General features: G+C 42.4%; 3 protein-coding genes across 5 annotated transcripts; 1 reads left to right on the plus strand and 2 right to left on the minus strand.

Moving 5' to 3' along the window:
* The first annotated feature begins 4,801 nt into the window (after nt 1-4,801).
* Rbpj (recombination signal binding protein for immunoglobulin kappa J region) lies at nt 4,802-95,627 on the plus strand. Of its 3 annotated transcripts, none has more exons than XM_052734941.1 (11): nt 4,802-4,970; nt 59,409-59,447; nt 68,790-68,885; nt 79,094-79,259; nt 82,140-82,314; nt 87,149-87,286; nt 87,445-87,557; nt 89,191-89,331; nt 90,596-90,751; nt 91,105-91,208; nt 91,316-95,627. In XM_052734941.1, exons 1-11 carry the CDS (start codon nt 4,912-4,914, stop codon nt 91,629-91,631), a joined length of 1,503 nt encoding a protein of 500 aa, XP_052590901.1. In that variant the 5' UTR covers nt 4,802-4,911; the 3' UTR covers nt 91,632-95,627. The 3 variants fall into 3 exon arrangements, with proteins under 3 accessions (XP_052590901.1, XP_052590899.1, XP_052590900.1); XM_052734939.1 differs by lacking the exon at nt 4,802-4,970 and adding an exon at nt 5,123-5,209; XM_052734940.1 differs by lacking the exon at nt 4,802-4,970 and adding an exon at nt 16,602-16,762.
* LOC128108436 (reactive oxygen species modulator 1-like) lies at nt 82,322-86,936 on the minus strand. The gene has a single exon (XM_052734942.1). It carries the CDS (start codon nt 85,354-85,356, stop codon nt 85,123-85,125), a length of 234 nt encoding a protein of 77 aa, XP_052590902.1. The 5' UTR covers nt 85,357-86,936; the 3' UTR covers nt 82,322-85,122.
* A 34,706-nt stretch (nt 95,628-130,333) lies between the features above and the next one.
* Nucleotides 130,334-142,014, minus strand: Cckar (cholecystokinin A receptor). The gene is made up of 5 exons (XM_052734944.1): nt 141,643-142,014; nt 140,670-140,921; nt 137,291-137,552; nt 134,768-134,895; nt 130,334-133,880 (listed from the first exon to the last, which is right to left on the minus strand). The coding sequence occupies exons 1-5, from the start codon at nt 141,752-141,754 to the stop codon at nt 133,345-133,347; spliced, it is 1,290 nt and encodes a 429-aa protein (XP_052590904.1). The 5' UTR covers nt 141,755-142,014; the 3' UTR covers nt 130,334-133,344.
* Nucleotides 142,015-144,179: the final 2,165 nt, after the last annotated feature.

Consider the following 144,179-nt stretch of genomic DNA (forward strand, 5'->3'; position numbering starts at 1 on the left):
TGCTCCAATCTTGTTAGCCTAGGCTTGGTCTCCGGCACGGTCTGTCAGTGCACTCTGCTAGCCAGGAGGACCCTGGAGTCCCTTCGGGTCAGCCGTTTTTGTAAAACATCCAAGATGATGCCTGAGCTCAATGGTAGTATGCCAAGTGGATTATGAGTTAGTTCTTCCAATTTAATTCCACTGAGATGGCTGATTCCATGCATAACTTCTATTAGAAATTTATTCCGATGAAGTGAACAAAACCAAAACCAAAACTGGTTAATTTTTTTTTTTTTTTGCTTATTGAACATTTATTACATTTACTTTTATTTTCCTTGTTTTATATGTTGACTATATGGCCATGGCACGAATTCCAAGGACCCAGGAGAGCCTGCTTCGAGGAAAGCTAGAGCCATTTTAGATGTAAATAAGCCACTAAGTGTACATTTATGTATCACTGTTTGCTTGTTGTTGGAACTGTGCATTCTTCCACATAAGTACATAAAAATAGTTTCTGCTTACAGCAGATACATACCATTACATTGTTTCCGGAAACATTTTAGAAAGTACAGGCAAATATATGCATAGTATCTATCACTGTTTGTTTGTGATTGAAACTATATGTACCCGAAGCGTAGTTTTTACTTATGAACAAATACATACTATTACATTTTGTCATTTTCTTTCTTGGGTTAAAACAAAACACTGAGCTGCTAAGGCTCAGTGAGTAAAAAAACTTGCTATATGAGGACCTGAGTTCCAAGTCCCAAAACCCATGTTATAACCAGACTCCTACTTCAAGCATCTATAATCCCAGCGCTCTTATGGGGAAGTGGGAGGTGGAGACAAGAGAATCCCTGGACTCTCACAGGTCAGTTTGCTTGGAGTCTGCAGGGGAAAAACAACAAAGAGACCCTGTCTCAACCTAAGTGACAGGTGATCACTGACAATGCTGTCCTTTCATCTTCATGCACATGTCCACCTTCAGACATACACATACTGAAAAACCGTTCTTACTGACATGCAGGAGGTTCCCAGTATTTTCGTTTATCATCAGGAGTGCTGTAATATACAGGCAGCTTAACAAATGGGTTAGTATACTTGTAGCAAAAACTACACAGAGTTGTATGACTAACACTCAGTGACAAATATGCCTAAACCATTTCCACAGAGACTGTGTTTTTAATCCCACAAGCCACCCATGAAAAGATCTATTTCTTTATTGTCCATTAAAAGCATTTTCCTTTCCTGAGGGGCTCACAAGGAGAGCAGGAAAACTCTTAAGAGTATAGTTTCATTTACTGGTCTAATTCAAAATGGTTTTCTTCCCTTCCCCCTTTCAAACCATCTTCTCTCCATCGTTTAAAATCCTCTCTACTTTGCCCTAATGTGAGAGACTATCTCTCCTCCATTCCCCTGCAAATACCAGGCAAAGTTCCAGGAACGGAGGCTTGACGAATGATCAAAGTCCTTATTTCCAACAGTTGTTATAATGAGGAGAGTCAACACACCAAGTGTCCTCAGTGGTGCATTAGAGTGATGCCTTGCGAAAGGACATAAGGAGAAAGAGGCATGGGAGTCACTCTAGTGAAGGGTGGCCAGGAGCTTCCAGGAGGACAGCAGGAAGAGAGGAAGGGCCAGGGTCAAAGAGGCTGGAAGAATGAGCCAAATGCTAGGTTCTCATAGTCAAATGGAAAAACCACTGGAGTCTCAGAGGATGAGGAGGAATGGTCCACCGAGAAGAGACATGGGGAAGCTAGAATGGAAGACAGGAGGATCGCATAGGAGACGACCTGTAAACCAGGTGGGGAAACGTGAGTCAGACGAGGCTAGTAGCTAAGGAGGGAGAGGTTAGGGTGTAGGTCTACTTGGAAGGTACAATACTGTGGTTTGCACATAGTTCCCCTGTGATCCCAAGTTCATGGGTAGTCTTGGTCTCCAAAGTAGTAACTTGAGCAGTGGTGATCTTTTAAGAAGTTGGGCCCAGTGGCAGGTAATTAGGGCAACCAGAGGAAAGATCCCTGGAACCCACATAGTAGGAGAGAATTGGTTCAGCAAGTTGTCCTCCGACCTCCACACGTATGCCATGACTTGTGCACACCCACACACATAAGAAAGAAAAGGTTACCTTACTTGAAAAAAAAAAAAAAAGTCATTCTAGCTGTCAGTCAAGCCTGGCTCCTGCAGTCTTTGGTTTTGTCTCCCAGTCTATGTGACCTCTTCTGTATGCACATACTTCTGCTATTGTGACACCATCTGCTCAGGAGAACTCGACACAGCCAAGCAGATGTTAGCATTATACTCCTGCACCCTCCGAGCTGGAGCAGTCTTAACTTCCTTCCTATTACTGATTTTGAAAATAGACTAATAGATACAACTAGCATGATTTTTCTTGCTGATTCAATTCTGGGTGAGTGATTAAAAAGTAAAAGTAATTTCAAGGTCCTCTTCTTAAGGGAGAGCAAAGGAATTGCCTTTATTGAGAAAAGAAAACATTGTAGGTGGAGCTGATGAGTTGAGATTAGATTTATGACTAACAGGGTTTTCCAAGGTCTCCGACGGCCATAGGTCCAACATTAGTGTCACAGACTACACTATGTCTGAAAACCCTTGGGATGACAGCTCTGAGGAAATGTTTAAAGGCATTTTCCTTCTGCTGCACTCTTCTGGTCTGGATGAGACTTGTTCTGACATAGCATATTAAAAGGCCATGCATCCTTTTTTTTTGTGAGGTAAATGACCAAAGTAATAGGCAAACCCATATACACACCCCTACAAACCTTCAAAATGCAAAATCTTGATTTTTCTGTCTATAGCATAACTGTAAGACATTAGCTAATAGGGGGCTCGCTGTCCTTAAAATGTCAAAACCCCAGTTCAAGTCTGTATTTGTGGGTCTGTGATTCCAGTAAGATACTAGTCCTACACAGTGCCAAGACAGACCCAATCTGAAAAGTGGCTAACTGAAGAATATTCTGACACCTCTTGGGCAAATAATCCCAAAAGAAAGAGTGCATGGAAACTAGCAGCCAAGAAAGGCGTGGAAACCAGCCGCCACTAACCTATCTGATGAAACAGTACCTAAAATGGGATGCTTACTACCAAAGCATAGAAAGAGGAAGGAAACAAAACCGGCATTTTAAGTCATATGAGGGAGAGAGGGGAGGCAGAAACTGGTGTGTAGGGATTCCTTTAAAGGTTAGGAACAGACAAGGGGAAAGATACTTCAAATCGTGTCCTTGTAAGACAATGCAACCATGTGAGATCGCCAAGCTCAGCTTTCCCGGAGCCTTGTCCGGCTCACAAGGCCAGTAGTGAAGACACGCTAAAGAAAAACCACCCATCGCTAGAGTAGTTCAGGGAACCCAAAGTTGTTGTAAAGCAAGTGTAGTGGAGGCCAGACTAGGTGACTCAGATGCATGACTCAAAGCCGACACTGGGGCTGTCTGTCAACTCCCAGAGGCGGGGGGCACTGCGTCTGGCACATTTCAGGAAAGTACCAGGCTCGGGAGGGCGACAGGAAGCCTCCCCGGCGCGTGCGTGAGTGTGCCAGGGCGGCCTCCGCCCGCCTCCGCCCGCCACGCGCCCACCGCCCCGCCTCGCGGGCCAGCCCGACCCTGCCTTCTTCCACGCCCGGGCACGCGCGCCGGGGCCGCACGAGACGAACACCTGTCGGGCCCCTGCTCCGCGAGATGTAGGGCGCACCCCTAATCGCCCGGGGTGTGTGTGTCGGGGTGTGGGGGGGGGGTGGAGAAAAAAAAAAAAAAAAAAAAAAAAAAAGCAAGCACGTTCTCGCGAGGTTTCGGAAATTTCCCACGGCCCGTGTTGTGTCTGAGCCGAGCGGTGGCAGGCGGTCGGAAGGAGGTGTAGCGTGAGACTTCGGCTGCCCGCATTGCGCACATGCGCAGTGGCTCACGCGCGCGCCGCGCCAGTCCTGCGGCGTCGCGGAGCGGGTTTCGGGCGGTTGAAGTCCAGTTGTCCGGGTTTTGTGGCTCCCTGCGGGAGGCAGCGCAGGAGCTGGGAATCTCTAGGAAAGGAAAGGGCCGGGGAGGGGGGGGGGAGCGGGGCGGCTCGCAGGTAGGGGAGGGGCGGGGCTCGGGCCTGCACCTGGCTGGGAGCTGTCGGGTGCACGCAGCGGGGGGACAGGGTCAGGAGCCACCCGGAGCCACCAGGAGCCACCCGGAGCAGAGGCTTCTCCGCAAGTCCCCCCACACGCCGCCGCTCCCGCGACCTGGAGGCCGTCCCCTCCCTGCCTTGCTAGGCAGCAGCCTGAGCTCGGGCGGGAAGCTCGCTCCCGAGTGTACCTGGGCTTTTGCAATGTGGCTCGTAGTGGTGGCTCTGGGGAGAGCCCTTCGGGGCTCTGATGTGGGGATGCGAGGGGGGCATCTGGGGGCGCCTTTGCCCGAGGCTGACCTCGGGCTGACCTCACACTGCCCCGGGGAGAAGCGGCCTAGGGAGAGCAGAGAGTTACCGATCCCCGAAGCTTCCCGTCTGCAGAGCTCTGGGAGAGGGTCGGGCCACGTTGTACTCATGCCCGTTCCCACCACGTGTGCGGGAAGCGCAGGGACAAATGAATGAAGACAGCTGCTGGCGGGTCACGGGGTCCGGATCTCTTGTCCGGTCTCCACCGCTCGGGCACCTGATACCGAGATTAGCATAAAGGAGGGGTCCAGCGAGACGTCTGAATGAATGAAGAGGGCTGGGAACCCGCAGCGAGCGGGAAGCCGCTTGGAAAACACCCACTTGAGGAGGTGTCTCCTCTAGGCCTGTGAAACGCTCACATTTTTCCCAGGACCCCTCCTCCCGGCCCCTGGGCCCCGCCTCCTGACCCCTCCAGTCCTTGTCCCCGTAGTAATCCCCTCCGGTTTTCCTCAGTCTCCACGTACGTCCCCGAGGGCGCGCCCCAAAACCCGGATAACCGGAGCGCTCCCCATGGACTCCACGGAGGGCTCGCCCGCGGAGGAGCGGCCTGCGCATGCTCCATCGCCGGGGTAGGTTTCCAGGGAAGGCAGCGCACAGGATCCCCCTAGTCCGCGGGCGGCGCGAGGTGGCAGGCTCCCGGCGGCGGCGGCGGCGGCGCGGGGCAAGGCGGCGCGGGGGCCGGGTGGCAGCGATCAGCGAGGCCGCGGGAAGGGGCGGGGGAGAGGAGCAGGGAAAGGCGGCGGGGGGAATCTCGCGAGGGTTGGAGTTTTGGCGAGAGTTTGTGGAAGATGGCGCCTGTTGTGACAGGGTAAGTCTGAGGGGAGCAGCGAGTGCTGGGAACCGGGAAAGTTGCGGGCGTCTGACGGCCCGCGGGCAGGCGGCGGGCCGGGGCTGCGCGGCGCGCCTCGGCTCGGGAGCGGGGCGCGGGCGGCGGCGGCGCGGGGGCGCGGGCCGGCGCGGGGCTCGCCGTGCGCCGCGGCGGTGGAGCGGGGCTCCGGCGCGTGAGGGCGGGCGGGGACGGAGGCCGGCGGCTTGCGGGCCGAGTGCGGTCGGCGCGCGGGGCGGTGGGCGCCCGTGCCCGCCGCGCGCTCCCCCCCCCCCTCGGGCGGACCTGGCCCGGGGCCACGGCGCAGCTTTGTTCCCGGCGGGCCCGCGTCGCCGGTCCGCTCCGCCGCTGCCCCCGGCGCCCGGGCGCTTTGTCTGTGCGCGCTGCCCCCCGCGACTCGGCCCCCGGCTCTTTGTTTCGCCGCCTTAGGCGCTCGGTGGGAGCCGCTGCGCGCCCCGCATCCCGTCTGCATCTCCCCTCCGCTGTCCTTCCTCCCGTGCCCCTTTGTTGTAGCCCTCTCCTCGGTAGCCGGGTGACCTGCCACAGCCCAGGCACCAGATCCCTTGCCTTTCTCTTTCTTCCATTGTCTTTCTCTTATGTATCCCCCCCCCCCTCACCTTTTTCTGTTTGGTCCTTAGTCACCCCCAGAGGCTTTGTCTCCCCTATCTAGTAGCTCAGTCACTTAGCATCCCCTCCTTTCGCGTCACTGCTTGCTTGATTTATCCACTGCCTACTGTGTCTGTTGAACTGTCTCAGCCCCGGGGACTCCATCTGGTGCTTCCAAGTGCGCACAGTCTCTACGGTTTGCTTTTGTTGTTGGAGTCTGGTAGATGCTTGGGGGGTACTTAAGTTTGCTCCTGCGCGCCCCACCTTTCCTTCGCACCCTTTTCTCTCGGGATCACCCCAACACCACCCCCACGCCCCCCCCACTCCCATTCCCCGTGCACCGTTCTCCTGGGATTAAAACGACTCCCGTTTTCTTTGCCATCTTTCTGGGCCCGTGATTGTTTTGCTTGGCAACAGTAGCGCCGGAAAAGGAGCTAGATTCTTGATGGTTATTGCCCTCCATCGTTGGCTTCTGACAGCCCAGGCCAAGGGCATCCGCAGTAGCGTTGCACCTGGGTTACCTGAGGATTGATGGAGGGTTTATTGTAAGACTGTTAGAAGTAGGCGCAAAGGTATTTTTTTTCTTCTTCTTCTTCCCTGTTAGTGTTGGAGAATAGTTTCAAATATTCACAATGGATATTCATTTGGTGTGAGTAGGAAGTGAGTGAATTTTGATGTTGAAAACTTGTGAATGTTGGGGTGGAGAATTGTATCCCCCCCCCCCCAATCTAGACCCACAGTTTAACTGTTGTTTTACTGCTTTATAAGGAAGAGACATCTCACTTTTGATAAATGGTTTTTGGCAAAGGGAATTTGATTAATGGTTTGCTTCTTAAAATAATTAGAGTTTACCATTTATGATTGTTTGAATTTGCAGTTCGTCGTTTTTACTTCTATGGATGTGTGGCAACTCCTGTTCCGACATTGGGATCAGGTGCCATAGAGCAGTTTTGGTTTGATGAATACTACTTTTAGGATCTTTGTGGAATACATTAATTACAGGCAGTCAAAAGATAGTGATAGCTTTTAGTTTGGTTATCTTAAAGGTACTTCTTTATGTTACAGGAGCAGTAAGTTGTGTTCAGCTCTTATTGTTATGGTAATGTTAAAAGCTTGGGGTGATGGCTAGGGGGTGTGGTGTAGGTTATTGTATACTAATGGCCTGAATTGTTGTGCTAAGAGTAATGTACCAGGGTTGTTGATACTGAATGTATTGTTCAGGAAAATTTTTTTTCTGCTAGTTGATCACTACTTTTAGAAGATACATTACCCATAGAGTCATATGCAGCTTCATCTCTTTTAAAATTGTCCACAAAGGGCTGTTGATGAGGACATAGAAGATGGGGTCTAAGGAATGTTGGCACTTTGGAAAGCTTTTTTTAAAACGTAATGATTAGAATTAGTAGGCGGAATTTTTTCAGTGGAAATCATATTTTTATGAACGATACATGAAGTTTTTTTGTGAGAATTTGCATTTCTCTCATACTTAGTGCATAACTCCTGAGGTTAAAATCAGGCACACACTGGTTCTGACCGAAAGCACATGTAAATGCTGTGTAATAATGGAATGTAGTTTGCTTTGATTTGTGGATTTAAGAATGATCACAAAGACACCAATAAAGTGAGTTTTACAATTGAGTTGTGTTGTTTCTAAGCATGTGAGACTTATACTTTATCTTAGCCAAAAGGCTATGAGGAGTGGTCATGTAAGAATTTTCATGAGATAAAAAACAATGCCTTAACTTAGCAGCATATTTGGAAATAATTCGTGATGGATTGTGGCTGGAAAACTTTCTGAGTATTGACTATCTTAGCTTTAAATTTATTATCCTTGAATATTTGTAGGAAATTTATGAGGCTGGCTTGTAGTATTTTTTAGATTTGTTTTATTACATACTTTTAGGGCATTCACTTTTAAAAGTTAAATTTATATAAAAGTCACTTTTTGCCACAAACGCACAGATTTCTCCTACTATCTTAAATAAGATAAAAAAAAAAACAAGGGGATGCTGCTATTGCCAGATACAATTTATTAGATAATCTTTGGTATCATGGATGAATAAGGCATTAGGAGAAAATGATTATGTTTTAAAGTTCTTGCATGTTTTAATTCTGAGATTTACTCATTTTTAGAAATAAGACTTGGCTTGAAAGCATTATTTTGCATTTTGCTTCCTCCTAATACTAAATTCATGTTATTTCAGCTAGGGGCAGTATTTTCTCATGGATTGACTAAAAGTTGTTATTTTTGGCGTCTGGCTTTGTGATTATTTCCAAGTTATTCTACTTCCTCTGCCAGTTTCCTAACTCTGTAGAATGGGAATGGAATAACTCGCCACATCTGCAGAGATACACCCTGGGGTTTTCAGAACCCCCTTGGATGAACAGTGTACTTAAGATCTAGGAACTGTTATTGAAACGAGCTGATTGTGAAGTAGGTTATATTTTATAGGAAGTCAAGTAGGAGGTTGTGAACTAAGTTCTTGGCAAGTTACAGGAGTGACAGTGGAATGAAAAGAAAGCTCAGCCATGTATTATAGTTTGTAGAAAAGATGTGTCTTCCCTATACATTTAGAGGGAGAAGGTCAAACAAAACAAGCTTGTGTAAGAGATTGAAGATCTATTAGACTGAAGTGTAATGACCCATTGTAAAATCATGGGATGCCTTCATTGATTTCTGCATGTAGTAATACTTTTTAAAAGATAGTAAAGAATGTTTTCTCTGCACTCATAGCCAGGTCTGTTAATAGTAATGAAAACTTTATATCTGGCTTATATTTTTTTGATGCTTTGTCTTATGCTTTCAAGAATTTTCTGACCACTAGGATGTAATTTTAGACTTGACTCTTGGTTTTAGGGAAGGTTTTCTTTTTGTCATGTTTTGTTTGTTTGTTTTGCACTTGAGATATTCTGTATTCTAGTGATGAAACCCATTGCTCCTTTTGGCAGCTGATAGTGAGGTGTCATCTGGTTCCCCCCCCCCCCCCCAAGTTTTAGGCTTCCTCTCTCACTAAACCTTTACTTTTGAATCATTGAGAGGAGGTTGCACCACGAAGCCTAGGCTGGTCTGGTACTTAAGATAGTCCTGCCTAACCCTCCCTAGAGTTGGGATTACATGTGTGCACATAGCTGAGCCTTTGCTTCTTTCTAATTACTAAGAACGGATAGTTTTACCACCTAAACAAACCCTTTAATCTGTTCATCCATAATGCCACAATGCATGCTGACATCACTTCTCACCTATTTTACAATAGGCCTCTTTCCCCTTCTAGATTTACCTCTAGATTCTCTAGCTTCTCCACAGCCAGAGCAGTGTTTCTGAACAGTAAATCAATCACTCTAGTTTAAAAAGCTTTCAATGGCTCCCCCTACAGCTTTCACTAAGGAGAGGCAGCAAGCTAGAGGGCTTTGAGGTCACATTTAAGATCACATTTAAGATGCCTCTGTGTTAGGTTCCAATTCTGCTTTTCTTTCCTCTTAAATCTCTGTAATATTACCAGGCTGGCCTATCCTTTCCTCTTCCATCAATTGCAAGATAATTATTCCTAATTCAGAGGGTTTTGAAGGTTAAGTGAGATAATAGTTGAAAGCATTTAATAGAATTCAAGGCATATACTTAGTTCTTAGAAATCTTTGCTAGTGATTCATAGCAGGTTCTTCATAGCTATTTACTTCATAAATGTCTTCTTCAGTTTTCAAAGCTCATATTTCAGAACTTGAAGTTCCTACATAGGCCCAGCAGTTTAATGACTCCCTTAACTTGAAAAATAGGTTATACTTTGAGACTGAGGTTAGAAAATAGTCTAACCAGATAGATCAGACTAAATTCCATGCTTCTGCTGTGTGTTATTGAAAGATTGGTATAATTCTCTTGGAAGTATGTTACTAAATTGTGGTGTAATTATTATATTCAGTGAATATGGTGACAGTACCATTTTCTCAATCTCTCTCCCCTTCTTTTTGGATCTGAGGACCAAACCCAGGGCCTTGCACTCAAGTGCTCTACCACTGAGCTAAATCCCCAACCCCCTACCATTTTCTCTTAATCATTTATATATCCATACTCACAAGTGTGCTCAGTACTTGATAGAGAGTCAGCAGAAACAAGAGTTACCTACTTTGAAATATGAATGTACTATGACTATATAGTATATATAAATTTCTCATGTAATAAGATACTATATATCTTGCTTATGATTCTGTTAGGAAACTGTTGCTGATGAACCCAAAGGACTTGATATTTTCAGCCTCAGGCTATCACACAATATTAGAAAACATAGTGAGGCTCATGGAAATACCTTTTAGATGATAGAAAACGCCGCTGTAAGTTGTCCAAGAATGACAAGTGTAAATTTCACATTTGTGTTTTTATGTGGTTGGTTATCAGGTAGCTCTCAATAGGTTATTTATTTGTTTAAAGACAAGATTTTTGGCCTGGGAGACAGCTTAGATTTTAGTGCTTAGGATAGGCATTTGAGTCCCAAATGCTGGCATCCCAACTCTGGGGAGGTTGAGACAGTGGATCCTTGGATCCTAGTAGGGCTCCCCACTTGGTCATCCTAGCCTCCTTGGTGAGTTCCAGGCCAGATAGAGAGACCCTTTCTCCAGGAAGAATGACACCAGAAGTTGTCCTCTGGCCTCCACACACACATGCACATAGAAGACACACAGTCTTTGTCTAGCTCAGGCTGGCCTCAAACTCATTATATAACCACCAGGTCCAGCTGGTTCCATTATTTTTAAGTGTTTCATTTACTTCTCAGATGCATAAAAATGTATATGAAACCTTGGGGCACTGTGTACTGCTTTGTTTTTTGATCCATGCCACAGAATCAGATTAATGATCTACAAGAAAACTCATCTTAGGCAAGATTATTTACTGACAATTTCTTCATCAGATTCTATCTTCATAAAATAGGGAGGTATGCTTTCATTGTATGTATCTGTCAGGCACATTGTGACTATGTTACATGTGAAATTATAAAGGTCCAATAAAACAAGGTGTGAGTGATTTGTAAATAAGATAGGGAGATACTTTACTGTCAGTTTCCTTGGTAACCTCATGGACAAGGCTCAAGACACACTTTTCTATTGCATCCTGTGGTTTGTGGGTCATGTTTTAGGAAAGCAGCAGTGTGTTTAGTACATAGAACCGCAGCCCTTGAGATACGTGCTTTGACATTTGAGCACACATATTTGGTGAATTACTGCTTCACCAGAGATGTTGTCGTTGAGTCACCCCAACTTTAGGGTTTACTTCTTGCTGCTCATGGATCTGCTTGGGCAACCACAATAATAAAGGAATGTTGGCTGCCCAGCTGCTGCTATCTTTCAGACACTCTGTCGGCATTTCTGGATGCCTCTTAGAGTCTGGTATTACATCATGATGCTGCTTATGCCTCATTAGGCCTGCTGCTGCTTTAGTGAATGAAATGATAGTCTAATGTATTTTTCAAGCATACATAACAGATTTATGGGGCTGGAGGAAGTATAAGTGGTGGTAATTGTCTATCTGTATAAATACTTTTTTTTTTTTGTTTTGTTTTTTTGAGGCAGGGTTTCTCTGTGTAACAGCTCTGGCTGTCCTGGAACTCAGTCTGTAAACCAGGCTGCCCTCGAACTCCTGAGTGCTTTGATTAAAGCTGTGTGCCACTACCACCTAGTCTGTATAAATATTTGTGTAAATTTGTTGGGTTGAGGAAATGCACAGAGGTACACACAGCATCTGTTCAGTCAGATTGGTGAGGTCTCTGGCAGTATTGGGAATAGTTAAACTATTTTAAGCTTATATATGAAAAGAAGAGACAGAAACCTTTTTTTTTTTTTTTTTTTAGGTAATGTAAGTTGCAAAGACTTGAACTGAAAGTGCTTCCTGCATCTGATGGATGTGAGCTAGAACACACTAGAAATTCCCTCTGCCATGATTCCTATATTCCTTTAGTATGTTTAGTTGGCACTAGAGCTAATTTACATTGTCAGTTAGATGATACTCTGAATTGTTAGGATAGTTTCTCATAAAAGTGTCCTGTAAAAGCGTTACTTTGTGAACGGGTTAGAGAACGTAATAGTTCAGGCTGCATTATGAAGTATAGAATCAGTGTTATAGGTGCTTGTGAATTATAAACAACTTTGCTTTGGACACATCTTAATTTACTCAGGATTCTAGGACATACTAGCTTTGGACTGGTTTGCATTGGAACAAGTATTTTCTCCCCCTTCTCTGTAAGCTCATGAAGGTTTTCTGCATGTGTACTTGTTCAAATCATAGTTTGTTTCTAGATGTGAGAGTAGTTTCCATGCCCCAAACCAGTTAATTCTGTTCCTAATTCTTTCACCAGTTGGAGTAAGCATAAATATGGAGGTTCCAAGACGTGAAGAGTAACGTCAGGGAAAGGAGGCTGTCCTCCCTTAGTATATTTCATTAACAATGTGTAGTAAAGAGACAGTTGTTGAGCATTCCTAAGTAAAGGACTTCACTGTGATAGTCTCTTAAAAGTGTCCAACATGGGCCTGGAGAGATGGCTCAGAGGTTAAGAGCACTGACTGCTCTTCCAAAGGTCCTGAGTTCAATTCCCAGCAACCACATGGTGGCTCACAACCACCTATAATGAGATCTGGTGCCCTCTTCTGGCCTGCAAGGACACATGTAGGCAGAATACTGTGTACATAATAAATAAATAAATCTTAAAAAAAAAAAAAAAAAAAAAAAGTGTCCAACATGCTGTGCTGGGCATGATTTAGTGGAAAGTGTTCAGATAATTAATAGTTGAAAAGAAATTGTGGTAAGTGCAGAGACACATGGATAGTGTTGGTTAGGGACACTGCTATCATTGATTATGTTCAATTGGAGGGGTGTTCATAGATAGTAAAGATGGGTGGTAATTGGGAGTTTTAATTAAGCCAGAGATGTAGTTTGGGGCTCTTTGGAGAAACTTGTCAAGCTAAGTTAGGGATGCATAGAATACAGACAGATTTTAGTTGATCACGGCTTGTTGTAAACTGTAAATTAGATTGGAATTGGTGGCAATCATAAAAGAAACATAATAGAGGTTCATTTGGGGATAGGCCTAGGAATGGAAAGGCAAAACAGCTTTTTTTTTTTTTTTTGATGCATCGTAGTATTGGGAACTGTGGAATCTGTGTTCTGTCACTAAAACAGATCTTTAGGTAATGAGCATGTTAATTAACTTAAGTCTTCATGGTGTTGATGTGATGATTGAATACAGTAAGGGATATAAAATACCTTGCTCAGTTTTGGAAGGAGTAGATGCTTAAGAAATAGTTCAGTATGCCCCCTTTTGTACTGTGGAATTTTCAGATAATGAGAAGGGGATATGGAAAAGAAGAGAGAAAAAAATCTAAATGTTTGAAACCTGAATGTTGACATAATGAAGAGTCTGAATGAAGTGAATACATTTAAGAGAACCTATATATCAAAATGTTTGAATTATTTAATAAATATCAAAATACATATCTCGTTGTTAACAATTAACCTTGTTCTACAGTTGTAGATTTGTCTGTGTTGTATCTGTTTACTCTTCCTGTGAACTCCCAGAGCACTAGAGCCATTTTATTTGTCTGTAATAATTAAAATAGACCATCCCCCAGATTGCTACTTGCTGGATGAGTGGCTGTGCCTGAAAAAGATTTCATGTTATGTAACACTTGCCACTAGGTGGCACTTGGTTTGAGTGATAAATCTGGCGTTCTGCATAGAGTGGCTTTTCTACTTATATGTCCATGTAGAAACTGACTCTTAGATTAGATTCACTATTCTGCATTTCTGGACTGTATTGTTTGAAGTGGAATATGAAAAATACCAAGTAGAAATCCCAGAGATCAAATAGAAAACCCAGAGTGTTATAAAGTAGGAAACTGAACAGTGTTAGACTATATCCCACAGATTCTTATTTTATTGTAGGGAGGTTTTTGTGTTGGTAAGACATTAGTAAGATTTCTTTAGAGTGTGGCAGTGTGTTTTTAAGCGGATTTGTTGGCAGATGGTGAAATGTAGGCTGTCCTGACAATGAGGATTTTTTTTTGTTTTGTTTTTGTTTTTTTTGACCCACGTCCTTATTCCCAGTTCTGAATTTGCATTACTGGTTTAGTCTGTGTTCAGCAATATGCCATATGATGGTAGCTGTATCCTGGGCTGTATACATTGTATATAGAATCCATTAGATTCAGGGTACTTAAGAGCTGGAAAAGACCTTACTAATTTCATGTTTTAAACTCCTCACTCATTTTAATAGGCACAGGCAGGTTAGATAGTTGACAACTAACTAACTCAGTGGTTAGACTGAGGTTCAGTGCCTGAGATCCTTGTTTGGTGGTTTTTGTTTTTGTTTTTTTTGAGGGGGTGGGGGAAGCATATGCTTGTGCTCTCACTCTTTTTATTTATCCACTTGGCCATCTGTTGCTGTGTCCAGCCCTTTCGAGCAAGTTCTCTGGCCCCCAGGCCCAGTGGAGTGCCACCGCTAGCATTGCTGTGTCTTCCTCCTTTGCTGCTGTCCTATTTTTGTTTTTATTTTTATTTTTGAAGCAGGGTCTCAATGTGTAGTCCAAGTTGGCCTTGAATTGATTTTTAGCCCAGGCTGCCTCAAATTCATTGCAGTCCTACCTCAGCCTCCCACTGGCTAGGATTACAGTCCTGTACCACTCTACCTTGTTCTTGTATTTGAGACAGGAATTTACTACGTAGCTTTGGCTGGCTGTGAATTGCTGCTGTTTGTAGTACGGTCTGGTTTTCTACATACCCTCATGCTTTACTTAGTTTCCCCAGTATCGGGTTTATAGGCACTAATTACCATATCCAACTGAAATCTTCTATTCTTGATATTACTTACAATGCATTGTCTATTTCTGACTGACTAAATTCTTACTGCATACTTTCTTACTCACTGAGGATGTAGATACTCCTGCCTCACTCCTCGTCTCTCTACCGTTTTACTTAGTTTGCACCTGGCTGTCCCTGAAAGAAGATGGTAGAGAAGAGGGTGACAAAGATTTTTGCAATGGAAAAAAATGCCACAACTTTAAATTTTATGCTGAGAAGCTGACTGGCTTATCAACCTGATGCTGAGCATGCAGCCATTATTCTGGTGTATATGCTAAGAATACTCTTTAACTATGGAGTTATTAAATCTTTTGTGTCTGTCATCTCTGCTTATGCAGATGTCAAGGAAGTGAATTAAATTCATTTTGACATTCAAAGATAGTGGTGGTAGGATTTGCTTATTCACTTAAGCTTAATAATGAATGCCATTATTTGATTAAATGAATTGCTGGTTCACTGGTGTAATTTTTTTTTTAAACAAACAATCAAACCTGGGTAGCTGTCCCTTGCAAACGTTATTTCATGAATATTGTCAATCCATTCTTTAACCTAGCCTTCTCTATTTTATTCAGCGTACATTTTGCACACAGAGTTTGGTGACATGTCATTTAAATAAACCTAGAGTTTCCCAATTTTGTCTCCTGGAAATTGTCAGTTTTTAAATTAGGTACTTGTTAAATTATATAATTATGTAAGAACTCACTGTAGACGAAGCTGGCCTAGAACTTAGATCCACCTGCCTCTCCTGAGCTTAAAGGCATGCACCACCACTGCCCACCACCACCTGGCTGATTTTTAAACCTAGATTTATCTGGTAGCTGTGCCCTGGCTTTTTCCATAGTTACTCTGTGTAGCAGAACCTTTTCCTTCTTTCAAACCCCTGGCCTTGTGGTACCTGTGAGGCAAGCATTCTGCAGGCTACACCCCTAGCCATGGAAGTTTTTCTTGAGGGTTAGTGTCACATTGGTATGTACTTGATTATTTTTCTAATAGGGAAAATGTTACAAAAATTTAAAAACTTATATAAATGTATCTTATAAAGAGAGCTATTGTAGTCATATACCAAGAAATAACTTGTTAGTATTTGTGAGTATATTCTTTAATTTTTTTATAAATGCAAATGTTAACATTCTGTTTTATATTGGAAATGTCAACAGATAGCCAGCAATATTAAAAAAGATGGGGTTAGGGGCTGGAGAGATGGCTCAGTGGTTAAGAGCACTTGGACCTGGGTTTGATTTCCAGCATCCATAGGTGGCTTACAAACATCCGTAAATCCAGTTCCAGGGGTCCTTGCCCTCTTCACAAGTGATGCACAGACATACCTGCAGGCAAAATACCCATACAATGCAATACAGTAATAAGTCTAAAAAGATGAGGGAGTTGTTGAAGAGCCCTCAAGTAGTCAGTCCTTAAGTACAGGTGTATCTCTGTCTTGCAGAAATTTGAAGGTCAGAGTTGTTTAACTTCACAGTACGTCTGGGTTGCACTTCCTCACCCTGTACTGCCTGGCTTTGTATCTGTCTTTCCACTTGACTGCTTTCACATTGCTACTGGTTTAAGTAAATGCGGTAGAGTACTTTAAGGAAGGGCGATAGTATTCTTTTTTATTAGATTGCTATAAAAGTAAACATTTCTAGAAATGGCATTCAAAGTTATATTTGATTAGATTAGTATTTATACTAAAGTAGTGAAGTAACAGTTTATCTTTAAATTTTTTATTTAAAAAAATTTAAGGTAATTGTCAGGCATTCTTGACATGCTGTTTCATTAGATAATGTTTTTCTACTTTGTGTTTTCAGATTCACCCCGCCTCTCAAATCCCCAAATAATTCATTTTCTGCCTACAGATCAATTTCAGGTCTTGTAATTATTGTGTGTAGGTACAGGATGGCCTTGGGTAAGAGTGACTGACTGACTTTGAGACTAAAATTTCCCCACTTGGGAAATGAAGAAAAAGCACAGAGTTCTTGTGAGGACCAAACACACCGCAAAGGGCCTGTAAAAAGAGACTGGCCCTATGGAGTTGCTTATGTTCATCTTCTTTTCATCTATTTCAGCTGAAGCAGCTGCTGCCTTCCCCTTTCCTTAAGGTATCTCGTGACATTGTGGTCTCCTCTTTATCCTCCTTACCTGTTAGGTGTTAAAATCCAGTTTTTATTTAGTGTGGGGGGGGTGGTGGTGGTGGTGGTGGGGGGTGGTGGGGTGGGGGGTGTTGTTGCTTTTATTGACCAGAATGTCTTTGTATCTTTGATTGACTGCGGCAGACTTTGCTTGTACATGATCTTTTCTTTCCTTTGATACTCCTCTATTTTCAGAAATTTTCCTTGTCCCCTCTTTGCTTTATTACTTTGTGTCTGTTACTACTTTTGGTGTTAGATCTATCTGTATTACTAAAACTCCCTCTGTCTGCTCTGCAAAACAAGTTTGCTTTCTACACTCCATGCATCCATGTCAACTGTCTAGTAGCTCCATGCCTGATAATAGTGCTGCTGTCCAGATTGCCCCTGGGAGGAGACTGCTCCCTGGGAAGCATTGTCTGCTGCTATCTGCTGTCTTTGTGTGTCACTTCCTCCTATGCTCATTTGTTCTTGTTTTGTTGATGACCAGATCTTTTCATACTCTTCCAGGTGTTTCTTACTTTTGTAAGAATAAAAGCATTTTCCTTCTTGCTTATTGTAACTGCCTTATTATTGAGGTCTGCCTCGTCCTGCAGTAAACTGTCATTTTTTAAACTACTCCAACACCCCTACTGTCACCCCAAGTTATTTCATTCTGTTGTCTGTGGCTGTGGACAGTTTTTCCCCAGTTAGCATGTTGAGGGTTATAGGGATACTTGGTAAGCTAGCTTTGTTGAAAATTGTGTCCATGAATTTTGGTTTGACCATCTAGTGCTGCCTTGTATTGTGAGAGATGGTAAAATTATGTGACTGCTATTTCCATCCTAAAGTTTTGTTTTGAGTTTTTAAAAAGATATCAGACATATGTATTAACTATAAACCAAGTCGCTGGGAAGTGTATAAAGTCATTTCTCTACACATGTAAGTCCCATCCCCCAGAAAATATGCTAAATGTCAGTGGGATGTTTCTTTCCAACTTGGAAATTACTTTCTTAACATGTCTAGTGTCTAGTTACAGGTTTTATGATTATTCTTACTCTTTTATTACTATTTCGAGACAGGATCCTGTAGCTCAGGCTGACTTGAGGCTAATGGGCTGCCTGGGGTGGTTTTGTACTGGCATCCTTCCCCGTTGCTGTGATTACGACGTGAGCCACCATGTCTGAATGTTTCTTGACTCTTAAAGAGGTTTGAATAAACTTGGGTGTGTGTGTTGAATAAATTCAACACATCTGGTATTCATAATACTACAAAACTAACAAAATATAACAAGGAAAAAATTGATAATCCTAAGTTAAACACAAGTAACATTTTAATGTGTGTGTGTGTGTATATACACACATATATATGTCCTTTTAAACTTAAAGCAAATTTAAGTCTCTCCCCTCCCCCAAGTAATACATGAAAAGTGAATGGCAGTTGTAGAGCTAAGGAGGGTTTTCCTTGTCTTTGCCCTGTAGATGGCCCTTGTTTACAGTTTGAAGTAGTTTTCTAAAGACTTCTATGGCATGTATTGACTTGCATAGGTGATCTTCTCAAATTATGTGTTCTGTTAGTCCTTGCTTCTGTTGTATTAATTGGACAGTATTAGGCAGCACATTGTTCTTCCACTTGGGCCATTAAGCAATATTCTATGTGCTGCTGTGGGTATCTGGGAGGTGTGGTTTCCCATCATCTTAATGGCAGCTTGGAGGTTCCTTCCAGCTATCTTATTTCTTTACATTGTTGCCATCAATATAGTTGTGTATGTGTGAAAATGGAAAGCATGGATATTTTAAGGTGGAATTTCTGTTTTTCAGCTGTACTTATTATCCATTTACATTTTATTTATGAATCGCATTTATAAGTGTATTTTTGTATTGAAGTCTTTTTTTCTCAATTTGGGTGAGAACCTCTATTTTTCCAAGTGTAACTGTTCTTAGGCCAGTTCTTTATATTAAGTATTTCTCTTACTTTTTTGTTTGTTTGCTTGCTTTTCTAGAAAGGATTTCTCTGTGTAGCCCTCGATGTCCTGGAACTCTAGACTAGGCTGGTCTTGAACTCAAGAGATCCACCTGCCTCTGCCTCCTGAGTGCTGGGATTAAAGGTGTTGCCTCTACTAACTGCTTGGCTACTTCTCTTAGCTTTTTACTTAATTGGTTTTATTTTTGTTGAACAGGAATTAAGGTTTTTGTTTTGTTTTGTTTTTAATGTAGTCAGAAGTTTGTGTTTTGGCTGGGCAGTGGTGGTGCACACCTTTAATCATAGCACTTGGGAGGCAGAGCCAGGCAGATCTTTGTGAGTTCAAGGCCAGCCTGTTCTACAGATCAAGATCCAGGACAGGCACCAAAAACTACACGGAGAAACCCGTCTTGAAAAAGCTAAAATAAAATAAAATTATGTTTTATCTCCTTCGCCCTAGGATTATGAAAGCATTCTTAAGCATTCTTAATTCACTTCCCCCATGCTCTTTCACAATTTAAAGAAATTGATCCCTTTAAACTGTTGGTGGTGGGGGGGGGGTCATTTATTGATTGAGTGCTTGGTTTATTTGGGTATAGGATCTAACTTCTTTTTTATTTTATATGCATTGACATTTTGCCCAAATGTATGTCAGTGAGAGTGTTGGATCCCCTGGAATTAGAGCTGCCATGTTGGTGCTGGGAGTTGAACCTGGGTCCCCTAGAAGAGCAGACTGTACTCTGAACTACCGGACCATCTCTTCACCCTAGGATCTAACTTCTTTAAAGAGGATAATCAAGAATATAGCATTTCTAAGTCAGGGTCACCTAGAAACTTGCCAGAAATGCAAACTTTGAATTTTACCCCATATTTCCTGTATCAGAAACCATAGTGTCTACTGCCTGCCTCAGCAGGCCTTCAAGAGGAGGCCATGCATGCTGCAGTTTGCAGACACTTGGAGAGCTCTAAGGGCAGTTGAGCTTGTGTCCTAGAAGCCTTGTCCACCTTGTCCAGGTTAAGACTTTGAACTCAGCAGCTCTCCTGCTTTCTTCGTCTCAGTTTTTTTTTTTTTTTTTTTTTTTTTTTTTGGGTTTTTCGAGACAGGGTTTCTCTGTGTAGCTTTGTGCCTTTCCTGGATCTCGCTCTGTAGACCAGGCTGGCCTTGAACTCACAAAGATCCGCCTGCCTCTGCCTCCCAAGTGCTGGGATTTCGTCTCAGTTTTTATAGTGTCTACTTACACTGCTTTTCTTTGCACCCTCACTCTTCCTTGGTTCCCACCACTCCAGAATCACTCCTTTCAAGTTTCCAATTCTCTTCACACAGTGGGGCTTCAGTAGCATGCAGGTTCTTATATCTGATTTAACTTACTTCAGCAGCATTTGGTGTCTTGGGTCAGTTGGCAGGCAGGGAGGATGAGAGATTGAGACTCATTCTTCCATGTGGGCTTGAACTTCCCAGAGGGTTTGAACTCAGGTTTGGTAACAAGTACCCTGACCCACTGAGCCGTCTTGCCTGTACCATTTGGGATTTAGTTACTTATTTTTCATTTCTTTCTTCTTGTTTTTTTAAAAAGATTTAAAGAATGTTGTGTCTCATTGTTTTATTTAGAAACTAGAGCTCCATTCTTAGTTTTTTACTTCCTAAATTCTATAATATAATTTGTGACTTATAAAATGAAAATTTTACCTTTTAAATGTAGCTATTTCCATTTTTTTAACTTTTTTATTGACAACATTTTCTTTTTTTCTTTAAATTTTTTTTTATTATGTTTGTATTTGTGCCTGTGTATGGGTCTGTACACATGAGTGCAGGTGTCCACAGGGAACCGAAGGTATCAGATCTCCATGGAGCTGGAGGTACAGGCCATTATAAGCCATCCAACATGAGTTCTCTGAAAGAGCAGTACTTGCTTTTAATTAATGAGCTATCTCTTCAGCACCTTCACTTGCTTTTAATTGAAATTGACTTTAACAATTACTAATTTGAAAGTCTTGTTGGCACAGACCTGTAATCTTAACTCAGGAGGCTGATGTAGGAGGATTGAAAGTTTAAGGCTAACCTGAGATACATAATAAATTCTCGACTAACCTGGGCTACAATGAGACCTTATCTTGAAAGAAAGAGAGAGGAGTAGGGACTGGGGATATAGCTCAGTAGCAGAGCACTTGCCTAACAGACAACATTTTTTCATACTGTAGTTTTTGATTGTGTTTTCCTGTCTGCAAATCCTTCCCAGATCTTTCCTACATCCCTACCTACCCAACTTCATGTGTAAAACAAATATAAAACAAAGAAACCCAAGAAACACAAACCCCCCACAAAAATGAAAATCAAAACAAGCAAAACATTGATAAGAAAAAAAATGCCCAAACAAAAAACAAAATGAAATGAAACAAATAAACAAACAAATGAAATAAAATGTCCAGAAAAATACCATTGAGTTCTTATGTTGGCCAGCTACTCCTGGGCATGGGATCTGTCCTGAGGTGTGGCCAACGTTTTCTTGAGAAAATTGCTTTTTCCTTTGCCAATGGGTATTAGTTGTAGATAGCCTCTTGGTTAGGGGTGGGAGCCCATGTCTTACTTTCCCTTCCCAGTGCTGGGACCCCTTCTGGCTTGAACCTGTGCAGGTGTTGTACATGCTGTCTCAGTTCCTTGAGTTCATCTGCCCATCAGTCCAAATGTGTCTTTGAAGTCATCCATCACTTCTGGCTCTTTACAGGCTTTCTGATGCGTCCTCACAGGTCTCTGAGCCTTGAGGGAAGGGGTTTGATGGAGACATACATTTTAGGACTGAGTGCCCCAAAGACTCTACATGTCCACTTGTGGGTTCCTGTGTTAATTTTATTTTTATTGGTTAGTTTTATTTAGTTAGTGTGGGGCGGTTTACCCAACCACCCCCACAGTTCCCCAGAGTTTTCTTGAGTGCGAGCAGCAGGAAATATTAGATAGAAGGATTTATTGCGAAGAATATCGCGGAGAGAAACAGATAGAAAATAAAGGATAGCCTCGAGAGGGCCTGGAACCTTTTCCAACGGGCCCCGACTGTCTCTGCCCCAGGGTTTTTATAGAGACGCCAAGGGGTGGAGCAAAAGACCTCCTCCCCCAGCACAGCCAAGTGCAGACCATCTCAGACACCTGCACTCAGGCCCGTGGTCCTAATCATCCTCTATGTGGACCTGCTGGGTAAAGCCACGAGGAACCCGAGAACGGGCTCTCACAGGTCCCCCTTTCTTAATATATAAAAAAATAACTATTAATGGCTTACAGCAATCTCCATAGCTGTTACACCTCCCAATATGGGAGTAGAGGATGATAAAGATGGCATTTCTCTTTTGAATTAAGTCCAAGGTGACCACAGCGGTCTTAGCTGCCTCAAGCCCTTTCTAAGCCAAAAACTCTTAAGGCGACTACAAACTTAAAGAATCCCTTAGCTTCATCATTACCATTAACAGGTTAACATAAATATTGCTATACATAGTCACAATTCTCCCAATCTTACAACACAAAGCAAACGCTTAACAGAACCATTTGAATTAGCATATATGGTGCTATATATAGTTAATTTTCTCCGTCTTACAACATTAACTCAATCATTTGAATTTTCTTGCTAACAGAACATAGGAAAAACTTCGATGTATTCACAAACTTAAATATTTCCTTAACTCCACAAAATCAGGGTGCATTAATATCAATAGGGTAAATATAATTTCTGCAAACATAATTCAATCTCATAACTTTATAATTTTTTAAACAAAATCCCAAACCTAGTTAGAGGAACCCAAACTCATACAATTCCTACAAACCCATATTGAAAAGCAATCTTCTCAATCTAACCATTAACACTTTGAAAACTTAGCAAAACATCCAAAAGCAGTTTCTTAATAAAACTCTTTACACTTTAAAAGCAGTCTCTTAATATGCCCCATTTGCATTTCTTACTAACAAAAACATGACATTAATCCACTCAAACAACTTTTGAAATTAGACTAAGGAATATTAACTCTCTCCCTTTTCTTTATAATTTTTTAAGCAAAATCTCAAACCTAGTTAGAAAACTCAAACTTTTCCATTTAAACAGTTCCATTTATAACACAATACCAGTTCTGTAAACAGTTCCACAAAACAATTCATGAATCACCAATTAATAAAGCATATATGCATACACAAAACTGCATCTTGATTCTAGGTAGAAATAAATTTCTTCATTTAAACAGTTCCATTTTTAACCCAATTCCAGAAAACAGTTCCTAGGTCATTACTATGAATAAACTCAAAATTGTCCCATTGCAATGAAATCTCTACTGTTCATTTCATTTCTTAAGTCCCAAAATTCAAATGATAAATTCTGGTACGAGCCTTCCAAATATGAAGAAATCCATAACCAAATTCTTTTTGTAATTTTATCTCATTTTAAGTTCAAAAAGTTCAAACAAGAAATAAATTCTAGTATCAGGCTTTCACTTCCAAATATGAAGAGACGTTTTTCAACCAAAACTTTTTGCAGTTAATTTTTGTTCAAACAAGCGTCTCTGAACTTATTCTCAAGCCAGACCTTTTTAGGTACAGTAGTATTCTAAACCGCACCGTTTTTGATGTTAGCTCAGGTTTTTCTGTGTTGCGCTGATTTTCCACGGATCTCAGCTGCGGATGCCTTGTGCTGGTTCTGGGGTCCACCATTCTTAACTTCTTAGCGGCTTCTGGAGCTTTTTAAAACATTCAGACTGCCTACTTTGCAGTCTACTGCGACACTACCTTCTGTGTCTCAGGTTCTTTCAACCATATACATTAAGAATAGACTCACTCTTAACATTTTTTGCCTTGCAAAGCATTTAGACTCACATTCAACATTTACATTGTACAAACTCACATATAACGTATTAACATCTACTTACTTATACTCCTTAAGGAAACTATAGAACTACTTTAGCAAATATATTTCTTATTACTTCTTATATACTACTTATATTCATTCCATCTTATTTCTTATTTAAACTTAACATTTACAACTAACATCTTTACTTCTTACAAGCTTATTACTACATGTCTTAAGACTACCTTAGATACTTCTTGCAAGCCTATATTTTTAAAGGATCTATAGATCTATTTTACAAACTTATAGGGCTACCATTAGCATATATCTAATTTAGCAAACACCTAGAGATTTCTTAACACAGATCTAACAAGACAGAATTTTTACAAACTCACATATCTTATTTTCATCTTTTTCTATTTCTTATTCTTAATTATTATTACTATCTCTATTAGAAAGATTTTCTTAACTAGATAGGAAGTACGTACGTCATTTCTAAAGTTTAGAGTTCATAGTCAGCTTTGTTATAAAGCACTGGGTTTTAGTGAGTGGTGGTGTTACAGAATTGTGATAGTTGTTGCTAGGGGACTGTAACATCTTCGGGACGAAGCCACACTCCAAAGTTGCCAGTTCTCTCAGCCGTTCCGGACTGGCAGAGATGCACTGTCAACGGTAGACGGTTTTTAACTAGAGGCTGTCCCTTCACCCAAATTCATAGTAGTTCCCCTAAGTGCTTCAATTCAGACAAACGTTTCTATTACAGCAGAACTTTTGGTTCTTTCTACTGAAAAACTTCACTTCATGCTGAGCGTTAAATTACCATATTTAGCTGCTGTAAAGGTCTTTGGCAAATACTGCACAGCTATTAGGTGATATAAAGTACTTTTCTAAAGGAGCTAGTAAGGCCAAAAGTGGCACAGCTCTGAACTCCATTTCCGCACTGTTTGCATTAACCAGTGACAAAACCTCAGAAATACTAATTGAGCCACTTTCATTCTGGTTCCTTTATAGGAACATCATTGGAGCTGACCTTCCTTAGTTCCACGCTCCTTACCAGAAGCTCCGGTAAACACCGAGCTTCAGTCTCCTCTTGTGAAAAAACACAAACATGTCCTCAACCCCATATTAACACAGGATCGGGACCCTTCCATAATCCCGAGCAGGGAACTTTCCATTTCGAATTACCCTCAGCTAAAGGACCAGGAAGATTGGAGTGAGCTCTAATATGGCCCACAAAGCATGGCAGCTTTCTTTTGTGGAATAGAGTCTTGAATTTGTTGAAACATTTTGACTGGATTGTTGTTAGTTCCAGTATTTTTACCAAAACTGTTACTATTCAAAAGAGTTAAGAACATAGATGTTCTTTCATGAAACATATCCTTCATTAGCTTTAACTCCTGATATTATTTGCAGCTGTAATATTTAGCACTGATTTCTTATAAGGAACTTTCAGGTGAAGCAACTCTTTTGTAAGACAGCTAGATTTTCTGAAGTTTGTTTCCCATCTATAAAGCAGTCATTTCTTTTTTGAATGCCTGTTTCTTATCCCCTTAATTAGATTTGCAAAGGAATTACTCATTGCAGGCAGTTTGTTCAAAAGGCAAAGAACTTTAATTTCAACATAAGTTTCTTCATATCTAAGACAACGTTCAGTGTATAAACTGCTCTCTTGCTTTCTTAAGGATTTTAAAGTGGCTTGTTTGCTCTTATAGGTAGCTTTTTGTCATCCAACTACCGTAAAAACTTTGCACAGCTATTAGGGTAAATAAGGGATTTTACCAACGGAGCCCCAAACCGCGAAGCACCTAGTTCCGTATCCTTTCAATTTTTCATTGGAACTGACACTTAAACTCTTAGACGATTTTCCTCCTTATTCTTTTAAAAGCTGTATTTTAAGTTTACCATGAACGTATTTTCGAGCTGACAAGTGTTTCAGGGCAATGTCACCATCTTTAGCGGAAAAACTACCTTTCCCAGAATGCATTTCCCTTATATCAGGCCATAATAATATCAGCCTTTTATATCAGTCCCTTATATCATTTCCCATATCAGTCATTTCCCATAGTTCTTTTTGGGTCTGAGAGTCAACTGGTTCTCTTTTACCAGACTTGCTTACAAATTCTTGCCCGGGAGGTTTGAACAAAGTCTTTTGCTTTTGCAACGGGAGATTTGAACAAGCATTTTACATTTTCAATTATGGGACATTGGGAGATTTCTATTCTCTCCTCAGCTGGCTTCAACAGGTGTCTCTCCTTCATTTGACACTGGCCCCCAAATCAGAACTGCACCTGCCTCGTTAGCCGGCATTGAGGCTGGCATTTCTGATAGCAACTTTCCTAGGGGCTTGTGTTTGTCTTAGCCAGTCAGTGAAAAACAAGATCACATACAACAGCTTTTCCATAGCTCCTTCAGAGAGATTTTCTCCCACTGATTTTATTCTCATTTTGCTTATTCCTTCCTCAGATGCAGAGCTTCCGGTATCTGTCTGTGGCTCTGTACCTCTGCTAGCTGCCTTTGGAGGTAGGGGCTTTTTTTTCTCCCCCAGAATCTGCCTCAAATTCTAGCAGCTTTTTCAGGTCATGCATTTTTCTGGGGAGGATTATGTCCCTTCTGTTTCTTCAGAGTCTTTCCCCCAGACAGTTCCCAGTTCGATCTCAGTTTATCCTGCTACCCCAGAAACAGTTTCCGACACTACAGTGGCAGCTTTCCCTGCTACTGAAGGTAGAGGCTTTTTGTCCGTTTCTGTTTTCGGGGTCTGTGTGGTTTGCATACAGACTGAAAATCTAAGAGGTTTTTGCCATCTCTAAACTCCCATTAGGACAGGTGTTTGCCTCATCAGGCCTTCACCTGGCCCAGTCCCCCAGTGAGTTGCATTTGCTTGTCTGGGTGCTCAAGGACAGAGCTTGTGCCAGAGGCAATCACCCCTTAGGGCCACACTCCCTCATCTCAGGGAGGCAGTTGAAACAAAGCTTTTCTCAAAGAGGTGCTTTCTCTGACAGAAAAGAAAGCTTTACTCCTGGATAGTTCTGCCCTGGCTGGGCTCTTTCCCCAGACAGCGTTCTGACTCAGCAGCACAACTGCTTCAGACACAGTTCAGCTTTACTGTTTTCCCAGAAAGGTCCTTACTTTGATAGAAAAGCTTTTTTGTCAGATTTCTTTTCTTTTTTCTTTAGTCCCTGTTCATGGCGCCATTCTGTGGGGCGTTTACCCAACCACCCCCACAGTTCCCCACAGTTTTCTTGAGTGCGAGCAGCAGGAAATATTAGATAGAAGGATTTATTGCAAAGAATATCGCGGAGAGAAACAGATAGAAAATAAAGGATAGCCTCGAGAGGGCCTGGAACCTTTTCCAACGGGCCCCGACTGTCTGTGCCCCAGGGTTTTTATAGAGACGCCAAGGGGTGGAGCAAAAGACCTCCTCCCCCGGCACAGCCAAGTGCAGACCATCTCAGACACCTGCACTCAGGCCCGTGGTCCTAATCATCCTCTATGTGGACCTGCTGGGTAAAGCCATGAGGAACCCGAGAACGGGCTCCCACAAGTTAGATTTATTTTTAACCATGTATATGTGTGTGCAGACAGGATAGATATGTATACACACATACACACATACACACACACACACACACACACACACACACACACACACACAACGAGTGCAGATGCCCGAGGAGTTCAGAAGAGCGTGTTGGCTTCCCTGGACCTGGAGTTACAGGCAGCTTTAAGCTGTCTGACATGGGTGCAGGGAACTGAATTTGGGTCTTTTGCAAGAGTAGTACATGCCCTTAACTGCTGAGCCATCTCTCCAACTTCTCTTTATTAATTTTTTTAGTTTTGCATTTCAGTATGAGTTTGGAAGGCCATTTTGTACAAGAACATAAACTTATAGTCATGAGAAACATTCTGCTCCCAACTGTTGGTTACGGCATGCTAAGGACCTAGAAAGTGCTTCTATAGCATCAAAATTGAAGGTATTGTTGTAAAGAGTTATTCATTGGTCTCATAGTTTGATACTTTAGGTACTATTAATGACTTTCTGTTGTTTAGACGTGTGTTGTGTGTGTTTGATGTAGCTCAGGCTAGCCACAGGTTTATGTGTCACTATGCCTGTCTACCATGGTTACACTTAAGTGCTTTTAATTTCAGTTGTATCTAAAACTGCTTTACTCTACATGTCATTTTAAAGTCTTTGGTTGTTTTAGAAGACAGCAGCTATGGATGTGGCTTCAAAACTGATGAGCCCTGTAGTGATAAGCCTTTGTGGAGCAGTGAAAGGCTCCTTACAAACTAGCCACAGCTGCAGTGAATGCTGGGCTTGTGGTTTTTGAGGTGGGGGAGACACTAATCAAGCGAGTGTTTCTGCCTTGGTCATCTTAACGCTGCTCTTTTCTTTCTTTGCCTTTGAAGGAATTTGGAACATTCTTGCTTGATTATTTAATGATTTTTTTCCTCTTCAGACATATTGTATGTGTAAGACATTTTATGGGCATTCTTTCTGTCATTGAATAGTGGTGCTCAGTTGCCATGTGTGACAGCATTATGGGTGACAGACACTACCTGTATCTACTGTGCAAAGTTATGAACATTGAATTATTTGGAATTGAAATAATTATTTCTCTATTTGAAAAGAAAAATCACCGTAATGGCTAAAATGACTTGTTATACCTCAAAGATTGAAAGATTGGAGTTTCATCATGATTTTTTTTTAATTAGTTACTGTTACTTACGTTTCCTATATATATCTTATATTTATGTCAAGATATAAGACAGTTTTCCCAAATTAAAAGAATCCTAGAATTTATTTTATATATTATCTATCTAACTATCTGTTTTTGAGACAGGGCCTCATTGTTTAGTCCTGGCTGGCCTGGAACTCACTGTGTAGACCAGGCTGGTGTTGAATTTACAGAGATCTGCCTCCAGAGTGCTGGGATCAAAAATTTGTGCTGCCATACCTATCCACCCTTCCTCTAGAAAACACGCACGCACGCACGCACGCACGCACACATGCTCACTCACACACACACACACACACACACACACACACACACACACACTACACTACACTTCATGGGACTATGTTTACTGTTTGTGAAAGCCTTAGATCATACGTAAATTCAGAGCTTACCATGATTTCATACTGTAAACCATTCAGTTACGAACAAATTCTGAAAACAGATTATAAAGGAAAATAGAGATTATAGTTACCTAAATATCTAACTTAACTTAAATTTTCATGTGCTTGGCCTCGAACCCAGGATCTTGAACATGCTAGGCAAGCACTCTGTCATTGAGCTGTACCATAAATCCTCCTCCCTTTTCTTTCTTTTTTAAATATATAAAATTTGCCTTATCTTTCCTAGTAGTTAAAGTGTTTAGGCAGTGACTAACATTTGATGTTTCATTGTGGGATATGTTTACAGAAGGATTCTTAATTTCTTATAAAATGAACATTTTTGTGAATTGTATTTGTTAACCATACTTTTAGATACTTTTAGAAAAGTATTCCCAGTGAGTTACTTCTGATTCATTATCAAATTTTAACAGAGCATCAGTAGACTAGCAATGAGAATAATTAGCCAGAAAATATTAACAGGGTAGAGATCCCTTTGTGTAACATTTAACTTTAATTTCCTGGCCAGTTTATATGAATAATTAAAAATTTGGAAGCAGTTAGGATTGTGCTGTTGTGGTTGATTCCCTGAGCTCACCAGGGAAGTTGAAATACTATTTCCATCAAGCAGATGGCTTTCCTATTGCTGTTCCTGAGAAGTACCCTCCTGAAGTTGATGTTTGTGTTGGGGCGATTTCCCAGTCATACCAACCATCAGTGTACTTTGGAATGATCATGCCTGTAAACAGAATATGATGTAGATATGTGCTCTCACAGTTGGAGTTGTGTATGCTTAACCATGCTCCAGGGGTAGGAAGGCCACTTCTTTCACCTAAGGGATAAATATTCTTCTATCCCAGGTTATTTATTCTTTCTTTCTCTCCAGTCATCCTTTCATGAATTCTTTAGCTGCTTATTCATCCTTTTTACTTTGATCAACACCGCCCCCCCCCCCCCCCCCATAATATTTTAGACAAGGTCTTCCTGTTAGCCTCAGGTGGGCTTTGAATTTGGGATCCTCCTGCCTCAGCATCCTGAGTGCTGAGATAATAGTTCTGTTGCCTGTTGGTGTGCTATTTTCATTTCTTCTGCTTAATCAGATGACAACTTCTATTTAGTACTTTGCTTATAACAGAATTAAAGATAGGTTCCATTTGTTCTGGGGGAAGGCTTTCAGCATGCAGTCATGTTACGGGTTTACAGTTACAAAACTGTCGTCTTTTCAGTTTCGTAGGAAGCTTTGATAGAGATTTTACTTGCTAGTAATAGAGTTACTTTCCCTAGTTTTCAATGTACATGATTTACCTTCCTTCCTCCCCTCCCTCCCTTCCTCCCTTCCTTCCTTCCTTCCGTTTATTATGTATATGGTGTTCTGCCTGCATGTGTCCTTGCAGGCCAGAAGAGGGCACCAGATCTCATTACAGGTGGTTGTCAGCCAACCATGTAGTTGCTGGGAATTGAACTCAGGACCTCTTAACCACTGAGCCATCTTTCCAGCCTCATGCTTGACTTTCTTCTCCTGTGGGAAAATTAAAAAAAAAAAATAGAAATTTATTACACATTTGTGCTCTTAAAAAAATCATTTACTAAGTTTCTAAAAACTTTGTAGACTCTAGTTGAAATAGCAGGAAATGTTCAGTTTACTTTAAAGTCCTTTCTTCATGATACCTAAAAAACAATGTCCAGTGACATTTTGAGATAGTATGAAGATGAATTGAATTTTGGGGAGAGAGGGGTAAGGTTTTATATTTCTAGTATAAATATATAAACTAGTTGGGCCATTTCTAAGAGTGAGTAGAGTTAAAGAGCTTTTAAAACTTTGTCAAGAAGGGAAAATTTTTATGCTTACACATGGCTTCCAAGGGAACATTGGTAGCATTTATTAGGATGAGGTGGGCACTGAAATAAATAGATCGTAGGGTTGAGTTACATTGGGAGAAGTTTTGGGGTTAGTTGACCAAGAACTTGAGTATTAACTTTTCCTTGTTGTGTTAGGAGACAGCATGTGCTAAAAAACTGCTTTATGTATATGAGTAGAATGGGCGAGTGCTTCATACTTACTTTGCTAGGGGTCACAGAAAATTAATTTTTTGTATCTGAGTAGCTCTCTATTCCTGAATTTGTGTCTTAATGGTAGTAGACATTTTAATCTGTTTTCTGAGTTGGAGTTTGCCTCACTGTCCTAGTCTACTGGGACTACCATAACAAAACTCCATAAACAAAGTGCTCTGTGATCAACAGGCCCTTGTCATAGTTGCTGAGTCTGGGAATTCTGGGGTCAAGGAGCTAGCAGATTCAGTCTGCTGAGAGCTCCACATCTGGTTCAGACCATGCCTACAGTGCAAAGGCTCTAGGCCCCCTCTTGTGAGGATACTAATTCCATTCCATCCATGAGAGCTCTATCCTCAGGACTTAATGAATTCTCAATACCTTCCCCCCCCCCCATACACACACACTTCATCACCTCCCTTAGCCCCCACTCCTACCCTGCCTTGTGGGTGAGGATTTCAGTAATACATTTTGAGGAAATATTCAGATCAAAGCACTCATACTATATAAAGAAAAAATTCAGCAAAACTGTGAATAAAACCAAGCAAAAAAATTTTCTCTGGCATTCTAGTTATATCATAGAAACCTAACGGTTGTTTTATCTAATGGGAATAGGAATGTGCCATAATGCCACATGTCTTCACAAACCATGAGTTCTAGAAATGTTCAATAAAAGTCAAGGCTTATGGGGGGGAAAAGATGGGGGTAAACTCAAAAATCCATGTAACTCTAACCTCGCTTATTAGCTAAAAATCATTGACAATCCTAGTGAAAGGTTTTCATTTATATCACGTATTACTGTCAGTCTCAGAGTCTTCCTCTCCAGATATCTATCTCCTAAAAGGCTATCTCCCTAAAATTACAGTCTAGTTGGGAAGTGTATGTAGGTCGGAGAGAACGCTTACTTAACATGAAGCCCTGGGCTCAATCCCTAGCGCGCACGCGCGCACACACACACACACACACACACACACACACACACACACACACACGCACGCACACACAAAAAAAAAAGAAAAGAAAAAAAATCTGAAGCACTTCATATCTGTAATACTGAAAGACAAGGTCTCTTAAGTTCTTGCCACTCAGTGGCGTATTCTCCATACCGTGGTATCTTCAAGATGTATCCATGTTTGTAGTCTGTGCAACAGTTCTTTTCCTTTTAGAGGTGATTGGGTATATGTACCATAGTTTTAATCCTTTCATCTGTTGTACAGACTTGGTTTACTTATATTGCGTTGTTTCACTCATTTGATTAGCTACTTTTAGTGATTACAGAGTGAATTGCCTTGTTACTGAAGCGTGACGGATACATTCACTTTGGTAAAACTAAACTATTGTGGTCTTAAGAAGGTTATTTGTTGGAAAATGTGTTTATCATAGGGTCCCTGTGGAAGATCTTAATGCACAACTCAAACACATCTTGACCATTATTAAAAAAGTGGCCTGGGGCTGGAGAGATGGCTCAGAGGTTAAAAGCACTGGCTGCTCACCACTGTCTGTAACTCCAGTTCCAGGGGTTCTGTCTCTACTTACTATATCCAGACTTGTCTTTTTTTTTTTTTTTTGGTTTTTCGAGACAGGGTTTCTCTGTGTAGCTTTGCGCCTTTCCTGGAACTCGCTTTGGAGACCAGGCTGGCCTCGAACTCACAGAGATCTGCCTGGCTCTGCCTCCCGAGTGCTGGGATTAAAGGCATGCGCCACCACCCGCCCGGCTCAGACTTGTCTTTTTAAACAATACAGTGTGACTACTTTTGATACCTTTACACTGTATTAGGTGTTATAAGTAATTTAGAGATGACTTGAAGTGTGTAGTTTATGTAGGTCAGATGCAGTTATACCAGTAACTATGAAGGACTTGTGCCTTAATAAATTCCGGTGTCCCAAAGAAATGCTGGAACCAATTCCCTGAGGATACTACAGGACAACTTTATTTTGTTCGATTTAGTTTTGACTATTGAACTTATAACACACAATAATTATGAAGACACACTATACACAGATTTTGCAGACAGAAAGCTACTGCTAAAACATAAATTTCAGGCATCTAAGTAAAAGCAGATGTCAACAATTTTAAACATTTATGATTTCAAACCTCACACAGTAATCTGAAGACAATGAAAATGTATTATGGTGTTCTATGTTCACTGCAACTGACTAAGAAAAGACCTGGGAAATTCTTGCCAGCAAAAGTGGGTTGGTTAAATTATGGTACACCCATAATTAAAGTAGTCTTTAAGTAATTACGACATTAACATGGCAATATACTAGATAGAAGATTACCTGGCTGTATATCATCTCTTTCCAAAGTACATATTTTGTTTATATTATTTAGACTTTATCCAGAATAGCAAATTATAAATACTTGTATAAATACAAATACATTGAAGTTCCATAAGATGGAGAAGCTCCTCAGGTATGTTTATTCCTCCTGTACCTCTGGCACTCAGCCAGAAGGTGTCAGCGTGGCAGTAAAAGTAGCTACAGAAATGGCCTCTCAAGACCAGCCTGAGACTAAATAAAATCCCAGGTCTTCCACACAAGGCTGTGGTAAGCTAATGAGCCTCTAGTACTTTAGCCACCTTTTATGTTCCATCCTTTCTCCATCTGAAGACCTGGGGTAAAGGTTCACAGTAGCAAGGAAAAACAGTATTCCACAAAAAGCATTATGCATGCTACTGCACCCATAGAAGTTCTAAGTGTACATCACAACAGATTTATGAGAATAAAACCAAAAGGAGGATGTAGAAACTGGCATGGAAATGTATTTATGTCCGCCTCTTCTCCTAAAGGAACAAGATGATGTGAAATGTCATGTAGACATTTGCACGGGCTCTTTCTATTTATTAATTTTACAAGTAAAGGTTTAAGGCTGAGAATTTCTTATGAACATTCTTGTTACTTGAGACTTTTACAGTGAGTTTTGCCTAAGGCATGCTGTTTTTAGTCAAGTATTTTTTGGGGGGCACGGGCAGTGTCTTAACTATGTAGCCCTGGTTGGCCTGGAACTTAAAGAGATCTGTCTGCTTCTGCCTTTGCCTCTTGACTGCTGGGAATAAAGGTGTATATCATTGGGCTAGGCTGGGGGAAGATATTTTAAAATGATCTCTTAATTTTCTTGTTGTAACAGATTTTAAATCCTTGATTGTAACAGTTCTGCAAGATTGTATCAGCTGTATGAAAAAATGGTATCTTGGTTTCTTGTTTGTGTTGTCCAGTTTGTTACCAAACATTGGCATAGTTCAGTTTTTTATCCTGTGAGTGCTTTTGGAATGAGTAGATGTTTCTTTTCAGATCTTGAAGTTGCTTAGGAGTTTCCTGGACTTAATTTGGGAGGTTTTGACTAATGCCCGTGTTGTTGTTTTAGTGTAGCCACTATCTGAAGGGCTGTGTTTGCTCCTCACTTTGTCATCTCTGTAACTGAGAGGATAGCTTCACCTCTCACTTTGATTTCCCTTGCAAAGACAGGACTTGGCTATTAGACGAGCTGAGGAAGTGGATCTGTACATCCATCTGTGCAGACTTCCTTTCAGGATCACTTTTGATTGGACAGCTAAAATTTACATTGGGAAAAGCTATGTGGTTTAAACTTTTTAAAATTTATTATTTGATATGTATGAATGTTTTGCTTGTATTTATGTATGTGCACCATGTATGTGCCATGTACCTGGTGCCTGTGGGGGTCAGAAAAGGGTATAAATTCCTCTGGCACTGGAGTTATAGTTGTGAGCTGTCATAGGGGTGCTGGGAATCAAACCCAGATCTTCTGCAAGAGCAACAAGTGTTTTTAACCATTGAACCAACTTTTCACCCCAAACCACACAGTTTAAAGCAACCATAAAAGATCAAGTGCATCACTTCATGAGAAAAGTGGATTTCATTTGTAGGCGCCAAGTTTCTGACTTGATTAAATATGATTGCTGTCCTTCTAGTGACTTACTAAATAGCGTACAGACCCTTGGTATAACATAACTTACAAGCTATTTATATGATTTCAAGTATAGAACTGATCAAGTTTCACTTGAGAAGCATTTATGTAACTAGGTTATTACCATTTCAGCCATAATGAGAAATAAGTTTATTTGCTTGACTTTGTTTCTTCTAGTTATTTCTAGAAAAAACATTGGTATAGCAATGCTAAAATAGGTTTTATATTTGGGCATTAGATATAATGCCTGTCCTACCACTTTAGTTTTTAAGATTCAGAAGCTGTGTCGGTTAATAAATTAAAGATGAAATCAGAGAACACCAAAGTGTATTGATGATGCATTAAGGGATGAAAACACACTTACTCTTGGATTAGTTTGATCAAGAATGAGCTCAAGTTTGAATTCTCCTCTTCCTCCCAGTATCTTCTGTCAAAACTGTTGTCATTTGTTGTATGTGTCTGTGCTTGACCAAATGCTGCCTGATGTCTGACTGTCCCTATGTTTGTGTGTTCCCCATTGCTGTCCCTCACAAAGGGCTTTGCCCTGAACTTCAACAGCATAGAAAGCATGCAAAGGAAAGGGATGAGGGGATGAGGGATTCTTCACAGAAATCTTTAGCAGAGCTTTACGGGGAGGAAACTTTACTGAGCCCAAACTGACCCAGAAAAAGCAAACATAACTAAACACACATTTTCAAGCTATCCACAAGTTGCTTCCAACATGGATGACGATATTTGTTGTTTAAGGTTGCTTCCGACCTGTAGGCTGCTTTTAGCAAATGGTTACCACAACACACACACACACACACACACACACACACACACACACACACACACACACACTAATGGTTTTGCCATATTAGTGCCCCCCCTCAACTCCTGCTCAAAACAAGTTAATAGTGAGATGTTTATACGCAGTGTGTCTGTCTTCTCCTGGAAGAATGTTATATTGTTTCCTACACTATGCTCCTGCAAATAAATGCATCCTACACACAGGATACCAGGTGAATGCTTTTGAACAGTTCCTCTTCCACACAAGGAAAAAAAAAAAAAGTGAGCCACTGGAAAGCAAGCAAACATACAAGTACATCAGAGAACAAAGAATACAAGCATAGGTCTACTGGACTTGCTCACTGCCTCATCCAATCAGAAGAGCCCTGTTCTACAGAAGACAACATCTGTACTCAAAAAACTGGCCTAAAGAAAACACATGTAGTATAACCGAAGAAGTAGAAATACACACACACACACACACACACACACATCCCATCACACACGTGTTCTGGTCCAGGGGCATGGAAGAGTACATAATTTAAGATGAAAGGTATACATTAGAGCACAGTAAGGTGTCTTCCCCCCATCCCTCCTCCCCCTTCCAGTGACAGGGTTTTTCTGTGTAATATCCCTGGCTGTCATGGAACTCACTCTGTAGACCAAACTGACCTCAAATTCACAGAGATCCTCCTGGCTCTGTCTCCTGGGCACTGGGATTAAAGGCGTGTGCCACCACACCTGGCTATAGTAAGATTCTTTTAAAGGCAGTTTGAATTTAAGCCAGCTGAGTGAGTACACAGTAGGATAGCAGGTTAAGTATATATTCTTACATGGCCTCAAGGTATAGTATTAACTTTGCTCTAAACTGTGGCCTCAGGAGTTCAGCCTTTGGGGTCAAGAGGTACTTTCATAAAACTGTATCAGTACAAGCAGCTGACCTACATCTTGCTGAGTCCCAGTCTTTTCACCTGTCAAGAGGAGTCAGGATGGAGTGGAATGCCAAGTGTTTAGCATTTATTAGCATTGTATTGGGACAACACATGCCAGCGCTAGAGCCTCTCTCCCTTAGCAGCATTGCACAACAGTTTTGTAGTAGGAACATTCTAAAATTCTAGCTAGATCCAATTTAATTTCTACGTGTGTTTTCTTTAGGCCAGTTTTTTGAGTACAGATGTTGTCTTCTGTAGAACAGGGCTCTTCTGATTGGATGAGGCAGTGAGCAAGTCCAGTAGACCTATACTTGTATTCTTTGTTCTCTGATGTACTTGTATGTTTACTTGCTTTCCAGTGGCTCACTTTTTTTTTTTTTCCTTGTGTGGAAGAGGAACTGTTCAAAAGCATTCACCTGGTATCCTGTGTGTAGGATGCATTTATTTGCAGGAGCATAGTGTAGGAAACAATATAACATTCTTCCAGGAGAGGACAGACACACTGCGTATAAACATCACACTATTAACTTGTTTTGAGCAGAAGTTGAGGGGGGGGCACTAATATGGCAAAATCATTAGTTTGAAAAGATGCGGTGGCTGAAGACAGGAATTTCATTGGACTGGCTCCTTCAGTTCTGTTTTTCATTAGTTTCTTTTACCCTGGTAAAGCTCTTATATGTAGTTCTGCCATCATTGTCAGCTTTCCATAGAGTAATGTACATTAAGCCTTTGTTCCTCACGACCTGCAAAAATCTAAATCTTAGGAATGTGTCATCATCTGACACTGGACTTGGAATATGTTCAAACAGGAAGTAGTTTCACTTTGTCCTTAGCACAGACTTGCAGCTTTGTTCCATCCTTCCAGAGTCTTAACAGTCTTTCTCACTCACTCTCTTTAGAAATTTGCTTTATCGCCTAGCTTCATTAAAAATTCCTGATCTATCATCTTAGAATAATTTAAATTGTTTTATGATAGTAAATGTATATATTCGTTGATAAGTTATCAGTTCTATTTTGTGCAATACAAATATTCTATGTTAAACTTGCAGCAAAGATTGTGAATTCTTAGTAAATATAAAACTGCAGTATATGAATTTTATTACTATATCTTAATTATGAAATGTTTTTTAATATTTTCTATTAAAAAAAAGTAGGTCAGGGTGAAGAGAAAAGGCCAGATGTCTACCAGGGTGCTCACAGAGCAGCAGTGAAGTCATTCTGAGGAATAGGTTTTCCCTTGTTCTTACAACACTTAACACAGAAAACTTCTGTGATCAAGCTCCACCTCCACACAAGCAAGCAAACAGATAATTTCGGTCCACCTAGCTGTTGTAGCTCAGTCTGTTCTGACACTATCTTTCCAGAAATAGCATTAGACCACACGTTGAGGGTACAGTCCCCAAGACTGCTCTGTCCCCTTTAGACTCCAGACTCAAGCTCTGGGTCGTTTTACCTGTGCTTCTGATAGCTAAGCTGTGGAACAGAGCTTCTACAGTCCTCTCTCTGAGTTCTTTTAATATGCAAGAGGATCTTCCAGGACTGTGGGCAATACTAAATACTGCTCACTGGTTGATTATGAAGGATATTGCCAAGAATACTGTTGAGTCAGATGAAGAGATGGATAGAACAGTGGGTAGAAGAAGCAATTAAGATACAAATTTGTGGGAACTGTTAGAGAAACATCTGTATAAAGCAATTGCTGACAGTGTTTCATAGTGGCTGGCTGCAGTGGCTTGTTTTTCTAAGTCATAGCAGCAGTTAACACAGCGCACTAATGCCATAATAAAGTCCTTACTTATTTTTTTGTTTTTGTTTTTTTTTTTGGTTTTTTTTTTTTGGGTTTTTCGAGACAGGGTTTCTCTGTGTAGCTTTGCGCCTTTCCTGGGACTCACTTGGTAGCCCAGGCTGGCCTCGAACTCACAGAGATCCGCCTGGCTCTGCCTCCCGAGTGCTGGGATTAAAGGCGTGCGCCACCACCGCCCGGCTTTGTTTTTGTTTTTAAGTTATTGAAATTATGAGACTATCAATTCAGATGGATGCATTGTAGTTCTTTGGAACCATTATGATCTCAAAAGGAAAGGAAAATGATACAGATACACTGGCTGAGGTGTTTTGAGGTGCTTCAAAGTGTTCCAGGCTGTGACTTACCTTAACCTTACTTCTTGAAGTACCATGGCATGGATTAAAAGGTATGCTTTTAGAAGTCTCTCAGTGACGCAAAGGTCATAGGTGGAATCAACACTTAATAATTCTATCTTTTTTTCATACTTTAAGGTACTTTAATACTTAGATCACAGTCATGGTTATGGATATATTGTGGGGGTTTTGTTAAATTCACAAGCTTTATGGCGGAGGTTGTTTCCCCCTCTCTTTTGACATAAGTTTGTGGAAGACACCATGATAGTTGCTCTCCTTAGGCTAATTGTAAGGCTATAAGTTCTTTCATCAGTTAGTTTAGAGATACATAACTAATGTTAGTTACGTATTTTTCTGTAATTATCTTAATAGGTTGTCTCTAGACTAATTCTCTGCAATGCTGCCATTTCACAGTAGCCAGAACAAAAAGTAGTTGTATAAGTTCTTCATTTAGGGTATTAATGTGACTAAATAAAATGGTTCTTTGACTGTTTGTAAACAGTATTGTCCTTTGTGGGAAAAAAATCATTTAGCGGAAAATGAGTGATTTAAAAAATATATCCATGAAGAGTTTTACAGTTTTAATGTTCATAAAATTTTACTTGCATAATGTAAAATTATGTCATTATTTGAAATCTTGGAGCCTAGTTTTTGTGCTGTGGTTGCTCCTGAGTTTGTTTTGTATATAGAAGTAAATGAATTTGGGTGCAGGACTGAGCTTATTAATGTTCTATCAGATTTAGAATTGTTTGCCTTTTACAACGTGAAGGAAAGTGTGTTCATTGGAGAGAGAAAGGTATAAGCCCCACATCAACACATCAACAGGTTGACTGGAAACACACTGATACAGGTCATGGTATAATTGGGCTGCATATACAGGATCCTCTGGCATGTCAGTAACTATGTTATTACTGGAATTTAGTTATTGTAGCCAGGACAAAACTGCTTCATATTAAAGTCTAGTCAGTGATGACAGTGATCAAATCATGTTCCAAGGTAGAGTCATCTGGTGGTTATGAGCCAAGGCAGTCATTCATTTCAACCCAGAAGTTCATGCCTGGTGGCAAACAATACTATCTACCTTCCAAAACGATGAGCTCTCCCATGATAGTGCTCAGTACATTGTTTATAAAATAGGTTTTTCTATGAGACTTGCTACTTCAAAGTTAAGTTTTATTTCTGAGTTGCACTTGGGCCTCCATTTGTTTCATTTGACGTCCAGAGAGGATTTTAGTGCTCTAGCAAAGTTGGCAATTTTTGTTTTTGGTGTAAGAGTTATGGCTTTGTTTTAAGAAATTTGGAGTCTGTTTTCCTAAGTTTCATACTGAATTTTCTTTGTTATCTTGACAGGTTGTAAGAATAACCTAGAAAACACAAATTTATATATATTTTGTGTATGCTATATTGTATAATTTACATTTGATATTTAAATGATTGCTTGCATATGAAGGGTTTGGCAGTAAGAATCAGTAGTAGACAGTGACAACGATAATTATTATATGTGAAAATCAGGACTCTTGGGGTACAGTTGTCTGTCCTATCCTGGAACTTGCACTTTTCCCAGTGATTTTCCTACAGCTAAAACTTGTCATTGGATTGGTATTTTCAGTTCAGGCTTTCAATCTGGCACTGAAATTTGGCTACTGGGGACTGGTAATTTGTGATGCTGTAACTTTGCTAGGGTAACTTTTGTGTTCTCTAAAGTTCTGTGTTTTAAATTGTGAGTTTCAGCCTGTATATTTATTAACGGGTCAAAAAAGTCAGCGGATTATTATAGCTAGAGTTTTCCTGGTTCTGCCTTCCCTTGGTCAGGACAAATCTCTCTCACCTGCCAGTCCTGCAGCAGCTCAGATCCAACCAAGTAAACACACAGAGATTTATATTACTTATAAACTGTATGACTGTGGCAGGCTTCTTGCTATCTGTTCTTATATCTTAAATTAACCCATTTCTATTAGTCTATAAGTTGCCACGTGGCTCGTGGCTTACCAGTACCTTACATCTCGCTTGTCATGGTGGCGGCTGGCAGTCTCTCTGACTCAGCCTTCCACTTCCCAGAATTCTCCTCTCTCCTTATCCCGCCTATACTTCCTGCCTGGCTACTGGCCAATCAGTGTTTTATTTATTAACCAATCAGAGCAACACACTTAACATAAAGAACATCCCACAGCAGATTATGACCATTATTGAAAAAATATCATATGGCAAAAAAAAAAAAAAAAAAAAATAAGGAGTCCACCGAATAAAGAAAAGGATATATTCAAAATTTAAAAATTATTTTAGCCGGGCGGTGGTGGCGCACGCCTTTAATCCCAGCACTCGGGAGGCAGAGCCAGGCGGATCTCTGTGAGTTCGAGGCCAGCCTGGGCTACCAAGTGAGTTCCAGGAAAAGGCACAAAGCTACACTGAGAAACCCTGTCTCGAAAAACCCAAAAAAAAAAAAAAAAAATTATTTTAATTTTTAAAGTATAAAAATAAAAAATATACACAATTATATGAATCTGTGGTCTTTCTTAGCTCTAGTTCTGTTCTATAGCCACAAATTCCTCATGAGTAGTATTGGTTTTGCATGGTCTTGCTTTGCTGGAAAGAAGTGACCAGAGTATGTTTGTCTGCTAGTGGCTTTTATTGGCATGTATGCTATATCCTCCATATCGCCTGCAGGGATCCATCCCCTTACATTATATGTTATGTAAGTAAGTTATAAGAGTCTGTGGGGACTAGAGGAGAATGGGAAAACTGTGCAACCTGACTCTTGATGCTGTTAGCTAAGGCTGTCTTAGGTACCATTCTCTCTCACCAGTCTGTCTGTCTGTCTGTCTGTCTGCCTCTCTCTTTGTGTGTGTGTGTGTGTGTGTGTGTGTGTGTGTGTGAGAGAGAGAGAGAGAGAGAGAGAGAGAGAGAGAGAGAGAGAGAGAGAGAGAGAGAGAGCGCAAGAGAGCGAGTGTGAGTGCGCACAAGAGAGAGCATGTGCTTGCCTGTGGAGATCAGAGGACAACTTTGTAGAGTCAGTTCTCTCTTTCTAGCTTGTGGGTCCAGGAGATGGAACTCAAATCGTCAGGGTTGGTAGCAAGCATCTTTATCTGCTGAGCCACCTCACTGGCTCTTGTCAAACTTTTGTTTCAAGGATGAATGTTGTAGGTTCTGGATTATGTTCTAGTACTGTCAAGCTGGTAAGCTGATGAAAGCCTGTTTGTTGCTAAGCTGCTATTAGGCTGCAAAGCTTTCAGGTATCTCAGACAGGTATTAGTGAATCCACTGTCTCATGTGGAAGGAGTTAGACATTAACTTAGAAGACCATGTTTTGTTGTTCCATTTTGTGTGGTGGTATTGTGTTCCCCAAAATATTGTGTATCCTAATAAACTTATCTGGGGTCAGAGACAGAACAACCACTAGATACAAAGGCTAGAAAATGGTGGCATTCGCACCTTTAATCCTAGCACTCCAGAGGTAGAAATCCCTCTGGATCTCTCCGAGTTCAAGGCCACATTGGAAACGGCCAGGCATGGTGACACACACCTTTAATCCCAGAAAGCGAGCCTTTAATCCCAGGGAGTGGTGGTAGAAAGCAGAAAGGTATATAAGGCGTGAGGACCAGAAACTAGAAGCATTTGGCTGGTTAAGCTTTCAGGCTTTTAGCAGCACAGTTCAGCTGAGAGCCTTTAGGATATGAGGACACAGAGGCTTCCAGTCTGAGGAAACAAGACCAGCTGAGAAACTGGCCAGGTGAGGTTAGCTGTGGCTTGTTCTAGTTCTCTGATTTTCCAGTATTTCACCCCAATAACTGGCCCCGGGTTTGATTTTATTAATAAGAACTTTTAAGATTCCTGCTACAATTTTGTCTGTTGTTGTGTTTGCCCTGATACATATTCAGAGGTTCATCACTATAAGACATTTATAGTATTACTAGTTATAATTTGCTCTTGCTTTTCATTTATGTAAATGGAACATATAGTTAAAAATTTCAAGGAAACCCTCATAATTTATTTTTTTCTTGTGATATGCAAGGAACTGTTCATTTAGCAGGAGTTTCTTTAATTCAGAAGGTGAAGTTCAGTGTGTGGTGATATTTTATTTGTACTGAAATGTGATTTTATTTTTATCTTAATAAATAAAGTAGCCTGGGGGTCAGAGCTAATAGCAAGCCATAGCAGAAGCTGGGCAGTGGTGGCATACACCTTTAATCCAGATCACATGACAGGCAGATCTCTGTGTGTTCAAGGATACAGCCAGCATGGAGACACACGCCTTTAATCTCAATACCAACCATAGAAGACCTGGAGGTCTGTACAGACAGGCAGTGATGAGGAGGTCATGTGGTTGGGTTTACAACCAATGAGAAGACAGAATAGAAAGTCAATAAAAAGGACAATCACACAGGAAGTAGGTCTCTTGCTGAGGAGGACAGCAGCGGCAATGAAGGGTAAGGTTTTTAGCTCTTAGCTATTGCTCTGACCTCTTGGGCTTTCATCTCTGCATTGGCTCTGTGTTTCTTATTTAATAAGACGGTTACATCTACATCAGTGTTTACAAAGATGTCAGTGTTAAAGGCGTTTGAGATGTTAGAATTTCTGTTTCCATCAGGATTTATATGACATTTACACATTTTTCTTGGACTAGTAAGTACCTGTGCCTACCATAGCATCCTCATAAAAGCAGATATTTGCTTTATAGATCTTTTGAGAATGTTGGTAAATATTTTTAAGTAAATAGTGTTTCCAAGAAGGAAAGTGTCAGCATAGGTACATTTTAACTTGTATCTAAAATAAAATTATGCTTCCTAAGAAACAGTAAACAATAAGAGGACGAAGACTTCTGGTGAGCTGTTTCACAGGAATGGAATTTATGCATTAGTTTTCTGTACTGGGGAGTTGAAAAAAAGGGGAGGATTCTTTGTCAGAAGAAGAGGTAAAGATAATGAGCATAACTCATCTTTCTCTGTAAGTTATTAGAAATTGAGCCAAAAGATATGGTTCCTTCTCTGAGTTGTGTATGATGTATCCCTTCCTGATTTCCCTCATAGAAGAAGCGGGCAGGGAAGGTCATCAGAAACTAACTTGAGATTCCAGCCATTCTTTCCTCCATCTCACTCCCAGCTGTATGTGTCTTAAAGCCTGGGAGCTCAAGTATGTAAAGGGTAGAAGGCTGTCTAAAGGGGAGGACACCGTCTGTGCTGCTATGGAGAAGTTATTATCCATGCTGGGACTAAGACTGTTATTGTATAGCTGTTTCCCGGTCACCCTCATTCTTGTGAATCACTGCTTACCCATGCTTTGTAAGTAAGCCCAAGAAACTCACTGGTTTGCCAAGTTGGACTTTGGAATCATGCTTTAGACTACCATTGGTTCCCTTTCTATTTTATTTCTGGTAGGAATAGACATTTTTTCACATCCTTCCATAGCTGTTGTCTGTACAGATGTGCAGACATATGTTGTTAGTAGGGAGGTAGTCAATGATGAAAGCATGTGGATTTGGGGTTTGGAAGAGTTCAGTTTCTTTATCCTGTTACTTTCCTCCAAATTTCCCCATAGCCCAGCTGTCCCTTGTCTCCAGATGATGCCTTTCTTCTGTTTTCAGTAGCATTGCTTAGCTTTTCAACATGGAGGTCACCATGTCCTGCTTCATGATGCTGGGAGCTGTGACATTTGCATCTTCAGAGATATGTCCCTTTTCTTTGGTATCATAAATGCTCCATAGCATCTTATCTATTCTTTTGTTGAGCACACAGCTGAAGACAATAGTCTATCTTAGTGCGTTCTGTGGCCAGACTCAACAGAACTCAGTCATCTCTAACAAAGATAAAAAGAGCATACTGTAAGTAAGGCAGTCAGTACTAGATATGATTTCAGTATATTGTTGTTTATTGAAAACATGTCAGAGGGTCTGGGGAGATGACCCAGTGATTAGTAGCACTGGCTGCTATTCCTGCATTGGACTCCCAGCACCTACATGACGGCTCACAACTGACTGCAACTAACTCCAGTTTTATGGGAATCAAATGGCCTTTTTCTGGCTTCTGTGGGCACCAGGCAATGCACATAGTGCACAGGCATGCCTGCAGGCAAACTACTCATAAAATAAAACAACGATTTAAAGAAATGTCAGAATCATCCTCTAAAAATGAAAATTAGCTGCTTTTTAAAAACCTTTTCAAATACCTTAAATTTTTTTTTTGCTTATTTTTTTGTTTTTACATCCCAACCAAAATTTCCCCTCCCTCCTCTCCTCCCAATTCCTCCCCCCAAAAGGATTTTTAAGCTGATAAAACTTGTAAAGTGTTCTGAGTAAGTGATGATACTGTCATTAAGCACAGTTTTGACTTTATGCTGAATTTCATTACTTTGAAAAATAGTACTATTTTGTTTGTGGATATGGGATAGCTCAAAAAAGACTGCTTTCTAGAACCTAGTTGAGAAAGTGGAATGAATATGTTGGGTCAGGTCAGTTTCTGTGAGGAAAATGAGGGAACAAGAAAAGTTGGCCCTTTTGAAAAATTCAGAAAAGGCACTTTTCTGTGCACCATCAAACTGCTAGGACATGAGGAAGGGACAGATGAACAGGAAGATGAGCTTGTGTTTCACAGTGCCAAACTCCTAGCTGAGATGAGCAAATACAGTTTTCATTAGTGATGAAGTCAAGTTCTTATACAGCAGAGGGCTCAAGTGCCGTGAGACTTTCTTTAGCCCATTGTGGGGAAGCTGCAAAGAAACACTGTGCAGTGTCAGGTGACATTGCTTCAACAACTCTTGTTAATATAGAATCTTGAAAAGCTGTGACTGTAAGCATGCAACATTGGAAAACAGTCGTCAGGGAGAGCACAGCTGCCTCTTTTTGAAAGACTCAGGATTGTTGTAAGCTGGGAGTCCTGGGGCAGAACTGTGGGGTGGGAAGGTGAGATAGAACTCTTTGAAAAAGTATTTTACTTTTGAGGGCTTGGTGTTTTTTCTATGACAGTAGTGGTGATGAAGATGATGGTAGCCGTTGAGCAACTAAATTAACTAAGTATGTATTAATTGACTTTTATTAAGACTCCTATGTTGAAATTCCTGTGAAAAAGCCTGTGGGTGAGAAATCTAACTGAGGTCAGTGACAGAACAGAAGCAGGCAGCGTCAAGGTGGGGCGGGCGGGGCAAGTACATCCATGGAGCATTCACATTTGAAAATTTCACTAGCTCCCTCTTCAAGTTTTTAACCCTAGTCCTGGTTCCCAAACTTATTCTGTATGCCATTAACAGATCTTATTCTGTTAATTCTCATAGTCTTGTTCCTGATGAATAAGTGTTTACAAAAGAAATACATTTTTTATGATGGGTAAGTTTCTATGGTAAACACCTATCTTATCATGGGATAAGAGTTCACTCATACTCTTATTTGCTTAACGTTGGGTTTACAGATTGAATGACAAAATATTCAAAAGTGTTTCTTGTTTTTGAAACAATCTTTGTCCCCACAAATGCATTATTCTTGTGAGTTAGATACTGGTAGGTCTAAGCAGCAATTCTCATCCTGGGGGTCAGATGACCCTTTCACAGGGGGTCACCTAAGATCATTGGAAAACACGGATATTTACATTACCATCCATAACAGCAAAATTACAGTTATCAAGTAACAATGGAAATAATTTTATGGCTGGGGGTCATCACAACATGAGCAACTGTTTTAAAGGGTCGAAGCATTAGGAAGGTTGAGAACCACTGCTCTACAGGCTAGAAAGTCTTCTGTGTGTTACTGTACTGACAGAAAGTGATGTGTGTGCTCCTTGCTAAGTGCTTTGAGTTCATTAGCCCACTCGACACACTGACTCAGCTTTCCCATTTCACAGAAATGGAGACTGACGTAATAGAGTAACTGAAAACACTGGGAAAACAGGGACTTTGCTGGAGCAAAACTTGAAATAGCTAAATTAATAACTGGAGCTTTTTCTCACAATGAAAAGATAGCCAAGTGTGAGACTATTTATAAGGAAACTGATCTTTTTTCACATCCCACAGAAGATGTACCCAACTAAAACATTTCCATATTTGGGATTGACCAGATTTGGTTTGTTAGGAGGTGGACAATTACCCTTTTATGGCTGCTGGATTCTCCATTACTCTTCTGCTTCCTTTGACTTAGTGCCTCTGACACTCCCCAAAGCAGTCTTTTTGTCCTGTCTTTTGTTGCTGCTCTCTTGGTGCTGATGCCTCTGTTTCCTTTCCTCTATCTTCTCTTTGTGCTCTCCAGCCTCACCCACCCCCATTACTTACAGTTTAAACAAACAAAGGACTTTGCTCTGAATTCTTCCTGTAGATTAATACTGTGAACGTTGACTGAGGTCAACCTTTGTGTCACAGAACCAGGCAGGTCAAATGAGAAGTGAGTAGACCAACAAGAGTCAGTTGTGAGCATGCTAGGAAAATACCATAAATCTTTAATCCTAAAAGACTGACCCAGGACAAACTATCTCCTTCAGAATAAGGACCTTGTTGGCTTCTTGGTATTTCTTTTGCTACAGCCTGTCTTGGTGTGCCTTTTGTAACACTGACTGCAGAAAGAGGAAGCTGGGAAATCCATTTCCTCCGAGGCCTTGTGCCTGGTCAGTGTTTGAATGGGGAGAAGGCATATGGGCTGGGGTTGACTAATAGGATTGATTCTTCAGCTGCCCAGAACCAAACCAAGGCACTAGTGGAATGTCTTGTTCTATTTTTGACATTTTGACATTATATGTATTTCAGTCAATGTTTAATTTGGCTAAGACAACCTTTATAATACTGTTAGTTTGTCTCAGTGTACATGTCTGCCATAAAATTTGGCCAGCATAAAAGGATAGCCTAAGGTTCCATTATGCAAGTCTGGCTTATTGTGGGGACAGTATTGTCTTTGTTTCTAGGCTTCTTAACAATTATTTAGAATCTGTATTTGACTAACCTTTAGAGCCATTAATTACTACAGTCATTTTTTTTTCTGTTTTATTTAACCATATGCCAGTTCATTATTTTCTGGTTGAATTACTATAATACTTGATCCTTAGAATATAGTTTTCATTTACTCATAGATACTTTATTGCTTTTTTCCCTCCCCAAAGATTAAACAAGATTATGCCAGGTGGTTGGTATAATGGGAAAAGCAAATGAACATTATCACAAAGAGGAAAGGGCATTTGGGGGCAGGAAAACAAGGATAAACAAAGAACATGGCTTCCTTATAGATTTTATGTGGGGCTTTCTCATTATCTTAGCATGATTAGTGTGTAAGTAGAAGTTAGGGGGTAGTTGGGAGAGATGGATGGCTAAGTGGTTAGGAGTACTTGCTGCTCTTGCAGAATGCACAGGTTTGCTTCCTAGCACCCACAGTGGGTGGTGACTCACAACTGGCTGTAACTCTACCTTTAGGGGATTTGATTCCCTCTTCTAGCCTCTTTGGATACCTGGTTCACATATGGTGCACATACATACACACATACAAAACATACACATAAATTAAAAATAAATCTTAAAAAAGATGTAGTGGAAAGCCCTGCTTTGTAAGTTAAAAATACTGCCACCTTTGAGGAATGTAAAGATAGATTCTCTGTTGTCTGTTTACTCTGCTACAAGAGACCAAGTTAGGAAACCATGAGAGGAAATAACAAGGAGAATTTCTTCTAACTTTGTGGCATCAGAGAATGGAGATAAAGAATTAATGGCCTTGTCAGTGAATTGCTGTAGTAGAAGCTAAGAATGATAGAAGAGGTCTCGGATACTGTAAAACAGAGAGACTTCACATGTCCCTAAGCGAACGTGTGTATACAAGTCGGTAAGAGAAGGAATATTAAGTGACTGTAATGGAAATTAGCCCTAAAGAAAAGCTGTTCTATAATTTTTTGTTAAATAAATCTGGCTAACAGGTTAACTAACGACAGCTTTGCAGTTTGCATAATTTAAATTGATTGAACAACCGAGTCCCCAGTAAATGATACAACAGGAGTGAGCTAAACTGTAAACAGAGTTTGGTCTGCAACTGTGGAGGCCTTATCCTTATCTTCCTCAGTGCCACTTCAAGCCTACTCTTTGCCTGCTGAGCAGTGCCAGTTACTGGAAGAATGGGCTTTGAGGAATTTATTCCTCAAGCAGCCAAGTATGCTGATCCGGGAATAAGTCTCAAGTCTGCCTCTGGCACTGGTATTTCTGATGGTTGTGGAAGATGGAGCAATGTAAAGTAAAACAGCTAATAGTCAGATCATCTCCTGAGCCACAGTTGTGCTCTTCGTGGCTTATTCTGCCTTCAGAACCCCATGGCCTCCGAGGTTTTTATGGGCAAGTATGAACTTCTGGGCTCCCTCCACTGCCTAAACTGCGTGAAGGCAGACTGACAGCTTAATGCCTCAGATATCCTTTGGCAGAAAGCCATTCTTTAAGCTTTCAACTGTGGTTAAGACCATTTAGTGTGTGTGTGTGTGTGTGTGTGTGTGTGTGTGTGTGTGTGTGTGTGTTTTACTTTACCACAAATGTAGAGTTGTTCATTAATAATGTGGCATGTGATAACAGAAAGCATAATTATCTATAATTTAGAGGAAATGTATTGTTTGGGTGTTAACACTAAAGACTCCTTTTTCATGAAGTAAAGTCACAGGAAAAACTTAATAATATCTTTCCTGATTCAAACATAAGGATTTTAATTCTCATCATTTTGTTTTATTCCTGTGTTGAGTATTCACTGCGCTCTCTTTATGTCCTAAAAATGGGACTCCTCCCTCCAAGCCCCCCAGTAGAGCCAGGCTTTTTTGAGCTTAACCTTTCATCCTATGACTTAATTTGTAACTGTGGAGACAATCATTTGGTTTGGGAGTCAGACTTGAACCATGCCCCCTGCCTACTACATCTTAGCTCTATGGCGTTAGGCCAGGTTTCCAATTGCTCTGTTTTCTATTTTCTTTAGAATGGAGTTCCATTTTTTGAAAGTGTCTCAGTCAGTGTTCTGTTGCTGTGAAGAGACACCATGACTAAGGCAACTCTTACAAAAGAAAACAGGAGCTTGCTTCCTCAAGAGTCTCTGGGGTAAATATGTGGGAGCTGGTCCCCACAGTGTTCCTTCTCTTTCATTTGATGCCTGGTTGTGCGTGCCTGGTAGCACTTACAGCATGATAGGGTTGGAAAGACTTTAGTGTTTTACTAGTCATAAGATGTATTTTATAGAAGCTGTTGTATTCAAGGAATATATACCCATTCAACAAACATTTATGAAGTGTCTTCTGACCACAGGCATATATATCCCTTACAATTACAGTTTTGCTTTCTGTCTATGAATTTGATTACTCTACAATCTCAATGCTATTTGTTAAGTTTTATGTCTGGTTTATTTCACTTAGCATTTCGTCACGGTTCATGTATGTAGTATATGCCAGCATTACCTTCCTTTGGGCTGTACAATACCTCTTTGTATATAACACATTTTGTTTGTCCACCTAATTGTCAGTGGGTATGTGGAGTCTTCCCACTTTTCAAGCTATTGTGAATAATGCTCTATGCTGTTGGTGTACCCCTCTATTTTCTTTCACTTGTTTTGAATATGTGCCTGGAAGTGGAATTGTACCATGGATCATGTAGTAATTCTGTTTCATATTTTGATAAATCATACTGTCTTGTAGAGCTGTTGCAGCATTTTACATTCTTACTTGTGTGTTTTGTATTAGTCATCATAACAGGTATGTTGTGGTATCTTATTGTGACTTATTATTTCCTTACTTAGTGATGATTTAAGACGTATTTTCATAGTATATTGCTCATTTGTTTACTTACAGAGAGATGTCCTTTTTCATTAGGCTTTTTGTTGAGTTATAGGAATTCTTTGTGTATTCTGGATGTTAATTCACAAGTTATGACTGCATGGTTGTCAATTTGACTACATGTGGAATTACTGAAAACTCAAGCTGTTGGGCATAGCTTTGAGGGATTTTTAGTGAATGAAATCATTTGAGGTTGGAAGACCCACTTTAAATCCATATTATGGTCATAAGACCCACCTTTAATCTGGGCTACACCTTCTCGTAGCAGCCTAATATAAAGGATCAGGAAGAAAGAAGCTTTTGCTCTCTGCCTGCTTGCCCTTGCTCACCCTTCACTGATAGTCGAGCCTACTTCTTTGGGATTCTAACATATACTGAAGACCTGCTGAGATATACAGCCTCATGGACTAAACAACTACTAGATTCTTGGACTTTCTGTTGAGAGACAGCCACTGTTGGATTAGCTGGACCTCACGCTTATTAACTCTAGCAACTTGGGAGGCTGGGGCAGTATTGGTGCTTATGAGGCTGGTCATAGTGGCTATTGTGGTGTCACACACAGGATTTGTTGGAGGGGTGTACCTTGCTGGAGGAGGTACCAGTGGGAGTAGACTTTAAAGTTTCAAAAGCCACACCGACCTGTAGTCGGAAGATTTCCTGTGTCCCAGCCTGCCGGCAGTCGGGACAAATCTCTCACACGTCCCCCAAGTAAACACACAGAGGCTTATATTAATTATAACTGCATGGCCATGGCTCAAGCTTTTTGCTAGCTCGCTCTTATATCTTAAATTAGCCCATAACTATTAATCTATGTATTGCCACATGTTCTGTGGCTTTACCTGCGCCCCATTACATATTGCTCCTTGGGTGGCTTGCTGGCTTCTCTCTCAGCCTTCTTCCTGTCTCTCTCTTTGAATTTCCCACCTGCCTCTAAGCTGCCTTACCATAGGCCTAATGGCTTTATTTATCAACCAATCAGAGCAACACATATTTGCAGCATACAAAAAGACATTCCCGTGTCATCTGACTACACCGACCCCAGTGTCTCTCTTTCTGCCTGCTGCCTGTGGATCCAGGTATAAAGTGCTCAGCTATTGCTCCATGCCTGTTTCCTGCCATAATGATAATAGACTAGCCCTCAGAAACGGAGCAAGCCCCCAATTAAATGCTTTCTTTTTTGCCCTGGTCATGGTGTCTTTTCACAGCAATAGAACAGTGACTAAGACACTATAGATATTAACTGCATGGGCTTTAAGGCCAATATAAAATGTACTTGTTTTGAAGGCACCATTACAAATTTCATTGCAGTATGTGAATATCATTCAGTAATCCAGTCTTGAAGGAGCAGTAGTGTTTTTATTGCATGCTTAGTTGGTGTTGGGTACTCTTGTCTGTTCTTTCCATGTACTAACCTTTTGAATTTTTGCAAAAGCTCTGTTTAGAAGTTCTTCCTTTTGTGGTTTCATTTGAGGACACTGAGGCATAGAGTTGAAGTTTGTTTGCTTGCTTGCTTGCTTGTTTGTTTGTTTCTATTTTTGTTTATTTGTTTGTTTTTTGTTTCTCGAGACAGAGTTTCTCTGTTTATCCTTGCTGTTCTGGAACATGCTCTGTAGACCAGGTTGGCCTCAAACTGAAGTTGCTTTCTTATTCTAGATCACACTACTAGTTTGCACTGGAGTTGGGAGTCAGTGCTCTCAGCACAGAGCTTTTCCCATGACCGACTGACTGTACTTCATCAGATGGCACTTTCAGGTCTGAACACTGCCCTACTCTTCCAAACAGATCATCTTTCTTTTCTCCAGTGAGTGAAAGGATAGGAAAAGGCCAGTCTTTAGATCAGCAAACCATGGCCAAAATTCACAGAGGCATATGTACAATTTGAAAAAAAACAAAAAACAGTTTATAAGATGAAGTGAAGTTTCTGAGGAAGTTATTAAAAAGTTACTGATTAGAACCTCTTCAATTTTTTTTTTTTTATATTTAACATAATGTCTTTATTGAATCTTTGGGAATTTCACATCAGTCACCCTAATTCCACTCACGTCTCAGTCCCTCCATGTCCTCCCCTCCTGCTGTGCCCCCAAACAAAACTTTAAAAAAAAAAAAAAGCAAAGAAGCAAACAAAAACAAAACCAAAAGAACAAAAATTAAACTACAACAAAAACCCTCTTCTCTCCTCCATCGTTCCCACCTTCTCCAACACCTCTTCATTTTTTATGGTGGCATTGGGAGCTGTACCCTTTTGTCCAATCAGCTTTACTTGCAAAGGTTCATTGCAGTGAGTCACTGGTCTGGTTCAAAGATGTTGGTTTTTGGTACACCCACATTACTGGATCCTCACGGAAACTCCTGGGATATCCAGGGGCTGCCCTGCGTCATGGAGAGCCTGTGTCTTTAATATTTTTTAAGTTGCATTGTATTTCTACTTGTGGAAGTGTTAAGTTTTCCTTAAATAAGGACTTGAATGTTGTTCTTGGAGTCCAGGAAATATCTTTTGAGAATGGTTTGAGAGTACCTTTCATCTTGCTGGATATCTTTGTCAAACTGAAGAAATAAAGAGAAAAAGAAGATCTCACATTTTATGTAATGCATTGGAGAGCAAAATGGGATTTTTATTGTTGACACTGATAATTGTGTAAAGTCGTATGTAGGTGTGTTATGTATGTACTCACAGAATGATTTAAAAATGTACACCTCATTCAGAATTAATGCTCCACACTGTGTGTTGTGTGTACAATCATACATGGGAGTTGCCGTGTAATCAGTGGATTCCTAGACATGTAATAGTTTGGAGATTCTTTTATTGATGTAGATGATGTTTCATTGAACACCTTTTTTTTTTCCCTTTTTTTCTTTTGATTTTCGAGACAAGGTTTCTTTGTGTTCATTGAACATCTTTATGAATGTCTTTACATGGACCAAATTAGCTACTTCTATGTAAATTTTTAGCATTGAAAGACTAGGTCAAAGATATATGCATCTTGAATTAGATTAGACATTATCAAGGTGTCTTTCAAAGGATTACCCACATTTGAACTCCTAACAGTGTATGACAGTTTGCTTCTCTGCATGTATCCCAGCCCTGGGTATTAACAAGCTCTGCATCTACAGCAGTTACTACATAACTGAGCTAATAATAGAAAAGCTGTGGCAAGAAACCAGCCACAGTGCCTGTTATGTACTATCTCCATGAATGGTTTCTGACAGTTTTCACCACCAAGTTTTGTAATCAGCAGAGTCAGGGCAATATCTTGATGAAAAGGTGACTGCCTCTCTGGGCCTGGCCTTTTGTTCTGCTGTGATCCGGTTTCTCCGAGTAATCTCATTATTACAGTAGTCAACCTGGATACCTCAAATGAGAACACTGACCACATTTACATTATTTATTTATATATATATATATATATTATATATATATTATATATATATAATCAAAATTAGGAAATTAAAATTGATCTGATTTGTTTAATGCAGATACTGTTAATTTTCTAATGTCCTCCACAGTTGAAATACTTTCCAAGCCATGTGTTGCAGGGTCCTGTTTTTATGTCTTTAACTGGGTCAGTGTCTTAGTTTCTTATTTTGTCTATTTCACAATTTGAATTTGTTCCTTATGTTTGTATTTAAGCTCTACATTTTCACCATAGTATTATAAAAATGATATTGTTCTGTAGTGCTTTGTGTAACTAGTATTTGGTATGATTTAACTCAGTCCCGTTTGATCTCTCTCTTGCCTTATTTTATGGGGAGCTGGGTTTCTGGTGATGAACTCAGGGTATCATGCATGCTAAGTACACATTCTACCATTGAGCTACACTTTCTGTCTCATTCAGTGACACAAACAATTGGAGTAGTCTGCCCAGTGTGATTATACTTCTTTTTTGAGGCTACATATTTAAAGATTTTCATTGTGAGGCCATAATTTTTTAAGCAGCGACCTACGCACCCCTGCCACAGCAGCTTTCTCTAATCCCTTCTTACAGAGTTACTTGAAAAGCCAGGTGCAGAGTGCAGTTAAGGATGGTGGTCTTCGTCATGTTTATCTTTTCCACTCCAGCTCATTGACACAGATTGCTGGCTGGTTGTTTTCAATTCAAACAGCAAAAATAGAAGAGGCTTTAAAAATAAAGAAAAAAAGTACTTTGTAAGTATTCCTACACAGTATGCATAGTAACAAGGAGGGGCGTGTCTTCATCTGTTGTGGTCTCTGACCTGTCTTTGACATCAGCCCAGGGGATGTTTGCTATATTAGGAATGTGCTTCCTAAATGTGATGGTCCAGGAGGACCTTGATCTGCCTTGATCATATTTGTCACATTACCCAGAATTACCCAGTGGTTACACTGAGCCAAATTCTAGCACTGTTGCTTTCAAATTGTCTCTTAAGGTAAGACCTGATTCAAAGTAAGTTGGAAAAAGGCTGACATACTCTTTTTTAGTTGGAGCCTAGGATCAGATACTCAGGGTATTGAGCTCTCCCACTGAGCTCTAGCTCCTGATGAGTGTCTTTTTCAAAGGATACATGACTTAATAGGCTGTTTTCTGCACCTGTAGTTTAAAAAAAAAAAAAAGTAAGCTGTTTAAAGATAAATCTGATGTTTATTTAAAATGTATTTTCAAGGCTAGGATATCATCTAGTTGGGAGAGTACTTAGTACACACAAGGAAATTTTTGCTTTTATAAATTATGAATATGAATACACTAATGTTTCTCCCTGTCCATTTGCCCTAATTGTGCATAAGTTCTGGAAGGGCACGAGTTTGTACCTTTTGCTCATTTTGACGTTTGGACATACCTGTACTTGGTCCCTAGTAGCTAGCTACTCAAAGTAACTAGTAAGGGACAAATATGGTGCAGTCATTACATGTGCTGATGCTGGTGAGCTTACTGTGGTTTTCTATTAGGTACCAAGCACCTTCCCAGTCAGTACTGGCTTCATTTGTGTTTTATGCCATTTGTTATCACAGAATGTATACTTGTAGCTAGAGTTTTCCTGCCAGACCCAAAGTCAGGACAAATCTCTCTCACCCGCCAGTCCCACAGCCGCTCAGACCCAACCAAGTAAACACACAGAGATTTATATTGCTTACAAACTGTATGGCCATGGCAGGCTTCTTGTTATCTACTTCTTCTATCTTAAATTAACCCATTTCTATTAATCTAAACTTTGCTACGTGTCTCGTGGCTTACCAGTACCTTACATCTCCCTTGTCATGGCAGCGGCTGGCAGTGACTCTCTGCCTCAGCCTTCCACTTCACAGAATTCTCTTTTCTGCTTGTCCCGCCTGTACTTCCTGCCTGGCTACTGGCCAATCAGTGTTTTGTTTATTAACCAATCAGAGCAACACATTTAACATACAGAACATCCCACAGCATATACTGATGTGTATCATGTAGTCAGTTTCTCTTACTGGTGGTAAATGCTTTGTTAGGCTTCTCTGTCTAGAACTTTCTTTTAAGTCATTATTCAGAAACCCCAGTGCTTTATTATAATTAAATACTGTTTATAGAAGTTTGGGTTGTTAATGTTTCTTATTTTTTCCTGCAGGTAGCTCCCTGGTGTTGCTTGCCTTGAATTCTTTCTAATCCCATTTCAACATGACGCAGACAATTATTAATAAAGTTAATAAAAATAGAATTACTTTAAGCTCTAAGATCCCATTGAGAGAGATTTCCCCATGTTTTGCGTCCATTCTTCAGTTCATTAGTGTGCTTCCAAAACCAGAGTGCTCTTGTCCAGCTTTAGAGGTAGAGTGAGGGTTGGCTTTTCTTTGGCTTAATGGTGTGATTACTAAATTGTTCTGTACTCAACAGCATTTTTTCTTGTTTTTTGTTTTTTTCTCTCCTGTTTTGTTTTGATATTTGAATTGGTTTTGTTGTTTTTGTTTTTTAATGGGAATTATCTTTTGGCCAGAAAGTGTTAAGATGCTGAAATTTGATAACTTTTATCCTTTTTGTACATTTGTGGTTGTACATTTCCTTAACACATTGGTGAATATAGAAAGAAGGGGATCTGGTGTGGGAGAAACCTCTTCTTGCCTCTTTTCCCCAGCCAAAAGGAAGTATGTATAAATGGAATGGGTTTACAAGTTTCTCTTTTAGAAATTCTAAGGGATTGGAGACTATGGCAAATATATATATCACTTTGTGCCCACTCCCTTTCTACTTGCTGGGATTTTGTCTGGCTTGAAGTTATGCAGGTCTGATGCCTGCTGTCACCTCTCTGAGTTCATATGTGTTATCAGGTCTGCTGTGTGTGGAAGAGGCTGTTTTCCATGGAGTCTTCTTCCATGTTTTTACAATGATTCCACCTCCTATAGAGCATAGATCCCTGAGCCTTGAGGAGAGGGAATTCATAAAGACATTCAATTCAGGGTTGAGTGCTCCAAGGTCTCTCACTCGCTGCATATTGTCCAGTTGTGGGTCACTGTGTTAATTACCAAGCTTCTCGTCCCTAAACAAGAAGCTGTTTGTGAGGCAGAGCCAGGCGGATCTCTGTGAGTTCGAGGCCAGCCTGGTCTCCAAAGCGAGTTCCAGGAAAGGCGCAAAGCTACACAGAGAAACCCTGTCTCGAAAAACCAAAAAAAAAAAAAAAAAAAGAAGCTGTTTGTAACTGAGACCTCCTGGGAGAGGAAAAGTCAGTTTTCTCCAATGGAGTACTCTGGGGTCTATCATGTAGCTTGGGCTACATGAGAAGGGGGTACATATGAACTTCAGAGTTAGAAATGTCAACTGTTTCATACTTCATTAGATTTTTTCCCCCAGAAAACCTGTTTTGTAATCACTCTCTCCAATAAATACATTGATGGCATATTCATTAAAGAAGGTCAGGATTGCATGCAACAATTATTGGATCTTTCTTTTATAGCAAACATAGCTACTAGGTTGAATGATGTGTGGTTTTGTGTAAAATGTTACCAGGCTCAGCAGGCTCCCCTCACCCTTTTCTTTTTTGTTTTTTCAAGACAGGGTTTCTCTGTATAGCCTTGGCTGTCCTGAAATTCTCTTCCTTTGTAGACCAGGCTGACCTTAAACTCAGACATCTGCCTGCCTCTGCCTCTTGAGCGCTGGGACTAAAGGTGTGCACATCATTGCCCATAAAACACATTTTTAATTAAAATAATTACATCACTTTCCTACCCTCACAATTCCCCTCCCTCCAACTTCTTCCTTGTCCCCTTCCTCACTCTCAAATTAATAGCCTCTCCTTCCCTGATTATTTATGTTTTACACACACATGTCCACATATTTCTCACTCTCAAATTAATAGACTTTTCCCCTGATCATTTCTGTTTTACACATACATACACACATATACATGTAAATGTCTGCACAGTATATAAATACAGCCTGCTGAGTTGTTTTTGTTGTCTGTGCGTATATGTTCTCAGGGCCTGACACTTTGTATTGGACAGCCAGTTAGGAGGCATAGCTGCTGGGATAAGCTAATTCTTTCAGGTCGTAGTCATCAGTCGCTTGTAGTTCCTTGTGCATAGGAGTGTAAGATTTTACCCCTTTGATGTTAGCATGTCTTGATACTGCCATTATTTAGGACTTGTTTATGCAGCCATTTCTGTGAGAGACTTTCATGGCAGGCTTCCTGGTATTCTGACTCTTAAAATCTTTCTGCCCCGTCCTCTGAGATGGTCCTTGAACCATAGATGCAAGAACTGCGATGTAGATGTGTCCACAGGGGCTAGGTTCCTCACAATCTGTGATTTCTGTATTGTGGTTTTCTGTGATAGTTTCAAAGAGAAGTCTCTTTGGTGAGAGGTGATATCTACTTATCTGTGGGTATACACCCTGAGTATGAGGATAAAATTTAGAATATAGTTACTAATTATTCAGCAGGCGATTGTATTGCATTATCTTTCCCACATTTCCTTTGGGGCCAGGCATGATGTTGTATTAGCATATTATATTGTCATTAACCTGATCTAATGAATGTTTATAGAATATAGACTGATATTTACTTGTTAACCTAATTTGGGCAGAATTACATTGTACCTAGGAATAAAATTTGAATCAGAGTTTTTAGTGCATTGACTCTTACTATTTAATCATATAATTAACTTGTTAGAACCCAAAGAGTGCTTGCTGGTTTAGAATATTAGATTTGGTACATGGTGGTTATTGGAATGTTTTATTCCATTCCCCGTTTCTTTCTCTATATAAAGTTCTTACTATTTTAATGCTTCAGTGGACTTTGGTAATTCCTCCTCTGTTTCTGGTTTTTGTAGTATGCTCAGTCTGAATCAGATCCCTTTATTGTACCTATGTGACATAGTGGTGCATTTGGTCACTGTCTATGATTTAAGAAAAAAAAAATCCTCTGTGGAAAAGAATCCAGGAGCAGATTTTTACCTTATGCTCTGTAGCTGTAGTCATGAGTAGTGAAGTAATTGAATGTCTTAAAATATTTCAGCTTAGGCTTCCTTGCTGGTATGTCAGGAAAACATTGAGGTGGGTGGGTTGTGGGTTTCAAATTTTTTATATAAAATAAAATAGAATAAAAATTAAACACAAAAGTGTTTACAAAATTAAACAGATTTACAAAATCTGGGGGTTCTAGTGTACAACTTACGTGATTTGGTTCTCTCTTTCCACTATGTGGTTCTTGGGATTGAACTCAGGTTATCAGGCTTGGTAGCGCGTGCTTGAACCACTTTCTCCTCGTGGGTCTGGGTGGTTTTTCTCTAAGGTGCTTCAGAAGTTTGCGGTCAGCTATCCTCATTTGATCATGTGCCACTGGACTCAGGGCGATGTGTAAAGCCTGCCATTGGCTTTTCTTTTGTTTTTAGATTTATTTTACGTATATGAGTGTTTGCCTGCACATATGTGTGAGTACCATACTCTTGCCTGGTGCCCAAGGAGGCCAGAAGAGGACAGACCCCCTGGAACTGGAGTTACCGTTGATTGTGAGCTGTGTAGGTGCTAGGGATTGAATCCATGTCTTCTGCAAAAGCAACACGTTTTTAACTGCTCAGCCATCTCTTTGGCCCCACTGCTATTGTTTTTAAGAACTTGGTATTGTGCATTTGTTATTTCTGGGCACAGATGATTGTTGGGGGATTTCTCTCTTCACTGTTCATCAAGATTGACAAATCATAAGGGACACTTTCTAGTGCCTTATATCTTATTGTGGTATTTATCAGGCAGCTTATTTACTTTATTTCTTTAATTTTTTTCCAGGAAGTTTGGTGAGCGGCCTCCACCTAAACGACTTACTAGGTAAGCATTATACTAGCCATTTAAACATTGACTGTGATGTAGATTCTGTCATTTTAGACACTAATATGAACGCTCCTTAGAAATCATTCAGATATTGGTAATTACATCTTGAGCATATTCCCACCCCTTCACTTCCTTCTCTCCTAAGGAAAAAAAGCAGGACTAAAAGAATATACTTTAAAAGTGAAAAAGTGAAGTATTTTCAGAAACTCATCTTAAGTAATAGATTGTGACAATAACAGCTGCAACTGATTAGCCAATTACACTTGGATGTTTAAGGGGAAGACTTGAGAGATTTAACAGATGCTTTTTGAAATGCATGTTAAAATACTACATTTCTCATTTTTATGAAAATCTAAGATTTACTCACTTTCATGACAGTATAAATAGTGTTTTAACTATGTACGTTAATTTCTCAATCATATTTCAAAGAATTAATTTAAAAACTCATAAAATTTTTGTTGGATTGTAAAATAAGGAAACCCAGTGGTCTTGACAGTTTCAGTCTAAGCATTGGCTTGTTTTTTTTTCCTTCTAACTAATCTTTTAAGGAGGTAGGGGTGTGTGTGTGTATGTGTTTGCTTTTGAACCTAAACTGAGATCCCACTTTATTATTATTCTACATCCTTTAAACCCCACAATGTATTATATGACATTAGACTTCAGAGTTCTCTGTAATAGCTCTATGGTGTTCTGTTGTATCCGCATCCTTCTTGGTTCACATTGATGACTGTTAAGGCTATTACCAAATAATTACTATTATTAAAATTTAATATTTATTAAAAACAGTTGTGGAGCCAGGCAGTGGTGGTGCATGCCTTTAATCCTAGCACTTGGGAGGCAGAGGCAGGTGGATCTCTGTAAGTTCGAGGCCAGCCTTGTCTACAGAGTGAATACCAGGACCGGCTCCAAAGCTACACAGAGAAACCCTGTCTCGAAAAAAAACAAAAAAATTTAAAAAATGATAATAAAATAAAATAAAAACAATTGTGGGCTGGACATGGTGGTGCACACTTTAATTCCATACTGTACTCAGGAGGCAGAGGCAGCCAGATCTCTGAGTTCGAGGCTAAACTGATTTACACAGTGAGTCCCATGCCTGCCAAGGCTGCATAGTGAGACTCTGTTTCAAGAAAGAAGGAAGGAAAGAAAGAAAAAGGGAGGAAGGGAAAGAAAATTGTATTTAAGAATGATGAACACAGGGCTGGGAGGTGGTGGTGCATACCTTTTATTCCAGTACTGAGAGGCAGAGGAAATTATGACCAAAACTATGGGAAGAAATAATGCCTGAAAATATTTTGTTGAAAGCTTTTGAACCATAGATCCAAGAAACTCAGTTAAGTCTTAAGTGTAAAAGTATGTTAAAGCACATCATGGTCAGATTGATTAACACTAGTGGTAAAAAATTAAAAACAAGGGACAGGATGGATTTCAAAAGAACAAAGATAAAGATCACAGCAGATTTTTCGTCTGAATTTTTGCTACAGGTAAGACAGCTTTAAAATATCCAAAAGGGTTCAAATAGAGACCTTAAACAACGTTCGAAACAAAGAATCCATCATAAACAGACTTGAAGAACATTTAAAGAAATTCTTCCAAGCATAAAGGCAATATTGAATAGAAAAAGGATTCTAATTTACTGGTCCAAGAACAAGAAAGATAGCATTTACTACAGACCCTGCAGATACCATAACATTTGGAAGAAATGCTTAAGTATCTTAAACTAGCAAACTATCTAAGCTTGTTCAGGAAGAGGTTTAATAACTTCAGAAGAAATGCTAAAGTATCTTAAACTAGCAGATAGTGGTGGTGTAGCGTACTCATGCTGAAACCACCACAAGGTATGCCAGTTAGAGCTCAATAAAACATCTTAGTAACCTTTTACATAGGAGGTAACCTCGGAGACTAGCATATCCGCTGGGGAAGAATTCCACTAAGCTTTCTCTCTTAAAAAAAAAAAAAAAACAATTGCAGACGTCTTCATTGCCGATAGAAACTTAGCAAAGCCATGTAATTGGCAAATACAAATTGAAAACCAGTAATCACTTCTGTGATAAATTAGTTTTATTGAGTATTGGGATATTTTCTTATTAATTTTTATACTAAATTTAGTACTGTCTAATACTTGGAAATGGTATTTTTCTGTTTCTCCTTTGAAGTAATTCTGCTTCAGGAAAACAATGTTTTATTTTGCCAAAAATATTGTAAGGGAATTTGTCTCCACTGGGTTGTAAAGGGTGTAATGTGGGGGCCATGTCTTCTCATTTAAGGAACTTTGAAAGCCTACCCTGGGCTGTTTTTTCTTACTCCTGTTTCCCAAAGTAAACCATATTGGTGGGAGAGTCTCTCATTGGGGTGGAGGTTCTTTCTATATGATTTAAAATTTTAATTAAAAGCACAAATAAATGGAGTAAAGACTATGCACTATTCAGCATGACTGAATTTGCTTTTTTAAGAATTACATTTATTGTGTGTGTGTGTGTGTGTGTGTGTGTGTGTGTGTTACATTGTGCATATGGAAGTGGGAAGTCAGCTTGAGAAAGGAGAATCTTCCCACCTTCCACAGGTGGGTCCCAGGGATCGAAAGCTACACATTCTTTCAGAGGTAGTTTGGTTAATTTTCTCCTCCTATAATTGCAGACTAGTAGCTGCTAACTCATGCTCTTTCTAGTATTTGTTTAGTAGCAGAGGATTTCCTTTGTAAGGTTTACCATTACTTTAAAATTTATAGAATTGTTAGAATGATTTTATGTTGTTCTCTCGCTCAGCATATCTTTCATTTGTATTAGGAGTAATGCTTTTCAGAGAGCCTATCTTCTCATGCTCTTACGGAGACACTGCTCTGTTCACACATGAACCTTCGTTTTTGTTGACTCAAGCTAGGTCAATACCTGTTTTGAACAGTTTCTAGTCAGCTATTCTCTGTTTCTCTATTTAATTTGTGTGTGTGTGTGTGTGTGTGTGTGTGTGTGTGTGTGTGTGTGTGATGTGTGTGTGTGTGTGTGTGTGTGTGTGTGTGTGTGATGTGTCAGTGGCACATGTCCGGAAATGAGAGGACAGCTTTCAGGGGTAGATTAATCTCTTTCAAGATTGTCAGGCTTACAAGGCAGTTTCTACTTGCTGAGCCATTTATTGGCCCCTCTCTATATATTTTTGCATAGTAAGATGCTGCTCTTTCTTGTCTATATTTTTACTTAGTAGGATGGTTTTTTTTTTGTTTGTTTTTTTTTTTTTTTGGTTTTTCGAGACAGGGTTTCTCTGTGCAGCTTTGCGCCTTTCCTGGAACTCACTTGGTAGCCCAGGCTGGCCTCGAACTCACAGAGATCCGCCTGCCTCTGCCTCCCAAGTGCTGGGATTAAAGGCGTGCGCCACCACCGCCCGGCCAGTAGGATGTTTTAATCCATTCGTTTTTCCTATTAGGTAAGACAATCCTGTATAAATGTGATTATAAGCTTGATAGGTATGCTGTGTATGGTTGAATGAAACAGCTCTCACTTCGAAGGGATAAAAAGACAAGGTTAATCAATAGCAAAATATTAGTGACCATGGCCCAGAACATTCATTTAGGTCTCCAAATACAACGTTCCAATGTGGAAGCAGTTTCATGGAGTTTTTATGGTAACAGAACAAAGAAAGTTATAAATCAAGGAATTTTAAAAATACATTGATGTAGCCAGGAGGTAGTGGCGCACGCCTTCAATACCCGTACTTGGGAGGCAGAGGCAGGCGGATCTCTGTGAGTACAAGGCCATCCTGGGCTACAGAGTTACTTCCAGGAAAGGTGTAAAGCTATACAGAGAAACCCTGTCTTGAAAAACATATATATATGAAGAAAAGGGTTTCCTGTGTGACTCACTGTGTCACACTACAACTTCCATGACGAGATTGATTTTTCCTTCTCTCTTTTTCTTTTTGCTTCTTTTATGTTATTTGGGAGGGGGAACCAAAGGCAGAGAGTAGATACAAAGGGACAGGGAAATGAATAGGATGGAGATGCATGATGTGAAAGACACAAAGAATAAATAAAAAGAAAGTTAAACCTGAGTAGCTTGTGTGGAAAGGAAGGACTTTCCTTCCTTGTTCCTCTTTGTGAAGCTGAATTTGAAATGCCTTGTGTGCGATAGTATAAAGATGGAAATGACAGCTTCTGACAAGAGTAAAGAGCTTTATTCATTTTGTGGGTGCAAAATGGAGCTTGAGGTGCCCAGCTTGGAGCAGTACAAACTCAACTTTCCTTTCTTCAAGTCCAATTTTAGGCGGAGTTGTGTGGAAACAAACAGAAAAACCAGAAAAGGTTGTGGGGAAAAAAGTTATTGTCAAGTGTATGATATACTTTGCTGATTTTAGGGTACATATCATTTTTCACTTTTATGATTTCCTTTTTAAAATGTTTGTTGTATTGTTTAATAGATCAGCAAACTTTTTTTTAAGTGCTCAGGGTAAAAACCTCATATAGACCAAGAAAGTGCTGGCCTTCAGCTTCAGCAGATATTTCTTTCATTTAAATATATTTTATTCTTTAGATCTTCATGCATACATACAATGTATTTTGCTCATTTTTTCCTCCTTAACTCCTCCCAGATCCATCTCTCACTTCAGTTTGTTTTTAAATGAAGAATAATTCCCCCTTATTCATAGGAATGATTCCACGACCCCTAGTGGATTCCTGAACCTAAGGACACTACTGCACCCTCACGTGCTGCTTTTCCTGTGTGCACACACTTAGTAAGAGAGTAACAGGGACAACTGCAGTGTTTTAATAAGCTGTGGAAACTCTCACCTTCCTAAAGAGTCAATGACTACTAACATTTTGAGATCCCAGTTGAAGGTGGACTGGTCATATTATAGAAAGCAGAACTAGATGCCAGTAGACTGACTCTGGTCCTGAGCTCCTGTATCATGTTTTTCAGTTAGTTGACCTTACTCTTTCTCTCTCTAAAAAACATTAGGTGATAAGTAACCTTGTATTGGAATATTTTTGACTTCAGTGGTTTTCAGTTCAGGTGACAGCATCATTCCCCATCCTCTACCTCCTTGTCGGTATCAGAAGATATTTTATTGGCATCTGCTGAGTAGAAGGCAGATGTGGTGCCTTTAAGCATCTTTCAGTGCAGTGCACAAGTCCCCACAGCTGAGGTGTCTGGGATGTCAGTAGTATGAGATAGAAGCCCTGCTGTATTTGGGTGAAATATGTGTGGGTTTTACCATATGTGTTTCTTTGAAGTACACCATCACTTTTTAAATAGCTTAAGTTACAGAAAGGAAATTACCAAGCCTTGATTGCCAGATAGCATAAATATTAATAATTAACATTTAATTAGTACATTTTAATACTTAATATTCCGTCTTTTCTGTTGCTGTGGTAAACACCATGACGCAAGCAACTTGGGAAAGAAAGATTTTATTTCATCTTATGCTTTCAGGAAGTTGGGGCAAGAGCTCGAGGCAGAAACCTGGAGGCAGGAAATGAAGCAGAGACCATGGAAGAATTGACTTGTTTCTCATGGCTTACTCAGCTACTTTCCTTATACAGCCTGACCCACCTGCCCAGGGGTGGTACCACCCACACTGATCTGAACTCTCAAGGGTTAGCAATTAAGAAAATGCTCCACTGATATGCCCTCAGACAGTCTAATCGAGGCATTCCCTCAATTTGGAGATTCCCTCTTTCCAGGCATGGCTAAGTTTGTGTCAAGTTGACAAAAAGTAACTATGGCTTATTTCATTTATTATTTTTTCTTGTTGCAAGAAGCCATTTGCAAATCCCTGTTGCAGACAATTATTATTACTAAGGATTACTACCAGGCTCTAGTTACTGTTCTATTTGTTTTCTAAGTACTGAAGGGAAAAAGGAAAACTGGAGCTGCCCCATGTAGCCCTAACACCATGATATTAACTCTGAATAGTAGTCGTTTCTAATACTAAACACTAGGACAATGCCAAGTGCCTGGAATGTGGTAGCTCTCAGTATGTCCTAGATGGAAGGATGGATAGGTGTGCTATCAGAAACTGTGCTGTTCAAGTTGGCTAAAATGCCCAGTAACACCCCTAAGTCCTTTATCTAGCATGCCTACAAAGCTTTTGTGGAAGTCCCCATCCCCATTCTCTCCTGCAACCTGTATTGTTAAGAGCTTGGAATGGCTTTTAAAACAGAAAACAATAGTGATATCTGTAACTTGCTGATAGGAATTGCTTGTCAGTGGGAGGGCTAACATACTTTGGGGTATATTTCCCCACCCCTTCCAATAGCTTCATAGAGAAGAAAAACCCCAGATTCAGTAAGTGGCAGTGTTGAGATGCAGACCCTGTTCTGTTTCAGAGCAAAGCTGTGGCTTAGCCATTGTACCATCTGTAAGCAGTACAGCTTTGTCTTTGAGATAGCTAAACTACTCAGCTTTGAATCCTGGCTTTTCTGTGTCAGTTCAGGAAAGTTGCTTAACCTTTCCCCATTTCTAAATGTGCTTGGTCATATGTCATCCTCAAGGTTGTTGGTTATATTATATTAATACTTGCTTAGAAAAATAACTAATGGAGCCTCACTGCTCAGTGTCAGTCTTTTAATAGTGATATTATCTTTGTAGAAAGAATTTCTGCCTGCCTCAGGTTCTTTTACTTGAAGCCTCTATAGTCTGTCTGGGAATATAGGAAAACATATAACCCGATAAACAGTAGCAAATAATCATTAAGTGATGTAGCAGAGACCATAAATGTTAATAGAATTTAGTTTGGGAAATATGCTTGCAGTTAAAACTTTTCAAGTATATAGCTGCTTTTCAAGTTTACTGCCTGGGACTTTTGTACAAATTTTGACAAGGTGTTGGCTTTCTCTTATTGTTTTTATCTTGTTTGTTTATGCTTTTGCCTTTTTTCATGTATACTAGGGAATCTTCCTCAATCTCTTTTCCACTTTTATTCTTTTGAGCCAGGGTCTTTTAATCAAACCCAGAACTTGCTAGTATAGCTGGTCTGGCTTCAGGGATCTCCTAGCTCTGCCTTCAAGGCTGGAATTATAGGTGGGTCACCACACTCATCTGGCATTTAAATGAATTCTGGGAATCCAGCCCTTTTGCAAACATTTAACCACTGAGCCATATTCTCAGTCCCCTTGTGTTTTCTTTCTTACCCCATCCCCCAGTCTTATTTCCTGAACTGTCAGTCACCTGCCATAGCAACATCTCCAGTCCATTCCATGGCCAGCTTGTCCAGTGCCCTGGTTGGTCATTTGAGGACTCACTCTAGTGCATGGTCTTTCATCCCCCTACTCCCTGACCTAGGTAGACGACATGTTTCAGGGCTGTCTGTATATGCCTTTCTGTTCTCCTGTTCCCTCAGTGGTAGAGGTCCATTCTCTTTGCCTACACTGTGCTGTCACTTGCCATGCATTGCAGCTAAAAGATGTCCTCAGTAAGAATGCGGGTCATTTAGGTTACCTCATTTGACCCTTTAGCCACCGAACTAGGTGGATTGTGTTAGCTCCTCCTTTCAGATAGGAAAATAAAAGCTGGCTGAGGCTCGGGTTTGTCCAGGCAATTTAGGGTGCAAGTGTCACAAATCTGTATTTCCCTACATTTAATAACTTTTGACAGTTGACAGCTTATTATTGTCATCTGGATATCCATCTGTGTGGTGTGTTTGTCTTTATTTACAATGTAAGTAGAATAATTAAAATTTAGTAAAAAAATTTGATTATCCTGACTTAATTTTTTGAGACAGGGTTTCTCTGTGTAGCCCTGGCTGTCCTAGGACTCCTTCTGTAGACTAGTGTCTTAGTTAGGTCTTTTCATGGCAACTGTTATAAAGAAAACATTTAATTGGGGTGCTTACATTTTCAGAAGTTTAGTCCATTATTTAGTCACAGTGGTGCAACATGATGGCCTGCAGGCAGACATGGTGCTGGAGATGGAGACTTGTAAGCAACAGGAAGCGTTCTGCGACACTGGGCTGCATCTTTAGCATAGGAGACCTCAAAGCCCATTCCCACAATGACACACTTCTTCCAGCAAGGCCACAGCCACTATAATAAGGCCATACCCCTAATAGTGCCACTCCCTTTACGGGCCATTTTCCTTCAAACCACCACAACCAGGCTGGCCTCTAACTCAGATATCTGCCTGCCTTTGCCTCCCAGAGTACTGGGCTTAAAGGCATATGTAACCACTGCCCAACAACTTAATATTGTGATGTGTAAGAACATCTCAAGAATTGAGATTCTGCTTAAACCTATAGAGTGGTGTGTTGTCATCTTCCCCCGCCTCCCTTTGGCACTTAGCTTGACAGGATGATTGAGTGAATAAATACACATTGAAGTTTTTGTAAAACATTTGCTTAATAAGCATTTGCAGTTTAAATTTGATGTAATACTGAAAATTTAATACATTTTCAGCAATTTCAGTTATCCTGTATGAATTTAATATATTTTGCTGTGGATGATTGATTGATTGATAAATAAAACACTGATTGGCCAGTAGCCAGGCAAGAAGTATAGGTAGGATTAGCAGAGAAGAGAATTGAGAGAACAGGAAGGCAGGGAGGAAGAGACGCCAGCCTGCCGTCCAGGGAGCATCATGTAGAGGCAGCAGGTAAAGCCACAGAACACGTGGCGACATATAGATTAACAGAAATGGGCTGAGTATAAGAGTAAGAGCTAGACAATGGTAGGCCTGAGCTAATGGCCGAGCAGTTTAAATAACATAAGCGCCTGTATGTTTATTTTATAAGTGGGCTACAGGACTGCCAGGACTTGGCGGGACCTGGAGAGAAAAACTCTTGCTACAATATTTAGCAGCATCCTTTGGGCAATTGTATATGTTTGTGTATAAGTGACAGGCCTTTCTAAATCCTTACGTGGGGTTGTAAATTTGGGCTTAGGCATAGCAGTTTGGATGATTTGATTTTTTTGTTGTTGTGACTTACAAAGTGAAAGGGTAGACAAATAAGCTATAGCATTATAAATGTTAATTAATTAATTTATTTATTTATTTTGGTCTTTCGAGACAGGGTTTTTCTGTGTAATAATAGCCTTGGCTGTCCCAGAATTCACTCTGTAGATCAGGCTGGCCTTGAACTCACAGAGATCTGTCTGTCTCTGCCTCCCAAGTGCTAGGACTAAAAGTGTATGCCACCACATCCAGCTATAAATCTTAATTTTAATAACCAAAATGCAGAGCGAAAGTGGGTCTCTATTGTCCTTTGCACAGCATTCTTTAAGGTAGCTCATGTATTTGTTTCTGTGTAGTTTGCTAATTTAAAAAATGTTCATAAGCGTTCCTCTTATCACAGATACAGTGAAAGATTTTGTCAAAATACCATCCCTACAATAATAATATTTATATTTGATTTCAGAGAAGCTATGCGAAATTATTTAAAAGAACGAGGGGATCAAACAGTACTCATTCTTCATGCAAAAGTTGCACAGAAGTCTTATGGAAATGAAAAACGGTAAGATTATTGGGGATTTTTGAGCAAATAGATTCTTATCGTATAATTTGCATATGATTTATATTTATATCTGAGGCTATATTTATTACTGGACTTATTTGCATAGTAGAATGAAAAGGAGACTTATTTCTTAAAGGGGACAAAAGTGAACTGTGGCATGTTTAAGTCAGAAAAATTTAGTGAAGACCATCTGGCCACATCCCTAATTTTACAAAATTCAAGTCTGTTTTTCTTTAGGGCTGTGTTCCAAGAATCTCAGTGACACATTAGCTCGTTTGCAAAGCAGTTTTCCATTGGGGATAAAGTGTGATTTGATAAACAACTGCAGCCTCCCCCTCCCCCCGGTATCGTTTTAAAAAGGAAGAGGCAGTTGTGACACATTTCTGTACTCCTTGCCACTGGAGATGTTGAGGCCGGAGGATGGCAAGGTCAGAGTGAATGTGAGGCCTGTCTGAGTAATGGAGTCTGATTCAGAAAAGTCTAGGGATGGGGCTGAGCAGATGGCTCAGTGGTTAAGAGCGTGTGCTGCTCTTGCAGGGGACCTCTGAGTTCAGTTTCAGGTGCTCATGTCTGCGCTGGCTATAGCTCCAGCTCCAGGGGAACTGTCCCCTTCTGGCCTCCATGACTACCCATACACATGGGGCTTACAAACACGCACACTCACATCCTTTTTAAAAGGTCTGGGGATACAGCTCAGTGATAGAGAGTGTGCCAGCATGCTCTGGGTTCAGTTCCCAATGCCATGATAGGTAGTTAGGCAGGCAGACAGGCACATAGTTGCAGAGATAAAAATATACATAAGTAAAGGCTAAAAGATTATAACTGTAAATGTATCTTGAGTCAGTTGAAGTTGAGCTTTGGAGCCGTTGTAAAGAGCCCCAGCACCTTAACCCTCTCTCTGGTAGTTGAGGAAGTTCTCCTGCTGGCCACATAAACTGTACGGCAGCAGTGTGCATCTGTAGGCCCGTCTGCTCTGGAGGCTAAGCCAAGAGGGTTACTTGAGCCCAGGAATTCCTGGGCCACACTGCAACGACCATCTAAGAACAAGAGGAAGAGATCTCTTTCATACTCAAACCTAAGTGGCTACTACAGAAATTACCTGTAAAGGTAATTAGCAACTGTTATATCTGTGTAGTCTTTCATGAAAATTCATATATCTCACTATGTTTGGCTTAATTATGGATTTCTTGTTTAGGTTTTTTTGTTTGTTTGTTTGTTTTTTTAATTGGTGTTAGAGATCAAACCCAGAGTTTCATGCATACAACACACATGGTCTACCACTTGGTCACATCTTCAGCTCAACATTCTCGGCTACACTTATCATAGGGTGGGGCATGGCAGTGAGCAGAACCTGGCCTGCTAGACCAGGTCATTGTTGTCTTAGAACCTCATCTCTGTTGTTTGCACTTGATTCCAGGAATTTTAAGGCATTGTCTTTCAAGCAGCATGTTTTTGTTAAGCATTTATGGGTAAAGATAGCATGCTTGAGGGGGAGGTATCAAAAGTTTTTGGGATTGGCCAGGGAGTGCACCTAACTAGCAGAAGGAATGAAAAATATATGTTTGGAGACAGGGTTGAAAAGAATGAAAGACATCTTAGAATGTGTAACAAAGGAAATGGCATATGAGCAAAGTAGGGAAATATAAATATGTAGTTAAATATGGACTGCAGTGGCTTATCAAGTTATTGTGAACATTTTAATGATTCCCTTATATTATATAGTAGCGTGTGTTTACCGTCTATTATTTGACTATGGCTTAGTCAGTCTATAACTCCAGTTAAACACTTGAAGAATCTTAGCTTTTGACTCCCCTCTCAAGAAAAAACAAAAACAATTTGATGTTATAGTAACTACTGTCCAGTGTCTTTTGAATCATGTGTATTGTTAATGTTTCTAAGGTAAACCTGCTACTTTACAGTACAGGAAGAACCCAATTGGCTTACTTTGTGTGTGTAAGACACTAAGACCTTCCTTAGTGCTTTACAGGATAGGAGATAATCAGGAAGTCTCTTCCTTGATCTCTGAGCTCAAAGGAAAGGAAAGCTATTGAATTGATAATTATCCTCAAAGAGGATGAATACTGAGAACTTAGAATTCGTTCATCTTACTGTTACAATTATTATTCAGCATTTCTAAATTTGCTGCCCAGGTGTCTGGCAGGCTGGGGTGGTGGTAGTGGTAGTAGGGTGTAGTGGGTAGCCATTCCAGCTTTGATCTGAAAGTTCCAACCCCCATTGAGACTTCGGCAACTGTCACGCCTACAAGGCGGGGCCAAGGGAGGCACCTGGGGACCCGAGATCTGGATCGGCGGGCACGCTCTGTTGCGGGACCCTGGATAGTGGTGGTGGACCGAGCAGAGCTCCAGAGAAAGAATCTTTTTTTCTAAGGCCTCATTGTTATCTGTTAAAGCAGATTCCAGAGAGAGAATCTTTTTCTGTAAGCCTTCATTGCTCTCGCTTAAAGCCTGTATCAGTCCCAATAATGATTCATCTTTGTTCTTGCTATTAAACCAGTGTTTGAACATTGTGTGGATTATTACAATGAATGCCAAAATGGTACAGGCCAGATATGCCTTAGGAAGGTCGTATATTTCCAGGAAGATGTCATTCATCATATAGGCAAAAAGGTTTTCAAATTCTTGTGAGGTAATGTTGTCAGCCATATTACAAGAATTACTCAAAATTTGTTAGTCAATTTTAAGGTGTAAAATTATCAGGAACTTTTACTTACCTTTCCTGGTTTTGGGGGGTGTAGTAGCATTTTTCAGCCAGCAGGTGGCGATGGTACAGCTCCAAAGCAGGGCCTGCTGGTGATCTTGGCTGACTGCACCTCGCTGGAGTCAAGATGGCGGGAGCCGGAGCCGGCGCCGGCACTCAGGAAGCCGGGGAGTGCCTCTTTCGCTGGTCTCGGGGCTAAGCTAGGGAACTGAGACCGGACTAGCTGCCCCCGTTTTTGGGAATGGAACCGTGTAGGTGTTCCCTGGTTATAGGGAACTTTGCAGGCGGGTTTAGGTACCCGCTAGCCGGGGAGGAGGCTGAGGGTGGGAGCCACCCAGGCCTTTGGAATTTGCCCCACGTTGGGCGCCAGATATTGGTGAAATTATTAAGGCCACTCCACGTAGTTAAAAGGAGATTTATTTAATGGCGTAACTTACAAATTAAGGAATAGGTAGGTCGCGGAGTCTGGGGAAGGTGTATCATAGTCCAGCGGTGTTCTCTGGAGCTCTGCTCGGTCCACCTCCACTATCCAGGGTCCCGCAACAGAGCGCGCCGCTGATCCAGATCTCGGGTCCCCAGGTGCCTCCCTTGGCCCCGCCTTGTAGGTGTGACAGTTGCCGAAGTCTCAATGGGGTTTGGAACTTCCAGATCAAAGCTGGAATGGCTATCCACTACAGTAGGGTGGAGTCCCAGGCCTTTCTCATATTAAGCAGGCTCTCTAATGAGCTACAGCCCCAGTCCTGTTTTGTTTTAAGTGACATGTGAAACTTGATCACTGATTTGTAGCTAAACATAGAAGTGAATGTATGCATACATTTATTCATTCATTCATTCATTCATTTATTTATGTTTGAAGCAAGGTTTCTCTGTGTAGCCTTGGCTGTCCTGGAACTAACTCGCTCTGTAGACCAGGCTGGCCTGGAACTGGCCAGGTTTGGGTTTTTAAATAATGAAATTTAGTATATATGTGTAGGGTTTAACACAAAACACTTCTTACCTTAATTCTAAAGCCAAGCGTGAATGGTCATGGCTCAGGAATACAGATTTAGGTTGCCTCAAATGCTATGTTCTAGTGTGAATATGGTTTGTCAGGTTTTATAGCTACAGAACAAAAAGTCATAAATCAACCTTCCTGGTTAGGTAGGTTACAGCAAAAGTTGTAACTGCTGTCTGATGACATTCTTAGCTGTTGGATTGGTGAAAGTGAGTGGTCTGATATAATGTTCTAATAGATTTTACATGGTAGTCACATAGTGCTCTTAGGTCAGGCACCGATGGGCAGTGAATGGCTGTGGAGGAGACGGAAGATAGCCCAGGAGAATTTGGCCCTGGATCTGCACCATCTCAACTCTCCACAGTCATTGCATTCTAATCAGTCAGTCAGCCTTGGTGACATGGGTGTGACCTTTTCCTGGGAACTTTAGTTCACCTCATCAGTTGTTTGCTAAGGAAAACAGGAGTGCTTCTCAGTGCTGGAGAATGCTGTGCATGGCCAGGAGTGCTTTTTTGACAGAAACAGAGAGCTTGCTTAGCAGTTCCATGTTGAACCAGAGAAGTGCTCTGCAGTAGTAGGGTAGAGCATTTTAAGGGGAGTGAGGATGGGGACACTAAACATGCCTTTGCTCCCGTTAGCTAGTTAGCCTCGGTGTCAGAGTTGGAATTCTACAGTTCTGTCTAGTTCTAGGGTTTTTTCTTTTATTCCTGTAGTTTCAAAAAAAATAGAAAGTCTCATTTTTATTTCCTCATTAAGTGAAATCCTGAAGGAATATGCTATCACCTGGATTCAGTGTTGATGCAGACTTACATTTTACTAGGTTAGCAACAGCAAGGTGTCAGGGTCAAGGAATTAAGATGCTGGGAAAAACATCCCATCCTTCCCATTGACTAGATGAGACCAGGCTAGACTTCACTGAAGCATGGGGCAAACTTGTTAATCATATGCCTTCAAACATGGGTAGTGCTGGTTCTGCTTTTCACTCTGGAGTTTTGACAAAGCATCCTACCAATTAATCTCTTCATTTATTCTTTCCTAGAAAATTATTTGTTAGGTGCTAGTACAAGAGGACCTATCAAAAAAAATCATTGTGGCATTTAATTTTATGTTGGATAGCTGAGACCTAGTGAAGTAATAACAGAGTTTGTTAGTCATTGTAAGAAATACAGCACCACAGGACTGCAGTGGCTTATCAAGTTATTGTGAACATTTTGTGATTGTCTTTTATTGCAGTAGCCTGTTTTTTACCATCTTTTATTTGACTATGGCTTAGTCCATAACCCCAGTTAAACATTATTATTATTATTATTATTATTATTATTATTATTATTATTATTATTTTGTTTAGTTTTTTGAGACAGGGTTTCCCTGTATAGTTTTGGTGCCTGTCCTGGATCTCGCTCTGTAGAGCGAGCTGGCCTCGAACTCACAGAGATCTGCCTGCCTCTGCCTCCCGAGTGCTGGGATTAAAGGTATGTGCCACCACCGCCCCGGCCTCCAATATCTTTTGAATCATGTGTATTGTTAATGTTTCCAAGGTAAACATGCTACTTTGCCATACAGGAAGAACCCTAGTGGCTTGCTTTGTGTGTGTAAGGTGTGTGTGTGTGTGTGTGTGTGTGTGTGTGTGTGTGTGTGTGTGTGTGTAAGGCGTGCTAAGGCCCTCCTGTTCCTAGCTAGTTCTGCTGAGGTTTTCTTGTGGATTAAAAGAGGTGATGATGGTCTGGTCTCCACTCTGGAAAGAAGGAGGAAGGTCTGTCTTCCTTGCTGATCTTTTAAAGAGTTACTAAGGCATGAGGTAACCTGGGGACACGACCACAGACACTTTGGCCATGTCTCTGTCATAAAAAATAATTCTAGTGACTAATGCTAAAAAAAATCTGGCCAGGAAATTTCATTTAAAAAGCTTCAATTATTCTTTGTATTAGCATTTGTGCTTCATATTTAGTCCACCCATTGATGGTAGTCATCTGTTTTACTTTTTCATTAAGTCAGTATGGTTCTTAAAAGATGAAACTTTCTAGTAAGATTGTTTTCTCTACAGGCTGTGTTAATTTACCTTTTGATACTAATATGATATTAATATTCAGTGTTGTTTCCTGGTGAGCAACCAGTTATACTAGAGAGGTGCTCTGGGGACAGTTACTAACTAGACACTTAGACAGTGATTCTCAAGTCACACTAAGGACTGTGCTAACTGGAGTAACCTGTGTCATGAGCTCCCAGATAGATAGATGGTCAGATGATGTCAGTGACGAGTTTGGGTTTTGTCTAACCAAGCTTACTTGTCATACTAAGTTAAATAAAAGCCCTTTTTTGAACCTATAGTTTTTTTTCTTCCCTTGTGTGTTCTCAGGATTTGCGGGAATAAATTTGTTAAATCTTAAAAGGAGTAAAACCTTAAATGTGTACATATCGCCACCAAGTGGGAAAAAATAGCATTGCTTGTCAATTGAGAGATGCTAAAAAAGAGAAAGAAAAAGAAAGACCACATTGTTTTGCAGGATTCATTTTATAGCAGCTGTTAAAAGTCAGTTTCAAACACAAAAATGCACCTTAATTTTTCTTCGGTTAGCTATTTGGGCATTTATTTCTCACTCCCTTTAATTTCCTTTATCTTCATATTTGTGTATATGTTTATATTTCATCTGATTATTGTGTTACTACTGAGCTGTGTGGAAATAAAGTTTTAGTTAATATACTTTTAGGAATGACAGTTTGGGGACATTAAAGGTGTGATTTCACCTGCATCTTACAAAAAACCCAGGGCCTAGCCTAGCAAGCACTCTACCACTGAGCTAAATCCCTAACCCCAAATTTATTTTCTTTTGTTAGTTATTTTGAATAATTCTAGTGGTTATAGAAAAATAAACAGGAATAGCTCACAGGCTATTGTAAGAGTCTTCACTTTTCTTATTTATTGTATGCTTGAAAAACTTTCAAGGTAGAATCTTGATCAGGTTTTTTGGGGGGGTTGTTTGTTGTTTTGGGGGGTTTTTTGTTTTGAGACAGGGTCTCTCTATAGCCTTGGTTGTGCTGTTCTGGAACTCATTACATAGACCAGGCTGGCCTCAAACTCACAGATCTGTCTGCCTCTGCCTGTGAGTGCTCGGATTAAAGGCATGGACCACTGTCTTAGGGTTTCTTTTGCTGTGAAGAGACACCATGACCACAGCAACTATTATAAAGAAAAACATTTAATTGGGGCTGGCTTACAATTTCAGAGGTTTAGTCCATTTTTGTCATGGTAAGAAGCATGGCAGCAGGCAGGCAGACATGGTGCTCGAGGAGCTGAGAGTTCTACTGTGTGTGTGTGTGTGTGTGTGTGTGTGTGTGTGTGTGTGTGTGTGTGTGTGTGTGTGTGTGTTTCGAGACAGGGTTTCTCTGTGTAACAGTCCTGGCATCCGCTTTGTAGACCAGGCTGGCCTCAAACTCAACAGTTCTACATCTTGATCCACAGGCAGCAGAAGGAGACTCTGTGCCACCCTTGGCATAGCTTGAGCATATAAGACCCACAGTTGACATACTACCTCCTAATAATGCCACTCCCTATGGGCCAAGTATTCAGACACATGAGTCCTATGGGGGACATTCCTATTCAAACCACAGTAGTCCCCATGCCTGGTTTTGATTAGTGTTTTATAAGAAGAACTTTTAGTCTGTTTGACTAATTTTGGTTTGTTTTATTTGTTGTTGTTTTTTATTTTTTCGAGGCAGGGTTTCTCTGATGTTCTGGAACTCACTTTGTAGATCAGGCTGGCCTTGAACTCACAGAGATCTGCTTCCCTCTGCCTCCCAAGTACTAGGTGCCCGGCTTGTTTGACTAATTTTTGCCATTAGTTTCTGTATTTTGTTACAGTGCTATCGTGAATACCTAGAACACTCACTCTTTTATCATTTCAGTGTACCATTCCTTTATCTTTTCACTGTGCATATAGTCTTCAGATGTGAAATAAAAGTACACTTTGTGGTGATTCATTGAAATTTGACTACTACATTTGGTATATTCTCTAAAAGCATAGTCATTCACATTTGAAAATGTCAATTCACCAAGGAGCTTTTAATAATCAGTGTCCAATAAAATACTAACATGGGATGAAGTTCCTGAGAGTGCATTAGCCTAGGTATATGAGATATATCAAGCTATGCATTTGGGAACCAGTGCCATTCAAGGCCTGAAAGATCCCTGGTCTAGACATAAATTGAACCCATTCTAAAACATGCCCAGCCAGTATAGGCATCCCTTCAGACTTAAAGTGACATGGACCTGGGCCCAGTACCTTGGCTGTGACCTTGCTATATGGTCTTAAGTATGAGCATGAAAGCTCCTCTTGTTTCGTGTTGGTTAATTAGATATTACAGAAACACTGCAGAGGCCTTCTGCTCTACTCCACACTGTTTCCTCTCCAAGATACACTTGATCTATTCAACCTTTATTTGCCCTGGCTTCCTCTCTCTGGTTGATCCCCTTCTTCTAACCAGCCACTGCTTCAGTATTTCTGCTTTCTTTCCTTTAGGGAAGTTTTCCGTAGCCACCTCAGGCAGTCCACATTGTAGGCACCTATCCTGACTTTGTTTTTCTAAGTGTGTATTGCTAGCTAACAGAGTCTCTATTTTTTTTTTTTTTTTTTTTTTTTTTGGTTTTTCGAGACAGGGTTTCTCTGTGTAGCTTTGCGCCTTTCCTGGAACTCACTTGGTAGTCCAGGCTGGCCTCTTAAACCCATTTGTTTTTCTTGTCTCTCTCCTATTAGAGTATAAGTTCCATAGTGGTAGGAACTTTGTTTGATTTTGTTTATTTTTATTACTGTATTTCTGGTACCTGGAGGATAGAATAAGTAATTTGTAGAACTAATAGATACTGAATAATCTCAGCTCAATTCTTGTAAGATACGTGTGTCAATTACCATCTGATTAGAGTTGATAAAAGGTACCAGTGCACATTTGGAGTCTGCTCACTACATGCTATTGTTGATTTGCTCAAGAGGAAGCAAACTGCTTATCCCCCAAACGACCTGAAACTGTATGCATAGGCACATACTTTTTTCTTTTTTAGTTTGTTTGTTTGTTTTGTTTTGATTTTAGTTTTGTTTGGTTTTTTGTTTTGGTTTGAGGCAGGGTCTCACTATATAGCTCTAGTTGTCCTGGAACTCACTATGTAGATAGACCAAGCTGGCCTTGAACTCACAGAGATCTGCCTGTCTCTGCCTCCTGGATTAAAGGTGTGTGCCACTGTGTTCACCCAGCCACATAATTTATTTTCTTTAGTCTGAGTTTCAGGTAAAATTTGATTTCCAGTATCAATTGACTGGAAGATGTCATTGACCAGTAGGAGGCCCATGTACTGCTAGTTCAGTAGCGTGAATAGGTGCATGTCCACCTGCTTTCTTATCATTAAAGCTTGGCACAGGTAGTTGATTATTGTTACAGTTAGGCTGTTTTGCTTATAGTGAAATTAGCAGAATCAAATATTTTTCTGACTTCATAACTACAAAAAGTAGGAATTACCATGAGGGCCTTTTGTTTTAAGAAAAAGGGGAAAGAAGCTAGTTTTTTGGGTAAAAGATATTCCTGCCTGTTAATTATATACCTGGTTCATTCATTTATGCTATTTGCCTAGCTACTATAGTCATTTGAGTGTTCAGGCACCTTAAAGAGACAGGACACAATGTTTTAAAGTATGTACATGTCAGTGGGTATCACTAGGCAAAAGTACATTACATGTCATTGAGCACGTACATTATGCTCTACATAAGGGATGAATTCATAGTTTGAACTCAGCATTTTGATGGTTAGGTTAAGACAAAGTCATTTTATGTGGAAGGAACTTGGGAAGCTGTTTTTTTTTTTTTTTTTCTTTTTTGGCACACAGCAGAACAAATCTGTTAGTAGTCATGAGCTGAAAGAATACAGTGTATTTGTTCTTTTGGTTCAAGATGTTTCCCAGTTATACATACTAGGTGTTCAGGCTAAGATACATAAAACATGGACGAGTTGTAGAGCTCATATCAAGTAGCCTATTTTCTCTTTTTTCTTAGTTTCCTCACTTGAGGTATTGCCTTAATGCTATTTTTCAGGTGAGTTGCCAAATAAAGTTAAATGTAATATACTGAGAATAGCATTAAAATTAATGATGCTGTTGTCTTGACTTGAACTTAATTAGTAATCACAGATTCTGTGGTGATCTGTTGTGCTTTGTTTCTTGCAATTGCCAAATTCCAATAGAGTAGCTCAGAGCCTTGAGCTGTGAGAATTCAAAGGTAAGCTGCTTAAAGCAAGACTGATCTAACTGAAGGTATAACTCTCCGATTTTATTAGAACAGATAAGAAAATCTTTATTTCATTCCTTTTGACATGATTTGCTTTATAGATGACTTCACCAAAATGCTTTGTTAGGAACGAACATAGTACATTGAAGTATGATCTTGAATTCATATGTTAAAAAAATGAACTATGATCTTGAATTTAATTCTCTCCTCCCACCCCTCTTTTTTTAAAGCTTTTTTTGCCCTCCTCCTTGTGTGTATCTTATGGGCAGTGGTTGGAAGAAAAAAAAAGAACAAATGGAACGAGATGGTTGCTCGGAACAAGAGTCTCAACCTTGTGCATTTATTGGAATAGGAAATAGTGACCAAGAAATGCAGCAGCTGAACTTGGAAGGGAAGGTAATTTTTTTTCCTAATGTTCACTATTTCCCCTTAATATTTAGGAAATGGTTCTGATCCCAGTGACTACCTGGTATCTTAAGTTCATATAAAAGGTGTTCCTTATTTAGTAGCTCTTTGTTGGCTAGCGTGGTGTTTATGTTTTCTATTTGACATTAGGCTAGGATGGCCTATGATGTTGAGGGTGGTGAGCTAGCATTCTTAATCACATTTAGTCTAGCTACCAGTATGTATAACTGTGTTGCTTGAACTTCATTCTCATTGTCATCAGTTCTAGCTTTCAATCATTTTCCCTTCCAGTAAGATAATACTAAACCAACCAACCAATAGCATCATTGATTGTTTCCCCTGGGATACTGATACTAAACTCCCCCGGGGCTGCCTCAGCATGAAGACCTTCCTTCTGTCCTATATTAGACCTTGTTACACAAGTCCTGGACATTGGTAGGATGGAAGCACACATGTGCGTGTGAGGAGCTAAAGGACTGCGCAAAGGAGTCCATCTGTTTTCTGCTTTTACCATGAAGGACCAGGGTGCTGTGAAGGCTTGGCAGCAAGTGCCTTTCCTCACTGAGCTATCTCACCAACTTTTGTTCACCTGTTCTATTTATGCTAGACAGTATCTTCTATTTCTTGATGGAGATTAAACCCCATCACGTTAGCACTCAAAATTAAGTGTCCTTTTCTTAGGCCTTCTCACGAGGATATAGCTGCGTTGTTTACATCCACATCTCATTTTTGTTCTGTGATGATCTGCTTTGGCACATTGACTTTATCCTATGTTCCAAAGTTGAACAGTTCCAGGTTTAACCTTTAGCTAGTATTTAAAAACTACGGTGGGCCTGTGTATGTACCCAAAGATGCCATATCTCAGTACATAAGAGAACCACTGCAAAGGGCTATTGTAGTTTGCTGTTGGTACTGTTGTCTGATTTTGTCTTTTACACAGCAAGGCCTTCCTTTCAAAATTTAGAATATTTAGTATCACATTTAAATTTTCTAATAGAGACAAACTGTTGCAGTTTTTTTTTTTTTTTTTTTTTTTTTTTGTTTGTTTGTTTTTTTGGTTTTTCAAGACAGGGTTTCTTTGTGTAGCTTTGCGCCTTTCCTGGAACTCACTTGGTAGTCCAGGCTGGCCTCGAACTCACAGAGATCCACCTGCCTCTGCCTCCCGAGTGCTGGGATTAAAGGCGTGAGCCACCACCGCCCTGCAGTATTTTTATCTGCTACTAACAGTACATATTAGTAAATTTTAAGGATAAAAGCCTAGAATTCAATAATTACTTTCTGGTGAGTGGTACTTGTTTTAAAAGGTGCACATTTTAAAAGGAGCACATAGCAGAAGTAGTTGAAATAAGTTTTGGACATCATTTACTCAGTTTGGTTAAGGAGGGTCACTATTTTGGCCTGGGCCCCCACAGTTCACAGTGATCAAGGGAATAGAGAGTTTTAGATCCATTATATACAGGTGAAGCAGTAGCATTTCAAAGTACTGCTGCTTTTCTGCAAGTGAGTGTTTTCTCTTATACCTTTAAACTTGGTTCTTTTGGTAATGGTATGATAAACAAACTTTGTTTTTGTATTTTTGAGACAGGGTTTCTCTGTGTAGCTTTGGAGCCTGTCCTGGAACCTGCTGTAGACCAGACTGGCCTCAAACTCACAGAGATCCACTTGCCTCTGCCTCCCGAGTGCTGGGATTAAAGACATGCACCACCACCGCTTGGCTAAATTTATCTATTTTTAAAATAATTCTTTAGTATATTCTTGAAGATACCTAAGATATTTAATGCTCCCATTTAGTCTAGCCCTGTTACCACAGCATTCAGTCATAGAAAAAGAAGCATTGTATGAGCTAGTTTGAAAACTGTAACCAAAGTTTTTTTTACATAATTCTACTAAATTGTGTTAGCCTTATTACTTTTCTTGCAGGTAATCATCAGTTGTTTTTAAGTACAAAAATCTAATAATTGCTGTAACATTGAATGTTGAGTCTGTGAAACATGTGAAGCTATATAAAACAAAGACTTTAAAGAAAGTAAATATGGATCATAGGGGATTTTTTTGATTTTTTTTTTTTTTAGAGTAAATGTTGTAGTCAATTTTGTATATAACTAAAACTTGAGGTATTCAAATTAATGCCATTGTTGTAGAATGCCTTTGTGATAAGCGTGTTTATTGTAGATATGTGGAAGAGTCTTGGCCTATGTTGTGTGTTCTCCAGCTCTTGGTCCAGATGGACCTGTAGGAGCCAACCACATCCACCCTCCTGGATTCTCACCCACAGTTACACTTGGAAGACCAAGACCTCAAGCACCGCTTTCTTTGTCCACAGCTGCCAGAGCTTACCTCCTAGATACTTGGCTTATTTTTTGTGCAGCTTTTTTTGAGTTGATTTAGGCACTGCTTTCCCTCTGCTTCCTGTACTAGGTGGACTTGAGTTGAGGAACAGGAATGATAGATATAATAGTGTTCTAACCATGCTGAGGACAGGTTTGTTAATGGCTATAATATTCAGCTCCCACAGCTGAACACTGAGATCTACCTTCATGTCCAGCTCCAGAAGAGTCTAGGAGACACTGGACTCAAGTCCAGCTGTCTGGATTAAGCTTCCTCCTCTTGGCACCTAAGCCGAGTTTGGTCTGTCCTTGCTGACCTCTGTCTTCAGAAGAGGCTCACCTTTCATGAGCATATCCTTTCCCATTGTTTGTCTTGAAAATGTCTCAAAGATTTCTCTTTAGAGGCAATGTTAACAGTTTATTGGGTGATCTATCAGAGTGATACCATTCATGCTGGGTCAAATGTAGCAACACCATTCTGAGCTGAAGATGCATAACCCTAAGTGTTTGCTGCTATTAACACCGCTTTTCTTGTCTTTTGCAGAACTACTGCACAGCCAAAACATTGTACATATCTGATTCAGACAAGAGAAAACACTTCATGCTGTCTGTAAAGATGTTCTATGGCAACAGCGATGATATTGGCGTGTTCCTCAGCAAGCGGATAAAAGTCATCTCTAAACCTTCCAAAAAGAAGCAGTCATTGAAAAATGCTGACTGTATGTATGCTTGAGTTTCCTTCTTTGTTCCCAATTCTCACATCACATTAACAAGACAAACTTTGAAACTTCAAGGTTCTTCTGTCAGGAGCTACGTCATTGTTTACTACTATTTTTCTTGGCCTTGCTGTGTTTCAAATTTAAGTGTAAATAAGTAGTGTCTGGCCTAATGAAGTGATTCATTCTCAGTTAGTGTTCCGAGAATCTCAGTTCCTTCTTTAGGATTACCTTAGAGTGGTTATTTTTACTGTTCCAGGGATATGGAGGGAATTTTCTCCTTTTGTCACAGTGACTGGGAGGGAAAATAAATGGTAAGCACCTGACCCTGTGGGCCAGTGATGCTAAATGTCCTACAACACCTAAGGTAATTTCCGTTCCAAAAGAATCTGTCCTTCCAGAATGACAAGTTTTCATTTCAGAACACATAGTGTGCTCTGGAAAGCCAGGTAAGACACTAAACCAAATGGCTAAAGGTCTCCATAGCACAGACGACTAGCTCACTGGCAGATTGTTCACCTACCAAGGCTATGTACCGTCTGTGTGAGTCTGCATTTCAACACATTTGAAATTGGTTGGCTGGCTTCTTTTAGTTTTTGTTGTGTCAAGTTTGAAGTTGATATAAAAAGAAAATAGCGCCGGGCGGTGGTGGCGCACGCCTTTAATCCCAGCACTCGGGAGGCAGAGGCAGGCGGATCTCTGTGAGTTCGAGGCCAGCCTGGTCTCCAAAGCGAGTACCAGGAAAGGCGCAAAGCTACACAGAGAAACCCTGTCTCGAAAAACCAAAAAAAAAAGAAAATAGCATGATGCAGCAATCACCACAACCTCAGTAATGTCACCAATTCTGTTTGGTGGTCGGTCACCAGCAGAACCTCTTCCCTTTCTACATTTTTTTTTTTTAATTTTAATTTTTTTGTTTTTTCGAGACAGGGTTTCTCTGGGTAGCTTTGCGCCTTTCCTGGATCTCGCTCTGTAGACCAGGCTGGCCTTGAACTCACAAAGATCTGCCTGCCTCTGCCTCCCGAGTGCTGGGATTAAAGACGTGGCCACCACTGCCTGGCAACCCTCTTCCCTTTCTAACAGCCGGGATATTTTCTTGTAACTCTCCAGCTGCCTGTCTGTCCTTTCAGTTGAGGTTTCTGTAATAGTGACTCTTAATGCGTGGCTTTTGTCTTTTTTTTTTTTAAGCATATCTTGTAACACAAATCTTAAAAGATCTTATTAATTTTAAAAAAAAACAAAAACAAAAACCCGGAGCCAGATATTGGGGTGAAAGCAGGAAGATCAGAGAAACAGAACAAGCCACAGCCAACCTCACCTGGCCGACTCCTCAGCCGATCCTGTTTCCACAAATCCTCAGACTGAAAGCCTCTTGAGTCCTCACCCCTGAGGGTCTCAGTTGAACAGCTGCTTAGTTCCTGTCTCTTCATGCTTTATATACTGTTCTCCACCCAGCCTTTTCCTGGGGTTAAAGACGTGTGTACTTTCCAGACAAAGGCATGAGATCTCAAGTGCTGGGATTAAAGGCCTGTGCCACCACTGCCTGACTCTGTTTCCAGTGTGGCCTTGAACTCAGAGATCCAGATGTATCTCTGCCTCCCAAGTGATAGGATTAAGGGTATGTGCCACCACTGTCTGGCCTCTATGTCTAATCTAGTGGCTAGCTCTGTCCTCTGACCCAGATAAGTTTTATTGGGGTGCACAATATATCACCACAATATCTCACAAAGTTGACAATCTTTTAATGTCATTTAATATTCATAGTGTCTCAGCAATGTCTTTTTTCTATAATTGTTTTATTGTTACGTTTTTTTCCATTTATAGTTGGCTTGTTCAAACATAGAATTAAATAAGGACCATAAGTTTTAATTTGTGATAGTTTTCCTAGTCTTCTCTCCCTGCCCCCTTTGATATACGTTACTTATTGAAGAAGCTGGGGCATTTTAAATCCTGTGGAATTTCCATACTCTGGATTTGACCTGTCCCTTGTTTCTCTGCCTCAGTTTTTCTATAGACTGGTGATTAAAGATTTTTAAATTAGCTGGTCATTCTCATTGGCTTAGAAATCGTAGAGGATCTGGTTTCCCCTTCTTTTTGTCACACTAAGACTAGTAAGTTCAGCAATTTGTTTAATTTACTCCTAAGGCTCTTCAGAAACCTGTAAACCAGTGGTTTAGTGACTGTTACTTCATCAAGGTATACAAAATACTGATTTTCTAATTCTTTTATATAACTTCCATATATTTAGATGAAGGGGTTTTCAGTGAAGAACTTCAGCATAACAACTATTTGACATTTGATAAACAATTGATTGTTTACTAATTTGCAGATTAATAGTATTTGATAACGGCCAATGGTTTTTAGAAAAGATCATTTCTCTGCCTTTAAAATCGAGCATAAAAACTTAATGGATTTTTATGTCATATATATTTTACTCCATTCAGTCTTTATTCCTATCATTTATTTAATATGGAAAATTCCAGACACACTAAAGCAAACAGAGTTACAGAATACTAAATGGAAATAATACATTATTATAAATAATAAGACAGAATAATAAGTGGAAATCCTAACTTCATTAGTGACCTTAATTTCAAGCCAGTCTTATTTCATCATAATTCATTCTTCCACTTCAGTCTGCTTTCATCTTACTCTTTTATTTGATGTCATCTCAGACATTTGCTTCTTACGTAAGTATTGTGTGACTACAAAAGATAATTTTTTTTTCCTGAGAAGAAAAACTTTATTATTGTACAAGGGTCAAAATGGATGGGAAAATATAGATGCAGGCAGTCACTGCCCTGATCAGCATCATATGCCCATTCCAATGGCTATGAATGTACCAAAGGTGCCGCCACTCTGCATCATGGTTTTCCCAATGCCATCCATCAGCTCTCGACACCTCATTCTGATCCTGAGACAGGAGAAGGTGCCGAACAGTGCCCCAGCCGCCATGCCCAGGGCACAACCCATGACAAAGGCCATCTTCACACGGGCGAAGCAGCTGGGCTGGGACTGCCCGTAGGGACCCACAGCCATCGGCATCTTGTTCGCCACCGGTGATCATGAGAAAATAATGGGGGTTGGGAATTTAGCTCAGTGGTAGAGCGCTAAAAAAAAAAAAAAAATGTACAAAGCAAGCATAGGCAGAAGTGCTTCTAATATCATCTAATGTCCTGTTATTGTCAAATTTCGAGTGGTCTAAAGTAATTGAAGTTTGGACCAGGCAGTGGTGGCGCATGCCTTTAATCTCAGCACTCAGGAGCAGAGGCAGGTGGATCTCTGTGAGTTTGAGGCCAGCCTGGTCTACAAAACAAATTTCAGGATAGGTTCCAAAGCTATACAGCGAAACCCTGTCTTGAAAAAACAAAAAAACAAAAAAAATAAAATAATTGAATTTTTAACCAGATGAGTCAAAACTCAAATTACCTGGATGTTACAATATATAGACAAGATTGGCATCTACGTGGGTATTCTTTAATCTATGTTCCCATGCAGTTAACCTTAGGCATTAGGAATTTCTGCATTCAGATTTGTTAAGTTCATTCTTCTGGTGTAGTTCAATGTATGTTCTATAAATTGGTAATGTTCAGAAGAAACAACTGAATACTAGTGAAAAATGGAAAGAAAGACGTCATTAAGTACTGTTTCAGGGGAAGAGGCTTAGTTCAGGGTCACGTTCACTTTCAGTCTCACAAAGGCAAGTTCCAGAAAAAGAAACGAAGGATAGGGGAGTTTTACTAAAACAACTTAATAGGAGTCCTGCTAATGACAGCCAGGGTGACCCATGTCAAGGGAAGGGCATGACTGATTTTCTGCAACCTGATCTGGAAGGTGGTGAGGGGCGCTGAGATGAAAACTGAAAAAAGGAATGCTGGGAGGAGCTCTCTGAAGTTTGTTCAAGAGGACATGTTTGCCATGGTCGCATTTGAGCTTGCCTCATTGATGGCCATATGTTCTTGTGTACCAGTCATCTCTGACATCTTGTCTTGAATTCAGGCAGTTTCTTTCCAGTTCAGATTGCAGAGTGTTGGGGTTTTGGTTTGAGGGGTTTTGTTGTTCTCTTTTTTATTTTTTTAAGTTCTTTAATTATGAGTTTGTATTGATAGTTTTGTGATATAAAGAGCATATTTCACGTTTAGAATATTTTTAAGTAGATGTGCTTTTCACATCTAAAGTACATCTTTATTTTTAAATTTTACTCATCTTATAAATTATAAGACAAGTACTGTTTTTCATACAGTACAACACTTTGTGGTATTTGGGAGATAGCAGAATCCCCTAAAATCATAATTCACTAGCACTGGCTGTCTTCTTTGGTAAGCATCCTTCTAGAGACCTTTTGACACATATTTCACAGGGTTAGATGAAACCCTGTCTTGGGGGGAAAAAACCCAGAACAAGAAAACATTTAAAAACATTTTATATCATTAACTTTTGATTTTTCAAGACAGGGTTTCTCTGTGTAGCCTTGGCTGTCCTGGAACTCACTCTGAAGACCAGGCTGGCCTCAAACTCACAGAGATCCACCTGCCTCTTCCTCCTGAGTGCTGGGGTTAAAGGCATGCGCCACCACTGCCCGGCTTATGTCATTTTCTTGATAATATTTTATGAAGAAATAAACCTTGTTTGCTTCCTCCCTCCCTCCCTCCCTCCCTCCCTCCCTCCCTCCCTCCCTCCCTCCCTCCTGTCTTAGAAGGCTAAATAAAATATTTGCTACCAGAATCTGTTCATATTTGTATTACTGTAAGAATATTCATAATTTGCCAAGCAGCAATCCTTTGCTTGGTGAACCTCTGCCCCAGTCGTATAACACGGACTCCCCTTGTCTTTCCAGTGTGCATTGCCTCAGGAACAAAGGTGGCTTTGTTTAATCGACTTCGGTCCCAGACAGTTAGTACCAGATACCTGCACGTAGAAGGGGGAAACTTCCATGCTAGTTCACAGCAGTGGGGAGCATTTTATATTCATCTCTGTGAGTATAAGAATGTGCACTTGATGTTTTTAGTGTGAAGTAATAGTCTCCTCTTTGGGGGCATAAAATGTATGAATATAGTCATTTTATTGTTTTCTTAAGAATATATAATAAATTTTAAAAGATAGCAATTTTGTCTATTTTTGCACCCACTATAGTGGATGACGATGAATCAGAAGGAGAGGAGTTCACAGTCCGAGATGGTTACATCCACTATGGACAGACTGTCAAACTTGTGTGCTCAGTTACTGGCATGGCACTCCCAAGATTGGTAAGACTTGGCTTTACTTTACTGAATATGAGGAAGAAACAAACCAGGACAGATAGAAAAATGTAGTTCAGTTTTTATACTGTCTAGTGTGGAAATGTAATGTCCTGATTATTCCCTATTAGCCATTGTCTCAATTCATAAGTGCTCTTAGAGAATTAGTCTGTTACAAGTGTGTTGCTGATGTCAGTCTCCTACGCTTTTTAAAATGAATTTGGTGTCGGTTTCCTTTTTGGTTGTATGTCTGTCTTTTTTTTTTTTTCTTTAATGTTTGTGTGTGTTATGTGCTGTATCTGAATGTAGGGCCAAATTTTCAAAAGCCTAGAAATACAAGCATAATTTTTATTAGTCCACTTGATTAAGACATTTGTTTAAAATTAGGTAGAGTTGGTATTTCTTGCTTTAGGAACAATGCACAGGATTTAGGCCTTTCTGTTCATTAGGTTGTGAAACTATAAAGACATTTTTCCCTTAAGTTGAAAAAAATTCCAGAATTCTGCTTTCTAGAACGCTGTTTAAGATGCATCTTAAATATCATAAGTGGAGATGTTAACTAGGTGTGACTTATGTAATGGCACTATAAAAGGTCTGTTAGAGTAGATGTGGCCCTAGGAAAATGTCCCAGTCAGGTGCTTCAGAGGCTATGAATTACTGTGGAGAAGAAATGCATGAGGGTCACCTGTCTGGAGGTTCTTGATGGCCTTGGAAAGCAGTTAACAATGGAAACTTTGAGATAGAAGGTTATAGGACAGTGGTTCTCAACCTGTGTGGTGTGGCCTCTTTGGGGGGTCACATATCAGCTATTTACATTACAGTTCATAACACTGGCAAAATTACAGTTATGAAATAGCAACGGAAGTAATTTTATGGTTGGAGGTCAGGTCACCACAATGCAAGGCACTGTACTAAAGGGTCAGAGCACTAGGAAGGTTGGGAGGCACTGATCTAGATTATAAAAGTTAGAGAGTGTAATGGGAGGTGAGCAGACAGCCTGCTTTGGGTTCCTGCTCGCTTCTCTCAGCTAGTAACATGGGGATTTTAAGGACTTTGCCACTTCTCTGAGCCCATTTTCTAATGGGTGAGTTTGTTTTGAAATACGTTAATAAATAATTTGATTCTGCCACAATATGTCTGTCTCTGACTAGCACACTCAACAGTAGCCTACTGAAGATGTTTCCTTGTGGTATTAAATTTGTATATTATTGTAAAGATCACTAGAACCTGACAGTGAGAATACTTCTGTCCCTTAGCAGCATTCACAACACCAATTTGTTAAAAATGCAGAGTATTGAGCCCCAAAGGAGTCATGGTGGGTTAGGCATTTTTAGTCAAGAACTCCAGATGATTTATGTGTATATTAATGTTTGAGAAGCACTAGTCTAGACAACAAATGACTGCCTGCCCTATTTTTTACTGAATTCTTTGAAGGGGTGATTTCCACATTATAATATGTTTATAAAATTTGTAATGATTTTTTTATTCCTATCCTTATTGCTTAGAAATGTTTTTTAACATGTAGGTGTAAGACAAATGACTGATAGATTGTTATGTAGTGTCTTCTGTGGACTGTGACAATGTACAAAATAAAAACTGCATATGGATGACTCGCTTTTTTTAAATTGTTGAAATACTACAGATAATTAGAAAAGTTGATAAGCAGACAGCATTACTGGATGCAGACGACCCTGTATCACAACTCCACAAATGTGCATTTTACCTTAAGGATACAGAAAGAATGTACTTGTGCCTTTCTCAAGAAAGAATAATTCAATTTCAGGTATGTTATAAAATGACTGGTGGAATCCAAGCTATACACATAAGATTGGGGTGCTGCTCAGTGACAAGTACCTGTACAGCACTGTGTTCAGTCCCCAGCCTTGCAGATCAGTAACGACCAATTAAAATGTGCTGAAGAACTAGTGAAGTGATAGTTTAGAGACATACTTCCTAGTGGCTGATAATTACGTCCACATATAAGAAATCGGGTTCATATGTATATCTTAGGTCATTGGTCCTTAGACTACTCTAAAGCATGCATATATGATCCTCTCTCAATAACTCAAAAGCAACAGAGTATTCTTAGATTCTAAATCTGGCATTCAGAGAGCCTCAAAATATCTAATAGTAGAGCACTGGTGTTCAGTGAATCCTCCAAAGTGATGTATAGAAACACACACACTGTGTAGAAAAAGCATTCAACAAGAGGGTTCGAATCTTCTCCGCTTTTCAGTGGGGCTCCCCAGTAGTAACACTAACACGATTGAAGTGCTAATATTCAATTCCATTTACTGAGAAATGTTCAAGAGGACACCTAGGACATGGATTGATACTCTAACAGGATAACTATGGTTTCATGCTGAACTCCCCTTTAAACCACTGTTGCAGAGACATGGCTCCGTACCACACTAATGAGTGTCCTGGGTCCCAGGTCAGGGTTTGGGATTGCCAGTTCAGACTTTGTTTCCTCCTGCCAAAGCTCCTAATAGTTTTGCAAGCTCAAGGATCTCCCACGATTCCCTTTCTTTGGGAGTCCACTTGCATTTTGCATCACAGGTGCTGATCTGATAATGAAATTAAATAGTAATGAGCCACATGGTGGTGGTGCACACCTTTAATCCCAGCTCTTGGGAGGCAGAGTCAGGTGGACCTCTGAGTTCGAGGCCAGCTTGGTCTACAGAGAGAATTCTAGGACAGCTAGGGCTACACAGTGAAACCCCGTCTTGAAAATCCAAAAGAAAAAGAAATGAAAGAAAAAGAAATTATATAGTAATGGGACACACTTGAATGATTGCTAACAGGTGACTCATTACTTAGTGTACCACTGAAATGTTTGTGTTGTAACAAAAACTACAGCCTGTGGGGCTTCATATTAACATTCTGTCTACATTCATTTAGGGATGTAGGGATTAAGTGTATTAGGATGTTCTCAGTTTTTCTTTCTGAATTCTCTCCTTAAGTCAAGTCTGTCAATGTTACTTGGTAAATTCTCTTATATTGCTGTGTATACAAAACTCAATATATGGACATTTGTTTTTCTTAAGGCCACTCCATGTCCGAAAGAACCAAATAAAGAAATGATCAATGATGGCGCTTCGTGGACAATCATTAGCACAGATAAGGCAGAGTATACATTCTATGAGGGAATGGGCCCCGTCCTTGCCCCAGTCACTCCCGTGCCTGTCGTAGAAAGTCTTCAGGTGAGACTCCTAAGTCACAGGCGGCTTCAGCCTTTACTGCTGTTCTAGCTATCACCTGCCATAAACTTATTCCACTGTGGTACTGACTTTTCTGTAAGTGTTAGGATTTGGGGGTCTTACTGCATGTACTATTATAGGAAATAAAAACAGCAGCAGTATGTTTACATGGAAGAACGTTTGAATCACAATGAATGCTATCTTGAAATAGTTTAAGCTGGCTTTGAAGTATGTCATTTAACAGAATTGTTTTATAAATCTGAACTTCATGAAAATGAAAGCACATATAACCCAAGCTGTGTTCTTTAGTGGAGAGTGAAGAGCTGTCTCAACGTTGTGGTTTCTCTGAATTGCAGTTGAATGGCGGCGGGGACGTAGCGATGCTTGAACTTACAGGACAGAACTTCACTCCAAATTTACGAGTGTGGTTTGGGGATGTAGAAGCCGAAACAATGTACAGGTACTGATAGAACCTGTTCTGTCACCCAAGGGTTGGGAGGGTGTAGGCAACGTAGAACTGTTCTTTGCGTTGAAAATGCTTCTAAGTGGTGTGTGTTTCTTCCTCAGATGTGGGGAGAGCATGCTCTGTGTGGTCCCAGACATTTCTGCATTCCGAGAAGGTTGGAGATGGGTCCGGCAGCCAGTCCAGGTTCCAGTAACTTTGGTCCGTAATGATGGAATCATTTATTCCACCAGCCTTACCTTTACCTACACACCAGAACCAGGGCCAAGGCCACACTGCAGTGCAGCAGGAGCAATCCTCAGAGCCAACTCAAGCCAAGTGCCCACCAACGAATCCAACACAAACAGCGAGGGGAATTACACGAACGCCAGCACAAATTCTACCAGTGTCACATCGTCCACAGCAACCGTGGTGTCCTAACAGCCGTCTTTTTGCTAGGACTTAAACTGACTTGAATGCGGCAAAAAGTTGACAAAAAAAGAAAAAAGAAAAACAGAAAAAAAAGAAAGGCAAGGATAAAATGAACAATCTTTTGTGGTTTCTTGGGAAAACTTTTCATACCAGGTGATCTATCCCAAACCCCATTACCTGCAAGTGCTGATGTGAAATGCAGAAGCCACAGTAAAATGAAAAACATCAAAATGTACAAAGTGTTGGAAATCAAGGTTTTCAGCTGTCTCTCACACACACATACACACCCCTTTTTGGTTGTTTTTTGGTTGGTTTTGATTAAATGGTCAAGAAATGAATATGTGGCTAGAGTACAGGTTAAGCTAGAAGACACGCATCTAACATAGTTTCTATGGACCAAGGGACTTGCAGAAGCTTTAGTGAAAGGTACATTTTCACCATGCCTTTTTTCTATCACGGTATGTAGTACACCTTGTCACCAGTAGGTTGCACTCTCCGCCCCTTGAGCTTTGGGCTCAAAGTACATTTAGGTTCAAGCCTGACCATGCTTGTTCAATCTGAGTACCGAACACTTCCAGGTTCTTTTGGTCTAAGGCTGGAACTTTTTTTAAGCTGAAGTCTTATGACTTTTTCATAAGTTAGAATTATTTTGATTTCAGCAAGTCAAATTTTGTAAAGGCCTGCATACTTTTTTTTAAGATTATATGAAGTCTGTGCAAAAGCTTTAAAAAATGCCTCTGCCTTGCCTGCAATACATGCAATGTATGTTAACTTAGTCTATCCTCAGATACTGTTGGTAGTTATTTCTGTTTTCCTTTTTTTTAAAATGTATTTATAGTGGTAATCCAAGAGAGTCTAACATTTATGTGGAGTTCAATGTGGCTGTTTAGTCCTTCTGAGTTAATGGCAGAGAACATCACCATTTGAAGGGTTTGTGCCTCTTTGCCTATCCATCAGTTTATCTGTGTTCCAGGTTTGTTCAGGTTCCCTTCCTCCCCAATCTTGTACATAACGTGTATTATGTGTAAGTTAAACATTTTATCTTTAACTTGGAATGTTCCCAGTGATTACATTTAACAGGGTGTTTCCCACCTTGTTGGCAAATGACAAAAAATATCATGAGAATTATTTGCTGCCAAGATGGTGCCCTTAGGGTAAAATGAGGAAAGTCTCTGCAAGATACTTTATTGTACTTGATTTTCCTTTTTTAGCCTAGGCCAGAACATCATTATAATTCTAAACGTAAGATCACAAGATGGCTTTTATTAGATGATAACTAAATAAACCGAACTAAAGAAAATAGCCAGAAGACAGTACCTTAGAAACAGATAGTTGTAAGTTTATAAAAATACAAATGTAACTTATATTTCCATTTCCCCTTTTGCCCTTTGTTTGTTTTTCCTCCAGTAGAAATGTTGTGTCCATTTTTTTTCTTTTCTGTTAACTTTGGGTTGCACTCAGGCCTGTGTGTCAGCCCTGTGTGCTGATATTGCCAGTTTTATCTGCTTCCATTCCTGCACTTCGGTAACCCTTGTCCAGTTTCTTGGGAATTGCAGCAGACTCCCTGGGCTCCATTGAGTAAGGAACCACGTGTGTGATGTTAAAGGACACAGTCTAGTGGTGCCATCCTCCTTGATAGAGTAAGAACTACCTCTAGATTGTGGTAAGCTTTCACTGTCCCTTAAAACAGGAGCCACAAGGACCTCCTGATGCAACTGTAACTTGTATGGCATTTTCGGTGTCTCTGGCTCCCTGGACTTCTGAAAGTTCATGTAGACGTGTTAGGAGTCCTTTGTCAGGAGCACTGTTTTCCATTCCTGCGGCTTTGCCACTCACTGTTTTCTGGAGACTCACTGTCAATGCCACTCTGAACGTCTTTAAACTGCCCCTCCTTGGTTTTCCAAGGAGAAGGCCACCTAGGAGAACGTGCTGGTTACATCTGTTGCTGTGGCTCTCTTACCGACAGCCTTCTTCATCACCCCAGGCTCTGCTGTTCTAGCCATTGTAGCCCTTTCCCTTCAGAGCTGCCGCAGTCCGTCTCCTCCCCTGCCTCATACCTTCCTTCTGCTTCCGTGGTCAAGGGCAGAGCTCACTGTGGCCTTAGCTGTCTTTGCAGTAACTGTTGTCAGCTTTCCTTCAGACCTGTTTCCTTCCAAGCTCCACCCCTCAGTTGCTGTGGGATCGGGACGCTGCAGGCTGAAGCGTCTCAGTGCTTTCCCAGGTCACACGTCTCTCCGCTTCTTAGATTTGGGATTCAGTTAAGAAACCATTCAGTTCACTGAGAACGGATGAGATGCTTTTGAAGAACAAGCTATTCCTTACCCAGCTTTGTAGCTTACAGTAACCAAGTTCATGGCTTTATTAAAATGAACTTTGACTTTTTAAAATGTTTATATCTTATTTCGGTTCTTTCGTTTATTTTAATAAGAATTGAAATAACTAGATTATAAGTCGTTTTCCTGTTTTCTTTCTTTTTTTTTTTTTTTTTTTTTTAACAAAGTCCAAGAATGTAACAATAAAGGCATCTTTCGTATGGTTCTATGCCAGTCCTACCACACAATAGAGTGAATTGATACGTCTGTTTTACCATGTTATTGATAGTTCTTCTGTCGACTGCTTCTATTAAAAGTCCTTTTTATGGATTTGTAAATCATTTTCAATATATGATGTAGAGGAGTCTTGTCCCCCATTTATTCAGAATGTTTCCTCCCAGATGATGCTGTTACAGATGCTGGTCGTTTACCCTCATGAAGACTTCTTAGGACGGGATTTCTTCAGTTGCAGTGTGTGGGTTTGTGCTCTCATTCTGTTAGAATGAGTCCGCACAGCTTCTCAAAACATGCCTAGATGCAGAACCTGAGACCCAGCATGTATTTTTTTTAATTTCCTTGAATTTGTCAAGAGATTGGAAGGCAGGCTGAAAACTGAAAATGTGGGATGCCTTTTCCAGATTGCAGAGCCGAGCACTAGTGGGATTTTGAACTTGATGATGACCGCTCTTAAGCTGGGACAACTTCCTCATGTACAGTTAACTAGTGGAACCATCTGTCCCTCTCTGCCATCATCTTTGTTGGTTTTGTATCTTTCTTTTTTGTGTGGTGCTGGGGTCAAATCCAGGGCCTCAAGCACATTTGCTAAGGCTTTTTGTTAGTTTTTTTCATGAGACAAGGGTCTCACCCATGTAGCCCCTCAGGGCATTCTTAAACTTTCCTGCCTTAGCCTCCAGGTGCTGGGATGCCAGGTATGGCGGGATGCCACCACTGCTTTTGTCTTTAGAGAAACTGGTCAGGCTGTCCAGCCACAGAGAAATTCTAATGTCATTTTTTATTAACCCAACTAGTAATTTAATCAAGAAATCTGTTGGCGGGGGGAATTCCTATTTGAAAGAAATGCTATTTGATTATTAGTCAAGTTAATGGACATTGTTTTCCAAAGCAGCTGTGTTTCTGGTGAGTACTGAACAAACGTGATTTTTCTGTGTCACTTTTGATTGATTTTCCAAGCACTGTAACTCGGGATGGATGGTTAGAAACAGTAATATATTAGGGTTTTTACTTAACCCTTTCAGGACTGAGATGTGTCACCTATTAATTTCTCCCTGTGTCGTGATAATTGTTTGCCAGCATTCAGTACTGTGTTGCTCCCAACGTAGGTCTATGTAAAAGCTCAGTTTTAGCTTATTTCTTGTACCTTGCAGCATGCTCTACACATTCAGTCCTTAAGGGGTTTACTTTACAAACTGTGCGCCTGTAAGGGTTATTAGCAATAAGATAGAAAATTGAGCAAGTTTATACCATAATTTTGTAGAAAAAAGAATCTGCTCAATTCCATACTTCATCCATGAAAAATCTGCAATACGAGCAGTTTCGAGGAATAAATAAAAAGGAAATGTAAACCATTGTAAATGTCTTCTGTGAGATGTGCCTGATGCATGTATCATCGTCTTTGATTTCAGAGTACTTACTTCATAAAGATAAAATTAAATTCTATATTACAGTTTGTGGACTTAGAATCTTACCTTGTCTTTTAGGTGATATTGAAGTAATAATTATGCTAAGTTAGTTTCTTTTCAGTGTTTTAAAAAATGATTTTCTTTTCTTCCTTGTGTTTGGGAGTTACCCAAAGGGCACATCTCCCAAGCCAACTCCAACAAAACTGGAGACTGCCTTTTAGCAATGCCTTGCTTTTGTAGTACAGAGTTGTCATTTTGTGTAGAATACCAAAGAGTCATAATGGCAGTTCATTTATGCTTCTAGGAGACTCCCCAAAATAGGGCTGAATGTATTTCATGTAATATTGAGACAAATATAAAGGAAGAAATTAAACCGTTTCTGATCTCAGGTTAAGTGATTCCCTGACCTCCAAAAAAGGAATTGTAAGAACTTTGATAAAGAAACCTTGCTATAATCGTTTCTTCCTATCCTAAGAAACAATTTAGTTGAAATTTGCATTGTGAAGTCTATAAAAGTTGAAACTGTCAGTGGGTCGTTTGATTTATAATTTAGAATAGCAAGCTTGTAGTCCAAACTGCGAATAAGTAGTATTCGATCTCTTCCTGATCAGTCTTTAAAAAGATTGGTTTTAATACATTATGTCTGGCTATTGATCCCTAAGCAGTCACTGATTTCAGCAGTACAGAAGCCATGTACATCGCAATACGATAGCATGAGTGGTCATAGAGGGAAATCTCAGAAAAAATGGATAAATAACATGCAGATTGTACACCAGGAAAGAGCCCCTTACAGTTTAGCAATAGGAAACAGCTAAGAAAGACAGATGACACTGTTATATACACAATGCCCAGGAGGTGGCTGACACCCCAACCTGGGGTTAACACCTAGAGCACAGGGCCAAGAGCAGGAAGAAAGGAACCCGAGACCCTGTTGGATTGGCTGTTATACACAGACTCTTGGGTTAGGGATAGGGTTAGGATCACTGACATTCCTGAAGGAGGAGTACTCAGTCCAGACTAAAGTGCTGCTTTGTCTATGGATGCAGGAAACATGGTGAATCTTGGTTTCTTAACCAAGAACTGCAGCTAAGCCATAATACAAGAAGGGGTTGTGTGAGTAACATGCATACTAGATTCAAATAGGTTATCTTGCAGCTGTTGGAATTAGTGTTGACTTTGGGGAAGTGACAATTAAAATTTGATGCTCTGAACATTCATTGCAAATGTATCAGTTATGTGCAGTATGAAGGTCTTTCTGGCTCAATGAATGTAGCTCGTGTTTAGCACCCTCTATGCCACTGTGTACAGGCACACACACACACTGGTCATTGTTCTTTACCCAGACATGCTTCCTACCAGTGCTGGACAGATTTGGGCTCTAAGGACACACTGGTCATTGTTCTTTACCCAGACATGCTTCCTACCAGTGCTGGACAGATTTGGGCTCTAAGCATTTACTTAAGTCTCAAACTGTCCAGCTCCTCCTCCTCCACCACCACCACCACCACCACCACCACCACACACAGGGAGGCTGTGACCAGATTGTTCTTACAGTGGCCTCTTGAACTGGTTTCCTCTGTCAACAAATTCTCAACAAATTATTCAGTGGCATAATGAAGGTTTAGGAAATAACTGGAGCTTTGGGGACAGTTAGACAATTGGCATCGAGAGACAGATACTCTACATTTATTGTCCCGAGAGAGCAGTGCCGATTCCTGAATTGTGAGTGTGCTGGTGGCTGACAGATTCCAAAGGCACAAATGGTGTGATCCTTGGCAAGAGCTTCAGAGAAAGGGTAAGGGAAAGAATGTGCAGCCATCTAGTGGAAGTGTGGGTGTTAATTTTTTTCTTGATGTTTTTATTTGGGGGTCTCATATGGCCCAGACTAGTTTTGTGTACCTTGTAGTTGAGGATGGGCTTAAACGCCTGTTTAAACTCCTGGCCTTTGTGCCACACGTAAGATTACTGGCATGTGCTACCTACCATGCCTGGCCTCCCAGTATTAAGGTTTATCTTCTAGTAACCAGGAGGTTAGACTTGGTTAGGACAAGACTGGGATCTTTAAGTGTTCTGTTACGTTGCAGGCCCAGAGCTCAATTAGGGTGTAGTTATCCCCTTCTGGCGATGACTCCACAAAGTACTGCTGCCGTAACAGATTCGTGTAGACTGAGTATCAGTGATGGAGAATGGTTCTCACAGCTTTGAAAATGGGAAGTCCAAGATCACGGAGCCAGCACAGTTGGATTCTGGCTTTCAGATAGCCAATTTCACCATGCTCTTACAGCAGAGAGAGAACAGTCATAGGCTCCACCCATAGGGTCTCATTTAACCATAGTTTCTTCCTGAAGACTCTTGCCTCCAGATATAGACGGTTAGCTGTTTAAATGATAAATTACCTGTCTGCTGATGGCATTTGTTTCCTGCGTCTTAAATCCTAGTTGAGGTTTAAGATGTATGAACTTGAGCCAAGGGAACCAGCAGAGGGGCAGGCTTTAGGGAGAAGAGTGGAGGTATAGTTCAGTAGTAGACTGTTTTCCTAGTGTGCCTGGTGCCTGGCATGTTCTAGGACAACGGGAAAACAGTGGCAGGGCAGGGCAGGGCATATTCATTACCTTTTGTAAACTGGGAAGTTACTTTCACAATCAACTTGAGCCAGAATGCCTATTTTAGAGAGGAGACTGGCTGGAGACTGTTAGGGAGTTTTCTCAAGGTCAGATTTAAGTTAGCTGGGGTGTCACATTTGCATCAAGATCTTCCAGAGACACCCCGTAACTATCACACTAGATTTTTCCCATCATAATTGTCAGAGCTAGCAACCTAGGGGGTGACCCCGGATGCTATTGTGGCAAGTTGTGTCTTCTTTATGGAGATGAGCTGTTCTGTTTAAACCTTGACTGCTCACCAGTGAGCAAGACTGGCCTAGAAAAGCAGAAGCATTCTCCTGTCCGTCGTGGTAGATTCAAAACTGCCTTGTAGACAATAAGTGCTGCTCACTTTTGGTGTCCTGGTCTCTGTTACGGTTCTTAGTCCCCTGTCCCAAGTCTTACACATAAATGCATGTAGCACACACTAGGGAGTGGTCCTGGACATCTCAGCACATCTCTGTCCTCTGGTGAAAGTAGCAGGTCTTTGACAGAAAACAAGTATTAACTGGAGGTAGGTGTCCCATGTTTCTGGACCTCAATGTTGGCTTTAGGAAGACCAGGACTCAGCTAGACTGCAAAACAATACCATCTTTGTGCTCAAGGAAAGACTCTACCTGTCTGCCGTTACTTATTTTTTACCATTAATCTAGCATATGAATTTCAGTTTAGTGTCACTCTTGCAACTAAGTTGTAGCTTGTGGAGGTGGAGGGCATTGTAGTTGAGAATACACTAAAGACTTAGCTCTGTTCCTGGCCTCTGCTCTGGCTGGTTGTTGGGTTTAAGATTCTGTCTGGCTTAGGTCTTCAGGATAGTGTGACTCTAGAGAGCAGGGCAATGTCTGCCCCCACCCCCCAAAGAAAATAACTCTAATGTTGGTTTTGCATGATGCTGTAGATTTCAAAAAACAAAAAACACTGATCACTTGAAATCTCTTGTAAAGGGTAGATAGAGGGTCACTCCTCTATCCTTAAGTCACCTCTCAGATTTACCAGTGCAGGTGAGAGAAATGGGTTGAATGAGCCTCTAGGGGCTGACTAGTTCCTCTCAGAGGGTAGGTTTCCACTTGGTGGAGGGAGAAGGCTGAGGTTGCTAAGGTAAGAGACTGCTTCATGCTCAAGTTCTGTGAACGAATGAGCCAGGCAGCTTGTGGGGAGGAGGCCCAGGTAGAAAGGCACATGCTGAAACTGCCCGTGTCTTTCAGTTTTCCCCACAAACGTCCCTTCTCCAGGGCAGGCCCTTGGCAGCTCTGGCGTGCATTCCCCCCATTGTAGCTGGTAGATGAGACCCTTGAGTGACTAAGCAGAAACAAACTTAGGAAGTCAAATTGGCCTCATTTTGACAGATGAACTGAGACTCAGAAAGAACTAGCAGAGGAAGAATGAAAGACATTGGAGAGCCATCCGAATTTCAACCTCTGTCTGAGGCTCTGCACTGTTCCTTGGGAGGGCTCTTAGTGTGTGAGATTACGTAGTAAGATTCCTGGTCTCTGCTATCTACACAGCACTGATGGCTATTTGTAGACCTGGCTGATTTCTCAGCAGTGCCACAGCCAGGTGTTTCAGATCCAGCCAGCAGTACAGCAGATCCCTGCCTGACACAGGTGCTTGTCTCCTGCAGAAACAGGAGGAGCACATACCTGAACTGCTGCAGTCCCCTATTGGGATATGAAGGAGGAAAAAAAAAGGTTACAGTTTGAGCCCTGCATTGCCTGTCCAGAGACTGCTCTAACGTGTAGAGGAATCCCCAGGAGGGGACAATTGACTGCAGATTCTCAGCCATGAAAAACATAGGGGTCCTAGGCATAAATAGGACTGATCTACAGGACAAAGAGGAAAATGCTTCACTGTCCAGTAGTTTTAAATAACATTTTCCAAATCACTGCAAACTTGCTAACAACCAGTTTGGAATTAAGTTTCTCTACACCAGAGAAGGCCTTGGGTCTAATCACAGCTTAGCTAGTCCATCTCCAGGGCTGTGAATGTTGCCTGTCCCAAACTGCCCATTCTCATGCATGACCAGTTAGGTGACCAAGTGTCAAGACACCACAGCTGTTTACTATCCAAATTGAAAATACGCCGAAGTTAGAGAAACTTTTCAAATCTTTGGCTCGAAAGCAAAGCACCATCTTCATCGTAATTGGTTCCTTTTTCATGAGGGCAGTTTTTAATAACTTAAGAGTCTAGTTAGAGAGAAAAAAAAACTAATGAGCAGTATATGTAGTAGGATTACATTGGCTGAGCCCACGTCCTTTGTAGATACAGTTGCTGTGAGAAAACACCATGACCAAAGAAGAGGAAAAGGTTTGTCTTCCTTTCCTGAAGTGTTTTCTTCATTGAAATTTCTGTTCTCTCGGATGACTTTAGCTTATGTCAGGTTGACATAAAAGCCAGAACAGCATGGCTGGCTGATACAGGGCCGGGTTGGGGTGGGGGCTGCACAGGATTCTCCTCGAAGCCTGGTGCTTAGAAGACCATGGGTGTTCCTCTTCTCACAGAAGTAACTGGATGTCTAGATAACAGATGAAAAGAATTCTCAGGGTGGGTGTATAGATGTCTGGTGAGCTGAAAAGCAGAATCCTAGAGGTGATAAAGGAGTTGAGGGAAGAGATCCAACCGGATTGGAAAATACAGAAACGTGCACACATCCACACCACTGCATGTCTTGGAGGCCTACTCTGAACATGAACAGAGCCAAGGGGTCTTTTGGAATGGAATGTTGCCGTTTTCCATTACATGGCTTGAACACTGGCTTTTCTCCATGGATCAACAGTGAGGAAGATGGCCTGGCAGGAGCTGATACTGAAGCCCAGGGCACCTGAACTGCTGTGTTTGTATCTTTTCCTTTTTAATGTGTAATAAAGGGATTTTAGAGACAAGTGTAAGGTATGTGTACTTTATGCTTTTGAAGTAGTTGGGGTGGGTTGCAAGCCCCTGATGCAGCCAATAGAGCAACATGTTACATAGTCAATTTGGGGGCTCACTGTGACACTTCCCCACCCCTCTCGGGTCCTGTGAACCCTTTGCACCTGGCTTCTGGGACACCAGATTTTCTGGCTGCATTCTCAGCCTTTCTACTTTTGACAGCCCGCACAGTCTTTTCCCTCCTCTGCTCCCCTGCAACACTGCCACCAGGATGACCCCTCTCTGCCTGACCTATGGGAGCACTGTACATATAGGAGCGACTCCCAAATTCATGGGTCCTGCCCAGGTGCCAGCATTATTAGAGCATTCCCCAGTAAGACTGCAATGGGCAGTAGAAAGTGTGGAGATGAACCACTCTGGAGACTGTTTCAGGGAACAGCGTCTGCTTTATTGTACAGGAACAGCCACTTACATAGTGGAAGCCTGTCGACTGGGATTGGTTAGCACATTACCTTGGATTGGACAGTGAGAGCTCATATGGCCAGAGTCTGTGCACAGGAAGCGTGTTACAGGAGACATGGAGAGTGCAGACTCAGCAGCAGGCCCGCTAAGGACGACGACTGCTACTTGAGTGTTCTGACAAAATACCCAACATCAACAACGTAAAAGGACAAAGATTTACTTGGGTTCATGCTTATCTCTGTCCACTGTCCTTGGCCATGTAGATTTGATGCCCATGTTGAAGCAGTAGGAGTATGAAGGAAGAGGCTCGGTTACTGTGGCAAACCGGATGGAAGCAGAAAGGAAGGAATGCCTCTGCCTAGCTGCCTCTCCTCCCTTTTAGTCAGGACTCCCAGCCTGTGGAGTGGTGCCACCCACCGTCCCGCCCCCACCCCCAAATCAGCCTCATAGACACACACACCCAGAGATTTTCTCTACCAATCTACAGGCTTTTCCGAGTTGACATCCATCCTTGCTATCTCACCAAGTTCTTCCACAGGCTTTTCACCCTAGCTAGGTCCCCCAAATTCTCAGTTCTCACCTTCCACCCTCTCCCCATGTTGACTAGATTCTAGGCACATTGACTCTGGTGTCTTCCCTTGAACTCACCAGACAAGCTCTCATTCGGGGCCTCTGCATCTGCTGTGTCCTATGTCTGGAACACTTCCTGTGATATTCTCAAGTCTGTCACACCCTCTCTGGGCACCCGTAAAATTACATTTCCCCACCCTTCTGTCTCTGTCTATACCCTTGACCTGATTTCGAATAGCATTTGCTGTACCGGACCTTACCTGTATTTACTTGGGCTGTTTATTTCTCTCCTACAACCAGCATGAAAGCTTCTTAGGACTGGAGACATCATTTTCTTCCTGGTGTCTTCAAACTCCAGCACAGTACATGGCGCATGACAGTTGTCCCATAGATATCACACCAACTTCACGAGCACGTGTTTCCAGGATGGTAGGGCTTATCAGAGTGAAAACCCATTTTGCTTTATTTCTAAATAAAGAAACTTTACCCTGTCGTGCTTCAATGGCAGAAACGTGTATTTGTTTCACCAGTCACCCAAGCTCAAGAAGACAGAGCAGACGGACAAGGATATAAATACTGGGCGTGAAGGGATCCTTGTCAGCCAAGAACACAGGAACCCTTGGTGGTTGTGGCAATGAGGATGTCTGAACTAAGTGAAAGCAGCAGGCGGGGCTCCCCATACCTGGAGAGACAGTGAGCTTAATTCTATCGGCCTCATTCTTTCCTGGGCAATTCCCAGTTATTACATGAAAGGGTTTGTGGATGTTTGCAGAGAAGCCAGTCACTGTATTGGGCAGGGCTCTCTAGACAACAGAACTGATGAATATTTGTAATAAAAGAGAATGTATTAGGTTGACTCACACAGGGCCTGGGCAGTCCCGCAATGGACTGTCTACACACTGGAGAGTCAGAGAATTCAGCAGTTGCCCCATTCAGGAGGCTAGGTGCCTCAGCAGTCCTGATCTGGTGCTGAAGGCCTGGACGATTTCTAGAAATGGGAAACTTGGGGCACTGCTGACAGTGGAGGGTGGCAGGTGCAGTGAAATTAGCAGGCAGACAACACCCACGTTGGGCAGGTCACAGCCACCTGTAACTCCAACTCAAGGAAGGGATCGGACACCTCAGCTAGCCTCCAAGAACACCTGCATACACGGGCACAGCCCCACCCACCCCCACATACACATCAAAAAGAAATCTTTTCTTTGAAAGAAATTTATTTCAAACAATTCTTTGATATGTATGTATATATAATTTTACTACTTTTAGAAGATTATTTTAAGTGTATGAATTTTTTGCCTACATGTACATATGTGTATCACGTGTGTGCCTGATGCTTGTGAAGTTCAGAAGAGAGCGTCAGATCTCCTGGAACTAGAGTTATGGATGGGCCTTAATGTTAAATTTTACTACTTAGTAAATATTCTGGCAAATTTGCATACTAATGGCTATGCTTGTTTATTTTTACATAAGTAATTAAATATTATCTGAATAATTGATACTGTAGGATGCAGAGCATCGACAAGACTTTTCCGGCCTGATTGATGTTTTGATTTTATGACTATTAATACTGAGAACATTGCTTTACATAAATACATAGTACAAATAGCAGAAGCATTTCAGAAAGTGTTGGAAATGGTGTCCCAGTCCCAAACCAAAAGTTATTTAATGATTTCTTTTTTATGAAACTCAAGTTAGCAGCTCAAACAGCATTTTTTTTTATATGTGTTTACTTTGGATGTAGGTCTGTGTGTGTGTCGGTGGGTGTCATAGCCACGCCACAAATGTGGAGGTCAGAAACAAGTACAGGAGTCGATTTTTTCCTTCCATCGTGTGGACTCCAGGGACTGAACCCAGGTTATTGGATTTGGTGGCAAACGCCTTTGCTCTCAGAGCCATCTGGTGGGCCCTACAAACAACAATGTTTAAAATCAAGCATTCTAACCTAGTGAAATTCAAAGATAGATTAGTTTAACACATCTATGTTGAGGAATGGTGACAGAAAAATATTAGACTGTTCATATGAGCAGAAAGCCTTGTATGTACACTAAAATCATGGCAGCTCATAGCATACAGTGGTCTTTGGTCTGAGGCACAGTGTTTCAGGCAGAGTGTGTTGGCCTCACACAGCATTGACATGCACAGGGCTAACTTTGCATGTTGCATGTTCGGGAACACAGCTGCTGAAGCAGCGCAGAAACATCCAGATTCATCAGACGTTTGATTTTGAATTAAGTTTTGCTTGTTACCCTTTCAGAAACCTTTTACTGTTGCCAAATTTTTCATACACACACACACACACACACACACACACACACACACACCCCGGGTTCAGTTATCTGACCCCGTATGGAACTGCCACCTGCAGTTAAGTGACTGCATTCTGGATGCTGTATGTGTACTCCCGTCCATCTGTCCTAGTAGTAATGACAGCTCTCCGTGTCTGTGCCCTTGTCCCAGTTCCTCTCCTTCCTTTTCCCCATAGTTAAGGCATTAGTCAAAACCACATTATGATGAATTTGTTCCTCTCCATAGTACAGAAGACTGCAATTTAAACACTGAAAACTTCATAATAAAATTAAGGGGATACTTTTTTTTTTTTTTAAAGATACTGGGGTAGGCATAAAATTTTTAGTAGGACACCAATAGAAGAGAAACTAGTCCCAAGTATCAACAGATGGGACTATATCAAAATAAAAGGTTTCTGTTGGGCGGTGGTGGCACATGCCTTTAATCCCAGCACTCTGGAGGCAGAGGCTGGTGGATCTCTGTGAGTTCAAGGCCAGCCTGGTCTACAGAGTGAGTTTCAGGACAGCTAGGGGTTACATTGAGAAACCCTGCCTCTCAAACAGTTTCTGCACAGCAGAAGAAACAGTCAGCAGAGCAGATAGCCCACAGAAAGGGAGAAAATCTTAACCAGCTACACTTGAGACCAGGCTGATGCCTAGAGTTTACAAAGAATTGCAGAAATGAAATACCAAAGGAATAAAATAGCCAATCAACAAATGGGGAAATGAACTGAAGAGACAGTGGAAAGACAAATGGCCAATGACTCTCTTTAAAAGTGTTCGGCATCGTAGGTCATCAGGGGAGTCCAAATGGAAACTACTTGGAGATTACCACTTCACCCCAGTCAGAATGGGTGTCATCAACCAACCTGGCAATGGATGTTGGAGAGGATGTAGAGAGAAAGGAAGCCCACTCACTGCAGGCGGGTACAAGTTGATACAGCCATTATGGACATCAATTTGAAAATGTCTCAAAAAATAAAATAAAGCTAACATGTGACCCAGTTATTTCACTCCTGGGCGTATGTCCAGGGAACTCCATACTCCATCCTAGAGATATGTGCTCCCTCGGGTTTATTGCCGCTCTATTCACTATAGCAAAGAATCGAATCTACTTCACTGCCTATCAACAGATGGATGAATGCATAATGAAAATTTAGTGTATGTATATAATCTATATATTTATATCAAAGTGATATATCTATGTACATATAGATATAATGGAATACCACTCCACTCTAAAGAAAATGAAGTTAAAACGTTTGTAAGAAAATGCATAGACTTAGAATGTGTGAGGGGACACAATCTCATTCATTCATTTATTTTTCCTCCTATGTGAGTGGTGGGGATGGAGTCAGGTCCTCATGGTTGTGTGGTCAACATTTTATTTCCTGGGCCAGCTTCCCAGTCCCTGCTGGGACATTTCCATGGTAATGGATGAGGATAAGGTCAGAGCCTCACTAAGTCCTCTGACAATTCCTTTTTTTTTTTGCTTTCAATCCAACCCCACCTTGCCAGGACAAGTTGCCCTCTAGGTTTGCTCAGTCCATAATTTTTCTGTGTTGGGATGGACCCCTGGATCCCAAGGAGAATCATCAATCCCTGTACAGGGCTTGGGTCTTGAGCAAGCCTTCAGAAATGGCACAAGTTGTTGTGGACAGGGTGACTCAGCCCAGGCAGGTTATTCTTGCTCCCCGTGGACTGTCACCTGACTGTCTGCTGCCTCCCTGTGGACTGTAGTGGGGATGGTTGTCCGTGTGCTGTGCTGAGCAGGATTCAGGAGTGTCACAAACCGTCAGTGACTGACTTCACATTGAGTGTGGGTGGAATGGAGAGCTTGGGCACAGAGACCAGATGTTTGCCCCCTCTTGCCTCAGACTGACGGCTATCCGACCTAACCCTGAAGAGTCACGTGCCAGTGTCTAGGATTCACTCCTACAGTGTCTGATTCAGGCAGACTGTGTTGGGTCCAAGAAGTGACACTTTATAGAGGTTCCAGGTGGTGTTGATGCTGACCCAAGAAGCCCCATGTTCAGAGTGCTGGTCAGGGTGCTGGCTCATGTTGACCTTCTCTAAAGTCTCTCCCAGTTGTAACTTGGTACACTCTGTGACTCCCCTCCCCCAAGAAAAATAGAGAGCCACTGACTGTAAGGGGCAAGACATGGAAACGGTTCTTCCTTTCAAAGGCCAACTTTGCTGGTATGGAAAGTATATCATTGCATCTTCACACATGTGTGCCATTATACCTCGTTTACACACACACACACACACACACACACACACACACACACACACCCCACTGCCTGAACCTGCACCCCCAACCTGGCTCCTTCCCCTCCCCCAGTTAGTCTCCCCCTTCTGCTTCCTTATTACCCACACCCCATTGCCTCTGTTTCCCACCTCCTTAGGCTCTCTTCCCACGCTCTCATGATCCCCTTTCTAGTGTCATGACCTATCCACACACTGTAAGTGTGTGTGTGTGTGTGTGTGTGTGTGTGTGTGTGTGTGTGTGTGTAGACATACTGTCCTGATTAGTTCTTTGTCAGCTTGACACAAGATGGAGTTATCTGGGAAGAGTAATCTTAGTTGAGAAAATTCCTTTATCAGATTGCCCTGGGGAAGTCTGTGAGGCATTTTCTTTTCATTCATTCATTCATTTATTCATTCATTTATTTATTTATTTATTTATTTATTATTTGTTTGTTTATTTATTTATTTATTTGAGACAGGGTTTCTCTGTGTAGCTCTGGCTATTCTAGAACTCACTCTGTAGACCAGACTAGCCTTGCACTCAGAGATCCACCTGCCTCTGCCTCCCGAGTGCTGGGATTAAAGATATGCACCACCATTGTCTGCCTGAGGCATTTTCTTGATAAATGATTGATGTGGAAGAGCTCAGCCCACTGGTGGTGGTGCCATCCCTGGCCAGGTGGTCCTGGCTGGTATAAGAAAGCAAACTGAGCAAGTCGTTGAGAGCAAGCCAGTCAGCAGCACGCCTCCACGGCTTCTGCTTCAGTTCCTGCCTCCAGGTCCTGCCATCTCCCAGTGATGGACTACAATGTGGAAGTGTTAGCCAAATAAAACCTTTCCTTCCCAGGTTGATTTTGATCATGGTGCTTCACCACAGGAATAGAAACCAAACTAAAACACATACACATGTGTGACTTTAAATGTAAGTCCCACACATGATAGAAAACATGTTGTCTCTCTGGGCCTGTCTTGTTTCTCTTAACAGGATTTTTGGTTCTACCCATGTCCCTGTAAATGCTCAATTTCATTTTTTTTTACACTACAAAGATCCCATTATATATATATATATATATATATATATATATATATATATATACACACACACACACACACATATATATACATATATATATGTGTATATATATGATCTATATTTTTCATACTGTCTTTATCTGTTCACCAATTGATGGACAACGAGGCTGGGTCCATTCCTTGGCCATTCTGAATATGCAGTTATAGACACAGATGTGTAAGTGTCTCTATGGTGTATATTGGCTCAGAGTCCTTCAACTATATACCTAAGGAGTGGTATAAATGGGTCATATGGTAGTTTCAGTTTTCGTGATTCTTTTAAATGGACCTCTCTAGAGGCTGCTCTACTATAAAGGCAGAGGCAGGTGATCTCTGTGAGTTCCACGACAGTCAGGACTACACAGGGAGACCCTGCCTCAAAAGGCAAACAGCATACAAAGAAGAGTTCATCTTTTCCTACGTCCTCTCCAGCGTTTGCTGTCATTTGTTTCCTTGGTGTCAACCATTCTGACTAGAGTTGGATGGACTCAAGGCTGTATAAGTTGAATTTCCCAGTGGTTTAGGATATTAAACATTTTTCAAGTATTTCCTGGCCACTGTATTTCTTTTGAGGGTTGTCTCTTCAACTCATTAATCATTTGCTGGCTGGTATGGTTTTTTGATGATTAATTTTTGCAGTTCTTTATATAGCTGGGTATTTGGCCACTGTGTGCCGTGCAGCTGACAGATGGCATCCCTTGCTACAGGGCACCTCTTCACTCTGCTGATTGCTTCCCTTGCTGTGCAGAAGCTCAAAAGTCAGCTGGCATGACCTTGACTCTACTTGAAAAAGCATGAGCATGGGTGTGGGAGACCTGGGTTTCAGACCCAATCATTCGCTATTGCTTTTCCTGAACAGAGGAAGGTCAGGAGCAGAGACTATAAACACTGAGCACAGGGAAAGAGGGCAGGCACACCCTCTCTGCTGTAGATGGACAGTCTGCTTCCAGGACGATGTGCTGGGATTTTGCATTTCTGCTGACCAATACAAATTTCACCCCACAGAGCCCCCTCACTGAGAGTTTTTTTGGTGGAGGGATTGAGTCCTGGGGCCTGAGGGGGCATGATGGGAGGTAGAACTTCCAAATGAGTGCAGCCCAGAGACAGGCTGAGTTACTGGTATTGGTGAAGTCCAATGGTCAAAGACACAGAATGTCCAGAGCCCTGGAGTCAAAAATGAGAGGAGGGGGAGATGGGAACTGTCTAGGGCCCTTGCCCTCCAGTGAGATCCTTCCACCTACAGGGAAGGAGCCCATCTTCCCAGGGGAACAGGTGAGGTGACCAGCAGCCACCTAAACAATAATGTCATTGACTTCATCACCTGGAGCTCAAAGGTGTGCTAGCCCACGTAGATAAGGCAGGCTTGAGGATACACAGGTGCGCAAGATCTCATGGATGCAGAAGCAGTTAGAGTTCAGGCCCTGCATGTGGTAGTTCTCACACAGGGCCAGAACTGGAGAGGCAAATAACGACAAAGATAAGTTTTCAAAGAGTTCAAAAACCAAATGTTGACATTAGTCAGATTGCAGTCAAACACGCTAGTTCTTCATGTCGGCTAGGCATCCCCGAAGAGATTAGACATATTGATTGTTCATTTACTTTTTTTTCTCTCCAGATAATCAGGTCACAGGTTGATCATAAATTACATCTCAATGAGCAGAGCCTTAAATCTGGGGGTGAGGAGTTGAAGTTCTGTAGCTAGGTACCTGAGAATGCAAGGAGAGGAGAGGAGAGGCATCCGAATTTCATCCTCTGGTGCCTGGACCAGGCATTCTAGCATCCGAGAAAGCGGTGTCTTAGAGTCCTAGAGCTGATTGCCTGTCACGGCTTAATGGCCAGCATCCTCCCTATGAGGTGCTTTCTTGAGCTGCCATGAATGGTCCAGCCCTGTCACTTCTCGGTTCCAGACAAGGGTCCATGACTATCATACAACTGGGAGGTAAAGGTAAAAGCATTTCTGAACTCGCATGACCATCCTGTTGAGCTGTGTCCTCAACATTTCTTGTCTCTATCTCCGGCTGTCTTTTTCCAAGGCCACCAGCATCCAAGACTCCATCACTTCTTGGATGCGGTTCTCCAAGCTCCTCTTAACGAGTTTCCCCTCATACACTCTGGTCTTCCATATAAACCAATGGGGTGTTCTAAATTAAAAGTGGTATCACATCTTTCTCTTAATCTTGTTACCCATGTGGGTGGGCAAAGTGGCTCAGATGATAAGGATGACTGTTGCCAAGACTGATGCTTGAATTCAATCCCACCCAGTGTGGTGGGTGGAGAGGACCAACTCCCAAAAGTTGTCCTCTGAGCTGGGCAGTGGTGGTGCACACCTGCAATCCCAGCACTCATCAGGCAGAGGCAGGTGGATCTCTATGAGTTTGAGGCCAGTCTGGTCTACAAAGCAAATTTCCAGACAGCCAAAACTGTTACACAGAGAAACCCTTCTCAAAAAAACCAAATACCAAACCTAACCAAACAAACACAAATACAGCTGTCTTTTGACCCCCATGTGCATATTGTGGCACATACACACACTCCTCAGCCCCTCCACCCCTGTTGTTGTAGGGTTTTTTTACTCTTTTTTTGGGGGGCGTCCACCACCCAGCTCCCAAATAAATTCACACACAGAGGCTTATTCTTATGAATTATGACTGCCCAGCCTTAGCTTGGCTTAGTTTCTAGCCAGCTTTCCTTATCTTAAATTATCCCGTCTACCTCTTGTCTCTGGGCTTTCCTGTTCTCTTACTTCCTTAAATCTTACTCTTACTCCGTGGCTGGCTCTTGATGTCCTCCTCCTTCTCTGGCTTCTAGATCTCCAATCCTTCTTCCCAGATTTCTCCTTCTATTTATTCTCTCTGCCTGCCAGCCCCACTTAGCCTTTCTCCTGCCTTGCTATTGGCCATTTAGTTCTTTATTAGACCATCAGGTGTTTTAGACAGGCACAGTAACACAACTTCACAGAGTTAAACAAATGCAATATAAGCAAATTAACACACCTTAAAATAATATTCTAGTACACATCCCCTTGCTGAAAAAAAAATGTAAACCATTCTCCAGGGCTGAGTTAACTGTCAGAGTTCTAGTGTAAGAAGCAAACATTCTGAGTACAGCTGGGGAAGCCCTGCAGGTCCAGCCCCACTCCCCATCGCCTCTTCCCTCTCCTGGCTCTGCATCCTTACCTGCCCCTGTCACTTCTTCTATCTATGTTGTGTCCCGAGCCCTGTCCTTTGCTTCTGTCGGGAATGCCTTTTCCCTCATCCCTGTCATCTTTAATGCAGCATGATCTACTGAGCTTGACCCAAATGTCACGTCCTCTGCGAACCCCCGGCTGCCTCTCTGACGCCCAGTGTCACTCCGACTCCTCTGCTCTTTTCCACATGCCTCGCCTCAGGTGGATGCGTGCTATTTGCCCGATTTCTGGTTCCTGCGAGTCTCAATGGCATATGCAAATGGGCGGGTATCTTGGGGGACAAAGGGTGGTCGTGGAAGGTCTTAGGCCCTGTATTTTCAAACCGGTAGGGCCTGCGAGAGGGACTAAGCAGTATTTGGTAATTACTCAAATAAGCGCTAGTGGAGAGGTGAGCAAGGTGTGTCTTAAGCTTGCTTGCTTGCCGCTGGCACCGCAGCTCCTCCGGAAATCAGTGTCACTGAGTGGAAAAGCATCACCCAGCCAGCAGAGCTGCTTGCTCCAAGCCGGGCCAACACCCAGCTGATGCCTGGAGACACCCAGGACCAGGGAAGACTCAATGCAGGGAACCACAGCACTTCCTCATCCCTGGAGCTACGGGGACCCTTGGCCCTCACCTCTTCTGGGCAGGTGCTACTTAGGCTCACAGCAAGGGAACTTGGCAGAACCCCCAATGGAAACACGACTGAGATCACTCAGAACCGGAGCTTTTGGAATTGCTGTCCAAGGCAAAAGACTAAGAAAAAACAAGAATCTGCTATCAGGTGGAGAGAAGTCTGTTTTAGCTGTTGTTCGTTGGCTTTGTTTTATTTTTCTCCTTGAGACAGGATCTAGTGTTGCAACCAAGCTGGCGTTAAGCTCATGATCTTCCTGCCTCAGTCTCCCCACGACCAGCATCACAAAGCATGCACTATCACACCTGGCTCAGGCATGGCTGTTTCTTTCAATCATCACCACTTATTTTCTCTCCTCTGAAAGGAAAAACGTGGCTTCCACTGTGAGCCTCTGCCCTCAGAGGACAAAGAAGCAATACGTAATGTTTTCCCATAACCAAGCCCCTTCAAAAGCATTCCATCCATGTAACAAGACACTTGAGATAATTAATGTCACAAGAGGAAAGTTTGGTTTACACTTGTGAAGGTTTTAAACCATGGCTGGTTAGGCCCACTGGGTCTAGGGTAAGGAAGAGCATCATGGAGGTAGCATGAGGCACAGGGAGCCTGTTCAGTCACGGCTGGTGAGAAAGGAGTCAGATCTCCAATAGCCCCTTCAAAGGCACAACCCCCAGGGGCTTAGAGCTTCCCTTTTGGGTTTTTTTTTTTTTTTTTTTTTTTTTGAGACAGGGTTTCTCTGTGTAACAGCCCTCGCTGTCCTGGAACTCGCTCTGTAGACCAGGCTGGTCTCGAACTCACAGGGATCTGCCTGCCTCTGCCTCCCGAGTGCTGGGATTAAAGGTGTGTGCCTCCACCACCTGGCCCACTTACAGTTTCCTTATACAGAGCCCCACCCTTGAAAAGTTTCCCCATCTCCATGGCATCTCGGTCTGGTAACTAAGGCTCTAGCACGTGGGCCTATGAGGACCATCCACTGAAGGTTCAGAAGGCGTGGAAGGCTCTCTCCTGCGGCCCGGCCCATGGCAGATTCGCTCTGGCCCTCGTTCCCTGCTGTCTTTACAGCACTTCCTCCTACATCTCTGTGTGCATTTACTGCCTTTCTCGTCCCCTGGAAGACAAGAGCCAGTAGACAGAGAGCACTGTCTCTCTGCCCCACCATAGTACAGTCCCAGAACTCAGGACAGTGACTGTCCAGACGTCAGGGAAGCTCACAGGGTGGCTCTAGCTGTCAAATAAAGATCGTTAAGCGACGGTCCCCCTCGCTGTCTCTCCCATGCTCATTCCCAGAGACTTTACATCTAGTTTTGAGGTGGGAGGACATCCCCTGGACCACAGCACAGCCTTCCTGCTTGGCTCTGGTCAGAGAGGATTTTCTGGGGGTCTATGAAACAACAGCTAGAATCACCTCACAATGTGTGGCCCTCTTAGTGTCCCCCTCTTTACCTAGCTTCTCTGGGGTTGTGGATTGTAGCCTGGTTATCCTTTGCTTTGCATCTAACATTCACTTGTAAGTGAGTACATATTGTGTTTGTCTTTCTGGGTCTGGGTTACCTCATTCAGGATGATTTTTTTCTAGTTCCATCCATTTGCCTGCAAATTTCATGATGACATTTTTTTTCTGCTGCATAATACTCCATTGTGTAAATGTACCATATTTTCTTTATCCATTCCTCTGTTGAAGGGCATATAGGTTGTTTCCAGGTTCTGGCTATTATAAATAATGCTGCTATGAACATGGTTGAGCAGATGTCCTTGTGGTGTGGTTGAGCAAACTTTTGGGTATATGCCCAGGAGTGGTATTGCTGGGTCTTGAGGTAGGTTGATTCCCAATTTTCTAAGATACCACCATGCTGATTTCCAGAGTGGCTGGACAAGATTGCACTCCCATCAGCAGTGGAGGAGTGTTCCCCTTTCTCCATATCCTCTCCAACATAAGCTGTCATCTGCGTTTTTTGATTTTAGTCACTCTGACAGGCGTAAGATAGTATCTCAGAGTCATTTTAATTTGCATTTCCCTGGTGGCTAAGGATGTTGAACATTTCCTTAAATATCTTTCGGCCTTTTGAGATTCTTCTGTTGAGAATTCTCTGTTTAGCTCTGTAGCCCATTTTTTAATTGGATTATTTGATATTTTGCTGTCTAGTTTCTTGAGTTCTTTATATATTTTAGAGATCAGCCCTCTGTCAGATGTGGGGTTGGTGATGATCTTTTCCTATTCTGTAGGCTGCCTTTTTGTCTTATTGACAGTGAGTGTCCTTTGCCTTACAGAAGCTTCTCAATTTCAAGAGGTCCTATTTATTAATCGTTGCTCTCAGTGTCTGTGCTACTGGTGTTATATTTAGCAAGTGGTCTCCTGTGTCAATGTGTCCAAGACTACTTTCCACTTTCTCTTGTGTGGCTTGATGTGTTTGTGGGTCCCCTGGCAATGGGACCAGGATTTATCTCAGGTACACGAACTGGCTTTTTAGACCCCATTCCCTGTGGTGTGATGCCTTACTCAGCCTTGATGCAGGGGGAAGGGGCTAGGTCCTGCCCCAACCTGGTGTGACAGCCTGTGTTGACTATCCAAGGGAGACCTTACCCTCTATGAGGAGGGGATAGGGGTGGGATGGAGGTAGGTGAGAGGGGGGAGTGGGAGAAGGAGAGGGAAAGGAACAGGGGTTGGTATGTAAAAGGAAAGAATTTTTTTAATGTCTCCAGAGACTCTCTGACATGAAAGTTCTCTCTCTCCCTCTCCCTCTGTCTCTCTTCCCACCTCTGTCTCTCAATCTCTGTCTCTGTCTCTCTCTGTGTTTTGTTTCTGGGGAAGTTAAACTTACTAGACTAGACCTTGCTCTGACCTCTGAAAGGGAGGCAGTATGAAGGGAGCTGTTTCTCTGTGACACTGACCCATGGCAGCTGCATGTGCACACATGCACACACACATGCACACTCATGGGCATGGTCTTTTTGATGAGGATTGGGCTCTCCTGGCAAATCCTGCAAAATTGGGTAGCTGCATCTGCTCTTCCGAATTCTCGGGCTCAGATTTGAGCCTTATCAGGAGGCTGCCTCTGTGTTTGTTTGTGTTTTGCTTGCTTTTTTGAGACAAGGTTTCTGTGTGTAGCCCTGGCTGTCCTAGAACTCACTCTGTAGACCAGGCTGGCCTCGAACTCAGAGATCCACTTGCCTCTGCCTCCCAAGCTCTGGGATTAAAGGCATGTGCCACCACCCCAAAGCCTCTGTGTTTTTAATTTTCTTTTTGAGACGAGGCCTGCAGTCCAGGCTGGTCTCAAACTCCCTCCTATAGTGCAGTATGCCCCTGAACTTCTGAGCTCTTACGTCTGCCTCCGCAGTGTGAGAATTGCAGGTGTGTGCCAGCCAGCATGCTTGCCTTTATGTAGCACCAGGGATGCGAAACAAAGTTTCCTGAATGCTAGATGAGAATTCTACCAACAGAGCCACATCCCTGGCCACTTCCTCTGTCATTCAGTCTGTGGCTTCTTAGACTTACAGATCTAAAGGCATGCCATACACCCTGGGGGCAGGTCCAGCGTCAACCATCATTTATTGACTGGAGAGTCTTGGAGCTCTAATTTATAATATAAACTTAGAAAAACATTATCAACCAAACATAGCAGTTTGTGTCCATCTTTTTAAAAACAGAATGCCACGGTAAATCTATGGGAAGCCTATGGTGCCATAATTTTCTGCAAGAGCTTTTACGCTTCTCAGAGGTTTACAGTGGAGTCAGGTAAAACTCACGCTGTGTTGGCCAGCAGATGGCAGCAAACTCGAGCTTGACCAGGAAAGTAGATTTCGCTTGTATTCGGAGCATTCAAGTCAGGCCCAGCCCAGTAAGGATGGAAAGATGAGCCAGGCCTGGGGGTACAGGCTTATCCCTGGACCTGCCACTAGGGTGTATGGCATGCCTTTGGATCTGTAAGTCTAAGAAGCCACAGACTAAATGACAAGGGCTATTATTCACTATTTGGGATGCCGAGACAGGAGGATGATAAGTTTAAGTCCTATGTGGGCTACAGAGTGAGTTCAAGACCAGTCTGACAAACTCAATGAGATCCTGTCTCAAAATGCAAAAGTAAAGGGAAGGCTGGAAATGTGGCTCAGTGGGAAAGGGCTTCCCTAGCATGAACGAGGTGTAGGACCAATCCCCAGCACAACACAAAAGCAAATAGTTTTGAATAGAATAAGAATGGCGGTGGCCTCCTGTCTTAGTTAGGGTTTCTATTGCTGTGAAGAGACACCATGACCATGACAACTCTTATAAAGGAAAACATTTAATTGGGGCTGGCTTACAGTTCAGAAGTTTAGTCCATTGTCATCATGGTGGTGTGCAGGCAGACATTGTGCTGGAGAAGGAACTGAGAGTTCTACATCTTGATCTGCAGGCAGCAGGAGGTGAACTGTGAGCCACTGAACCTGGGCTTGAGCATCTGATACCTCAAAGCCCATCCTTACAGTGACACTTTCCACCAACAAGGTCACACCTACTCCAACAAGGTCACACTTCCTAATAGTGCCGCTTCCTATGGGCCAAGCATTCAAACACACCAGTCTTCAGGGGCCATTGCTATTCAAACCACCATACCTCCCACCCTCAGCATAATAGGCTTCTCTCTAAAGTCCATTCATTTGAAACCTCTAACACTGAGATCCAAACTACTCCTTTTCTTGTGTTAGGTGGGTTATCTCAGGTAGTTTGACAGAAAGCTGGCTAGCACATCCACTCTGTGCCAGGTAGGAAGGTAATAGCAAATACTGATGCCCACTTGAAAGTTACATTTTAATGCACCCACGTATGTTGGGGAATATTATTTTAAGGTGTGTTTCTTTTGTTTATGTCACATGTGTTTAACTCTGTGAAGCTGTGTTACTGTGCCTGTCTAAAACACCCGACTGGTCTGAATGGCCAATAGCAAGGTAGGGGAGAGAGATAGGTGGGGCTGGCAGGCAGAGAGGATAAATAGAAGGAGAAATCTGGGAGGAGAGGAGGAAAAAGAGACGGAGGAGTGAAGAAAAGGAAGTAGCCAGAGAAGGAGGAGGAGGACTCCAGGGCCAGCCACCCAGCTACACAGCCAGCCATGGAATAAGAGTGAAAGTAAGATTTACAGAAGTAAGACAATGGGGAAAGCCCAGAGGCAAAAGATAGATGGGATAATTTAAGTTAAGGAAAGCTGTCAAGAAATAAGCCAAGCTAAGGCCGAGTGTTTATAGCTAAGAATAAACCTCTGTGAGTGATTTATTTGGGAGCTGGGTGGTGGGCCCCCCAAAGAGCCAAAAGAGTAAAAACAAAAACAACACATGTAGCTGTTGTCCCACAGCAAGCAGCCTGTAGGTGATGCACTGAAAACAGGCACACTGAGCTGCAAAGCAGAGGTGTTATAGAAAGATGTGCGACATGTTCTTAGCTCACTCTTCTCACCAGCCCAAATGGGAAACAGAAAGCCGGTCCCATGCCTCTCAGGAGTGATTTTTGTGCCAATTAAGAGAAGAACATTTTGAAGCCAGGTGGTGGTGGCTCTTACCTTTAATCTCAGCACTTAGCAGGCAGAGGCAGGTGGACCTCTGTGAGTTGGAGGCCAGCCTGCCTGGTCTACAGAGTGAGTTCCAAGATAGCCAAGGCCCTACTGAGAAACCCTGTCTCAAAAATAAACAAAACAAAACAAAAAAAGAAAAGAAAATTCTGTTTCTGGAAAGTTATATCATAGAAATGAAGAAACAAATTACGGTTACCTCTTAAGCTCAGGGTAGGCGAACAACTGTAGACAGGCCCGAGAAATGTTTGGTGGGCTAGGAAGGAGCTGTCCTTGCTTCTGCCTTCAGGTTGTGGGTTTGGTGGCTGTGCTGGTTGGTTTTAACTGCCAACTTGGCACAACCTAGAGTCACCTGGAAAGAGAGACTCAATTGAGGAATCTGTCTAGACCAGGTTGGCCTCTGGGCATGTCTGTGAGGGGTTGTCGTGATTGCTAATTGTGTAGGAAAACCTAGCTCATTGTAGACTGTGTCAACGCAGGGGTTCCTGAACTATACCGGTCTGGCCAAAGCTAGATGAGAGCAGGATGGGCTTATTATGTCTTTATTCTTGACTATGGCTGTGATGTAGCTAGATGTTTGAGCTTCTGCACTGTGACTTCTCTGCGATGATGGAAGTGTAAGCCAATAAACGATGATGGAAGTGTAAGCCAATAGATGATGATGGAAGTGTAAACCAATAAACAATGATGGAAGTGTAAGCCAATAAACGATGATGGAAGTGTAAATCAATAAACAATGATGGAAGTGTAAACCAATAAACCTTTTCTCCCCATGTTACTTTTGGTCAAGATGGGTTTTTGTTGTTGTTGTTGTTGGGGTTGTTTGTTTTTAGAGACAGGGTCCCTACATAGCCCTGGCTGTCTGGTTATTCTGAAGCTCATTATGTAGACTAGGCTGGCCTCAAACTCACAGAGATCTGCCTGCCTTTGCCTCCTGAGTGCTGGGATTACAGGTGTTGGTCAAGGTGTTTTGTCATGGCAACAGAAATGAAGCTAGGACAGTGGCACAGTAAGAAGCCTCTGGCCACAGTCAGGTCCCTGCTTTGTAGGTTTCTCAAGCATAGCAAGTGGGCTAGGAGGATGGCCAAAAGGAGAAGGTACGCCCCCAGGAATCAGAGGCGCTGGTCAGTGGGGGCAGGGCACTTGCTGTCCTTATGCCGGATGCTATTGGAATCTTCTGGACTCAGCTGATTGATCTGTGGGGACATCTGATGAGAGGCTGTCAAGTTATCAGGAGTCCAGCTGCAAGTGCTGGGTGTCTGAGGCATGGCAGCTGGGTGGGCAGTGATATATGAAGCATGGAGGGCTGGGGTTCAAGTGCTTAGGACAGTACAAAGGACAAGGGGCCCTGAGCTAGGACAGGCTCAACCCTGCCCAACTTTTCCCTTTTCCCTTTGTTTGGTTTGAGATGACCTCATTGCAATAGCCCAGGCTAGCCTTTAACCCACAGTTCTGCTGCTTTAGCGTCCTGAATTCTGGAGTTACAGACGTATGCCACCATGCCCAACTTTCAACCTCCTTTTGATGATAAGAATGACATGGAAGAAGGTGAGGTGTTCATTCAACATGCAGATCAAGGACTTTCCCTTACGAATTCTGCTTCAGTGTGTCTGTGGGTAAATCTGGGTCCGATTCTGGTCCCCACCTCCTGCAAGATCCAGGAGAACTGGTCACTGGACGGCATTGTGAGTAGCAAGGCACACTGTTCTCACCTTTCGATTCTACAGTAGAGTCTTGTCACTGCAGCGACTCAGGCTCTGCCTGTAGTGGAGAAAGAAATTTGAGATGTCCACAGGATCTGCCCTGGGGCGGCCTTGCCCTTGACTCAGCACAAGTTGTCCCACTTACTCCTCTCCACAGATGACCTTGTGGGATGGCCTTGCATCCCTACTGTACATAAAGGATCAGAGAAGCTGAGTGACTTCCCAGGGTTGACCAATTAATCAGTGAAAGATTTAGGATTGAAGCCAAGATCAGACTGGAGTGATCTCAATAATTAGTCATCTAACTAATCATGCCAAAGAGGGTTGAATACTGATCCCAGTAGCCATGAGTTTTTCAAAGGAACATTCCAGTACCAGGCATGGGATACTTCATTATGAGTTGTTGGCCAGAGAGCCCCCAGAGAGCCCCCAGAGGCTCCCCAAACAATGCATGCTATTGCTATTGCTCTTGGATGTATACCAGAATTAGAAGATAAGACTGATTACTAAAGACACTGCACACTTTGGATACAGAACACAGAGAAATCAAGCTGGCACTGAGCTGGTAGCTTCCTCCTGGCTGCCCAGCACTCATAATGCCAGAAGGTATTACAGAGGCTGCTGCAGGAGAAATGTCATCAGCAGTCATCTCCAGCTGCAGACCTGAACGCTGTATGATGGACCTGCCAAGCAAGGCATGCACACTGGGGCTGTAGTGGCATGAGTGTTTGGGGGTTCATCAACCACTTTCTGGCTGGATTGGAGGCCTGCTGTTGTAAACCTGGTCAAGAACCTGTGGCTGGGGAGATCACAGCCTCCCCTGTCAATGGGCAGAGGAATTCTGTTGCTGATGCTTTGATAAATAGACATGATATCAGATTGTCTTCTGAATATTTATGTTCATATCCAGAGACCAGTGCTGCTTTCAGCCTTGGTCAGAATAGCTTCCTCTTTTTCTTCTTGCAGTGGGCTGGGGTTAATGCAGAGACTCATAACTGGTCCAAGTTCTAAGATTATTGTGTCATTCCATCCCTGAGCAGGACATTTATTTCACCCCATCCGGGGTCCATGAAAGGGTGAAAAAAGCCTATAAGAGCCGGAAGATGAGGAGGAGAACTGTGAAATGCTGTGTTCGGGATGTGACATGATTGTGGCAGTGATGAGCATGTAGCAGCTGTGGCTGCCTGCATCACACACACACACACACACACACACACACACACACACACACACACGCAGAGAGAGAGAGAGAGAGAGAGAGAGAGGGGAGAATGAAGGTAGAGGAAGGATAGTTGGGCAGAAAGGAGTCAGCGGTGGGGGAGGGAGTAAGAAAGGGCTAAGGAGGGGTGAATATGATCACAATGCATCATATACATGTATGAAATTGTCAAAGACAAAAGAAATAAGACATTTAAAAAAGACAAATTCATGAATTGAACACTATATCGCTAAGGAACACGAGTCCTGTGGGGTTATTAGTTAAGCAGGAAAAGACAATGAAAACCATTCCTGAACCTGTCCCTTCCTTTCTGGCTCATGACCCCTCATCTCTCACCTACAGGATTGAAATGATCTTGTCCTTGGGTCTAGAACACTCCCCCTAGACCTTTCCATGGCTGCCCCTCCACCTGCAGCTTGCTACAGTCTCCCTGGCTCCACGAGGTGGTGTGTAGCCTAGTAGATAAGAGTGTGGCTGGTGGCTACGGTACCTGGACTTGTCTTCCAGCTCCTCGTGTGTTATTAGCTGTGTGATACAGATGGAGTTACCTGGTCTCTCTGTGTTTCAGTGCCCTCAGCTGCAAAAGGGGACTTTAGAGTTCCTACGGCGGCATGTATTGTGTCTGTCAGACAGTTAGCCGCATGAAACATCTCCTTGCTGCTCCTTGCCACCCTCACCTAATTGGGTGCACTTTTATCGAAAGGAACCACGTCACCCTGTTCTATTTTCTTTGCAACCTGTCAGCAGGCTGCCCACTAGCATAGTCATGCGTTTTCTGAGCCAGAAGACATAGGGTATTGTCAAGTACTCCATGTGTGATGGCATCTTGCTACTTACAAACGGTTGAGTAGAGGCACGTGAGAATTCTAGGGGTGGTGGGTGGACACGCTGAGCCTCTCTAGCCCAGGTGGGGGCCTTGCCTGGTACACAGTGGTAGCCCTGGCACAAAAGCCATGACCTCTGCCTTTGCCCTTAATAGTGGTTGATAGACAGAAATAGATGGCTCTGTTGGCTAGTGCTGACCTCTTCTCCAGGATTCTGGACCTTCCTGAAAAAAAGCAAACAAAAAAACAAACAAAAATCTCCAACTGTTAGAGGCTTTAAGCCTTCCAATCAAAGCTTGAAGAACAACTAGTTAATCAAGGTTAAGGCTGGCAATCTGCTTTGGATCTGTCGGTCTGTGTCATACCTTTGACATTATATTTAAACATGGTTTCCTTGATTTAATAAACTCCGAGAGGTTCTCTGGAGCCTTTTGTGGACATTAATCACCTCCCTGAATGCATTCTGCCATTTGGACTGGGAAGCTGGCCAGAGCTGGAGCCGGGACAGGGAGGAGGAGTTCTTATCCACCGGCTGGGGGGTGCCACCATGCTCCACCTTCTCCCAGCAAACAAGAGGCTGAGAAAGATGCATGGCATTTGCTGAGCTTCCCTTGCAGGATTTTGAGCCTTTCTGGGAAAACAAATCAGCTATGTACTAGAGTTTGTCTTACCCTAGGAGTGTGACATCAAGAGAACCAAGAAAAATGCATGTATATGTCCATTCTCATCTGCTTGAAGATGCCTAGAAGTCTAATAGTAATGTCTTTCTCAGAGACAAGTGGCTTGAAGATATACACATCTGGGAGGAGAAAGTCTACAGTTGAAATTCACTCCAAGAGTTAAAGATTTGGTCCAAGATATTTAAACAGAAAGGTTTTGATAGAAAACGTGGGAAACACATGTAGATGATAGGAAACAAAGAAAGGACGGTGTACAAGTCAGCGACTGAAGTACTGATGCTGTGTTTAGAGGTTTATGTTAAGCTTGGCTTTCTCCCTCACACGTCTGTCAATCAACTTGAGGTCAGCAGACCTGTGTAGAGCTCCGTGGGCCTAGCTTCAAGCGGCAGTAAGACCCAGGCCTGCCCCCTTGTTTTCATCCTAGGAGCAGCTACTAAGGATGAATGATGGAGATACTCAAGGTCTCTCCACTTGTCAGCCCCAAACTTGCTCAGTGTTACTTTCACCCCATTCTTTGGGTCAGAGCAAGCCACAACGTCGGTCGCGATATTTATGGAGATCACATCTTCAGCAACCTCAGCATGTGTCTCTGGTTCTGCTTCGCACTTTCTTGGGTTCTCCTGGTGTTAAGACAATGACTCTCGGTGTTCAGGGCCTTAGGTCATATCATCACTCCTCCCCAAGTCCCTGCTCATGTAACATCATTTTATTCCTCAAAGGGTTCCCCACTTCTCCCCCTTCCCCCTCCGACCCTGCCATTGGTGGTGCTGGAGAGCCCAGGACCTTGTGAATGCTTCCACACAGATCTCCAATGGAACCATAAACATCACAATAGCCAAAAGAAGGTGCAATGTAACTACCCCACTACCCTAATTATGCAGTTGACTTTCCTGGATTTGGGGAAATCTCAGGGGTTAGCACACTCAGAGCACAATGGATGAGCCTCACCCTGAGAAAACCATGTTCCTGATGAGCATCTCTCTCCTGTCTTAAATGCTCCTCCACTTTCTACTACCCCAAACTCTAGGGTGCTAACCTCACTGTACTAAAGCCCATCAGACTCCCTTTTTTTTCTGTCAGCTTTCTGTTCTTGGCTTGCTTCCTGAGGCCAGCACTTTTCTCACCATAAAATACCCAATTGTCCTCCAGTGTCGCTGCATTTCTAAAACTCCACTTGTACACCCAAGGGGCCAGAATTTCAAAATCACCTTAATAAGATTATATTTCCCACAGGATACTCAATAATTATGGTTATTTTCATAGCTAATAAGCATATTTTGCTTTTACAAGCTAAAAATGAGACTTTGACAGGCCAAAACGGACAGAATGGAAGCCAAATGCATTTTATTTGATCAGCCCTCTGTGCACATGAGCAGAACCTCTTGCTTTTGGACTCCACCTTACCATTTGCCAGTAGCAGGGTTCATCTGGGTGAACCTGCAGCCTGCGTGAAGAGATAAAGTCCAGGAGTGGGAACCAATAACAGGCAATGGCAGCGACCCACAGAAGCTTTTCTCTTCCTTGGGTAAAGCTCGTTCACAATTACAGTTGGTGCAAACAGGCAACCTTCCGCCTCACTGGCAGCAGAAACCACATGGCATGGATTCACTCAGTCAGAGAGGCAAGCCTTGATGGGTTGTCAAGGGCAGTCCTGAGTCCAGCTTCAGAGAGAGGATTTGAGGCAGATCTTAGGAGGGTCTTGTCACATTGTACACCCATGTCCCTCCCAGTCCATGTACTGTGTGTCTCCTGTTCCACGAGAACTTCAGAACAGAAAGGCTGGTTTTCTTCCCTGCCCTTGACCTCTTTTTAGTCCTTGGTCAGTCCCAGCCTGTGACCCAGTCATCTCTCCAGTGGTCCACAAGTAGGGACATTGGTGAGCTCTGTCATCTTGCCATCCTTGTCTCAGGAAAAGGGAAGTCAAACGGGCTAAAAAATAATAAGTTCCAGAATAGAGATTCTGAAAGTTCAGTTGTTGGTCCACTTGCACAAATATCACCCCGGGGTGTTGGGTAACGATACATCTCTCTGAGCCTCACATAGGAGACTCTCAGGCCAAAGCCCCAGAGTCTTAAATCTCTTCCTATGTTCTGCTGTATGCTAATGTGTGAGAATGTGTTCCCCACCCCCCTTTCACAGAGAATCCCCAAAATGCTGCTTGGGTGTGGAGTGCTACTCACATAGACAGACCCAGACTTACACAAAAACCAGTAGTGTGGCATCTGGAAGTTTAGAATGCTAAATGTCAAACCATATATCTGCATCTGTGACCTGAGAACTTCCTTCCCTTCTCTAGGCATGATTGTGGGCTGTGCTGTCACGGAGCTGGCCTCCTTGGGATGTTCAGCTGTCCCCTAATGGAAAATCTTGAACCTCAGTGATTTCATCCAAAGAGGGAAGACCCAGTCACTTGATCAGTGCCTTGGGGAGGACTCAGCTCCCTACTAGGGGACATCTTTTGGTCATAATAGACCCGAGTCTTGCCCATTTGTCTGTCTTATGAGGAGGCTAATACATTTGTGTCCCAAGTGCGCACCTTTCTGCTCTACCCTCATTGGTAGTGTGACTTTGGATCTGGAGCTCATTTCTTAAGGTCTCTGCCATAAACTGAGGTCTTTACTCACCTCCAAAAGCCACGAACATCTTTGGAGTGATGTACATCTGATCTAGACAGAGTAGTCAAGGAATTGCCTGCACTTGATAGGATCCAGCTCATTCGTTCACTGAATGAGACCACAAATACCCCTGTGTATGGTGGTTTGTGCCTATTTCACAGAAAGCTGGGCAATTTAGAAACAATTAAGTTCCAAAGAGATGATTATGGGCTCAATTTGTCTTTTCAAAACCCATTCTGAGGCCTTAAGCCTTCAGCACCTCAGACTGTGGCCCTATTTAGAGATGGCGTTTTACAGTTGCCGTTGGCTCATTAGGGTGGCCCTAATCTAAGGTGGCCCATGTCCTTATACAGACACATGCGCATAGAAGAGCACCCCAGGCATCTGGGAGCAGCCATGGTATGGTGTTTCCTCAAGGCAAAGAACACTAAAGACGGCCAACAACCTCTAGGCCTGGAGCAGATTCTCCCGCCTAGCCCTCGGAAGGAACCAGACAGCTGATTCTTCACCTTGGATGTCCAGCCTCAGAAATGCAAGACAGATTCTTCATGTTGAACTGCCCAGTCCATGGCCCTTAGTTATGGCAGCCACAGCATTCAGACATGGTTACAAAGATTCACGAATGGTTAGCATCTCCCTACCTCCCCCACAGAAATCTGTAGGACTGTGGCTGAGACAATGCAGAGCTCATAGCCACTCCGGGGTGTCTCTCTTGAAAAAAAGTATCTTGCACTATCTGCCAAAGCTAAGTGAGACCTTGCAAGCAGGTTGGAGTTAGTCTTAGGGCACCAGTAATGTCCCCAAGGATCCACAGCCCTGACTTTTCGGGGTATGCCAGCTGAGTGTTATCTATGTATTTTAGCTGCAAATCCATATTTCTGCTTTTAATACAACCCCCCTCTTAGCCTCTTCAAACCTCAATGTCTGAATCTTAGAACCTTGCTTTGCCTGCCTGTCCTAAGAACCAGGAACCCTAGTCAAACCCTGTTTCTTCCCCTTCGAGTAGCCATGGCGAAGTAACAGGTGTCACAGGGGAGAAGCATGGTGGTAGGCCGACTAATGGGCCCTCACTGATGTTGTGGTACTCTAACCACGAGATCACGTGACTAGGGTCGTTATTCAGGTGAGCTGATGTAGTAACAAAGTTTCTTGTAAGTGAAGGTCAGGAGAGCCAGTCAGAAAAGCAGATGGGTGATAGAAGACTTGAGTGAGAGAGACAGAAACATGGAGGGAGGATGAAATAGTGAGAGAAACGGAGAAAATGAAACAGTGAGAGAAGAGTCTTGAAGTTGCTGCAGAGTGGGCCTTGGAGATGGAGGAAGAGGCCAAGAGCGGGGTGGGGGGTGGGGATGCAGGCATCCTCAAGAAACCAGAAAAGGTAAGAACAAAAGCTTCCCTAGAATTTCCTACTGATTCGGTGTTCTCAGTCTGACTTTCAAGAGTATGAGAAAAGGAATCTGTGCTGTCCTGAGCAGCTATTAAGATGGATCTTCATGGCAGCCAAAGGAAATAGAGGCGTCTGAAATTCTTAGACCGGACTCCAAAGAAGGGCAACAGGCTTGGATGGTAGCTGAGACCCGTGGCCCCCAGGTTAGTCCTTTCCTTCCTCCACAATTGGCTCAGTGGGTGGTGGGTGGTGGTGTCTGTTGTCTCCTCTGTGTGTGCAGCCATCAAGACAGTGACTGGTCACATTTGCTTTAGCTGGACTCAGTTTCTCCACTACCCATGATGACCCACTGAGAATTCCGTGATAGGGCCTGTAGGTTGGGCAAATAAAAACACATTGCATGGGACGCGCTGTAATATAGGGATCACTGCCTATCTCAAATTCACATTAGAGACATTTGTGTTTCATCCAGGCAACTCTACCCCTGTGCCGGGGAAACACCTGCTGCTTTCAGGTTCTGAGATCCGATCCCTCCATCCCTGGAGACGCCTTTAGCTCAACTGAACCCCATTTGGAGTTCTCACTTAGCAAATTGTCAATTGTCTGGTCTGTCCCTGAGGGGCATTGCTGAAGTCAGAGAGCAGGTGGGAAACACAGCGGCTGTTGAGAGAGGAGGGAGCTTGGACCAGGTGTGAGGTTCAGCACCGCAGCTCAGGTGTCCTCCTGCAAGAATTGTCATTGAACTGCCATCTTCTCTGGCCGTCTGGGGCTGGTTGTAAGCACTCCGTATCTTCCAAGGAGGGGAGGAATCATGGATGGCTAGGGCCACTGTAGCCAAGTACCACAGACCAAAGAGCTTAAGTAGCAGAAACTTGTTCCCTCTTACTCCAGAGGCTCTAAGTTCAAGATCAGTGTGTTGGCATCTGGTCTCTGGTAAGGGTTCTCTTTCTGGGTGGTTGGTGACCACTTTCTTGCTTTCTGTCCACATGGTTCTCTCTTGAGATTGTGTTAGGGTCCACAGAACGTCCTCACTACACCTTAGTGTCGTGCAAATTTCTATTTCCAAATATAGCCACATAGTGAGGTATCAGTAGTTATGACTTCTGCATATGCATAACCCAGGACCCTTTCAGCCCACTTCAGGAAGCTGCCTGGATAAACTGTCCCAGCATCCCTCAGAGCTCAGGACTGTGGCCCAAGGGGAGAAGTTCACAGAGGCCTTCTGTAAACTTCCACCAGGGCCAAGGAATCATGATGGCAGGAACCTGGGAGGGACCTCGGGCCAGAGGCAGTTAACCCTCCAAGAGGTAGTTTGGCAACTAAGAAATCACATTCCTTCGATGCAGGGTAGAGCCCAAGTTGGGACCTTGATTTTATTGGTCTGTTAGTTTTCTTCAGGAAAACTAGGAAACTCCAGCCAGTACAGCTGACTTGTGGAGCTCTTTGATGTATTCCTGATATCAGGGCATCATTCTGGCAACTGCATTGAACAACAACAACCAAGTTCCCAGCCAACTAGCACTGGACCAACATCTCTCTTTTAGGAAACCATGCAGGGAAAGTCTTGTTACGTTGCCAGGAGTGCTGGGATGATGCGCCGAGAGTCTAAACATTAGACTCTGATGGGAGGCGGCCTTCTCCTTCAGCAGGATCAGGGGTAGGGCATGTCTGGAAATTAAGATCCTGAACTTCTGTGGCAAAGCTTGACTGAAGTCACTGGCTTCTCCTGACAAAGGCCAGCATTGCAGGTCCTGGAGTCACAGAATATGGGCCCCAAGGGGTTCTGCATTAATGGCTTTCAAAATATGTCCTATAGAACCCAAGGATCCCCCTCCTCCCAGCCAGGGTTTCAAGGGAAGGTAAAGCCCCATTCCTTCTCCTAGGTAACTGTACAGCTATCTCATTCCTGTGTTGGACCTCCATACAGAGCTGCTTTTGGGAAAGAGGGCTTCCTTGCATAAAAATGTGGAGACCATCAATCTAGTTCAAGACTTTGTATATGACAGATTTGTTTCTTCAAACATGTTTGGAACTCTCTAACTTAGGACACAGTGCTAGACTTGAAGGTATTTGTCATTGAAGCATAACACGGCAGACAGGGACCAATAAACCCAGAAGCCCCCAGGAACCACTCCACACACTTTGTTGACTGGAACTAGTTGGGGGCTCACATTACCTTACGCTGCCTTGCAAGTGACAGTTGTTTATGTTCCTGGAGCCTTGGTAACGGACACTCAAAATGTGTGGCTTCCTGGGGGTTGGGGATATGGCTCAATAATGTCATTTAAGTCTCACAAAACCTGTAAATACTGCAGACTTGGAGGCTGAGTGAATCTCCCACAGTTAGTTAGACACGAATTCAATCTAACTCCAGAGTCTGGGTTCTTCTTGATGACTGATTTTCAGAAATGATCCAGATCTTGAGCTTGAGAGGGCAGGGTTTTGAACACCATTGGCAATTCGGGAAAATCAGGAGAGGAAGCTTGCTTTGGGATGTGGCAAAGATCTCCACTGTAAATCCCATCGGTTGGAGGTTGGGGTGGATCCCGACATCCTCCCGACTCCCTTTGACAGTCATTCCACGTGTCACTGGGAAAGGGGGACTTGGCAGAAAGGCAACAAGGAAGGAGAACTGGGAAGCTTTACTCTGACGGCTGATGGAAAACTTGGCCTCAGTTTATCTTCGTGCTAGTGAATCCGAGAAAACAGATCCACTTTAATATAACGATGGTATTTGCCAAAGAGGTGAAAACTCATTTACTGATACCATCTCTTGGCTTTCTTGTGAGGTGGTACTCCTGAAAATGAACACAGGGCTGGGTGTGTCTAGGACAGAAGTGTGAAGAACCAGCTTTCAGCTCCTCATGCAGGCAGCTCAGAGAGAGCTCGGCCTGTGTCCACAGGGAGGCAGGAGAAGGACGGAGAAACAAGGACTTGCTTCCTTTGTGGTGGTTATGGCATTAGGAGGACACACAAGGCAGCATTACTGAAATGAGCTCATTGCCTGTAGACGATTTAGAAGGGCGGATGTCATGTAACCCCAGCAGCTGCCTGGAGGAACGAATACATTTCTGTTTGTTTATGTTGTGTGTGCACTTGTGGAGGGCGGGGGACAACTTGTGGGAATCGGTTTCCTCCTTCAGAATGTGTATCCTGGGGACAGAACTCAGGTCATCAGGCTTAGCAGCAAGCTCCTTTACGTGCTGCACCATCTTGCCAGCCCATGATGGAATTGAAATAAGGATGGACCTTGTCTCTGTCATTTGTTACCTGTCTGATTTTGGACAGGCTACCTGCCCTTCTAGGCCTCAACGTCTTCAACTGAAATGTGGGAAATGATACATCACACATGGTGTTTGGAGATGCGAATGAGAAGCCATATGGAACAAACGTTCATTCACCATCCCACTTGGGACTCTCTCGACTCCTTATTCCTTTCCTCAACAGGCCTATGCAGAGACAACCTGGGCACCAAGCGGCTTCCCTGTTGCAAAGGAAGTATGAAGCCAGTAAAATTAAGGGAGGGCATGGGATAGGAAAAAGATAGTAGACCCTCACCTGCTGGGTCACACATTATCACACACGTCACCACCACCCCTCAAGAGGAACTGACCTCCTGGGAATGGGTGTGACTTGCTCAGGACCACACAGCAAGCTAGAGACAGCCAGTGAACTTGGATACAGATCTCTGGGCCTTATTTTCATTACCCCAGAAGTAGCTTTTTATGGTCAGTGAGCTTGGAAGCCAGATTTTCTGGACATTGTGTACAACTGAAAACAGACCTTGACTCCCCAGGCAGCTCTGTCTCGGGGCAAATGTAAGTGCACATCTATACTGCAACCACCTGAGTGGGAAGGTGGAGCCTCCCAAAGGGGCCAGGGAAGGACTGGCATTGAGAACAGACTCCATTCAAATCCACCCACCCATCCATTCATCCCAAGGAAGAGTGACTGGGCCTTGTAATGTGCTGTGAATGACGTCATGTAGTTGCGTTAACTTTTCTCCGTCTTCTGTTAGTGGGTCTCCAACCCTGCAAATGTCACATGTGGGTAGTCACACTTGCTGTGCGGTAGTCATTCAGGATGGTGGTGACTTTGCCAGAAGGAAGGACATGGTATACGTGCCCCCATCTGACCTCTCTTCCTGTACGAGAAGGACGTGTGTTCCACCCAGGCTCTGCTTTAAAGGGCTGGGCTGGGTGTGGTGTGCAGTGGTGGGGCTGGCCCTGGTCTGTGAGAACAACTCCTCAAAACCTGAGAGAGGTGCCAGGACCCCAGAGAGGTCAAAGACAGCCGATCCAGGAGAGAGGGAAGTAGCGCATTCAGAGGCAAGGGCCAGGGAGCTGGCCGATGCAGCATGGGTCAGGGTGCCTCCATGTGGTTGCCACTGGGGTTCTGCAGGAAAGCAAATGAAGCAGGGCATAGCAAGGGGGCCATGGGAGCGCTGATGACAGGAGTGAGCTGGGTTCTTCAGCAAGAGTTGGGAATGTGGGCAAGGGTTTTGACTGTTCTCGAATGAAATGACGGCTAGGGGAACTAAGCTGAGGGATGTTAGGGACCAGTGGCTCCCAGCCTTGGTTTACTTGTATCTCAACCCTGTTACTAGGCAGGATACACCATCAGAAACACTTGGGGTTATATCCACTCTCTCTACCCACTTGCGTTATGGGGGTGAGGAAAAGAGGAAGGCGGGCACAGTAAATGGTCACACGTGAGAACCTGGGATGGATGCATGCAAAGACGAGAAAGTCTTGTCCAAGCTCTGCTCTTCGCCCCCACGCGTGAGTTTCCCCTTGTTGAGGAGCCTAGCTGTGGATGGAACGCGAGACCACTGAATGCCTCAGAGGCATGACGGAAGTCAGTCATAACATTTATTAAACATTCACGGTACGTGTGCCTTACTAGGCAAAACACAGGAAGAGCATACAGTGGAAATCCAGGAGCTGTCGTCGCTTAACTCATGAGGACGACATTTTGCTTAAGCAGAGAGACACCTGTTAAGCATACAGGGACATGTGCAACCAAACCCCAGATACACGGGCACTCTCATTCACCACGTCAAGTGCATGAGGAGACCTTCCCATGGTGCTTGGGGCACACGAAGCTGAGACACACCTCTCAGTTCCGATGCTCCAGGGTATCATGCTGCTGCTGAAGGGATGCTACTAGAAGACACTAAAATACTAGGAAATCCATGTATTTGCTTCCTTAACTTGAATTCATGCTCAAATCAGTAATCTTGTTTAACACGAGGCGAAGGAAGTTGACTTGACAAAGTGTGTGAGCAGCATGATGTGAGAAAAAATTCATCAGTAAAAACCAGACCCTTCCAAGCTCATCACAGATTCTGGAGGTTAATAGCCCCCTAGACCCACCTCTCAGCTTCCAATAGGTGAAAGACTTTCCAATAAATTAAATCAGCAAAGGCATTTTATTACTGTACAGGTGGGAAATTTTGTTTATGTTTTTGCCTGCCTTAAAATATTTCAAAAGTGGGGTTGGCAGATAAAATATAGGCTGTCCTCCAGTGTATGAGATGCACTCAAAACTAAAAATTAGTGTCTATAAGGGTGTTTCTCAATGTGTGGTTTGCGACCCCTTGGAGCTGACCGACCCTTTCACAGAGGTCACTTAAGACCACTGGAAAACATATATTTGCATTATGATTCATAATGGTAGCAAAATTATAGTTATGAAGTAGTAATGAAAATGATTTTATGGTTGGGGGGGTCACCACAATATAAGGAATAATATTAAAGGGTCAGGGCATTAGGAAGGTTGGAAATTACTGGTCTATGGCTTATCCAAAAGTACATTTTAGCTGCATATCTGTATTTTTGTTAGCTAAATCCCAGAATCTTGCTTTTAGGTTAATATACTTTCAGAAACTCCAGAGGTTCCTAATAATGGAGGGGGGGGAATCCTAATATTTCTTCGTTGATTTCCTAATACTGTCAGGGGGTCAGAGGGGATGGATCAGTCTTTATTTAGGCAGGAAAGGTATGTAGACTATAAGACCTACTCAGGTATCAAAGACATTTTTATCTCTTACATCTTTTATCATTACAGTTTGAACTCTGCATTTTGACTTTACAATCACTGACTGAGAGGGTGGTGATTGCGACTCATAAGACTGAAGTCTGGGGAGGGAGTAGTCTGGTTTGACAGGCTGAGTGTGACGGGCAGTTATGTGCTCAGCTGTTTCTCCTTAGTACGCTCCACTGGGCACAACTATCACTGTAAGATGCACGTCTTGTCTAATTCTAGAACACCGGGAACCTTATCATCCCTTGCCGCTCTCCTCTTTCCCTCTTCCACAGGGAGGTTTGGGGACTGTTGAGGGTGTGGAGCCCAGATCAGTGGCTGGTTGTGGCCTTATGAAAGGAGAAGAACAATGTTCATTCCTTGGATAATTGGCAGCTCATTGCAATAAACTTTCCTTGATTTTTTTCTTTGCATATTATACTTTTTGCATGTACCTACAAACTTGTTTCTGTTGAAAAGGTCCATACTAACCCTATTAAGTAGACAAGACAGTATTATTCAAGAAAAAAGGGGAGAAAAGGAGAGACAGGCAGGAAGGAAGCAGTGAGGGAGGGAGAGAGAGTGGGTGCGTTGGTAGACTGGATTGCTACATGCTATTGGAATGTTCTTCCTGGTGTCTCAATGTATAGTTTATCTCTGTTTTTAAACAGAGAGTTCTCAGAGTCAAGTGTTTTCAACACGAATTTTGCAAAGAACCAAAACTCACACAGAACTCCTGCTTTTATGGAAGAATGGTAACACTTGCTGAATTCCAATATCCACTGACAAGTTTTTAACACATAGAGAATGTAACCATATGTTCAGTTCACACACACACACACACACACACACACACACACACACACACACACACTGAGCCAACTATCAAGAGCTACATAGATGGTATTTAAAAGCATACACACTTTTGACATTCAAAGCTACCTGTTAACTGAGTCCCAGCATGCCAGTTTTCTTTGGGGCCTGACTATACATGCTTCCGCCCTTGCCCAGGTATATACAACTCCCCTTCCTACCTAGAGGTCTTTCTGGAGAAGAGGAAGTCCAGATGAACACAAGAAATTAAGTTGAGGTTTTAAAAAGCTGTGGGGCTGGGGTACAAAGGAGAAGTCACACAGCACGGATCACCCCCCTTTCTGCAGCTTGCCATTGTTGACAGAAAACATTCCTTCGGGTGATTGGCCTTGCATGCTTTTTCCTTTGCAGAAATAAAAATTCTAAAACCTGTCTTTTAGGCACACTCTTTTTGCTTTTCTGATGATTGATCTAAACTTCCAGCTCTGAGTGTCCTTGACCAACCTCAAGATTAAAAAGTGTCAGACTATTCAGACGTGGCCAGAGGAGGTGGCCGTGAGAAGGTGTGTAGTTGTAGTTTGTATGGGCAGTAGCTGTGGGTTCCCTGGGAAGGAAAATAGTGTAACTCTGCATGATCAGAAGAAACAGAGCATAGCAGTGCATTACTATGGAGAGACCTCACCTGGGGTGTTCCAGAAAATTCTAAAGCTCATCGGGGTCTATACCTCCATTTTGAACAAGGGCTTGTCAGTGACACTGTAGCATGATCCCCTCGGGGCTCCTATCCTGGCCTGCTAAGGTTTCTTCCATGGTGAACACCGTGGAAAATGTCTTGGCATTTTCACAACCCCACCTTTAGTTCCCTTAGGAACTCTGTGAAGGATGAAAACCAGACACTGAAGAGTCCCCACGAGAAACAGGTCTCTCTTCTCCTTTACTCCAGCTTCCTCTCCCTCCTTTTCCATGTCCTCCTTGCTCCCTGCTCCCTTCCTTCTTGCGGCAGGCAGCGGTGGGCCAGGTGTGAGGGCTCAGGGGGGTGGAGCCGAGGTGCTCATGTGGCTGTGGGAATACCTGGACAGTGATGCCCCTACGGTCCTCCCATCTTCCTCCCCTCCCACCTCTCCTCTCACCCCTGGAGGGCCAGGATTGGGGCAACAAGGGAAGGTGGCCATGAAGCCCAAGCGAAATCGTCTGTTCATGAAGCAGTAGATGATGGGGTTGACACAGGAGGAGGTGTAGGAGAGCAGAAGGATGAAGGAGATGGGGGTCCCTGAGAGGTGCTTCTCGGCAGAAACGGTGTCGTATGCCCGCCAGGCATTGGCACTGAAGATGGGCATCCAGCACAGGAAGAAGAGGGCCACGATGACAATGAGCATGCGGATCACCCGCTTCTTGGCTATCAGGTTGGCGGCGGAACTGCTGCTCCCGACGCGGTTGACTCTGTTGCCACGGCTGCTGGTGGACAGCTGCTGCAGCTCCAGCTTCCTCGGGTGCCTGGACTGCTGCAAGTAACATCCGTCACTGTCCTCGTATCGACTGCTGCCGCCACTGCTCAGCTTCCTCTCTGGATGGGCAAGTGACATCATTTTATTGTTCAGGACATGGCATGCCAGAGAGAAGGCATGGAGCCCCCGACTGCCCCAGTCCAGGAGGCCAAGCTGAACTTGAACTGGAGAAATGGGCAGGCAGCCTGGCCTGAACTCATTTACATCAGTATTAGTCTGCACTAGTTCTAATCTTCCAATGCAATATAAATTATATATATATATATATTTATATATTTATATACACATATGTATTAATAATAATAGTAATAAAATCCTACACACAAAGATTGTAAGGCTGAAATTTATTGCAAAATAAATATTAACACTCTTCTCTGTCCTTTCCTTTCCTGTTTGCTTGCTGAGTTTTTAGATTACTTTTATTGTGAGGACTCCAAGTAACAGAGAAAGTCAACAGGAGCCAGAGAGACTGTGTTATCTACATAGTAAGGACCTGAGAAAGAGGCGGAGTGAGAAGGAAAAAGTTGTGTCAACACAGGTGTTGGGGACAGGTTCAGTGGGCTCTAGAAGGGAGGAAGGATGGAGAAACAGACGACAAAAAGCTGGGCTTGGAGGCTGTGGATCTAATGTCTCAATGTCACATGCAGGACAGAGTCACCAGAGGGTGTCCACTAAGTGTCTGCAGTACAGCAAGCCTGGGGGACAGGGTCCTCTTGTGTGAGACTGTGTTGTGTGAGCATGCTCTCCTTTGATTCCACTCAGGACCCCACCAAGAAGAAACATCTCCTCATTTTACACACAGGTTACCAGAGAAACCAGGTCTCCTGGCTGCCCTCTGATACCAAGCCTCCAGCACGTGCTCTACATAGTCTGAGTCCACCTTGTTAGCTTATAAAGTGAGCTTTTGAGTTCTTTTGGAATAAAAACCCAGCCCAAAGATAGTTACCTTTAGCAGATCTCTTCTGGCTAGCATCAAATTTTATTCCTTGGTAGAGTTCCAGAGAGATCAATCCATAGGCCACCACCATCACAATCCCGGGGATGAGGAAGAGGATGAGTAGCAGGAATGTTTGCCTAATGCAATTAAAAGAAATCTAATCACCAGCGACTCTGGACCTTCAAGTTCCAATGGGCAAGAATAGCACGGGGAGCTGGTCTGAGCAGACGCATTAATTTCTAGCATTTAACATACTTGAAAATTCCACGTCTGGAGGTTCGGTCATTAGAACTTGTTTACTTCTCGTACTCTTTAAAATATCTCCGAAAGACTGCTTAAATTAGGAAAATGTGGCATCATTCTATGCTCCAAACCAATGAGCATGTTAAATGATAACAGCAAAACCCACAAAGTAGTGTGTGCTTACAGTCCTAGATACTTAGGAGGCTGAGGCAGGAGGCTTGCTCAAATCCAGGAGTTTGAGATTAGCCTGGGTGACATAGTGAGACCCTTTACAAAAATGAATGACATGAACAGTGAACAAATAATGAAGTCTTTAAAAAATAAAGGGAGTTATGTAGATTATATGTTGAAATAATAAATATGAAAACATTCCTAACTAATGAGAACTAGTGCTGGGTACTACAGGTGAGGCTAAGCTCTTTGCATACATGTTTCAGTTTAACTCACATAAGAACCTTAGATGTAGCTTCTATTATCTGAGCACCTACTATAGAGAAGAGGAAATCGAGTCTTGGAGAGATTAAATGTGTCCAAAGTCACACAGATAGTATCAGAGGTGAGATTTGAACCCAACGACACACATCAGCCTATACAACTTGTTGACTCTACAATGGGAGTCATTAAATGTTTAGGTCGGACTCACAGAAAATCTTTCAGTTTTTACCAAATGTGGCATTTGCCATCCATAAATCTCCCTGAGTATCCGCTCTCTGTCATGCTGCGAAGCTGCTTTGGTGGTGCACAAAATCTTATGCCTGGAAGGGTTGAGCTATGCTTTCTCTAAACACGGTTCATTGTTGAGGATTCATAGCCTCCTGCTCTACGAGTCCAGCCCCTAAATCACTTTTGCAGTCTGGCATGTGTAAGCTGCAGATTAGACCATACTGTTGTCAGAGGCGAACAGTGGCTGGGCCATTTCTCATTACAACTGGACATGTTTTGATAAGTCTTGTATATCCTTCTCTGTCGTGATGCAATGCTGTTCTGTGTGCAAGCTACTTGACGAAAACGAAAGGCAGAGAGAGAGCAAGGAAGCATGATCTGGGTTCTTAGCCACTTCGGAATGTCTAGATCCTGCTTCAAAAACAGCCCTGTAACTAGGAAACGTCACCCACACTGGTGCCGTCTTTTCATTAAAAGTATTTTTATGGTGTCTTATTTGAACCTTGTAGCTGTCCACTAATACAGATTTAGAAAAAAAAAAATCTGTATTATTAATTCCCTTAGAGATAAAGAACCCGATGCTTCAATAGAGATAAAGAACCCGATGCTTCAAGAGACTAGGTAAACTTCCCCAAGGCTATTTAGCCAGTAAGCAAATGAACCAGTATCGGAACATCTTCTCTTCTGGTAAGCTATTCTGGGCAAACACAGTGGTTATATACACTAGGAGTTAGGGCGTTGAGATAGCCTAGCTTGGTAAAAGCACTTGCCACCAAGTTTGATAACCTGTGTTTAATCCCTGGAACCCACATGATAGAAGTAATCCTTCAAGTTGTCCGCTGACCTCCGCACAGCACCATGATACATGTGTACCTCACAGCTACACAGCTACACAAAAGAATTAATACCGGTCACTCCTCAGTTCTTTAGAAAATCATCGCTCTGCAAGTCACCCAGTCTGAACTTTTTGGGGACCATGTAGATGCCTAAGCATAGTGGTGAAGCACACAGAGAGGCTTTGGCCCTTCCTAGCCTTGTGGATTTAGCTACTCTGGAACCTCTTAGTCACTTATCTATAACATGGACGTGCTAACATCACTTCATCTATAACTGTATGGTGTTCAGGGTCTTGGTTTTCCGCTGTGTACTCTTCCTGTCAAGCTAGAATGGCCCTCCTCAGAGGGGCCCCTGAAGCCCCACGCTTGAGGGACTATGGGCCTCCAACTTGCTGGGCTCTGTGTTATTTCCTTCAGCGGGGCAGCCACTTGTAAGATGTCCGGGCTCCAGTAAATAACTTCTTACTCAGCTCTGTAAGAAGATCTAATTTAACTCTGTAGGTCACAGAGAAAAAGAAGGCATAAAAGCAGGAGAGGAACTTGTTGGGGAAAAGGGGGTTCATGCAGAAATGGAGGAGGGATGGGAGAGAAGTTGTCTTCTGGGTGGGGAGACAACTAAACTTCAGTATATAAGTATATGAAACTGCCAACGTAGAATAATAGTAAAAGGACCCTCCTTAGAAAGCCTCCAGGAGACCTGTCCTGTAGTCATTGGGCAGGGCCTTCCTGTTCCTCACACTGCTAACTTAGGTGAAGCTGTGTCTTGAAGGATGAGCAAACACCGCCTTACCAAGATTGCTGCATAGCATCACTTGGCAACAGGAAGCGGCACATGTTTGCCGTCTGGTTGTTATTTTTAGTAAAAGGCACCAAGTTGCTGTAAATGGGGTACGGAGTCATGATGGTGAAGGACAGGCACCAGGTGGCAGCGATGACCTTCAAAGCGTGGGACTTGGTTTGCCAGACCCGGGACTGTAAGGGTCTGCAGATGGCGCCGTATCTCTCCAGAGAGATGGCCACCAGGTTGAACGTGGAAACACTCACGGACGTGCCTGGGGAGGAACAAAGGAGGCAGTTACTCAGGTGCTGACTCCTAAGTTTGTTTGTACATTAGCCTGAGTGTATCAGAGCCACAGTTTGGTACCCTAGGCAAATGCTCAGGGGGTAAAGAAAGACTGGGCATATTTTTTTTTTTTTTTTTTTTTTTTTGGTTTTTCGAGACAGGGTTTCTCTGTGTAGCTTTGCGCCTGTCCTGGAACTCGCTTTGGAGACCAGGCTGGCCTCGAACTCACAGAGATCCGCCTGGCTCTGCCTCCCGAGTGCTGGGATTAAAGGCGTGCGCCACCACCGCCCGGCATAAGACTGTGCATATTTTAAAAAGATGATTTAGTTCCAGCTTTGTATCAGAAAGAACTTAGGGCGGTTAAGCATATGTATTTGCCAACACATCTCATTGCCAATCTTCAGATAAGTTTATTGAGCTTTGATTGCGATCTAACTCCAGCTTGGGCTAAAGGTACTCATTAATTAATAAACAAGGGGATAAAAATACATAGCCATCCCACAGAAGGGCTTTTGGAAACCTAGAGAAGAGCTCTAATTTTGATCTTGAGCATGTGGTTAAATAGACACTAAAAGGCAGAAATTGTCAAGGACTCCAAAAGGTTCCCCAAAGGTCTCGAAATCTACTACATGATTTAGAAGAGAGAAACATTCTAAATTGAATTATCTGTTGAAAAAATGCATAGTGAGAAAAGGTGACAGAGAAAGGGTTCTGGGATGAGCTAACGGTGTCTGTGAGTGGAGAACCCGGGTCTTGGCAGCCGTCCAGCCTTTGTGTTTGATAAAGTGACCATGTACCCGATTAGAGTGGGAGAGAACTACATCTCCTCTAGGGCGTTCCCCCACACACAGTAGAAAGGAGCCCCTTCTCCTCTCAATGGTGTCCAGTGTGCCTGTTTATTGTAACGTCTTATCCTTTAAGTTCACCTTAGAGCCTTCAGCTACGAGAACGGTCACTTACCAATCAGCTGTGACCAACAGATGTGGGAACAGACATTCTAAACGTGGCATCCTAAAACATGACTGCTTACCAGGATAGATAGTAACTCTCTAAAAAACACCATCTATATATAAACTTTTCAGTAAAAGCTTTTTTTTTATTTGAGTGGGATTCACTCACTGTGTTTCACTGGACTTCACTCTAAAGAGCCTATGACATGTAGAATCGAAAGGATAGCTCTAAATCCCATTGAGTTTGTTCTGTACAATGGGTCCACAGCCACTATAAACCCACTGTCAATCACATTCCCCCCCAACAACAAATTAGGTGTCTGGTGGGTACTGTTAGCAGTATTGTTGAAGATATCACACAAGAGAGGGCAGGATCTAAATCATCAGAATTGGAAATTCAACCAAGCCCTGACTGAGCATGATGGGACATGCCTGTAATTCTACCACTTGGGAGGCGGGTGCAAGAGAATCACCTCAAGTTCAAGGCCAACCTAGCTACACAGTAAGTTTCCAGGTCAGTCAAGGCTGCATACCGAACCTCGTTCAATCCTCACCCTGCCCCCCCAAAAAAAAAACCCCAAACCAACCTAAAACCAATACCAAACAACAAGAAAAAGTAAATTTAACAAAGTAAGCTATTATGACATTCCACATAATCCCAGAATTATTTTGCTGTTTAACTCTGGCTATTAAAAGTGTTCTGAGGTGAAATTCACACAGCACGGAATTGACCACCTCGAAGGCGAACAGTTCCGTGGCCTTCAGAGCTATGTGACCGACTACGTGAGCACTTCCATGATCTCTCTTCCCCCGTCCGGCTAAGATGCTGAGGTACGGTCCCTGTCAGACACACACACACACACACACACACACACACACACACACACACACACACACACGCGGCCTCAGAAGTCAATGAGCTCTCAGCAATGCTTCACTATCCAACCTTCTCATTTTTTAATGCTTTAGAATATGTTCAGGGGACTTGAACACAGATGGCATGCTCTTGGTTACTAATCTGGGGGCATGAGGGTCAGCGATTCATCATCATCATTGTGTCTTCTCTTGGACCCTGAACACTCAGCTGGGCTTTTCAAAGGTTTTTCAAAGCTTTCTGGTCTCAGAAGATTGCCCTAGCCCTACTCAGCGCTCTCTGTTTTACACAGCGTGGGCCAGAATCAAACACCCCCTTTTACACACACACACACACACACACACACACACACACACACACACAGGCAGTGTGACAGACAGAGAGGACCAAGCGACATGTTTCTGGCCAGGGTTAGGAGGACCACAGCAGCTGACAAGCTGAGGCATGTGCTCGCCACTGTGGTGCTCTCTAACCCGGGTTCAAATCCTAGCCACCATACTTCCCTTGGCAAGTGCTTGGTGAGACACGGAAGAATTGATGATAGTTATTACCAGGAGGTTGAGAAACAAGATCATGGAAGTAAAAGTGCTCAGCAAACCATCTGGGACATAAAGCGCACTAAAAGAGTAGCTTTGTTAGAACCAGCATTATGTTTGGTATAAGCGGCAAGCTACGTAGCTCATCCGGTCAGGGTCTATGTCATAACCCATCGTCCCTGGGAACATATTCGGCTTCTTATTAGGGACACCCACGCACACCCCACAGACCCCTGGCCTAAGATGCTCCCAGGCTTTGAGAGAACAATCTGGGAAGTGAATCCTGAGAGGAGAAGCAAGACCGAGGTGCAATGGTTTAAAATTGCTTCCATTTCTCACAGAACAAGAAACAACAGCAAAGGAGCCCTGATCCTAGGCACCCGCTCCATTCCACGAAACCCCGACCCAAGTTGGGAGTTAATCAGAATACAATCATCTGCCACCAGAAGGGTATAGCGTGACTTGAAGCCACCTATGAATCCTTGCCCTTCTGCAAAGAGGCAAGCCCACTCAAACCCCACTGTGTTTTGGTATCAACTTCTGAGACACACTTCCTAGCAAGTAGGGGGACGGGCCTGCGGGAAAGGTAAACACCTGTGTCCTTGTACATGAACCCAGGCAGCCAGATGCTTGGTGTTTAGGAACCCAGCAGGGTCCTTCGGCTGTGACTGTCAGGGGTCTGGCAAAAGCCGGGGCTAAGCAGGTTGTGGGAAGAGCCCTGTCAACAGCCACCTGCCCCGACTCACCCATGAAGTAGGTGGTGGTCTTGCACACAGCACTTCCGAAGATGAAATCCTTGAGCAGGTTGGGGATGAGGTTGAATGGCATGCAGAAGAGACAGAGCATGAGGTCACTGACAGCCAGGGACAGCAGGAAGATGTTGGTGACGGTCCGCATCCTCTTGTTCCGAATCAGCACCGTGATGACCAGCGTGTTCCCCAGCACGCTGAGGAGGAATATGAAGGAGTACAGGAGGATCTGCACTGCAGGCTGCCACTCTGCAGAGGAATGGGGAAGAGTTGGAGGGATGGAGGGGGGAGTTAGGAGGGTGGGATGTTAAGACCTTAGCCCCTCCAAAAGAGTGGTCATTTCTGATGATGTCCCCCGCTGGCATGCATCACTGAACCCGGGTATTCCTGTACTGGCTGCATCGCAGACACATGCCCAGGGAAGCACAGGACAAGCCAATTGTTTTTTTAAAGGTTGGTGTGTCAACAGCTCACTCGGGAAATCTGTTTTTCCTAAGGACAATGCTCCTGACTGGGGATGGCTTTCTTTCCTTGAGGCTAAGCATTATTTGCCCATAATCACTTCTTCATGCTGGGTTTCCCCTAAGAAAAGGCAACCTCTACCCCTGACAATGCCTTTTTCTGTAATGCTGGTAAGTCCCAGCTTTCACACTTGGCACCCCTTTCTGCCTACAGCTCTTCTAGGCTTTTGTTACCCCCCCAAATTCTGCATGAGTCCCCAACTCTCCTATGGGGACAATAGCAATATTTAACTGCAGATTTCTCTTACTCTTTTATCCAAACTTCTGAACATACAACTTCTTCATTTAGCTTTATCTCACAGGGATTTTGCACACACACACACGCACACACACACACACACACACACACACACACACACGTATGTACATTTTAGTTAGCCTTGCTTGTTGCTATTATCTCCCTCAACTCGGTAGTTTTCTGAACTCCCGCCACAACCTCTAACACCTACCTTTTGAAGGTTGAGGTTGATCCAGGCAGAAAAGAGTCTCATTTTCCAGGCCGAGTTCACAGGGGGGAGTAATGTTGCTCCCATTCATAAGGAGGCTGTCGACCACGTCCATCCTGCTGCTCTCTGCCAAGTGCTGACGAGGAGCTGGTGAACGGCTCACTCCTGGCTCCTTCCTCTAATGACCGTAGAGTCTCCCAAATGCAACCTGCCGTGGAGGGTCAGGGAGGGGGGATTTCCAGGTGTGGGCTTTGCAGCCATTCCTAAAGGCAACTTGAGTTCCCCATTCTCAGAGCAGCTGGGCAAGCAGTCGCACTCCTGTGGGGAGAAGGCAGCTTGTGTAAGTCAAGCCTGCTCCACCTTCCAGACCCACCCCTCCCATTCCTGGGCCAGTCTGAGGCCCTGAGCACAGGCAGCCTGGCTGTATATTAACCCTTTCTAGATTGGGGCTACATCTACACACATGCGCGCGCGTGCAGCACACATACACACACACACACACACATACACACACACACACACACACACACACACACACACACACACGGGGGTGGGGACAGAAGGAGAGAGAGAGGCTTCCCAATTACCACCTCTCTTCTCTGCCTGTCATTGTCCCAGACATATTCAGAGAGAAGCCTAAACTGTCTGTGTGAGACAGCTTCAATTAACTTGGTAACAGATCCGATAATGCGGACCATCAGGACTAAGGGACACAGAGGGACTGCGTTCCTATCTCCTTATAGAAAAGCAATTAGTGCCTTTTAGCTTTGGAGCCTTGCCCAGCAAATGTGTATGGAGGGAGCTTTCTGGGTGGTTGTTAAGGTGTTACCGAGCACGGTGCTCTGTCTTGTGGTCTCTGCCCTTGCTAACCAGAAGCAGGGGGCTCTTCTGAATACAGATTCCCAGGTCCTTATTACAACAGACGTCAGCGAGCGTTCTCATTTGCTTGTTTATTTTTTACTGTTGGGTTTGTTCACCCACCCCAGACCTGTTCACTGAGAGTCAACCATTTGCTGTGTACTTTTCAAGCATGTCAGGAAGTAAGACCACCTCAAAGGCTATTTAGTGTGGAGAGAGGATGCGTGGGAAAGGATTTAGGCCTTCTTGGGGCGGGGGTGGGGGGCAGGTCACTAGTGGTGCATGGCCTGAGATGTAAGCAATAAAGCTTCCAAACAGGAGGCAGAATACTTTTTGCAGAGGTCACAGCCAGTGCAAAAGGCCTGAGGCGGGGATGAGGTTGGCCTATGTGAAGAACAGAAGGAATGAATGAAGGCAATGTTGGAGGTGTTCAGTGTGAAGGACCTGGTCAGGGGCTTGCCTTTTTCAGGGAGTTGAACAGTATTCGAAATTCCCTCACTGTTCACTGCACAACTGGTCTCAGTTTGAACATCTGAGAAACAGGTAACACATTAGGATTTGTCTTTCTTTCTTTTATAAATTTATTTATTTATTTATTCATTCATTCACTTATTTTTATATCCCAGACGCAGTTCCGTTCCCACCCCCAATCCACTCCTCTTCCATTTCTGTTTAGGAAAATGCAGGTCTCCCATAAGTATCAACAAAACATAGTGTATCAAGTCGCAGTAAGACTAAGCACCTCTCTGTGTATTAAGGCTGGGCAAGGCGACCCAGTATGAGGAGTAGGGTCCCAAAAGCCTGTAAAAAAAAAGTCAGAGACAGCCCCTGTTCCCAATGTTAGGAGACCCTCAAGAGTACTAAGCTACACAACTGTAACATATGTGCAGAGTGCCTATGTTAGTCTCATGTAGGCTCCCTGGTTGCCAGTTCAGCCTCTGTGAGCCCCTATGAGCTCAGGGTAGTTGATTCTGTGAGTTTTATTGTGGTGTCCTTAACCCCTCTGGCTCCTACAATCCTTTCTCTCCTCCTTCTGAAGGATTCTCCGAACTCTGCCTAATGTTTGGTTGTGGGTCCCCATCTGTTTCCATCAGTTGCTAGATGAAGCCTCTCTGATGACAATTGGGCTAGGCACCAATCTGGTCACAGGAGATGGCCAGTTCAGGCTATGGATCCACTATTGCTAGGAGTCTTAGCTGGGGTTATCCTTGTAGATTTCTGGAAAATTCCCTTGTGCCAGGTTTTTACCTGAACCCAAAGTGCTCCCGATTCCAGCAGTCTCTCTCAGCAGCCTTATTTGTAACAGCCAGAACCTGGAAACAACCCAGATGCCCCTTAAATGAAGAAAGGATAAAGAAAATGAGGTACATTTACACAATGGAGTACTACTCAGCTGTTAAAAACAAGGACATCAGGAAATGTGAAGACAAATGGATGGAACTAGAAAAATTAATCCTGAGTGAGATAACTCAGACCCAGAAAGACAAACATGGTATGTACTCACTCATAAGTGGATATCAGCTAAAAGAAAAAAAAAAAAAAAAGCATAATCATGCTACAATCCACAGACCCAGAGAGACTAAGTAAGAAGGAAGGTTTATGGGGGAACTCCCAGATCTCCCTGGGAAGGGGAAATAGAAGATATTTCATGAGTGAACTGAGGGTGGGTGGGGATGGGAACA

The sequence above is a fragment of the Peromyscus californicus genome, unplaced genomic scaffold, assembly GCF_007827085.1.
Source record: "Peromyscus californicus insignis strain IS unplaced genomic scaffold, ASM782708v3 Scaffold_13__1_contigs__length_99412109, whole genome shotgun sequence".
In the NCBI taxonomy this organism is placed as follows: Eukaryota; Metazoa; Chordata; class Mammalia; order Rodentia; family Cricetidae; genus Peromyscus; species Peromyscus californicus.

What these genes read in the sequence shown, in the direction of transcription:
- Rbpj (XM_052734941.1), top strand. Translation starts at nt 4,912, where the DNA reads ATGGACTCCACGGAGGGCTCGCCCGCGGAGGAGCGGCCTGCGCATGCT. An exon ending in GTCATTGAAAAATGCTGACT is followed by an intron (nt 82,315 to 87,148) that starts GTATGTATGCTT and finishes TTGTCTTTCCAG; the next exon opens with TGTGCATTGCCTCAGGAACA. An exon ending in GCATGGCACTCCCAAGATTG is followed by an intron (nt 87,558 to 89,190) that starts GTAAGACTTGGC and finishes GAAATACTACAG; the next exon opens with ATAATTAGAAAAGTTGATAA.
- LOC128108436 (XM_052734942.1), bottom strand. Translation starts at nt 85,356, where the DNA reads ATGCCGATGGCTGTGGGTCCCTACGGGCAGTCCCAGCCCAGCTGCTTC.
- Cckar (XM_052734944.1), bottom strand. Translation starts at nt 141,754, where the DNA reads ATGGACGTGGTCGACAGCCTCCTTATGAATGGGAGCAACATTACTCCC. An exon ending in GATGCTATGCAGCAATCTTG is followed by an intron (nt 134,896 to 137,290) that starts GTAAGGCGGTGT and finishes TAATTGCATTAG; the next exon opens with GCAAACATTCCTGCTACTCA. An exon ending in CCAGAAGAGATCTGCTAAAG is followed by an intron (nt 133,881 to 134,767) that starts GTAACTATCTTT and finishes TTGCCCATCCAG; the next exon opens with AGAGGAAGCTGAGCAGTGGC.